The 139,529-nt window shown below is 46.2% G+C and overlaps 7 protein-coding genes and 1 long non-coding RNA gene across 19 annotated transcripts in view; 2 read left to right on the top strand and 6 right to left on the bottom strand.

Moving 5' to 3' along the window:
• LOC136286291 (uncharacterized) overlaps window positions 1-3,722 on the bottom strand; it is a 10,827-nt gene extending 7,105 nt beyond the window's left edge. For both annotated transcript variants that reach the window (XM_066177700.1, XM_066177701.1), the window contains exons 1-3: window positions 3,407-3,722; window positions 2,956-2,995; window positions 187-2,307 (exon numbers count right to left, since the gene is read on the bottom strand). In XM_066177700.1, coding sequence (XP_066033797.1) covers window positions 187-2,307; window positions 2,956-2,995; window positions 3,407-3,535 — 2,290 coding nt within the window. In that variant the 5' untranslated portion in view covers window positions 3,536-3,722. The remainder of the gene's footprint in view (window positions 1-186; window positions 2,308-2,955; window positions 2,996-3,406) is intronic.
• Window positions 3,723-21,925: 18,203 nt separating this feature from the next.
• Window positions 21,926-38,257, bottom strand: B3GNT2 (UDP-GlcNAc:betaGal beta-1,3-N-acetylglucosaminyltransferase 2). 4 transcript variants are annotated; one of them, XM_066177696.1, is made up of 3 exons: window positions 38,223-38,257; window positions 36,853-37,448; window positions 21,926-24,363 (listed from the first exon to the last, which is right to left on the bottom strand). In XM_066177696.1, the coding sequence occupies exon 3, from the start codon at window positions 24,352-24,354 to the stop codon at window positions 23,161-23,163; it is 1,194 nt and encodes a 397-aa protein (XP_066033793.1). In that variant the 5' UTR covers window positions 24,355-24,363; window positions 36,853-37,448; window positions 38,223-38,257; the 3' UTR covers window positions 21,926-23,160. The 4 variants fall into 4 exon arrangements, with proteins under 4 accessions (XP_066033793.1, XP_066033792.1, XP_066033794.1 ...); XM_066177695.1 differs by lacking the exons at window positions 36,853-37,448; window positions 38,223-38,257 and adding an exon at window positions 36,102-36,448; XM_066177697.1 differs by lacking the exons at window positions 36,853-37,448; window positions 38,223-38,257 and adding an exon at window positions 33,121-33,170.
• On the top strand, window positions 35,675-38,257 carry LOC136286290 (uncharacterized). The gene is made up of 3 exons (XR_010719827.1): window positions 35,675-35,953; window positions 37,416-37,769; window positions 38,027-38,257. It is a non-coding gene; the product is annotated as an uncharacterized lncRNA (long non-coding RNA).
• A 9,341-nt stretch (window positions 38,258-47,598) lies between these two features.
• Window positions 47,599-98,457, bottom strand: COMMD1 (copper metabolism domain containing 1). Its single transcript, XM_066177694.1, has 3 exons — window positions 98,244-98,457; window positions 83,473-83,754; window positions 47,599-47,754 (listed from the first exon to the last, which is right to left on the bottom strand). Exons 1-3 carry the CDS (start codon window positions 98,436-98,438, stop codon window positions 47,647-47,649), a joined length of 585 nt encoding a protein of 194 aa, XP_066033791.1. The 5' UTR covers window positions 98,439-98,457; the 3' UTR covers window positions 47,599-47,646.
• A 462-nt stretch (window positions 98,458-98,919) lies between these two features.
• On the bottom strand, window positions 98,920-105,942 carry CRLS1 (cardiolipin synthase 1). Of its 3 annotated transcripts, none has more exons than XM_066177692.1 (7): window positions 105,770-105,942; window positions 103,826-103,963; window positions 103,270-103,399; window positions 102,350-102,435; window positions 101,947-102,015; window positions 101,549-101,640; window positions 98,920-100,065 (listed from the first exon to the last, which is right to left on the bottom strand). In XM_066177692.1, exons 1-7 carry the CDS (start codon window positions 105,800-105,802, stop codon window positions 99,978-99,980), a joined length of 636 nt encoding a protein of 211 aa, XP_066033789.1. In that variant the 5' UTR covers window positions 105,803-105,942; the 3' UTR covers window positions 98,920-99,977. The 3 variants fall into 3 exon arrangements, with proteins under 3 accessions (XP_066033789.1, XP_066033787.1, XP_066033788.1); XM_066177690.1 differs by lacking the exon at window positions 105,770-105,942 and adding an exon at window positions 104,256-104,507; XM_066177691.1 differs by lacking the exons at window positions 101,549-101,640; window positions 105,770-105,942 and adding exons at window positions 101,475-101,502; window positions 104,256-104,507.
• A 23-nt stretch (window positions 105,943-105,965) lies between these two features.
• MCM8 (minichromosome maintenance 8 homologous recombination repair factor) lies at window positions 105,966-118,212 on the bottom strand. Its single transcript, XM_066177681.1, has 18 exons — window positions 117,956-118,212; window positions 117,586-117,660; window positions 117,378-117,460; window positions 117,048-117,197; window positions 116,591-116,694; window positions 115,624-115,822; window positions 114,695-114,780; window positions 113,714-113,865; window positions 112,668-112,866; window positions 112,383-112,413; window positions 112,020-112,160; window positions 111,227-111,368; window positions 110,445-110,640; window positions 109,421-109,634; window positions 108,576-108,785; window positions 107,940-108,016; window positions 107,336-107,525; window positions 105,966-106,061 (listed from the first exon to the last, which is right to left on the bottom strand). Exons 1-18 carry the CDS (start codon window positions 118,101-118,103, stop codon window positions 105,969-105,971), a joined length of 2,490 nt encoding a protein of 829 aa, XP_066033778.1. The 5' UTR covers window positions 118,104-118,212; the 3' UTR covers window positions 105,966-105,968.
• Window positions 118,213-118,258: 46 nt separating this feature from the next.
• On the top strand, window positions 118,259-128,162 carry TRMT6 (tRNA methyltransferase 6 non-catalytic subunit). Of its 3 annotated transcripts, none has more exons than XM_066177686.1 (11): window positions 118,259-118,377; window positions 119,687-119,814; window positions 120,243-120,352; window positions 120,750-120,841; window positions 120,931-121,014; window positions 122,029-122,153; window positions 123,215-123,549; window positions 123,759-123,844; window positions 126,155-126,257; window positions 126,340-126,426; window positions 127,131-128,162. In XM_066177686.1, the coding sequence occupies exons 1-11, from the start codon at window positions 118,283-118,285 to the stop codon at window positions 127,305-127,307; spliced, it is 1,422 nt and encodes a 473-aa protein (XP_066033783.1). In that variant the 5' UTR covers window positions 118,259-118,282; the 3' UTR covers window positions 127,308-128,162. The 3 variants fall into 3 exon arrangements, with proteins under 3 accessions (XP_066033783.1, XP_066033784.1, XP_066033785.1); XM_066177688.1 differs by lacking the exon at window positions 118,259-118,377 and adding an exon at window positions 118,501-118,521; XM_066177687.1 differs by lacking the exons at window positions 126,155-126,257; window positions 126,340-126,426; window positions 127,131-128,162 and adding an exon at window positions 124,616-124,808.
• A 489-nt stretch (window positions 128,163-128,651) lies between these two features.
• Window positions 128,652-137,818, bottom strand: CHGB (chromogranin B). 4 transcript variants are annotated; one of them, XM_066177682.1, is made up of 5 exons: window positions 137,754-137,818; window positions 133,159-133,202; window positions 132,192-132,285; window positions 129,835-131,462; window positions 128,652-129,034 (listed from the first exon to the last, which is right to left on the bottom strand). In XM_066177682.1, the coding sequence occupies exons 1-5, from the start codon at window positions 137,788-137,790 to the stop codon at window positions 128,951-128,953; spliced, it is 1,887 nt and encodes a 628-aa protein (XP_066033779.1). In that variant the 5' UTR covers window positions 137,791-137,818; the 3' UTR covers window positions 128,652-128,950. The 4 variants fall into 4 exon arrangements, with proteins under 4 accessions (XP_066033779.1, XP_066033780.1, XP_066033782.1 ...); XM_066177683.1 differs by lacking the exon at window positions 137,754-137,818 and adding an exon at window positions 137,220-137,259; XM_066177685.1 differs by lacking the exon at window positions 137,754-137,818 and adding an exon at window positions 136,613-136,675.
• Window positions 137,819-139,529: the final 1,711 nt, after the last annotated feature.

The following is a 139,529-nucleotide window of genomic DNA, read 5'->3' as shown; positions in this document are numbered from 1 at the left end:
CACATTTTCTCTCCCCTGTCCTGCTGAGGAGCAGCTTTGGAGGGCACCTGTCACCCCAGACAGGAGGTTATGATGCCAAGTGGAGATTGCAAGTGGAAGAAGGCACAGCCTTGTCCTTGCCCCCACCAAGTACTCCGGACTTCTACAGGTGACTTTTGCCAAGACACAAAGTGCTGAGACACCTACCAGCATGTTTCCCTTGCTGTCCTTCCGGCCCCTGGCTGTTCCTGGGTGCACCAGAGGGCTCCAGAGGCTTTTGGTCTCTGGGCAGTGTTTCTCCCCACCGAGCTGCAGGCAGATCAGGCTGTGCAGGGGTGGTGCTGTAGGAGGCAGTTATCATCCTCCGTCCTGCGCCCACCTGCACAGCTTCTGTGGTTCCCTGCGTTTTAAATCCCCTGAGGTTGGAGACAGGAGCTGGTTTGTCACTGGGAGCACTGTCCTGGTGCTGCACAGGCGCCTCGTGCTCCTCTCTGGCGTCAGACAGAAGAGCTGGTGTCACCCCAGGGCCACTGCTGACATGGCCCTCAAGCCTCACACCTGGCCCCGGGACAGTGACAAAGGCTGGGGAGGGACTCCTGCCCATCAAGCCCACAGAGGCTGTGGCTTTGCCCCCCTGGCCACCTGCCTGTCCCAGCGCCGACTTTTGCATCCTGCACCTGGAGGATCTGTCTGTGCCCAGTTCAGAGGCTGCTGATGGATGGCAAGGTGGTGAAGGGGAGCCCATCTCCCGTCCTCCTGGGCTGGCTGGGGAGATGTCCCTCTGCCTGAGACTGACAGGGTCCCCATCCAGAGCAGCCGGTAGAGATGTCACCACGGACACAGGCTCCACTTGTGGAGGAAGAGGTTCTTCAGGGATTAAATCCAGAGAGCCAAAGCCTGCGGGGACCGGTGCTGGGGAGGAGGTCACCAGCACAGGGATGGTTTCTGTCCCCAGGGCAGGCACAGCTGTGAGAGGATGCTCCAGTCCTGTTGCCAAAGCAGGGACAGCCAGCCCCGGTGCAGAGGGATGCAGCACTGTTCTCTTCCTGACAGCTCCCCTAAAACTTCCCAGCGGGAAAATATCCATGAGCTCGGTGTGTCGGAGGCCAGTTGTGCCTGGCTCAGGTTCAGGCACGGACAAATGCCCCAAACGGCTTTGGCTTCTCTCAGGTGGCAGCTGCAAATCGTCCCTGGTGACCACAACACTGGGGCTCCTCAGGCTGGGCAGCAGGCCATCAGCTGGGACACTCAGCTGGGCACGGCCTTCCTCCTCCTCCAGGCTGGCAGCGCCGAGCTGGCTGTCCCTGGTGCCGCCTGTGCCCTCCTGGCTTCGTCCTGTGCCAGGGGACAGAGGCTCAGAGGGCACAGCCGAGTCCAGGCCCCCCGTGCCCGTCGGTTTAATGGTCAACTGCAGGTGGCCCAGACCCTTTGGCCTCAGGACAGGCTGGCTGCTCTCCAGGCTCACGTCTGCTGGCTGCCAAAAAGGCTCTGCTCCCTGGAAGGCACCAAGCAGAGGGGTTTCCAAAAGCACGCTGTGCCCACGACCAGGACTCCCAGCACTGTCCTCACTCACAGGGGGATTCTGCCCCCAGATATCCTGTGCTGCAGTGGGCTTTATTCCCTCGGGTGTTCCTAAGCCTCGAGCTTCCTGAGCTCCCAGCAGCTCAGAGCCCAGCCCACGCGGAGCTTTTGTTTCCAGAGCCTGTGTCCTTGCGTGTTCACACTGGAGAAGCTCCGTAGGGCTTCCCACAGCCGTGGTGTCCAGAGTGAATCCTCTTCTCTGCAACAGCTCACTGGGGCTGCCACCTGTGTTTGCAAAGCCCAGTGTGTCTCTAAAGTTTTCAACCCAGCCAGACTGAGAAACACCACCTTTCTCTGGCGGTTTTGAAGTTCCAGAAATCACACCATCTTTGGAGGAAGATTCCCCTTGCTGGTCTCGGAAGACGTAGTACTTCCCTTTAAACCGGGCATCTCTCCGGTTTGGCAAGTGCCTCTTCAGCAGCACGACGTGGACAGCCTGAGCAAAGGTGGCAAAAACATGCATCTCCTTCTTCCAGCAGGCATAAACAACACTGTTTTCCACCAGGGAGGAGACTCCTTCAAACAGAAGTTTGTCCTCGTTTTTGTCGCAAGCCTCCTCGGCGAGAAACCCCCGGACGTAAATCAGGATGTGCTTCCTGGAGCCTGCCCAGATCGTCCAGTTGCACCAAAAGCTTACAGGGAAATCAGCACGGAGTGCTGGAGGAGAAAACTCCCCATATCTGTCCTTCAGCACCCTGTGGCAGCTTCTGATAGGCACATAGGCCAATAACCGGGGAGATTCCGGCTCTGGAAGACAGGGAGCAACAACCAAGGGGTTTTTTTCCTTAGAAAAACCCCCTCACATCCAAGCTAAACCACCTCAGTTGTTTATACACCTGCAGAGCTGGGAGACAAAGCTCTCCTGAAGGCATTTTCAACCTCCTGGGTTTAAAGGGCTCAGCCAAGCCAGAAGCCATTAGAGCCCCAGCGTTGATATCTCCCCATATTTCCCCAAAGTGGAAAGCAGCTTTCCTCAGGCAGGGAAAAGCAGTGTTTTCCAAAACCACTCTCCCAAAGCCAGGAGAGTGACGAGTTCACCACAGATTTACCCCACAGGAGCACACCTAAAGTTTGGGTTGGACTTTTGCCGCTCGTTTTAACTGCTGCAGAGCTTTGCTCCTGCCTGCAGGACCTGCTCTGTGGCAGGGATTTGGCAGCCACAGGACAGTGGCACAGGTCATCTCCCACACCAGCACTGATTTTTCCCTGGCCCAGCACTCAGGACTGATCAACCACCTCCCTCTCCACAGCCAGGCTGTCACTCCTGACTTTCCACACTTCTTACTCATGGCTTGAGGTACCTAGCCAATTCTAAGGGAAGAAAACATTCATAATAATTTCTTTTTTTTTTTTTTTTTTTAAACAGGCTTATCTCATCTGAGAACTAATTCTGACCTGGTTTAATCTTCCAATATTCCTGAGAGGATCCCCTTGCCTATAAAAAAAAAGAAAACAAGAGTCCAATTGCAGGCCCAAATACCAATTCCCAGTGTTTATAACACTGCTTAGAGAAATGTCAACACCAGCCCAGCGGGAAGGGAGAACCAAACCCAGCCCGGTGCCTTGGGGTTTTGCCTGCACCTGGGCCAAGTCCCAAGGTCACACCATTTATTCCATGTGATTATAAATCTTCTCCCCTCCCTACATCCTGAAGCACTCCCTGATCTGTGCTGTTGGGCCACAACCAACACCAAAACCAGTCCCAAAACACAGCAAGCAAAGCCCAGCCAGGCTTTAATCCCCCAGGGCCGTGCAGAGGAGAGGGGGATTTGTAAAGCAGGCAGGACGCTGCACCCAGGAGGGGAGTTTCCTACAGGGAGCCAAGTCCCCACTTCCCCTCACTCACCCCCGGAGCAGCAGCAGCATCACAGCAGGGCCTGGGCAGCCCCCCAGGGCCCTGGCCAGCAGGAGCTGGCCCCAGCAGCCAAGGCAGCAAGAGCAGGGCCAGAAGAAACGGGGAGGGTAAAGGCTTCATGGCAGAGGTTTACCACAGGCACAACATTAAATAAGACAAAAAAAACCCCAAAACCTCCAAAAAACACCCGAAAAACAAAACCTAGAAACACCCAACAGGACCAAAGAATTCCGTCTCTCCCCAGAATGATCCCTCAGGCAGAGCAAATGCTGGGTCACCACCTTTACCAGACCCTCTCCAAAACACATCCCTACAGCAAAGGGGCTGGCCTAGCAGCCCACTCACTCTTATAGGGCCCTGCTTCACCAGTGACAGCAATTAGCTAATAGCAATTAGCTAATCAATGAAATGAGGCCAGCTGTAGCTTGTTAGGGACAGACTTGTCCTTTCAGTTTGCTGCCCAAATGTTTCTGTGCTGGATGTCTGGGTAAAGAGACACTTTTTCCATTTTTGAACGCACGATATTCTAACCTGAAACTCAAGTGGTGCTGATACCCCAATGTGACACAGAAGCAGAGCCCAAGCTGCTTGTTGTCTTCTAAAAGAGAAAAAAAAAAAAATTCAACTACCAGAGTGAGGAAAAGAGTCCTGATGTAAAAGTGAGTGTTTTCATCACATTTGAACCAGCTTCTGCTGAAGGCTGTGATTTCCCCCAGGGCTGCACCATCCCGAGACAGGGCTGAGTCAAACAGGTGAAATTGCCTTGAAACGCAAGCAGCTCCTCTCCTCATCCACATTCACCCAAGTGTGGAGAGCAGATAGCCCAGGTGATGATGTATAAATTATTAGACGCTTAAAATTCTTCCAGCTGCAATAGTCTGACTTGTCATTAGGAGCCACGCAGATTAGGCAATTAGGCTCTTTGACAGGCAGCTTTGACAATATTGCTTTTAAAATGCCAATCATGATTTAGCAAAATAAAATGATTTATTTTCTTTCTTCCAGCTCATTGCAGCCTGACAGGACGATGGGCGCTCAGGGACAAACGTCCCCACGGGTGTTTTTTGGGGGTCAAATCGAGCAGTGCATCAGGCTGTCCCAGCTGCCTGGGTTTTCGGTGGTATTGGAGCAAACAGCAGCATCCCAGCTCCCAATTTTTAAGCTTTTCCAGCCACCCCATTGCAGCCCCAATGACCAAAAGGCCAGTGAGGGCCCGTAACTCTTGCAGCAGGACAAAGCCGTCTCTCCCACAGCCATCTGTCCATAACTCCACGTGTTCAGAGTGACCCCAAGCCCCCTCCTGCTGTCCGGGTGTGGACAGACCTGCAAAACCCCTTCCCCACTTACCACAGAAAGAGAGAATCTTGGAAAATCCCTCCGAGAGGATGGAGTCCAACCATTAACCCTAACCACTGCCAGGCCCAACATGAAACCCTGAGCACCACATCTACATGCCAAAATCCCTCCAGATGTGGAGTCTTTGTCCTTATGGGGGACTTCAGCTTGCCAGATGTTGACAGGGAACACGGCACAGCTGGCACAAACAGGTTCAGAAGATTCCTAAAACTCCTGGATGATGATTTCGTGGTACAGGTACCATGGGCAAGATGCCTTCCTTGATTTGTTGTGGGTGGGTGAGGGTGTCACGAGTGAAAGAGTCATTGGTGGCTGTCTTGGCCACAGAGATCACAAAAAAACCCATCGAGTTTAAAAATCTCCGTTGACAGAGAGGAAATGTGCTCAAAACTTCAACCCTGGACGTGACTTCAGGCTGCTCTGGGAATTAGAGGGTAAGGTTCCCTGGGAAAAAATGTTTTTACAGGTGCTGGTGTCCATCAGTGCTGGTCCCTTTTTAAGCATCACCTCCTAAAGGCACAGGAGCAGGCAATTCCCAAATGTCAGAAGTCAAGCAGAGAAGATAAAAAGCTGGCTTGGCTGGGCAGGGATCTTCTTTTGGAACAGCGACCAAAAGGGAGGGTGTATGCCCAGTGGAAGCAAGGTCAGGTGACATGGAAGGAATACAGAGATGCCCTTCACCACTGTAGGGAGAAAATTCATGTGGCCAAAGCTCAGCTGGAGCTGAAGCTGCCCAGAACTGTGGGAGACCATAAAAACACTCTGTTTTTTTTTTTTAAACACATTAATAACAAAAGTCAGTGCAGCAGTGGCATCAGTCTGTTACAGGATGAGGATGGTCACCTCACAAACAGGGCCATAAAACAAAGATGTTTAATGCTCTCCTTGTCTGTGTCTTCAGCACCAGCGATGGGGTTGAGCCTGGAGGAGACTGAGGGGAGAGACCTCACTGCAGTTACAACTTCCTGCAAGGGAAAGCAGAGGGGCAGGCACTGAGCCCTTCTCTCTGGTGACAGTGACAGGACCTGAGGGATCGGCTCTGAAGCTGTGTCAGGGGAGGTTTAGGTTGGACACCAGGAAAAGGTTCTTCACCCAGAGGGTGGGTGGGTGCTGGAGCAGGCTCCCCAGGGATGTGGTCACAGCACCGAGCTGATGGAGTTCAGGAAGCGTTTGGACAACACTCGCAAGTACTTGGTGGAATTCTTGGAGCTGTTCTGTTCCAGAACAGGATATTCCATGGTGACTCCACCCCTCTTTTGTGCCCAGCCATGCATTTTTTTTACCCAGCAAAGAGTACACCTGTCCATACCAGGGGCAGCCAGTTCCTTCAAGGGAATGCTCTGGGAAATGGAATCAAAGGCTTTAATGAAGTTGAAGTAGACAACATCCACGGGCCTGAAGACTGGTGTGTGTCCCAGTGGTGTAAACTCCATGGAAGTGAGGTTTGCCCTCCTTTGGACAGCGCTTGTGCTACCAGGATGTAAACCCTAAAAGGGAACCCTGCTGCAAACAGGGAGGGCCCTGAGGCATCTTCTGGTTCCTGAGGGGAGGAGGAGCGTTTGCTTCATTTGCGCTCAACAGGTGGTAGGGATGACGAAATAAATCAGGTTTATTTTTTATGTGCTGATATGTAAGCATTTGAGTGAGGAGCCTTAATGTGGATCGCTTCTTTGGTGGCAAGTCTGTATTTTCAGCCAATCTCCATACAAACATAAATCACCCATTAGGATGTTTGGCCCTTTCAACTAAATCTTCACGTTCAGCAGCGGCTGATTCTTATTTTGGGGTCCCCTGGCCCGAGGGCATCACTTGGAGATCTCGTGGGCACGTCCACGGTGGCCTGGGCCGAGCTGCACAAATCCTACACCACATTTGGGCTCAAATCCCCAGATGGGATGTCCCAGCCTTTCCAGCAGCTCCTGCACCCCTGATTTCTCAGCAGGGGATTGAACCAGCCCAGGATGAGCTGAGGGACCCAGCATGACCTTCAGGAGCCAAGCAGCTGCACAGCTGCTGAGGAGGACACAGCTGCCAGCGTGGACAGTCAACAAAATTAAGCTGATTTCAGCAAGTGTTCACATTTCTCCCCCCAGGCAGTGTGATATACCAGGAGCTCCTACTTACAACTGCTCTGCTGTCATTTATAAGGCACCACGGAGCGTCTGAGAGCTTAGGGTGGATAAATTTGCCATCTGCCTCCCTCTAGTGATTGCATGGCTGAACAAAGAGAAAGTGAAAATCACACTGGGCTGACGTTCATAATTCTCTTATGCACCAAAAGCAAGTGGGAAGAGCTAGAGGATGAGAAATTAGGATTTTGCTCCCCACCTCGCTAAACAGAAATAGCTAGGGTCCAAAACAAAGGGTGACAGCTAAAAGCTGCCTGCAAAACAAACATTTTTTTTTTTTATCAAGGGCGAGACTATTTTTTAGGAAAAACGGTAACATCACTGGTAATTTTTTTTAAAAATAGATTTCAAAAGCTGTGTGATTCTTTAGAGCTTAGCAACGTGCCCAGTGAAATCGCAGGGACAGCTGCAGGGTGCTCCATCCCTCTGAGTGAGCTGGCGAGGGCTCTGCTTGCAGGGGCTGCTCTATTATTTATATGTACCTTATGTAGAACCAGCTCCTGTACTCAGTGACCAGAGATAAGCATCAGTTTAGGTCCCGTTTCTTTGTGTCCCTCATTAAAGTCCCGTTTCCTGGTGTCACTCCTTAGCCGGATTGATTTTAGGTCTGCTGGGGCCCAAGATGCAATTACACTCTCGGATACAATTAAAGGTAAGGGATTTCTCGGGAGCTGATGTTTTCCTTAAACAGGGAGCTGCCTTTGCTTGGTCACCAGTTGCTCTTCCTTGATTCAGCTGCTGATCCTCTGTTTTAATGTTTCAAATGAGTGATGCCACCACGCTCTGGTTTATCATGGGGAGTGTTTCACCCATGTTGCTGGTGGGCTGTAGTACTGTTAATAAAACTGATATTTCGTTTAAACTCTGCATTTTGTGGGTTTTTTATAGATTAATAGCACAGACTGTGCACCTGCAAGATTTGTAAAGTAACTAGTAGTGATTTTTTCCCTGGGCTTTCGAGGCACCTATTTCTTCTTTATCCCAACGTGGGCATCCTCAGGCACTATTATTTAACCTCAGTGAGAGAAGCTGGACCCACTGGTACATCCACAAACAACAGCTGCTGGTCCTGATCCACTTCTGAGCTCCCACCTCACCTTGAGGGATGCTCCTGCTCCCCAGAGAACCAAACTGATTGCAGCAGCACCCCCAGTCAGCTCCCACTGCAGCTGGAAGGGAGAAATCTAGCCGAAAACCAGTATTGCTCAAACAAAATAAAACAAAACCTACCGAGAAGTCGAAGTTCAACACCCGAGCTGCAGTATCTTGTTTAGCCCATGAGGGCATCCTCAGATGTTGAGAGGAATTCTTTTCCCAATGGGAAACCCAGGCTGCAGGCAGCTTTGTGCCCTGCAAAGCACTGCAGAACTGATTTCTATTAAAAATAAAGAGCACACAATACCGAAGTGCTTGGGGTTTGTCTATTAATCTCTCCACAGTCAGCTGCAAAACTAACAAATCCTCTGAAATAGCAGCGGGGAGCCACATCCCAGCTCATCCCTCCCTGCCCCCTTTCCCAGCTCGAAATAATCAATGACGGCTCTCCAAAACAGGGAGACCAAAAGAATTTGACAGGCTGTGGGATCGTGACTCACATCTTCACCGCACAAAAAAAAAAATAATAATAAAAAAAACCTCACACGGGGCTGTGTTTCCCAGCAGCCAGGGTGGAAATTCACCCCTGAACCGCTGGCACCTGGATGGAGCTGCAGCATCCCCTCCTTGTGCTGCTCTGCTGGGAAGAAATGAAAAGAAGACTGATGCAGCCAGGGTGAGAGTGGCATTATCCTTCCCTGCTTGCTGCGAGCCAGGGCTAATTGAGCCCCCGGGAGGCAGCCGGCGTTGTTATTCTGCTGCTAATTGCTGTTTGCAGCACTGGGGGGACTTGTGCAGGGTGGCCCGGGGTGATGGTGATGGCTCCGGGGGAGTTTTCCATCCCAGTCTCCACCCGAAGATGAGCAGCTCGCCCTGCTCAGGTGGGTCCGTCCTCTCTCTCTCTCGTGCACATCTGCCTGCAGCTGTTCCCCTCAAAAAGCAGCGGCGCCGAAGGAGAGCCAGCAACACTCTGACCCATCCTAACAGTCCCACCATTCTCTCTGAGAAAGAAACCACATTTCAGGATAACAAAACCCAGCATTTCCCACCCGGTGGGAAGGACACATCCTCGTGGCTGTGGGGAAAGCCCCGGAGCACCGTAAGGACTTTCCCAGTCTGGCAAAACAACAACAACAACAAAAATTAAAAAAAAAAAATAAATTAGTTGTATTGCACCCTTCTGTCCCAAAGCAGCCTGAAAAAAAAGACCTGGGGGGAAAAAAAGCAATAAAATAGATGCCACAAAGGCTGTGGGATTCCCAGACTGATGGGATTTACTCCCTGCCTTCTCAGGAACGAGGTGCTAAGGGCTCTGCAGAGGCACTGAGCCCGCACGGCTGCAGTGGGGCTGGGAGCCTGCCTGGTGCCATGGCAAATGTGCCAAGAGACTCTAAAGGAGGGATTTTCCTGAAGGCCCTGGATAAGTGAGCACAGCCCTGTCAGACAGGCTCCCCCCATCCCCTCAGTGAGGGCTTTGGGGATGGGATCCCAGTGCTTGGATCCCAAACCTTGGCCCCCTGTGTGCCCCAGGCTGGGGGCTGGGACTGGAGGCTGCTGGTGGTGAGCTCTGCCTGGGATGTTCGGTGCTCCACACCAGCTGCACTCAGACCTGCCTTATCTGGGCTGATAAACCCCTCTTCCCCTCGCCTTTGGCCTCACCACAGCCTCCAGGAGCCGTATCCTTGCAACTCCCAGCCTGGGAAAAGGTTTCAATTCCAGCGTGCTGCTGCTGGCTTCACTGGGCACCCACCAAACCCGGGGCTGGAAGGCAGCAGGGATATGAAAAGGGGGGGGAAATAGCAAAGAAACAGATGCTTTCAGGATGATACTGCAGCCAGGAAGTGGTTTAAGAACCAGTGCAGAAGCTGAAATGGAGAACGTGGCACCAGTTTTTCCTCTAGCGCTGTTAATTAATTCCACGTGGCCCTGGAGCACGAGGACGATGCAGAGCTCCCACTTCCTGCTCTTGCTGAAGACTCTGACACAGGGGAGAAGTGAAGGCAAATGTTGAAAACCCAACAAACAAATCATAAAAACGAGGACAGATCCCAGCTCTGACAGGCTGCAGGAAGCTCTGCTCTGCACGCCCACGCCACGAGGCCGCTGGGAGACCACAGCAGCAGAGGTGATAAAAGAGATGGATTCTTCTTCCTGCTCTGTGCAGGCAGCAAACGGCTCCCAAACGCTGTGCCTGGCAGCACGAAATCCTTCAAAATCACCCAGGCGGAGACGAGCCGCGGTGCCTCCAGCTCCAGACAGAAGTCGGGAGTTTTGGTGGAAGCCCCTCGGGGAGTGGGTTCTGCTCAGGAGCAATCTGCTGCCTGCACTGAGGCTGTGCAACTGAGCCCAGTGGCAAAGCCCTGCCTGATTCCGGGGCAGAAATGAGCTCAGCCTGAAAGGTTTAAATCCCGGCTGCTCTGTACCTGCAGGGAGGATGAGTGAGCCCGTGCTGGCAGCTGCCATCACCCTCAGCATCGGCTCCTGGAGGGAGAATCAGAAACACATCTTAGTTCCCCAGCAGGGCGTTCCAATGGCTGTGCCACAGACGTGAGCAATCCCCAAAGAACAGACTGGATGAGCTATCCGAGGGGAACTTCCTCCCCCTTCAGCCTGAACTCTCTTTTACTTCTGTTAATGACTTCACACGAAGGAATCCAGATGTTAAAAACAGCAGTCAGGCCAAAAAAGCTGGCCCGTGTCAGTGTGTGACGCTTCCCCTCTGTCCCGGCTGGCTGGGCTGGGAAGGAGCTCGGGAGCAAAAACCAACAGCTTGAGTGGGGTGAACATCTGCCAGCAGCCACAGCAACTCACCAGCCAGAAAGAAAAATCCCACCTGGAGTAAGCCAGAAGAATTGTTGGTTCAAAAAAAGACTGAGCAAACATTGCAGCCCTTCATGGCTCTGAAAATTACCATCAAAATTTTTAATAAGGTGTGCTTGGAAAGGGGATTTGTAGAATGGTAACTTTGGTCACCACTTCTTTGGGTCTCTGTCCGGAGCGATTGGGCTGTGAGCCCCACAAGGGAGTGCCACCCACGCTGAGCCAGGGAGGATCTTGTGCCACAGATAATTCTGCAGGGCCCAGTTCATCTAGTAACACATTTCTAGGGATTTTCAACAAATAGATCTGTCTGCAGTGGAACCGGACCTTAATATCCACTGGTGGCTCTTAGCCAAAACCCCTCCTGGCTGGGGCATCTGTGCTCAGCTGGGCTGATTTGTACAAGGTTTTGAGGTGTCCAGTCCTGATTTGGATGGAAATGGTTCACCTGCTGCCACCCCTGCCCTGGCAGAGGGACCCAGAGTCATTCTTTAAATGCAGAAGTAATTTGGCAGCTGGGCTTGTGGCAAATGATCCTAATGAAAAGCAGCTGCCTCATGCCTGTAAATAGGATTGTCTATGCAGCATTTTGCCCTAATAGAGTAAAATCAGAAGAGAGGAATTTTATGTAGAAAAAGTCTTGCAGTCTCAAATCTAAGCTCTACTGACACGCCAGCACCGTTGGTTAGAGGGGGAGGGTTTAGGGTCAGCCAAGAAAACCTCAGCAAAGAGAACTCAGGGTCCCTCAAACAGCTTTTAACACCCTCTCTTGCTTCCAGCCACTCTGTAAAACCCTCTAGCAAAAGAGAATTTTTATCACACAAACTTCTCCAATCCCAACCTTCCTTTGTTCTCCCAGGCTGGTTTCTCTGCCAGGCCCTCGTTGGCCTCCCCAGGATCTCACGGGTGGCTCAGCCCCAGCCGGGTTTGTGCTGTGTGACCACAGGGGAACCCAGCCTAACCTTCCTCGTTGGAGCCCTGGGCACTGAGGATTCCAGACTTTCTGTGCCCACAGGCACTGAGCCCCCAGCAAACACTGCATTGGGCCTGAGCCCGTGGAAAAGGCTCCCAAAATTGACTGACAGCACTGGGATTGTGGCTGTGGGGTTTGGACAGAAGGGTGTGATAGCACAGGGTGGGAAACTCAGAGTTCAAGGGTTTTAAATACAGTAATAGATATAAAGCAAGATGGAGGATTCAGGGCAGAGGCTGAGTCCTTCTTTTTCACCTTCTTCTCCATGGCTCTGGGTGGGGTTTTGTAATTGGGTAGAAAAATCCACATTGCGGGCCACGGGTGGTTGGTTCTTGGGTTAAAAGTAAAAATAATTGAGGTGTCATATCTTATCAGACAATTTATCCTTAAAAGGCCTGTAGAGAAAGAGATGGGGCCATTTTTACCTTGTTAGCCACAAGTGCTGTGAACTCACAGCTTGTGAGACTGTAACATAGATAAGAATTAATAAACATCTGAGTCTGAACACGAAATTCTGTCTTGAGCATTTAATCCCGACTCTGGCAGAAAAGAAGTTGAAAAGCAACACTTCCTCACTGAGCAGACACTGATCCAAACAAAAACCTGTGTGTGGCATGAAGTGAGTGGAAGCTGGGGTGTCTCAGACTCTGCTGGAGGAGGGTGAAGGGTCTGGAGGAGAAGTTGTGTAAAGAGCAGCTGAGATCACTTGCTCTGATCAGCCTGGGGAAGAGGAGACTGAGGAGAAACCTCACCGGGGGCAGCACTCTCAAGTGACAGTGACAGCGACCCCCAAACCTGGCAGAAAATAAACTTTCCAACACAGTTTGAAGCATCAGAAAGCTGCCATTCTTTTATCAGCACTGGGCACACAGGAGGATGTCTCCTTCAGTCTGAGGTGTGTGGTGAGACTTTGCTACAGGGTTTTTATTCCATCACAATCATACATATTCATTACAACGTGCCCTCCTGGCTAATACATAAACATCACTTTTCCTGGAACTCATTTGCATGCATCAGTCCCCTACTGGGAGGCCTCTTATGGTCCTGGAGGGTCATCCAAAGGGGTCTCTGCTGGTTGTATTCACTGAATCCTTCAATATCACAAGTGGCTTTTCCATGAATTTGTTCTTTGGGCATGCACTGTTGCCTTTTGTTACGTAACTTGCCAAAAACCCACTCTAGGCCTCATTATCCGTTTCTCCACACGTACATTTCCAGCCCTTTTATCACCCTGAGCGCTTACCTTTACATTTGTTCATCTTTTCTGCTAGTTGGTCTTTAGGCTCTGCCAAGCAACTTCAGGGGAACCAAACATTTCTGTTCTTCATGTTATTTATCAACAGGAGACGAGGAAATTTTATGAAGGGGAGGTTTAGTTTGGTACCAGGAAGATCCAGTGCCTGCTGTGTGTAAAAAAAACCTGTGAGTTTTTGCTGTGCTTCTGGCTTACTCCTGTTGAAGACCCTCATTTGCTTTTCCAGGCCACTCTCGATTGTGCAGCCCTCTCTCAGGCCTTTCTTCAGCCATTCCTTCCCAAATCCAAGACTCACACCTCACACAGAGTGGAGCTGCCCCGTGTGGGTCCCTGTGGTCTCCTGCACCTTCTGCAGTTCAGCTCTGTCCTTTTGGGATGAGGAAACCCAAACAGAGCGTATTGAAAATCTGGATGGGCTGTGCGTTTACTCAATGTCAGCCCAGTGCGATATGACACAGCTGCTAAGAGCACTTGGAGCTCCTCTAACTCTTTATCCTGCTTCTTGAATACCAAGCTGTTTTTCCTCCAAGTGGATGTTTATTAAGATTTTTCAGATCTTAGCAGGAACAAAAATTCCCTGGAGTTGAGGCTGGCACCATGCCGAGCTATATATCATCATAAAAGACAAATTCCAGACCCGGGGATATGCAGAACAGACCAAAATAAAAGGAAAAGAAACTCGAGAGGAATTTAAAAAGAGGTAGGTGGGAGGGATGTTTAATGTAATGTTAAGGCAGCACCGGTTTATTCAAGCAGATGCCAGGTGACTACATGAAATGCTGGCTGTTTGCTTCTGCAGTTTGAGCCCTTTCCTTTCACGGATCTCCCTTCTGGGGATAGAAACAATAACATCAGCTCTGGAGCACCATGTTTATCTGCTCACTCTCACAGAACTACACCCACACGGGTGATCTGGCATCTGTTTAGCCCCCCCCAGAGACATGCAAGGTGTAAACATGCATCTGGAAATAAGCTATCCACGGGTTTTTCCAAAGCACCGTGCTTCACTTGAAATCACAGACAAGATGCAAACACGGGGAAGAAATTTATTGTTTTTTCTCAAATATTTCTGTGCACCAGATACCGGTAGGTGAAGGGCATCATTTACCACTTCAGCTGCTCCACAGGAGACTGGGCTTGGCACCATTCCTGCCTGGATTGCCAGGGAAGGGCACGACTGCCGGAGCCCAGGTGTGGAATCACACTGCCCTCTGACACCTTTCTGCTGAAACTGGGACAGGTGATGACTTCACCTGTTTGCTGCAGTGCCCTGGGACACAGCCCTGCATGTTCACCAGTCGGGAAGGTGTGGGGCAGCTCTCCTGAATTGTGCAGTGCTGGAGCCCTGGGCACTGGGAATTCCAGACTTTCTGTGCCCACAGGCACTGACCCCCCAGCAAACTCTGCATTGGGCCTGAGCCCGTGGAAAAGGCTCCCAAAACTGAGTGACAGCACTGGGATTGTGGGTGTGGGGTTTGGACAGAAGGGTGTGATAGCACAGGGTGGGAAACTCAGAGTTTAAGATTGTAGACTATAGTGATATATATGAAGCAAGATGGAGGTTTCAGGGCAGAGGCTGAGTCCTTCTTTTTCACCTTCTTCTCCATGGCTCTGGGTGGTGTTTTGTAATTGGGTGGAAAAATCCACATTGCGGGCCACGGGTGGTTGGTTCTTGGGTTAAAAGTAAAAATAATTGAGGTGTCATTTCTTAATTGGACAGTTCATCCTTAAAAAGCCTTGTAGAGAAAGAGAAGGAGGCCATTTTTACCTTGTTAGCTAGAAGTGCTGTAGAACTCATAGTTTGTTAGACTGTACTATAGGTAAGAATTAATAAACATCTGAGTCCAAACAAGAAACATGGTCTAGTGCATTTAATCCTGATTCTGGCAGGAAAAAGATTAGGAAGTGACAGTGCAGGAGCCTCCTCTCCAGACAGACACCATCCACAGGATGGAGCAAAGATGGATCTTCTCCAGCAGGCTTCCCACTTAGCAAATGTGGCTTAAAGGTTTCCTGAGCAGAGCTGAGAGTCTCCCTATCCTCATGTGACCTTGGCAATCTCCTATGGAGATCAGAGTTCATCCATATCCTGTTTTGATGAGGGACAACAGAGTGTCACTGGATTCAACCACAGTTTTCTCAATGGAGAGGTTAAACTGCAGCAGCTCCCTTTGCTTCTCCAGGCAGGAGGCACAGAGAGTTACCCAACACAAAACAAACAGGGAAATAATTCCATCCAATGCCCTCGTTCCTTAAAGGCACACAAGGCCAAGGACTGAATCACGGACACGGGGAATGAAGGACTCTCATAATTATTAAGTGCCATTAAAAATTCCAGTGCAAAACTTGTCTGTGTAATTAGGTCAGTATCAATTGCTCTAATAGAATGATTCGGGTCTCTCCAGCATTAAGCACCAGCCACATACAACAAACATCCTCGAACAGGAAAAATCCAAAATGGACCAGCTGGGAACAAGCAAAAATAAATCTGGGAAAGGATGTCACACTCTTAACCACCCACACAGAGCAGCAGGGCCACGTTCTCTCCTAAAGGGTATGGAAAAAGCACAGGCAGGCAGGAAAGGACCCTGACAAGTGCTGGAACTGCCTGGAAAGTGGAATTAGGGACCAGGCATCATCTGAGATTCAGTGCATTGGGTCCATGCCAGTTCCTCCTCCCAAGACACATATTTCACTTCACTTTCCAGCAGGCAGCTGCAGCTCCATCACACAGGATGGGCTCAGGCAAGGCAGAGGAGAGCTGGGAAATCTAACAAATTGTGGCACAAGCAAATGCTATTTCAGTGTAGCGAATCGAAGGATGTCAGTTCCAAACTTAGATCAAACGTGAATGTTCTTGAAAAGTTTTGAGATGCTTCAAGGAGAGGTCCAAAGACAACTCCTCCAAAATGCCCCTACTGCGGAATTCACTTTTTGGCAGCTCTGAACCTAATTTTCTCACATTTGATATTATTCTACTTACAGCTAAAATGGCTCATCTTGCTTTCCTGTGAGGAAGAAAGCACAGGAATGAAAAATTAGAAAGCTGGAGAAGAATAAACGGATAATCAGCATGGAGCAAGAACTGCTGACATGTATCACATGTATCTTCTCATTCTTGGAGCACTGGATCCTGGATGTTCTTAGGATTTGGTGTAGAGCTCTTTGCCAGTGAAGGTAAAAGCAAACCAAAACTAATTCCTGGAAGATAATTTTGCTGCTTGTCACCAACCACTGTAGTCTAGAAGCAGCTTCTAATGATGAAAGGTTAAATTAAATGGCTAAAATCTCATGAGTTACCAGAAGCGTTTTGTTGTTCCTCTGAGGGGCTGGAGGGCCGATGGAGCCCTGGGTAGCTCCAGCTCTTCCTTGAGTATTGGTTTTCTATCTTCTTTTTCCTCTTAGAGTCAGGATTAAAAGTTCGAGAGACGGTGTTTTGTGTTCAGACTCAGATGTTTATTGATTCTTACCTGTTACAGTCTCACAAGCTGTGAGCTCCAGTTAACAAAAATGGCTCTGTCTCTTCCTCTACAGGCCTTTTAAGAATGAACTGTCCAATTAAGAAATGACAGCTCAATTATTTTTACTTTTAACCCAAGAACCAACCACCCGTGGCCCGCAATGTGGATTTTTCTATTCAATTACAAAACCCCACCAGAGCCATGGAGAAGAAGGTGAAAAAGAAGGACTCAGCCTCTGCCCTAAATCCTCCATCTTGCTTTATATAAATATTACTATATTCTAAACCCTTAAACTCTGAGTTTCCCACCCTGTGCTCTCACACACTTGTATCCAAACCCCACACCCACAATCCCAGAGCTGTCACTCAATTTTGGGAGCCTTTTCCACGGGCTCAGGCCCAATGCAGTGTTTGCTGGGGGGTCAGTGCCTGTGGGCACAGAAAGCCTGGAATTCCCAGTGCCCAGGGCTCCAACGCTTGAGCACACATTAGAACAATCCAGGTTGTATTTATATGGAGAAGAGATGACAGCCCTAAGAACAAGGACAAATTCCCACACCAGTTCCAACAAGGAACCTCTCTGAAAACTGAAGGGCACAAACAAAGCTCACCTCTCTTGAAAGTCATCCAGTTTTCCAGGTATCACAAAGCATGGCTTTTGTTTCAGCTTTCTTGATGGGGACACTCATCATTCCCTTCTGCTCGTTCTCTCTTCTGCTAAGCATCGTTGCTGCTGATCACCTGGCACTGAATCAAAATCACGTAGGACAGGTCTAAGGAAAACAATTCACTGGCCTCTCTGGCATTTATGTTTTTATTTATCATCCTGGGTCACCAGGATGAAGCTTTTAGGTCTCTTGGGCAGCAGCCAAACCTACATCTAAAGCAAAAGTCTGTTTTCTCACATCTTAGAAAGACTGAAAGGAAAATGAGACAAATTCCTTTGGCTTTATATCTTTAAAAGATTTCTCCCACTTTCCACTGTGACTAAATAAGTGAGGGTCTATTTTTTAGTTCATCTCAGCCTAGTGTTTCCTACCCTGGCAAGATTTTGTAACATCTCTAAGTGGGGATTTCTTCCCAGCCACTGCTCCCCCCCCCCCCCATTTGTTTCTCAAAAAGAATTTGTCTGTTTGAATATGGGATGATAAGAAATGCAAACTGTTATGTAGATTTTGGAAAAGAAGAAAAGCCCAAGGGGTCTCTAGGGACATCGACATGCTTCTATTTTCTTCAGTATTGCTGAAGAATAATTCAAATCTCAGTAAAATTTGGCTCTGATAGCAGGTGAGCTTTCAGGTCTGATCTGCTAAAGACAGGTGAGAGCCTCCCCACTTGGCCAAGCAGTTCTGTAGACTGAACATAAACCACAAAACTATTTCCGGCTCTGTCACAATCTCATGTTACAAGATACCAGGAAAGCAAGAGAACACAGTATCAAGACTCATATTGATCCTGCAGATAAGAAAACAGAGAAGTGACTTGAAGGATAAAGTTTTCTTCTTCTTCTTCTTGCTGAAGTCAAAACTCAAAAATTCATTGTCTGAATAAAAGGTCTGTGTTCTTAAAACTTGTGACTTTCAAATGCTCATCACACACACAGGCATTCCGGCTGACCTGCCAGCACAGTGTGGATGCAATGTCCCCCCAAAAAAGGCAAAATTTGGGCTGTCATGAGACATTGACTTTTCTGGAAGCAGGGGAGTATCACTGATAGGAGTAGTGGGGAAAAAACACGACACGTTTAGGACAAATGAGGAAACACAAATGAATCATCTGTGCAGAACTCAGCCAAAATTCATCCGGAGGGATGGAGGAAGAAGGGAAAAGGACACAGAAATACAGCCACAACAAATGCTAAGCTGCAGCTCTGGCCTTAAAAATCTAACAGGGGATGTCTGGGGATTATTTCTAACCCCTGTAGAAAGTGTCTCCAAAACTTTTTGTTTAAAGAAATGACAATGGTGGTGGCAGTAGAAAAGCCAACTCCAAAATCAGGAAGTTTACAGCTTGTTTGGCAGCTCAGCATTTTTCCTCCAGTTACTCCCCTGCTTGAAACAGTTTGAAATCAGGCCCTGATAGAAGTGATTTTTGTAAATTTTTTGTAACTTTCTCAGAAAACCTCGAGGTTTACTGGAGAGGCAAGCACAGTGTCCACCAAGAGATGGGGGGAAAGAGGGAACAAAAACATATGACCAGGCAGGAAAAATGGATTCATTTAGATGGAGAGCTCAGCAGGAATGACTGGAAATGACACAGGCTGAACACACAGAGGTAAATCAAGGAGCCTAGAAATTAGGAGACTAATTGCAATTGGATTGGAACCCTCTCTATATTAAATTTGAAATTGTCAAATTTATCTTGATGTATTTCTGACAGGAAACTCAGGGTGCATTCATCTGAAGCACAGAACTCATGTCTGAAGTCCTGAGGCTTGAAGGCAATGTAAAAAAAAAAAAAATTATAAAAAAACTGCAATAACATGAAAATACAGAAATTTGAGGTCACAGATTAGTTCCGTACCCGCACAGATGTTAACAGAGCCTGAAGTGATGACTGACACCCCAAGACCAACTTAAGCCCAGCTCACCTGGTTCAGCCAGGTGTTATTAGACAGGGTACAAATGTTTTCATTGACAAATGGAAATGGACTCTCTCTCTCTTTTGAAAAGGCTGGTGTGCAAAGCCCACGAGGTGCTGCTCAGCCACCCCTCAGCAGAATGCAGCCAGAGCTGTTTAAACACTACTGAGAGCAGGCTGAGCCAATACAAATATAAATTGTGATCAGCAATCAAGTAGCTGGTCTGAGCACAGCAACAGGAAAACTGACCTGCTTGGTGTTTCATCTGACACCTTGAAAATTTGCTACCAGAACTGCAGTTTCATTCTCACTCCCGTTCTCACCTTTATCCAGCAAGGACGGGGACGACAGCTTTAAAAAGTTAAAGAGGGAGAGAATGGAGAGATTTGGAGGAGTGCTTTGTGCTGGGGCTGATGGACAGGCATGGCTCTATTCAGAACCACCTCGGTGATTAGTGTCTGTGGAAGGGATCCATTAAGCAGCTCTCCCTGCCCTGTTTGCTTGCTGAGTCGGTGTCATGGCTATTCTGAGGAGGAAATAGTTCAGCAGAGACATGAACTCATTTGGATTGGTGCCCTCGAGCCAACGCAGCTGGAGTGGAAACCTTACCCATATGAGGTGCAGCAAGGCAGAAGGGAAAGGAGGCCAAAATCCAGCGGGTGAATGCTGATTGTGGGCTAGATCACAACAGATAAGAGCTGGATTGCTCACTGCTGCATCACAAAGCCCCAAATTCAGCATCACCTGCAGTGAGGATCCTTGCTGACTTGCAAACCTTCCAGTGAATTCCAACCTGCCCCTTTCTTGGACTTTCCAGGCAAAGCCCTTTTGGAAGTCTGGATTTCTGTGCTCCCAACATTGAAAAGCACTGCCAGGAATTCTCTTATCACCAGCCCTGTCAAGTGCTACATTTCACTCAAATCTACATAACAAAATAAAACTGGGTAGGGGAGGAAGGGATCCAAGTGTAAAATGCAGTCATGCCAAGGAACCAAGTGGCAGAAAACAGGGAACTCCATCCTCTGGAAGACAAAACCTTAAAATTGGTGCATTAATTATGGCTCATTAACACCTCCCTTATCCTCCTCCCAACTGGATTTGCCAACTGGAAGCAAGGGCCTGAGCCTTTACACAAACAAGCTAATGGGTTCTAATGGCTCACCCTGATGCAGTGTTATTTAATCACAGCAGCACTTCGTTTTCCCTGCTGTATTCAGGGAAGGAAAAAGAACAACGACTGCATCCACATGCAGCTGCCTCATCCAAACACATCTTACTTCAGCTTTCAAATTCCATTCTTTCCACTGTAGTCAAATTTTCTCATGCCTTCGTCTTAGCAGGGTCTTTCCCTTTAATTTAAGAAAAAAATACAACAGAAATTTAAGCATTTAACAGCACTTAAGAAAGGTACAGTAAATTACAGCAGATACAGGTTGTTGCACATACTTTTTAAAAGACTTTTCATCTTCCAACTGTCCCCAAATCCCATTCCCATTGTGCTTCTGGATGCATTCTGTGCCTTTATCTCTGTTATTTGCCTTTATCTCTGTTATTTATTTGCCTTTATCTCTGTTATTTATTTGCCTTTACTCTTCACTCCTTTATCTCCGTTATTTATTTCCCTTTACTCTTGGCCAAGACAATTCTTTCTCCGTGGGAGTGGACCAGGCAGGGGCACTCGTGCTCCTCCCCAGTCGGAGTGAACAAAAATGGTCTGTCACGTTTCTCGCCCACTCAGCCCTGTCCTCCTCCCTTTCTCCTGTCCCTTCAGAAGGTGGGGAAAACGCTTTCTCACGGCGTTTCTCCTCCCCAAGTGCCACTCCGCCTGTTTTTCCTTCTTCCCAGGTGTGTCCCAGGCAAGAGGCCTGGTTTTTATCTCACGATTGGAGGGAAGGGCATACATTAAATAATTAATGCTGGCACTCCAATCACACCCGTTTTGTTTAACATCACACGTGCACTCCACCCTACCTTACTCACACCATTTAACTCCTGGGCTCTTTTCCTGTCCCTCTTTTTGCTGCAACGCTCCTGTTTGTGTTCGATCCTCCCGTGGACCTCAGCAGTTTGTTCAGTGCTCGCTTGTCTCTGCCTCTCTTTCCCCTCCACTCTCCCAACAGCACCTTCCTTTTCATCTCTGCCTCACCTTTCCTCTCTCCCCCTTCCTCCACACCCAAACTCTTGAACACTTCATCTGTCCTCGCATCTCTCACCATCAGCATAACTTAGTTTCTTTTCGCGTGGCCCAAATCTTGAGGACAACCCCATGAATATTTAAAGGAGCAGGGTGGGAAGTAAGTCGTGTAAAACTCAGAAAGGCGTCAACAAAGCACGAGGGTCAAACCTCACAGCACACCACCAGAGCACAGCCTTTTATCCAGCTGGGGTCAACACGGTCATCGACAGAACAAAGAGGTGGAAGACCAGAACACCTCACCTCTCCCTGAACAGAGCCCCACATTTGTTCCAGGTGAACGAAGGGAAAAGCAAGCAGGTGAAAAAGCATGGAACAGGTGTTGCTGCCAAGTTGTTTCAATCAAAAATTCCAAGAGCCAGCCGTTCAGTCCACTCCTTGACTCCTTTCAATTGCAGCAGCAATGCTGTTGTACAGACAATTATTTCTGTACACAGTTTGTCCCAAGGCACTTCATGTCCCCCTTGCTTTCATCAGTTGTCCATTTATTCCAGCCTCTAATAAATACAGGTAACAACTGTGACATTTGCTTGATAGTCTACTACTGAAACTTAAGAGAAATCTGTCAAATAAAACCTTTTGTTCCTGAACTTCTGAAACGTTGGATGCAACTCCTCTGCAAGTCAACCATGAAGCATTAGCAGAAATATTTAAATCACATTTTATTTTTCAAATTCAAAAAAATAACAATTAGCTTTATTTACCACGTTTACACATCTCAGATTTAAAATATCATGCTCTATATTTAAATATCCGAGTGACAACACTATACAAATAAAATGTTACACAAAATATATATTTAAGAAAAATGTTTTGGTCTTCCATCTGAACAATAAATAGACAGGCACTTCTACATATACAAAGAAAGCGACCACTATTGAAGAGTAATTCTGATAAGCAAGATGTGGAGATAGAGGAGATCTGAGTTTTGAGGACAACGTGTGACTCTACATGAGGCTGCATGCAACCTTCAGAGTTTGGTTGGGAATTCGAAGCTCTTGGGATGTGCACAGCTCTGGACTGGCCGCCGCCCCCGCAGGAGACGCGAACCGTGCTCTCAAGAGGCAGTGTGCAATTTCAGACATTTCCAGCAAACCAAACTACCTGATCACTTCTGGTGCCCAAACAGAAACCAAGGATTGACCAGAGCAGCTTTCCACACAATTAACATGAGCAACAAATCAGCTTCAGTATGCAGGACTGAGGCTGGGGCAGCCCTGTCTGCTCAACCCCAAAAAAACCCTTTTTCCTTACACATTGATCTCTTAGGGGGCATTTCAAGCAGAATTATGGGATTTTTGTTAAAAAAAAAAAAAAACACAAAAAAAAGCTCCACCTAATAAAAAGGTAAATCCTTCAGACACAGGTACACTTTGCACAAAGAATTGTAAGTAAAGGGGGAAAAAAAAAAATACTGTTCCAGGGGGGCAAAGGGACTGAAAACCATAAATTAAAGTCTCGTCAACGTATCATATCTAAAAGTAAAACTCCGCTCCCCCAAATTTGTGTATTTTCCATCGACAGTGGTTTCCACACACAAACACCACTCAAGGGAACATTTTCTTCCACCATCACAATTAATGAAAGATGCATCGTGGTAGGCAACCCCTGTTTCCAGCACAGCTAACCAGTCACTGACAGCTAGTTATAGCTTCAAAGTCTTCTTTAAAATTAAGACCAACAATGAAACATAACGACCACCAGGACAGTGGAAAAGCCAGGACCAGGTCTTCGAGCCACCCCTTCCAATTTCAGCATTACTCTCATTTTCAGAAGTACAGGAAAAAGTTTACAGCGAGAATTACAGCTATTAATTCAGCTATTCAGTGATCCAAACTTGCAAAGTTTTTTGGACTTAAGACACTTATTTATGCACATTACCTTAACAATTTAAGTGTGGATCTTGCAAGCGTGTCCAAATCTTAATCATTTCTTGAGGTTTTCTACTATGCACTAACATTAAGTTTGTGTAGGAACAGATGTTATTTCTGTATTTCTCTTCGATATCAAATGTTTTGAAGCCTTTGTGTTTCTCTGGAGCAAGCCCAAGCTTCTGAAGGCACATTCCAGTATAAACATCATCAATAGGGTAGAGGAGCACCTGGTCAGATGCATTATTCAGTCTTAGTGCCAGGTCACCGGAGTACAGGAACCCACCACCTCCTGCGTATGGGGGATATGAACCTTCATAAACGCTTTCTGGGATATAGTACTTCAATTTTTTCTCTCTGTGAGGTCCAGCATCTTTGATCACGTCACCTATAAATAAGTCTTTGGCTTTTTCCTTTGATAAGCTCTTCAAGTAATCCAGGATCTGATTGGTATTCACAAAAACATCATCATCACCCTTAAAAATAAACTGGACGTTGGCGCAGCTGCTGCTGACCCACTTGAGAAACAGCACCTCTTTCAGAGTCAGATTGAAGAAAGTGTCTCTGTAGTTCCAGAGGAGAATGTCTCCATGGGTGTCACTCTCAAATTTAATCATGTGTGAAAGGTCAGGGAAATTATCCTCCGGTGGGGTCTGCCCAAGCAAGAAGACCCTTCTGACTATCACGTCCCCTGATTCTATTTCCTTGCCCCAGGATTCCCTAATTGCTTGTCTTCTGTCGAAATGGGGTATAAGGGACTTAATAGCCAGCAGCAGGAAAGGTTTCTGTTCACACTTGTTTGGCTGATCCATTAGCAAGGAGTAATTCCTGCACCTCAAATAGAGGAGGAAGTCTTTGAATCTGTCTGGCAGGTTTGCAAAGTCACTGACCTCCGAGTGCACCGTGGGGTCAGGGTCACAGGAATTGAGAGCGCTCAGGTTAGAAAGTAAGTTCTCTTCCACAGTCATATTGGAAAGCAAGGACAGGATGGGGTTGTAGAGCAGCTCAAGCTTCTGTTGCTGCTTGTTCCAATAAGCTTTGTGAGGAGTGTATTTCCTCCAGAACTTGCTCCGTGGTATGACAACACGGCCCTTGGCATTCTTGTCTTGGCTGCCGCTCTTGGAGACTTCCACGATCACATAAATAAAAATGTTTACCATCATCAGAATTCCCAGCAGCTTTAATCTTCTGCGTCCAACACTCATTTCTCATATCTAGAAATAAATTTAAAAAAAAAAACCAATTTTTAGCTTTCTTCACAGCAAGTTCTCGATCTCAGTTAAAAAATGCAAACTACTTTCAAATGCAAGTTAGTAGCCTAAAAACCAAGGTTACTCCCACCCCCGAGGGAGGAAAAGCTGATCTGTCTCTAATACACACACAGATGGTTTGGGGTTTCATCAGCAAGCTGGTGCAAATGTGAGGTTTCCATTTGCAGCTTAGGGAAGTCACACAGCTTTTCATGGCGAGTTTAAATCAGGCAGCAGTTTTTGCTTCTCATCTAGATCCCCTTTAAACACTTGACTGTATAATAATTGGAATCTGAGCCCTCAGCTTGGCAAAGGCAGGCTGAGAAACCTTTTTTATTTTTTCCCTGCTAGTAAGGTGAGCTGAAGGGTATAGAATAAATTGCTATATGATAAGGTCAGTTATTTTTAAATTAGGTTTCAAGCTTTTATACTTGCACTCTCACACCTTCCAAATACGTAAGGAGCAGAGCCAAAATTTTAAAGCACACAATCAGTTTCTGACAATTTCACTTGGCTGCTCCTTGGAAGAAAGGCTGACACAACTTGCCAGCTGCATTGCTGATATTCAAACAGAAGAGAACACGAACTTGGAAATTTTTTTCCCCTCCGCAACTGAAAAAAAGGAATTCAAACAGTAAATGAAAGCAGAAGTGCAATTATTACTAGGAAGGAAAAAAAACCTGAAAAGAAATAAAAAAAGGAGAGGTCTCCCATATATGCAAGACTTGGAACAGCATGTGTACATCTCTGTCATGCCAAAAGTTCTGTGATCCAGCTTCAGTTTGTACTGGGGGAGAAAACGGATCGGTCCTGGGGGAGAAAATGGATCAGTCCCTCTTTCCTCCACAGCTGCCAGAACGCAGGCACAAGTTATACAGCACAAGGAGCAACATGAAAACAGCCTGTTCCTCTGGAGCAGTGCTTGCCAAACTGTTCACCAGCCCTGGGCTACATCAGTGTCCGAGCCCCACAAATAATTCAGGGTGAATAAGGAGGTTACAAAGCCCACGCTGAAGTCACACGCACAACTCACTTTCACGTGCCAGGAGGACAAACGCTTATTGGAAGATCAGAAAAACCTAATGCAATAAAGGATTTGCACCGACTGTTGGAAGCCCAGCTGTGAGCACTGCCTCAGGCCCTGAGGTCACAGAGCAACAGCAGCCAGGGGGGCACACTGAGAAGCACCCCTTGTATTTGCTGCTCTTTTCTTCTTTTCAGCCGTCCCCAGACACCTGAGTTACACTGGTCTCTTACGGTCTCATCAGTCTTACTTTTGTTTAACTCCTCAACAAGTTCAACACTAAGCTACTAAAACTTTAGGAAGAAAGCAAGTAACTAATCAGTAATCCTTTTTTTTTTTTTTTCTTATTTGACCCATAACCGCTATTAAATCCAAAAGGGGGGGGTGTGGGTGTTTTTCTGGAACTGAAATCCAAAGCCACTCCTAGAAAAAAAGGGCCTCTCAGAAAAATGCCTGTGCCTCCTCGTGTACCATCTGCATATTTATCTCTGGATACGCTCAGGCCAGATCTACTTTATCTCGTATTCTGCTCTCAGTCAGCCAGGAAGTTTCTGTTCTAATTTCAAAGTGGTTTTCTTCTATACCTGAAAAAAAACCAAACCACACTTGTGGTCAGTGTAATCGTTCAAGATAAACAGCTGAACTGCTAAAGAAAGCACTGGGATTGGTCACACAGGCTTTAAAGAAACTTTATCTTCCTCTTTTACCTGCTACTAAAAACAGATAAACACACCGGTTTTCTCCATTTCCCTTTCACTAGGCACAAAAATACTGGAGAAGGAGCCATCCCCTGTTTTGTGCTGTTCCACAGAGCTCAGCATGAACATCAGGGCTTATCTGCCCTGTCCTCTGCAGCACTTCTCACTAGGCAACAAATGATGTGGAATCTGACCTATGATCCCGGAGCTCCAGAGACAACAGGGTGACTGCTCCCTCCTAGGAACAGCCAACAAACACGGGACTGTCAAGAGCTCGGCCAAAGCTTCATTTTTCAGGACATACAGCACCACACAGCTCATCTGTCACAGCCCCCAGCTCACCCAGCTGAGAGCATTCAACACCCCTAAGGCATCCGGGGGCTTGACCTGAGACTCTTCTGACACGTTGGCAGAGACTTTATATGACAAACACTTCGCAAAATCCTTCAGTCCAAATGAGACAGGGATCCCGAGCAGAAAACTCCCCGTTCACTGCTACACTTGGTAGAGCTTTGCAGCAGGAAACGCACAAGTCTGGCGAGCTGTCGGTGGTTGCAGCTCACAAAGCACAGAAAGTGGTGTCACAGCACAAGCGAATCCTCCCAGCCCTGCTCCAGGCTGCGGATCCACAAGCAGCTGGATCAATCCAATCGTTTGTGCGGGCACAGGGTAAAACACCCAACTTTTCCACCTCCTTGGCGCCTGACAGAAGCTTTCACTGCAAATACTTCTCTGAGGGCAGGAGTGAGGCTGTATTTTCTAAGTGGGCTGAGTACCACATCTTCATTATCTGACTGCCAAACCCAAACATTACACGTCCGTTTACTTACTGGGGCTGACAAAAGATAAGATAATACCTGCAGCCATCACACCTACCACCCTGCTGGTGCAGGACTAAACGATCAGGAATCTGGCAAAGCCAAGCTGTAATTCAGGTATCTGACTGACATTTTCTGTGTTCTCCAACCAAGACAGCCTGAAACAACTGTTCCAGCTGCAGGAAAGTATCCAGGATAGCAACACCCGACCCAAAGCATCAACAACTGCACTGAAATTCACAGCAGCTGATGTTTATTTTAACATCACTTTTAATTATTCGCATTTAACCTGCTTTGAGACATCTTTCAGCATATTATTTGGCTTTGGGAGAAATTCTAATCTTGCAGTGTTTTAATACCAAAGGACACCAGTGAAACTCAGGCATGGAATTTCGAGACCTGAGTAAATACAGCAAGACTCGGGAAGGATGTGCATACATTTTCCTAAAACACAGCCCAAGGCATAAAGAACTCTAAAGAGTTTGAATAGCTGCCAAAGTAACTTCACGTTCTGGCTCCCACTAGTCATTTTCAGCGCATTTTTGCTCCAAAATCCCTCAAAAGCAACGCCAAAAAACCCAACAAAACTCCCCCAGAGCCAAGAGGCATTTGTCTAGTACTGCTCCCCTGGTTTTCTGTAATCAGGTTTTAGAGGGCCAGACTCGCTTTTGAGCAATGTTTACTTATGCAGTTGAACCTAACCTCGCTTTGTCCAACCATTCTTTGAATCTCTCTGTATTTTCAATAATTATGCTGGTTCCTCAATTTTTCCCCACACCAAGAACTTTGAATGACTCACTACGCTATTAACCACACAAGACAGGAACTCTCTAACTCATTAGCAAGAATAATATGAATAAAAATATTAATAAAAACACATGACATTCTTGCTCTCTGACCTCATCCAAGCCACAACCACAGCTGAGCAGAGGAAACATGTCCCAGCAGGGTTTTTCTCCAGCACCAGCCACAAGTGACCACATTCCTGCACCTTCATTAGGTGAGAACACCACCCTAGAAACCTGCAGAATTGCAGAATCTCCTTTTCTGTCACCATTTGGACTACTTTCAGGTGTTCTCCTACCTCCAGCAGTGAAGTGAAGCTACCAGAACGTTGCCTTTTTAAGGTGTGCTATTTAAAATAACATCTATGAAACAGAAGCTTGGTTGACTTCATGTTGGTGCTTAGAGACACTGCAGCAACACCACAGAGAGTGCATCAAGTTATCTTCACGAAGTCATTCAACAGTAAAAACTTGCTTTCCGCTTCCTTAAAACCACCCTGTGTGAAATTTCTGCTTGACAGAACACTTAGCAAAGGAAGAGATAGCATCAGCTCACCACTGCCTCAAACTGAATACTTCCAACCCCAAACCAAAGTGCTGAAATCCCCAAACCTCCAGCCAGAGAGTAATCTACTTTTTCAGCCATTTTAAATAAGTCAGCTCACAGTAAATGACCAGATCATCCCAAGCCTGTCTGTATTTTAAGTTATTTGCAGGTGTCTCTCACAAAAGCTCTGGCTTTGAATTGAGAAAATATTTAAATATGGTGTATCTACTGAATTCACTGCAAGTTAGACCTAAATATTTTCTTTTAGCCTGTTCAAATTAAATCCTTGGATCGGCTGAAAGAACGTTCAAGTTTCATATTTGAATTCTTGTGTTTCTACAGAAGATCAAGGCAAGAAAAGGCCATCATGAAAAATATTCTGTAAATTTAACCCCGGGTTTAAGGATACTCCAATTTTTCTGCTGGTACAGAATACTTGAGTTTGGTCATGGTTTTTCCACAGGGATGAACAAGCAGTGTAGCTGCACATGTACACCACACCTACACAAGTCAATTTAAACAATGGCAGTTGTCTTAATAAATGAGTGCCTCATGCTAACATTGCAATTCTACACTGGCATGCCTGCAGCCACACTAGACACCTGTGAAGGTGTTCCTAACTGCTCATGAAAAAAACCCAAACCCAAACCAACAACAAAAAAAAAGCGATGAAAGAAGTTTAACAGTAAAAATGGTTTGGGTTGTTGGTTTGGGTTTGTTGGAGTTTTTTTTTCAGTAATTGAGATTTCACACTGACAACCGAGGGTAAGAACTCAACTCACTGTAAAAATGAAATGTTCAAGTCTAATATGCCAGTAGTTGAGGGCCTGTGGTAGCAGATGTGACCTGCTTTTTCCAATTTGCTAATACAAAAATTTCCCGTGTCATTCTAAGGTCAGTTCAAGCTTGAGAATGACGATGTTGTAAATTTGTTAGGAACAACCTGGAGCTGCCAGCTTCTGATTTATGAACAACCTCAGTTTTCACTTGACAGGCTTCAGCTTGAATGAACAATAAATTACAAAGAATCAAGAGAAGGGGTTTAACTGAGTGTCAGCAGAGGAATGTTTCCTGGAACAAAATGAATTGTCATTCACGACATCAATTCGAAGTTGGGGAGCACAGCTCCATGGCAGTTTAAAACAGTTTCAGTCAGAGCTGACTCACTCCTGTAATTTATTCCTTCTCTTGCATAAGCAGCACAGTCCCATCTACCTCTGCACTGATTTGATTGTGGTGAATCAGCTCAGGGAGCTGGAGGCCGATAAAGAGCCTGCAATAAAGCAGCAATCAGCTTTCAGCCAGCTCACAGCTTTCGGCATGTGCTGCAAACACCAGGAATGGTGCAGGAGAAGAGGGAAGGCTCACACAGCCCAGGCCAGGGCAGATCAGCCTCAGCTTTCATGTACCAGCACACTGCTGCTCCTGCTTTCATCCAGAGCTCCCTCGGCAGGGCCAGACACAACCAGCCCTGCTCCAGCACAGGCAGGAGGAGTCTGGGCCACCCATTCCAGCGCAAGGGACACTCTGGGGCCAGAATTTCTCTGGCACTTTCTGTACCCAGGTCAGTGACTGACCCAGCGTGACCCGCCCGTGGCTCCCCTTTCAGCTGCACTTTATCTGCCCAGGATTATTAGAAAGCCAAAGAAGTGGACAAGGAACCACCTTCCCCCCCAGACACCTCGTGGGAGTGCTAGTTCTGGTGAGACAGAATGGATAAAACACACTGCAAATCCGAGCAATGCTTTCAGCCGGCACTTAAAGGGAGAAAGTCTGCAGGACACACACTCTCACTTCTTCCTGTTGTGCTGTATTTGAAATAAAACTCCTGATCTACAAATGCTACGCAAAATGCAGATAACCATAATTTCCACAAACGAGACAACTCACCTGCTCCTGCTATCTCTTCCGGTTTTATCTCAAAACCAGTAATTAATCCTGCCTCAACCATATTCCAACCACCTTTATTGTCTGCAGGGAGAGCAATCATTATTTAGTCAACTAATAAAACCATCCTTCAAGCACCATACCTCAGGCCATCAAAATTTTACCTCTGCTTTGTCCTCTTGCCCAGGTTAGGCACAAAACATGTTTCAGAAAACAAGGACAACGTAACTTGGCAGGGCTGATGAAATCAACACCGAGCCCTGGTTACCGCCGTCCTTTTGGGTTAAAAATTAAGATCGGATTTCAATTTGACTTCCCCCAAGCTGCCGCCTCTGTGTGATGGGATACACAAGTGGGAGGGTGAAATTCCCAGCCGTATCTCCCTGCCAGTGCTCTGCGGTTGCTCAGAAGTCAATTCAAACCAAACTCATACCGTGACTGTTCATGTCAGAATTCTGGGATCTGCCTCTGAACTCGCAGTAATGAGCTAAACACTGCAAAACCTACATTTTAAAATGCAAATACATGAAAAATGCTTTTACCTTCACCTGGCTTTGGTTCCAGGTGTAATTAACATTCACAGGAAAAATTCTTCGTATTTCTGAATAATTCATTTAAAGTTCAGAAAAATCAGTGCAGCTGTAAGCAGAGAACTTCATTGTCCTCCTTCAAAGCTAAGATACAGATCTCGTTCCAGCCTATCAAGTTTATGGAAAAGGGAACAATTTCTCCAGCAGCTTTAGGCAGCTAAAGACACATGTAAGTACCAGGAGGATTTTGTAAAGGATCTTTAAGCCGCCTAGGCAGCTGACTCCCGTTTTTGTTAGCAGCAGATAAGCATCTAACCCGATCAGAAACTTCTAAACCCGAGTGGCACCTTCTGTACCTGTTACCTGCACACCAAAGTGGGCACCCACAAAGCCGGAGAGTGGCTTGACTCATCAACTTGTTCTGCATGGGCTTTGTTTTTATTCAAAAGAACATCAACGATAAGTTTGCAACAACAATTCCCACCCCAAAGACAGCTTTCCCATTAGCAGTTTCTATCTTTCAAACACCAGATTAAAAAATACAATTGATTGCTGGAGTAGAAGATAAAGCAGCACTACATTCAGGATGCAGTGGGGATTTCAGCAGCAGCTCTCCTCACACTCAGTTATAAGAATTCCATCCTTTCCCAGGCCGTGAATCCCCATATTTGTGTCACATTATGTATAACCCTGAAGACAAGCAAACAGCAAAGGTTATTTCTCAATAATCCGCTCAGTTCCTCAATTCAGTTCACAATCCCCAGTTCCAGCTGCACAAGCAGCACTAGGCTGGGAGCACAGACACCGATCCCGAAGTGCCCCGGAGGAATCTCGGGCAGGAGCCTGAGCATCCCACAGCACCCTAAATTCTCCTGTAAATCCCAGACCAACACACAGGTCGTCTGCCGGTTCATAAACCACTGAGCCTCTGGGAATTTACCCTTTTACAGGAAAATTCGTCATTCCCACCCACAGGTCAAGATTTCTTGCTCATTTGATCCAGATAGCCGGAGTAGGGATTCAGTCAATTCACTCTCAAGACTAACTCTTCTGAGTTAAAGAAGAGTTCAGCCGCTAAATTTCAGAAGTTATTCATAGAGGCAAACAAAACCACCTCCAAATTAACTGCTTTCCAACCCTCACTGTTGTACTTCCCCCGAACAACAAAGCTTCCGTAACCAACCGCTGACAGAAACTGTTTCATCAATTCTCCCTTGAAAACTCTCAGCACCACACCCATCACACACACAGGGATTCTTTTCCTGGCTGAAATGCTAATTGCCTCTCGCGGGGCGCCAATTCAATCATTCTTCGGCACAGTTCATCACGAGCCAGTCTTTTCCCTGGGTTTTACACGATCTGGAGACTTGGCCACCTTCGAAATCCTGAAATGTGCAGGGAAATCAGCGAGAAAGATGCAGGCACAGAGCAGGATCCAGTCCCAGGTACCTGTCGGTGCTTCTTATGTAAAAGCAAAAGGTGACTGGACAGCTCTGACATTTATTCCCCAACTTTTGGTCGGTGGCTTCTTCACTCTGTACCAAAACGACAGGAAGAGTCTGTATTTGATTCTATCATCACCATCTCTTTCCTTTTTTTGCTGTTTTTTAAGCACATCACAGTGCTTGCTTACATACAGGGATCCACAACCGTGAACTGATAAAAACATCAAAAATACATCGCTGTGAGGTCAGAGCAGGGATAACACATTAGGAATTTTTGTGAACCGCACTCACAGGCACAAATTCTTCTCCAAACCACATGAAGCACTGTCCCGTGCAGGGCCAGGAGTTTCCCCCCAATGATTCCATAATAAGCACTCATATGAACACAGCCTGTGACACGCCAGAAACACCAAACACTCACCCCGTGATTGCACACGCACCCAACCAGACAGCCTTCTTCCTAAATTGTCAACATTTGGGTTAAAAACGTGTTAGGGACTAATATTGCCTATACCTACAAATAAAATTTGAATTAAAAAAGCAAATGGATGCCTACTTGCTTCAAAATTACTGGTGCGTTTCTACCGCAGAGTAATAGAAAATGTAATGAAGAGATAAAGGAAGAAAAAAACCCCAAACCAACAACCTGTGAGAGGGACAAAGACGGTTTCGAGCTTTTGGAAGGCAATCAATCCTACTGGCCTTCAAGAAACATTAACATGAAACCCAGAAGTTAAAAAAAACCTCATTATTTTGATGAAATACGTGGGGTTTTTTCTATATTCTGCACTTTTTACAGAGAACTTGTTGCCGCAATAAGTTCACCCTTGCCAGTATCTTCCCTCCATCCCTCCCGCCTTTGGCCTGTCCTCGACAAGTTTGAGAATTACACACTCAAAGCTCTACCTACAAGAAACCTCCCAGCCTCTACTCCGCAGACTGCAAATCCTCCGAAGAAAAGAAGCAATTAACTTTTTTTTTCTTTACCGCAGGAAAGGTAACCAAACCCAGTGAAAGGCGAGGAAGATCCGGAATGTCAGCCTCTGGAGGGTTCCCGACAGAGCTGCTGCAGTCACTCGGCAGCACAAGTGGGACAGCACACAGGAAGGAAAAGTCCGCCGAGAAACCAGCTCGGAGAAGTTTCGCAACCCGCCCCAAGTTAAGATTTTGCAAGATCATCTGACACATTTGTCAAAAAGTCAGCGACGCGTTCGGGAGAGAACAAGTTGCCAAAGAGCTTGGGTGAGGATTTTAATTATTACGGCTCAATCTTTTTTTTTTTCCTGTCCTCTGGTTAATTTGGAGCAATATGACCGTACAGGTTTGGGTGAAATGCAGGGGTCAGTGACAAGCCAGCCCTGTGATAAATGACGATACTGGCTGTGGTAGGAGACACACAGTCACATCCCATGTTTCAGACACGATCAGCACTGACACAGCCTTTTGTCACCGCCGTTTTTCCCTCCTTCAGGTGGGTTCTCACGGCCAACGGGAAAAATCGCTGTCAGAGCTGGATCCGCTGTGGAAACAGCCGTACCAGGTGGCAGCAAAATGACAATTCCTCGGGGTCTCAGCGCTGACAAGTCACCACGGAGCAGCGCTCCCCTGAAAGACTTGGCTCTCCAAGGAACCTTTGCCAGGGTAGGCAAGAAGATGAAGACTCAAATTCTGCTCTTCCCCCCCCCCTTTATATACACCGTGACGTATTCATACAGACAATTGCCCAGATTTGCCAGCACAGAATGTGACCCCACTTTATCCTTTCTCATTTCCCATCGAACACTGCTTTTTCCCTGAGCAAACATTACTTGTCCACTGATCTCCTCAGCAGCAGCAGCATCCTTACCCAGAAGTATTTCAAAACTTCAGGAGCAGCTTCCAGGCAATACTAATAAATCTTTTGACTACCAGTGACACTGTGTTCATTAGGGGCATTCTCTGGGGAGATGAGTGAGTTTTACCTATTATGAAACAGGGCACCAGACAGTCAGCTAGCACTCCCTGCCACCTAAAGCATGACCTTCAAAAACAAGTCCCTTCAGCAGTGCTGCGTTTTCCTCATCGTGGGGGAAAGAAAGGAGCACAAATCCAAGGAAAACCACTTTACAGCTGACAGAATCCCTTTAAATACATTCTGGTTTTTGTGCTCCATCCGCAGCTTCCCTACAGCCACACAGCTCAGTCCTGCACAACATCTCCTGGAGAGAGTCACACGTTGAAAGCAAGCAGCAAAACCTGTGTTTCTTTTAAGCCAAAATATTTTGACTCCTACTGGCAGTGTTACATTTTTAGGCACAAGACAAACATTCCGTATTTTAATCCATCTCCACGGCAGTATTGTTTTCTCAAAAGTATCTGTCTTCTCGAGTCGTTTACAGCCACGGGAAGAAAAAAAATATATATATATATAAAGACCAAAAAGCCCCAAACCATTACAAACTAAATCTGCCGAAGGAGAAAAGCTGATTGTCCGTTCTGTTTCCTCCACGCATTTCGTAACCAATTCAGCGCTCATTCAACTCCTCCGGTGGTTTGAGGGGCATTTCGCGGCCGGGTCACCGAGCAGCAGGGCAGGCTCTGCAGCAGCCTGGGCTCCTCCATCCGAACCGAACCCCGAGTGTCACCTGCCACCCCCCCAGCGTCACCCGCCCTCGGGGACAGCACCGGGAACTGCAACAAGAACGCGAAACCGCTTTGAGCAGCTCGGGAAGAGAACCGGATTCCGGGCTGTCTCCTCTCTTTAAGACGATGAGGAATAATTTTACCAGAAATTTCCTCAAAGGACAACGCGCTAGAATCGTGTTTCCTCAGTAACTCGCGGATGACATGGCTAGCGTGTAATTTTTGTGCACGCATCTTTCCACGGCCAGACTAAACTTCTTCTGTGCCCAAACCGAGACTTTCTGTCCAAAATATATTTTAAAAAAGGAAGGGGGAGGGAAGGAGAAAACCCCACAAGGGAAAAAAAAAAAAAGCCCAACCCAACAACCGAACAACGCCAGCTCTTATTTTGCACGGTCAAAACTAACCGTGAGTAATTAATAATCAACCCCAAAGAGGACTGAGCATTTCGGGAAGCCGGATTAAAGGGTTACTCAAGTAACTTTCACCACGAATTTTTGCAGCATGACTAATGAGCCGCGAGCTGCCGTTCAGCCACAACCCCTGCGAGTAAACCTGATGGGGGAACAAGGATGTAGCAGGAAGTTTGGAGGGCTAAAAAGCATCACCTCGTGAAGGAGCGCGTATATTCGGGCAAAAAAACCACCATTTTCTCCCCTTTCGGGTCTAAGCAAGCCCATACTTCAGTGCCACTGCCCGTCACTGCCTAGAATCCCGACGGGGATGTTAATAATTAACCCGCTGCGGGTTAATGAGGTGACCCCAAGTGAGCTGCGAGTGTCCCTGTGTCCCTCCCCTCCAGGCAGGGAGCGGATTGCAGCAGCTCCCGGCGCTGCCGCAGCCCCACTGGCAAAACCCGGCGGCTTCGGCAGCGCCGACACGCCGCCTTCCCCACGGTTAAACGAATTAAATTAAAAGAAAATACTTAAAAAGGGAGGGCAAACCTACGGTGGGCTGAGCTGGCCCGAGTTTCATCCCCGCCCCGGCGGACGGTGTTTCTGTCCCCGCTCTGGCTGCAACATGTGCCGGGGCAGGGACTCGGCGCCCGCGTGCTGTGACCCCACCCTGCCGCCGCTGTCACCTCCCGGCCGGGGAGAAAGGAAAAACCCGGCCCTAAAAAAACCCCAGAGATATGTCTCCGGCTGCTCGCCCGCCGCGCGAATAACCCCGAGGCGGAGGGGAAGGGAAACCTCACGAGGTGGGAAAGCAGGGGAGGTGAAAATTCAGTTAAAAATCGGGTTGGGGTTTTTTGGGCTTTTTTTTTGGGGGTTTTTTTTTTTGCCCTCCGTCCCTCCTCAGCCGCTGCCGCGGAGGCAGCCGAGCCCCCCCCCCCCCGCCGCCCGTACCTTGCCAGGCTGCCGCGGGGCTCCGCCGGGGTTCTTGCTGCCGCCGCCTCCGCATCCACCATGCTTTGTCCGGCCGCGGGCTGCCCTCGCCGCCGGCTCCCCCCGGCCCGGCCCCGGCCTGCCGCCCCACCACGGCCCTCGGAGCTCCGCGCTGCCGCCGCGCTCCGCCGGCCCCCGCAGAGCGGGCGGGAGCTCCGCACCTGAGGGCGATGCCGGGGCGGCGCCGAGGCGGCGGCGGCGGGAGGTTCGTCCCCCGTCCCACACACACCCCGCCGCTGTGTCCTCAGGGCCGGCTGCGGCGGGCGGAGCGGAGTGAGGGCGAGGAGGAGGAGGAGGCGGGGAGCGCCTCTCACTTGTTGCCCTGTGGCGGAGCCCCGGGCGCGCGCGCCTTCCCGCCGCGAGCACGCGCGCCGCCCGCCTCCCCGCCCGGCGCCGCCGCCGCCGCTCCGCCGCAGGAGGCGGGGGCGAGGCGGGCGGGGGCGAGGCACAGAGCGGGGCGCGCCGGGCCAGGCCACGCCCCCCCGCCCGGCCGCCGGCGCCGCGGGTTGGTGGAACGCGCGGCGCGCGCCCCGCGGGGCCGGGGCGGGGCGGGGCAGCGGCCGGGGGTCCCCGCGGTTGGCGGAGCGCCGCGCCCCTCGGGAGACCGCGCGGGCGGGCGGGTTGGCGCCGCCTCGTCCCCTTCTCTGTCCCCGTCCCCGTGTTCTCCCGGCGCCCCCTCCCAGCCCGGGCTGTAGAATTGGGAGGTATTTACCTCAGTAAAGGTGCTCGCGCTGTTGGAGGAGCGAGGGGAAGGGCGCAGGCACCGCCGCGTTGCCGCTGTTCGCCTTCCAGCCGGGCCGGGTGCTGCTCGCCGCGCTCCGTGTGGGAGCGGCCCCACAGAGGGCAGGCTCCTCCTGAGGGTGGCCCCGGGTGACACCGACAGCCCTGGGGTGGTGGCAGCGGGCGCTGTGTCCGTTCCCTCAGGACGGTTTTCCCTCGTTTTTGTTGTGTGGGTTTGTTTTGTTTCGTTTTTCCCGCACGACATCAAGCGAAAGAGGAAACCCCCCTCAGCCGTGCCGAGAAATGCCGTGCCGCATCACTTTTTAAAAATGTTTCTTCTCGGAAAGAAACGTTCTCCTTCGCACCTGCCTCGGCTTTTCGTGGAAATCCTCAAAGCTTTTGTTGCTGAGCCCAGGAGGGAGAAGCGAAGGGTTCCTTTAGGCTCCCCTCAGTAAAGGCGGATTTTGGAAATTCGCCTTCCAGGGCTGACACTAAATCATGCATGACTCATTCATTAGTAACCCCTTTTGTTGTTGTTGTTTGCTTACTTGGTAGGTTGATGAGCCTACAAATCCTAGCCAGACGTCCCTGTGGAAACAAACCGAAGGAAAGTCTCAGGATGCTTACTGGAATAAAACATTTTTAAAAAAAAATGTGCTGCTGCAGCAAAGAGGGCACATCTTGTCGTGGACAGATCAATAGCAACCAGCAGACAGATTTACTGTTCCAACAGACTGTGAACCTCTCAGCTTTTCGTCCTACGCAGGGTGAAAACCAACACAAGCCATTTGTTTCTAATTTTAGCCACCCGCATTCCCAATCCGGTATAAGGAGAGGCCTGACCAAAGGAATTGTCTCAATGTCACCCGGGACAGTCACTTAAAAATTGTTCTCATTGCCAAGGGAGGGGTAAGTGTGTCCCTGCGGCCCCTGAAAATACAGGTTATTCACTTTCCATTTCACAGCACTCGTTTTTCACCAGCATTCAATAGCTGGTGTGCACAGCCCTAAAAACTCACCTGGTTCGGGAAACAGCATCAGCACCCACTGCACATCCCCAGCTCCCCATGCTCCCTGTGTTGGATTATTTCAATATTTCAATATTGGATTGCTTTCCCCGGTATTTAATATATTGAATGTATTTCCCCAATATCTGCTGCCAATAGGAAACCCTCTGCAAGTCTCTTGGCGCTGCCCTAAAATCTTCTCTCAGGAGCCTGGAAGAAATGTCCCCATTCACAGTGCGCTGGGAGAGACGTTGCATATTTCATCCCTCTTCAAATATTTATATATGTACTTCACGTTTGAGTAAAGCTGTCCTTTTCATCAGAGCGGGCGGATTACAGCAAAGGGAGGAATTACCCTAAATCGGCAAACATCATCGCCCATTAAGCAACACGAGGGTTTGAAAGGAGAATTGAGTGTCTGGCAGGCAGGAGCTTGGCTCCACTGCACAGGAGATTTCATAATGATATGTTTTGAGATCAACTGAAAAAGAAAAAAAAAAAATCAAAAATCATCTAGAGCAGTGTGTCTCGTGACATTGGGTGCTAAGAAACCTGGAAAAAAAAACAAAGGTAAGAGGGTTGGTCAGTGGTGAAATGGTCTGCTGTCTTTGGGGGACAGATAATTCTCCCTCCTCCCAGTCCCACACCCAGGCCGTGCCTGTTTTGTGACAGAGCAATAAATAATTGCTTTTTTTTTTTTTTTTTTTTTTTTCCCCCTCCTGAGAAAGAGAGCAAATCCATTTGACTGCAGCAGCTTTAATTTGGTCTGAATCTGGAATAACATTTTTGGCTGCCTGTTCAAAAGCACCACCTTCACCGGGCATCATGATGCAAATGATGGGATGCAGTGTACAGCGCTTGCCAGGGAGTTGCAGAGCACCAAACCTTTCCCAGGAGCTGGGGTACTGGGAAGTTTTGTGCTCAGGGCACCGGGGTCACATCACTTCATGACACAAATTCTTGTTCAGTTGTTTTTGGGGTTTTTTTTCCATAGGCAGCGTGGCATGCAAAACAGGCAGAAAAGAGTATCTTTTAAAATGATTCAACTCTCATTTTTTTTATCAAGTTCAAAATAGTTTCTGGATTTTTTGTTTTTGTTTATTTGGGGGTTTTGGGGGTTTTGCTGTTGTTTTTTTTCCCCCAGGCTTTTAATTCACAGTATTAGGGTTCACTGTAATAAAAGCTGACCTGGGCACTGCTGCGTTTACATCAGTGGGAACGAGCTATGTACATCGGCCTTTTCTCCAGCGTTTCCCTGTTAATTAATAATTGGTACATTGCCAGGAGCAAAGGAGAGGTAGGAATGAGATCCAGGTTATAAAATCCGCAAGGTTATCTCGCTGTCCCTGCGGCAGAGCAGGAGCGAGAGGGGCGGGACGGAGCCCAGGTGCTGAGAGAAGGGGACGGACTTGGGGCCACCCTTCCCGGGGACCATGTGCGGCTTTCCCGGGGGAGCCACATCCCAGCACGCGGGAAAGCAGCAGGAAATTCCCAGGAATTTCCTTGTCCCAGGATTCCCGGGTACCTGCCTGCCTGCCTGCAGCCACCCTACCCAGCCCCGCAGAGACACGGAGCAGCTCCTTCCCCTCAGTGTGGCATGGCTGGCAGTCTGATTTTATGGAGATGCTGGTCCCAGAGCCCTCAAACTGCATCCGCACCGTGCACACACATCTCTCAACCCTTGCTCCAAAATATGCACCCACCCCTTGTGCCAAAAATGCTGCAGGCACACAGGGACTGAAACATCTCCCCACCTGTGGACACTCCCTTGGCTCTCCTGAATCAAAAAAAACCCCTTCCACAAGGCCAGGACAGCTGGAATTCATTTTCTGTGCTTATCCAGCATAGATCTGCCTGATTTTTGTGGGCACCTGGAAAGCACAGGGCTAACCCCAGCGTGCTTCTGTGACCAAAGAGGGTAAGAACAGAAGAGGTTAAAATGTAAATAATGGCAAGAGACTAAAGATTTCTCCCGGGGCATGCAAGCACTTCAGCAGCTGTAAGAAAAAAAATTAGAAGGCAAAGATGACATGCAATTCCAGCTGGAGCATCTCAGCTCCTCCAGGAACGAACCTGTTTTTACCCACCCTGATGTTTGAGCCTGGAATCCGGACGAGCAAGGGTAGGCAGGGTCTGTCAGCAAGGCTTGCCAGCACCACCAGCACAACATTTCAGTGCTCTCCTCACACAGCCATTTCCCCACAGAGGTCTTCTGCTCCACTTCCCTTTGATTTTGTGCCTTGGTGATGTGGGGGAGCTGTGGCTGGCAGGTTCAGCTTTGACAAAACCACTCGAGTTGAAGAGATTGGCACATGTGCTTCGGAACACCAAACACCACTTTCTTTTTTTTGTTTTGTTTTTCCTCTGGAGCATTGCAGCTTTGCTCTTGCAGGCAGAGCAGGAAGGGACAGAGAGAGTGGAAAGAAAGTTGTCCCTGTTGTGTTGTGTGCTGCCATTTGCAAGCTGTGGGCAGAGCTGCACCGTGCCGGTATTGATTTGCACACGCCAAGAATAATTCCTCCCTGAGCTGCTTGGATTCAAATCAGTTTCCCTGCTCTGGAAGGACGAACCTGCCTTTTCCAGACACAGGCTGCAGTAACTAACACTCTCTGCCTCCACGTGGGGCTCCTTCTCCTTGCAGACACAAGGCAGGCACAGCGGTGCAGAGTGCAGGACCCAAGAGGATGGAGAAAAACTCACTTGAAATTCAATTTCTATAGTACCAGAAACTGGACTATAATTATTTTGGAAAAAAAACAACAACAACAAAAAACCCCCCAAAAAACCCCAAAAAACCCAAACCAAAACAAAAAAAAAAAAAACTCAGAAGGCACCCTGCTCTGTACATCTTTTGTGTGTCCCAGAAACATGAGCTCCTTGCACCTCTGTTCACAGGCATCCCACAGCAGTTTGCATGGAGACCTGAAGAGCTGCAAAACTGAAGAAGCTGCAGCCAAGACTCTTCAAAGGTGAAGAGTCAAAGTCACTTTTCTCCTTTCAAAGGAGGAAAGTGTTTACACCTAGGAGAAACTGTACTGGACCCACTTCAACTAAACCCCTTCTGCTTGGCTTTTGCTTTTCAGCAGATGCAGTTTTAAGCACCAGCAAAATGTCAGCTGAGGGAAAACTGCCAGTCTTCACATGTCACTTAGATTTCTCCAAACCATCTTGATTTCAGGCCCCTCCTGGATTGAGGCTCCCTTGGACTGTCACAGTGCCAGCCTGAGTAACTCCAGTTAAAACCAGTCCCGTGTCTGGGAGGGTGCTGGCAGCCAGGCTGGCTGGTTCTGGGTGGCAAAGGAACCTGAGCCAACGCTCTGCAGGAGGTTTTCCAAGACACTCCCAGCCTTGGGCAAAGCTCTCAGCTTTGGGCACAGCTGCTCCCACAGTGAGATCCTGCACACCGGTGGCACAGGCACAGAGTGTTTTGCCACCAGGGGCTGGTGCTCCTGGCCGAGGGCTCCTTCTTTGGGTGGCAGGAGCACAAAGGTCACCAAATCCAAGGTGAAGAGAGTGGCCCTGAGCTTTTGGGCTCATTTTTCTGGCAGCAGCTTTGGTGTGGGACCTACCTGGGCTGTTTTAGAGCACCCTCCAAGGCACTCACGAGGCTCTGTGCAGAAGGAGATTTGTGCCAGCCCTGGGCTCTCTGTCAGGACAGCACTTACAAGCCCTGGGGACCTGTCCAGCACGTTGGGGCCCAGCTTGCAGATCCCCCAGGATCCATTTCAGGTGGATTTGTGCTCCTAAAAGCCATCCCAGAGATCACGGGCTGTTTGCCATGCCTCAGTGCTGACTTACACTCATGACTGCCCAGCCCAGCCCAGCCCAGCCCATCAGAATTCCAACAGATCAAAGAAGGAGATCACCCAGCTTTTCTCCTGTTTTTGTAGGATCTGCAAAGATAAACTGCAGAAATAAAATTAAAAAAAAAAAAAACAGGGCAAAGGGAGATGAAATAATCCACATATCAGGTTTTAATATCCAGCGTTATAGCTACAGGTTACTGAAGAACGCCATGGAGGGAAGATATCTCCTGCATCAGGGACCCGGATCAGCAACACGATCGGAGTAGTTGAAGGGTTTTCCTTGTTTTCCTTATGCTGCCCGAGGGAGAAATCCCCGTGACATGGATGTGCTCGCCACAAATACACAAAACTTCAGAAAGCAGCACAGATGAGATCTAGCCTTGTAAATCAGTAAACCAGTGCCCCACGGACGGGATCTCTGCAGGTTTTGTGCCTGCTCCCGTACACATTTCACCGCCCCCATGTAAACAGTCCTCTGGAGTTAATGGAGCTGTGCTAATTTGCAGTGGCTGGTGATGAAGCCGTTGGGGTTAAGCATTTCAGGCAGCTCTGATTGCAGCACCCTGCAGTTCCAGGGCTGCTGGATGGCTCCGAGGTGCTCCCGTGCTCTGGGATAAAAGCATCCATGGCCATTACCCCACGTACAGCACTGATCCTCCACAGGTTGTGTCTTCAGACAGAGAAATCCTGTCCTGCCCTACGGGGAAGGGCGCAGACACTTTGCCCAGTGTTGCAATGCAAAGCTAATTTCTTTCTTTTCCTTCTCCCTGGGTATGTAGCAATGTTTTCCAGACACTATTTCGCTACTGTTACACTGCTCGCAAGCATCTTAATTTAAATCCCATTATAGATGCACCAGGGGAAAATGATCTGTCCACAGCTGAAATAATAAACTGGGGTGAAAACATCCTTGGGCTGTGAGGAGGCTAGAACAAGCACTAACTGAAATGTATAAACTTACATAACACTATTTACAGAAAGGAGCCCGATTGTCAAAGGCCCTAAGAGAGCTGGAACATGGGAATGTTTGTTCTCCTCGCAAAGAACAATTAATTATGCAAGTTTATAAATTCCAGTTGCTTTGCTTGCTCATCTCCTGATGTGCCTAAGGACTGCCTGGAAGGTATTTATGGTTCCCAGCCACTGGTTCTGGAGGCTTTTTTTTTTACCCTTGTACTTCTGCATGCCATCACCTCCCCTTGGAGCAGGGCATTATCTTTCCACACCGCGTTCCTCGGCCACAGAAAAAATGCAGATTGGCTCTGAGGTCCTGCAGGAGTGAGTTTGTTTCAGGGAGGTGCCTGGAGGAGGCCACCAGAGGTTTTCCAGAGGGTGGTGGGGTGGCTGCTGCGTTCTGTGAGCGCAGGGAGAGCCCGGAGCAGGTGGCTGGGGTCAGACACCTCTCTCTGCGCCTGAGCCACCCATCCCCTCCTGACGTGGCTTTGCTCATTTGTTCCTTTTGCTGCCAAGAGCAGAGATGGCCCGAAGGCTCTAATGCCCTCCCGTGGTTGGATTCGCCAGGCAGGAAAAGTGCCACTAATTACTAAAATGCACTATCCGGTTTCCCAGCAGTGCCGTGTTCAGCCAGGGCTGCCAAGTGGCCAGGAAACTCAGGAAAGGATTGTTGCCTCAGAAACACTATGGATTTGGGCTTTGTGCTGCGATGGCTGGTTTTCTCCCATCCACTCCTGTCAAATGTACACTCCTCAAGGGTCTGAGGCACTTGCCGGCATCCAAAAACGCCATTTAAGCAATTACCTGGGTTTATGTATTCTCCAATACCGTCCCATTACAAGAGCTAATGGCTGAGTGCTGGAGCTCCAGTGCTGCTGGCCACTGAGGGAATTAAAATGCAAGTGCCAAGTCACCCGTGTGCAGAGACAATAATAAACAGGAAAACATCTCTGGGGAAATCTCTCTTGTGCCTCCTTGCTGACAGATGCCCTCTGACAGCTCTGCATTTCAGGGACCTCCCTTGTTGCTGGAAAATGCCCCAGGCTCAAACCCCCCCAGGTGGGCTCTCCACCCTGACGTGCCTTCAAACCTGTTCTCCTGCAAATTCTCGCGCTGCAAGATCTGCCTTCCCACCACGAAAAGGAAGGAGGAAGGGCAGAGCATCTGGGCACTCGAGCTCGGGGTTGGGTCAGCCCCATCACATCTGGAGGGGAGCTCCACAATTTTGTGCCTGGACAAGCAACTCAGGTGATATCCCAAAATAACCCTTCCCAGGTGGCACTGGCGGCTCACGGGTGAGGCTGCAGCTGCATCCCTCTGGCCACCTCTCCATGGGAGGTGACAGATGGTGTCCTCTGGGACTTCTGTGGCCCTGGGGAATCACCACGGGACTCAGGCTACTGGGAAAAGGCATCTTTGGTGCTGTGTGTCCTTTGTGAGGAGAGGAGGCCTCTCCCAGAGCTTTGGCAAAGATTGGCTAAAGCAGTGTGAGCTGGATGGGTGGGAACAGCTCGATTTTGGGGGCACTGATGGTGATGGCTGCCTGTCCCCCTGTGCTGCCATCACCCCTGGCACGGTGAGGGAGGCCATGGATTCACACTGGATTAAATGACACCCCCAGCCGCACTGCCCTGGGATTTGGGAATCATTTTGGAGGAGGATTTTAAACAGGCCCAGCTTCAAGGAAAGAGGCCCTGGCCTGTTTTTCCAGCCCCAAGCCACATGAAACACAACACATTAAAAAGTCATCAGTGGCTGCTGCTACAGGACCACTGCATTCCCCTTTTCCAAAAGGCTCCCTCTGTCCCCAGCACTGAGGACCTCTTCGTAAATATTTGGAATGAATGAATAAACTGTTGAAACTCCCCAGCAGGAGAAGAAAACATTCCTGTGAGCAATCTATGGCCAGCGTGAGCCCTTGGGGTAAAACTTCTCAGATGCTCGTTCACCTCCAAACGGTCGGTAAATACCTGAATCAGGAAATCTCCTCAGAAAAATGATGAGCAATTTGTTTTATCCATAGGTGGCAAAGAACTGACACGCAGAAAAGAAAATCTCTCATAATATCCATCAGTTCATTAAAAAGCTCCAGGCACAGTAAGATGTGGAGATTATGGGCTCCTGTGAAATCCTTCCCATTGTGTGAGACACAATGAGAGCACTAAAACTACTATTTACACTTGCAAAAAGGGCCTGTAAGAAAGAAAGATTAAAAAAAAAAGATTTAAAATAAAATGAGACTAAGCAACCTGAAAAATTGGAAAGCAAACCTTTCCTTTCCTTTCCTTTCCTTTCCTTTCCTTTCCTTTCCTTTCCTTTCCTTTCCTTTCCTTTCCTTTCCTTTCCTTTCCTTTCCTTTCCTTTCCTTTCCTTTCCTTTCCTTTCCTTTCCTTTCCTTTCCTTTCCTTTCCTTTCCTTTCCTTTCCTTTCCTTTCCTTTCCTTTCCTTTCCTTTCCTTTCCTTTCCTTTCCTTTCCCCTGCCCCACTCTGAGGACTGTTAGATATCTGGGAAGATTAGAAAGAGAGAGAAGCATCCACCCATGAAAACACACCCTTCAGACCTCAACTGAGAAAGCATCCAATTATTTCTTAAATGTCCCCTAGATTTTTTTTTGCCTCAGCCTCCTTGCCTTGTTAGCCATTCTACGTATTTATTATTCTTTGCATGAAATAATACTTCCTGACATCTGTTCCCAGTTTGTTTCTCTTTAATTTCCATTTATAGCACATTTTCCTATCCCCTGACCATGTTAAAATAAAACAATAAGTATGTTTGACACAGTGCAAGTTACTTAAGATCATGATCCTTCCCTGACCTTGATTTTTTTTAAAAAAAATATGTCCTAAAACACAGAGAGCACTTGAATGAACTTAGTTGAAAAAGGCAACAGAAAGCTCAGAGAATCACAAAGCAGCCAGTGACTCAGGGAGCAGCACGAGGAGCGGTTTGTGGTCGCAGCCCAGCTCCTCTGTGACAAGGATCAGCTGGAGAAGCAGAAGTGCTGGGGGCTCCATGAGATGAGAGGTGGTAAGAGAAAAGGCAGCAGGGGGACAGGCACGGCAAAGGAAATGTTAATTCCCTGTGCAGTGACACAAATTGGCTGGAGGGATGTGCTCCCTTCTGAGCAGGCAGATGGGAAAAGGTGCCCTTCCCTTGCTCTGAAGAGATTTGGCATCCAAGTGCAATCTGGCAACTCCACAAGCAATAAATCCTCAAGGAGAAGCCATGAGGAGTGCTTTAGTTACGACACGGGCACATTTGATGCTGCCATCTCTACATTGGGACAAGCCCTCGGTGGAATTTTAGCTCAGGAGGAGGTTGCTTATGAAGCAAATACAAAATGGCAAGAGGCAACGTAGCCTCCAACCAAATGTGTGTACACCTTCCAGTCAAGTGACAGGGCAAACCAGGATTGTCACCTTTTGCTCCTCCTGCGAGGAGAACTTTCCATCCTGCCCTGTACAAGTGCTGGCCTGCTCCAGCTCCTGCTGAGCCACTGCAGTGTGCTGGGACATCCTGGGCCAGGTGACAGCCCTGAAGGGAAACTCAGGGAGCTGGAAACCCTCCTGGGAGAGCCTCTGACAGGGCAGGGGCAGCAGCTGCTCCGCACTCGGGTGTTCCAGCACAGATATGGGGCCTCTGCCACAGCCAGGAGCCATGCCCTGCCCCTGAGCTGCCTCTGGCAGATTCCTTCACTCACACCAGGCTTGGACTGATAAGGCCTCAGCCAAGGGCCTTTTCTTTTAATCACCATTCTGAGCTGAGTGTGTACACGCTTACAAACCTCGTGTTCCTGTGGAGAGAGCCAGAGCTGGCCTGGCATTGCTTCTAAGCGCAGCTAAACCAGGAATCTGTAAGTTCCCGTGTAAAACTACTTAAAAAGTGAAAAGTTCCTTTAACACAACAATCCATTCTGAGGGTGAACAATAAACACACCTGTAAATAACAAGGGATTTGTCCCATGAGGATCAGTAAAGAAAACATGTAAACAATCTGAGGATAGATTTGACAGACAAGTAAAATGTCTTTTACTAACCAACAGAATAATTAACAAGGAAGCTGTCAACCAGTTAGAAGTTACCCTCGGGGTTTGTAAAAACTGTATAAAAGACAGCATGCCTTCCTACCACTAAAATAATAATGGTAGAAAAATAATAAAGAATAGTATAATAATGATAATAATAATAGTAGTAATAATAATAATGAGAAGCCTTCTGAACTTTTACTGTGTCCCTCTGTGTCGTGGCCGCCTCAACAATGACAGGTTCCATCTGAGGCTTTCTCAGGTCAACTCAAAGCAGGAAAACCAGGACTAAGAGCAGCCAAGTTCAGCTGAGCTCTGACAAAGCACTGGCCCCTCCAACACACAAACCCCTCCAGCCCAAGAGGCAGAAGGGGATGAGGGCGGCTGGTGTTTGGGGAAGCAGATCAGAGGTGGCTTTGAAGCAAACAGCTGGATCAGGTGCTCTGCCCATGCAGGACTGCTCCTTTTGGAAAATCCAGCACCAGGAGATGCTGCCCTGCTTGTCCCCTGGCTCCTGCAGCCCTTGGGAAGCACAGAATCCTTGGCAGCTCACAGGGACAGAGAGGTGTGTTTGTGTCTCTGCGCTGGATCTGCTTTCCCGGGCTTTAAGCACACAGAGCTCCCAGAGGTGGATTTGTCCTATAAAGTCCATGGCTTGGAAGCATCAACATGAATTCCCCCTAATCTGCCACAACTGGCCAATTGACCTCTGCTGTTCATCCAGCCCAGCATCTGGAAGACTCCAGAAATGACTGAGGGGCAAAAAGAAAAGCTGTGCAACCCTCCAAGGCCTGATTATGAAAGCTTTGTGGAAACAGTGTTGCTGCTGCCTTGGAAAACAGCTTGGGAGGAGGGGATGAGAAAGCTTCACTCAGCCCATTCTTGGGGTTATAATCTGGATTTAACCAGCACCACCTATTTTATGGGCTGAAATAGGAATTATGAAAAGGTACCAAAGGTCATTTGTTGTGTAAGTTGCAATCTCTTTATTTGATTAGGTAGTCTGAGTCAACAAAGTCATACTTTCCTCTATTTCTGACAGTTTCTTCAGCATCTGGCTCACCTTGGCCTCATCAAACTCCAGGCAGAGAAACTCGGATTCCTACAAAAGAAGAGAGAACAATATTTGAGAAAAACAATTACATTTGATCCCTGTGCAGAAAGAAAGGTTTGGTGAGGAATTTGACAGCTCAACTCCATTTGACAAGGGATTTCCTCGCATTCTCCTGTCTGATTAGGAGGGCTAATTTGTATCAGTGATAAAAACCCGGGCGGGATCTGCCCGAGGCTGATGTGTGTGCAGGAGATGCATAAGAAAGCGCACAAGGAAATCTCTCACAGCATTCCTTGATTAGCAAGCACTGGAAAAGTCAGATCTGAAGCAGCCCCTGAGTTAACCCCTGAGGCTTTGAGGAGCAGCATGCAGAAGACAGAGAACAGTTAACCTAACTGTTAATTAATGCTGAATTAACCATTCCCCGTGGATACCAGCAGGCCTGGACAGCAGCATCAGCCTACCCTGAGCAACTGCTGCAAACTGGGACTGCAAAAACTCTGCAGCTCCTGCTGAATCTCCCCAGTTTTAGCATCCTTGGTTTTTCCAGACCTGACTAGAAAAGTCCCTGGAGATGTGCTGAAGCTGATTTCACGGCTAAACCACAAGGGGAACGTGAGGGGACAGCAGGAGATGGAGGTGCCTGCTTCTCGAGAAGATGTTTTTGCCTGAGCTTAATGCATAAGGACTTTTTTTTTTTCTCCCCTCTTCAGGTTTTGTCAGTCCAAAGGAATGTAAGTTGATCAAAACAAACCTCTTTGATTACACAAAACTCTTTGATTACACAAAGACACTGCCGCTCAGTACAAGTGTAAGTGCACTCACCAAACATTCTTTCAGCTCTAAAGCAGCTAAAACTCTCCCATGTGGGCTGGATGGTGCCTGCTTATCCACTCTCATGTGGACCAACCTAAAGCCTGAGCCAAGAGGGCTGCAAATCAGGCTGGGCTTCCATTTCATTTAATGCTTTGTTAGTTAACCTCCCCCATGAAATACAGAAATCCTTATTCCTTCCCTAAGGTGTCCTCCAGGAGCAGCACAACCGCTGGATGCCCCCAGGAAGGTGTGGGAATGGGCACCCTCTAACAATGGATCTGAATAATTCACAATAAATACAAAGTGTTCCAGCCAAACCACCGCCTGTAAGGATTGGTTATTGTTATCAGCAGCACTTTGAAAATGTATCGAAGTTGCAGGAACGCAAACTGTTCTAAAAATAAACAGAAGAGCCTGAGAAACTAAATACCAAGACAACAAAAATGAGATGAAGGAGGCCAGAAGAGCTCAAGACTGTAAGCAAATCCCCTAAAAGACACGTGCTGAGCTCTTAAAGCAGAGGAATCAATCAAGAAATGCGTGAACGCCTAAACAGCAGTCTGAAAATTTATAAATGCAATATAATGTCAGCAATAAAGGACTTCAGCTGAAATCGTGCTCGTTGTGTCGCTCAGGAGTCCTGAGCTCCCACAGGCCCCGTTTCCTGCAGCCGCCTTGGGTTTGTCCCTACACATTTCCCCAGCCCTCCTCCCCTTTTCACTCCCAGCCCGGGCTATAAAAAGGAGCTGCAAAAACAAAACATCCAAGAAACACAAACTGCCCCAGCCTGGAATCGGGTTTTCTAGGAGCTGCAACAACACAGGGCTGCAAAAATATTTATATGAGAGACTGAGAGAAGAGTGACTTTTTCTGTCTCGGTAACCATACTTAAAAACCCCGTGCGTTTTTAGAAAGCCAACCCTCACAAAGTGAAAACTTAAAAAAAAATAAAAAATTACGATTGTTCTCTACTGCATCAGTTTGGGCAGCAACTTTGATACACGCCGTATTTTTAAGTTGTAGCCTCTGCGCTGGAAGAACGGAAAGAAACCCCTCAGAATTCTCGTCTCATTCTCTCCCTGTTCATTTCCCCTCGATCGGGACCAACATCGAGCATTTCAAAGGCACCGGCCAAGGCGCCAGAGCCGCTCCGAGAGTCTCAACTCCGCGAGCGACAAGCGGCGCTTGTAAGATCATTAGCGCTGCTTTGTCAAGGAATTATCCCGGCTTGAATTAGCAGGAAAACGCTCTTCAGACACTGCAAAAGCCTCGGCTTGGGATGGCCGGGAGTGCGAACACAGCCAGCCAAGAGCTGCTGGAGCAGGGGGACTATTGCAGGGCTTTAGCGCTGATCCTTTAGGATGCCTTTGGAGCGGACAATCATGCGTTATTCAAGCGTTCCTTTGAGTTTAGATGCTCTTCTGCTTGGTTTTAATCTTTGACTTGTCTTAGATTGAATTTTATTTCTCCTCGTGGTTCCAATCCTGTTGGTTTTACCCTCCCCGATAATGGAGAGTCAATAAATTCTCCAAGAAGTTGCCACAAACCAACGCAGAATGACGAAAGCATGAGATGCTGCATCGATTCTTCTCTCACATTGCATCAGTTGTGATCCCAAACTACTTATATATTCATTAATATTCTGCAAGATATACTGGGGCATATGACAGCGACAGCGAAATCTAGGTAATTCCACAGAAAATGCAATGGATGGCAATCCATTGATCGCATACTCCCACATTTCTGACAATACTAAGTTCATTATTTTTAATTCAATTCAGAGCTCTTTTTTTGCTACATCTCCACGATCTGCCCTTCAAAAACTCGAATGCAAAGTGCAATTCATTTCCATAATACTGTATCAAATAAAGCACAAATATTTGTATCCGCAAGTGCCTTTTAATTCTCCATTATTCTGGTATTACATGAACCAGGAACCTCTTAAGCAAATTATTATTACATCCCCTTTTTTTTAAAAAAAAAAGTTAACTTCATTGCAGATTTTTTTTAATACTTTTAATGTAACATCAAGCCTGTAATATCACAGATTAAGCAGATTAAGGATTGCAGAAAATGGAACAATTCCAGGGGATAAAAGTAGGTCCCTGATAGTGCACAGCAAATGTAATGTCATTCCTTTTGCATTATCAGCCTCCTGAAAACAAACTCCCCTCGTATTTCATATTCTCCGTGAAAAATGAGCATTTGTGGATGCAGCTTTTTTTTTTTTTTTTCAGGAAGTGCTGAAGAAAACACAAAGCCAAACCATAATTAAATCTGTGTAACTAATTAGAAGGCAGCACACTCTGTAGCTTTAATACGTTTCATTTGAATTCCAGCATCTCCGAGGGCACAGCTGAGCTTCAGCTCTTCCCAGCCCTAAAACAGTGAGTGTGGAATGTTTAATCTTTAACAGGAGCGTTTTCTCCACTGCTGCCTGACTGGTTTGAGGTAAATAGGTGTAATGGCACGCCAAATAAATCAATTAACCTGCTTAGGTTAATGACACTGTCTCAGGGAGCCTGGTAGGCAACTCTGCTTGGGTCCTGAGCCAGCTGCTGTTTAAACCGAGGTGTAAACAGAGCTAAAAACATTAAGAAAGAAATGCATGAAGTGGTTTGAAAAGGTTTTTCTTTTCCTTTTTTGAAAAAAAAAAGGAAGCTTTGAATTGAATAAAAGAAGCTCAGATTAGAATTTAAAATAATGAACTTAGTATTGTCAGAAATGTGGGGAGTATGAAATCAACAGATTGCAACCCACTGTGTTTTTTGGTGGATTTTGCTGTCATTATCATATGCCCCAGAAAAAATAAAAAACAAAAACAAAAAAACCAAACAAACAAACCCCCCCACCAAAACAAAACAAACAAACAAACAAACAAAAACAAAACCAGTGATACCTGCAAGCTTCACCAAACTCTACACGGAAGCACATAAAGCCGGGATTAAAAAAAAAAAATTAAATTACCTTTGTATTGCTGTAAGATTTGAAACAAAATAGGCATTAAAACCTAAAATAAAACCTATATATAACTATATAAGAATATATACATATGTAGTTTATATAGTCTTCTATATATATATGACATAAATGTTTATATATATATATATCTCACATGGAAAACTATGTAAAAACTATTTCAAAGCTCCATTTCTGGCAGGGCAGCAGGCTCTGTCTCTCACAAGGGTGATGAGAAAGCTCCATCATCACTTATCCAAGGCCTGCCTGCTGTGTCAGCTCACTGCAAGGTGAGGTGCTCTCCTCCCCCAGTCCTCCGCAGGCACCTCACAGGCTAAATGCCCTTCCTCATTTATCAGCTGCATTTTTGCGCCCTGTTTGACAGCTGTCCTTGTTTTCTGATCGCTGGGTTTGGTTCGCTTGGGGTTTTTCTTCTAAGGAAAAGAGTCCTCACTGATGCACCTTCTGCTTTTTACACCAAATCCAGCTTTTCTAGTGAGAACGTTCTTTAGATCTGGAATTCAGTTCCATTACCTTTTAACCTACCTATTACCCAACATGGGAATCAAATTAAAAACAAACACCACTCATTATCATACACCCCCCCCCCCCCCCCCACACACACACACTTAGTCAGAATTAAGTTTCAACGAGTTTGTGTTATTCTTTAAAAATATTTTGGGAAGTATCCAGTGAGAGCATCAAACCCCCCCTGCCCCCGAGGGATGTTTTTGTAACAGGGTAGCAATCACCAAGACCATCCTCTTGGTGAACTCCTAAGGACACAAGGAAATTTCTGGGCTTTTAACGTAACTTTTTATTTGATCAAATCAGTGCCAACCACATTCCTCTCTGTTACTGCAAGACACAACACCAGGACAACAGCAATGAACTCTGGGGGTAAGAATTACTTTTACACCAGACCAACCAACACAGTTCAAATAATCTGCATTCTGAAATAATCCAGTTAAAGAATGCACTAAAAACCTGAGCAGAGGATTCCTGACCTTTAGGAGGCCACGTGACTTGGGATTCTGGCATCTGCTGGTTTGCAGGCTGAATAATTTGGCGTAGCAGCCCCAAAACACATTGCTCTTTGCTCCCCCACGGCTCCTTCACGTTTACGCGTTGCATAAATGACTCAGGAATCCACGAATGTCCTGCCTCAAAGTGTCACACCAAAGATAAAAGCTGAGCAGAAATGAATGTCCTCTTCCAACCCAAAGCATTCCAGGGTTCTGTAACTAAACCAGTTTATTTTCCATGAGAGCAGACAGTGCTGGAGAAGAGACCAAAGATGAGAATTACTCAGCATTTTGGAGTAAGACGTGTTTAAAACCCCCTTTTCTGCTCCTTTCTGAACTCTGCACATTTGCCCCGTGGCCTGGATTGCCTGAAACAAGAGCAGGTCCCCTTGCTGAAATGCTCCAACACCCAGAGCTGAACCAAAAGCACAAAGGTGTTTGTTTGGGTTGCTGCAAGTTTTGCAAGCAGCGAGCTAAGCCCATGCAAATCCTCTGCTGATTTATGTGTCTCAACGGCACCAGGTAACGCACCGCACATCTGCAATCACAGGCAAATCCCCCTTCAAGTGGATGGTGAAAAGTCACTGGCATTTGGGCAGGGCTGCTCAGCTAAAAATACATAAACAGGGAACCAAAGGCTTGAAAATACGCCTGCAGTCCAGCAGGCATTCAGCTGGGCTTTCCTTCTTAAAAGATTTAACAAGACAAAGCAGTCACGCCAAACAGGATTCTTCTTTTTGCCGCTTTTATGGCATTTATCCATAACCTTTCTGATGGTCTGAAAATACAACTTATCAGGCCAAAAGAAGCTACTCAGAGTGGTGTGGCCACTGCAAACACGTTTGTTTCTTTTCTGCAATTTGAGTGTGTGAACTTACAAGGGAAAAAAAAAAAAAAAAAAACAAGAAACAAACTGGTCTAAATAATTTTGGGTTTTTTTTTTTCCCCACATTACTTTTAGAATGCCATTTTTGCTGTCTTTCAATTCACCAAGAGAAAACTCCTAGAGAAAAAGGGGGGCAGCCTGGTTTACAGCCCCACCAAAACTGCTGCTCTCGCTGCTCCAGCCTCAGGACAAGCCTCACACTCGGATCTATCAGCAAAAACAGCAGCTCCTGCTCAGCGTGGTGCAAAGTCCACTGAAGAGACTGAGAATCTCTGCACTGACCTCAGTGACCTTGGGATCGAACGCGCAGAAATATCAGCGTTTCGTGCCAGCAGGGAGACACCAGAGGAATACAGCTCTCTTCTGGAAATAAAGGAAAAGCTCCAGATTTGCATTTTTCTTTGCTTTTTTTTTTTTAAACCACAGAACACGTCCTTGGTAATATTTGCTGCATAATACCTAAGTCCTTTTTCTTTTTTTTCTTTTTTTTTCAGCCTCTTTTTCTCGTGTGAGGTGAAAGGCAAAGGCTCACAGTGAGAGCTGGAGGTGCAGCCCTGAAGAGATGAGCGTGGGAGGACAATTCTGCCTCGAGCAGAATCCCACTGAAGCCAAGGGACTGCCCACACAGCTCTCCTTGCCTCAGTTAAAATTACAACTTTGCTTTATTCAACCTGGGATTTCACAATTCGTTCTGGAGACGAATGTGGGCAATAGAACAGCAGCTCTGCACCACACCTGGATAAATCTGTTTAAAGGTCTCATCAGGAGAGATCAGGACACCAATTCTCAACGTGATGCCCAAAACCAGCTCGGCCACAAGGATTGTTTGAAGGTTGGAACTTCACAGGCATCACGTTGAACTGGATTTTTCTCCAGAAAGACAAAAAAGCTTTGAAGAGAAGTTATCTAATTTTGGTTGACCTCCCGTTCTCAATTCAAGGGCAAGTGGTCCTGAAGTAGAAATCATTTCCATCACTGAATTGCAGAGCAGTCATTTAACAATTAATAAGCAATCCACTCAGCATATGGAAACCGAACAGGAAAACAAACACGTGAGAATCAGAGAAACCTCTGCACAAAGAAAGGTTTCAGCTCCTCCACATCAGATATTTCATCGGTTCTCTTTCTTTTTCTCATTGTGAACAAGGGGAGAAGGCGGCAATGAAATATAAAAGACCGTAATCACTTCTCCTGAGCAAAATGGAGATGATGTGAACAGCTCATTTAGCTTCCTGTGAGGAGAAATCTCTTTATTTCTTTTAATTCTCCACCACAGCCACCCGTCTTTTTTTGGCCTGCACCCAGAGTTTGGCCACCAGCCTTCAGCAGAGCGGGCAGGTGTAAATCAGGGGTAAATCTGCAACGCCACAGCCCATTTCCCCTGCACCAGGAAAATGTCAGGTTCGGGACTGGCTCCCCTTGGCTAAGGGAAGGTCACTGTTTTTGCAGTAACACTGTGAGAAATAGGATGTATTTCACCTCCTGAAAGATGTCCTGGCTGGAAGACGTCCTCCTGGGAGACCAACCTAAGCTCCAAGCACCTCATGGACCTCAGTGTGGCCTGGCACCCCCTGAGGGCACAGGGACACCACTCCTGCAGCTCCCGAGGGGCAGAACTCACAGAGCAGCTCTCAGATAAAAGAGCCCTGACCGCTGCTGTGATTGCAGGCACGGGGATGGGCTGGAGAACGGCAGCACACAACTCAAAGCCAGCCCTCCCTCAAGCAGCAGGGAAGGGGAGGATGATGTGCAATGCCAAATCCTGCTGCCTGCTTTTACACGGCTGTCCTGAAGTGGGACTAGAGTAAAATCTGTGTCCTTAAAATGCATGTGCTTCTTCTCTTTTCAAGCATCAAAACACTGCACAGGGTTTTTAATCCTGGCAGGCCTTGGGGTTTGTTCCCATGGCTGTTCTTCCTGCTGCCCTCTTGACCAGAAGGTGCTAATACGGGACAGAGTGTGCAGCATTGTGATAAAATAGAATAAAACTGTGATAAAATACCTGGGTTTGGTTTGAATATCTTGCTTTTCAAACACCTTGTCTCCTGGGAAAGCTAAGCCCTTACCTGTCAAAGGGTTGGGAGGCAGTGCATGGAAAGATTTGGATTATTTTGAGGGTAAGAAGGGAAAAAAGGGGCCTGCCTAGAAAGGCAAAGGTGCCAGTGAGAACAGGGGGTGTCTGTCTGCCTTCCCTTCCTACCTCCAGGATTTTCACGTCTCTCCTGACCCTGCTAATAATGCCTGTTACATCTTTCCATGCCTATTACACCTCTCTTCAAGGTTAGGAGACAGCAGTCAGCACGTATGTTGCAGCAGCAATAAATAATTCCATTTTCAGGTTTATTTCCTCCCATTCCTTAAGCTTGCTTTTATCTGCTCCCCCCCCGCTGAATGCTCAAGAGGGATTTTCACTGACCAGCCAACACTTGCACCCCTGGTTTTCCCTTCCTTCTCAAGCCTTTACAACACCCACAGAGCTCAGGGTTTACAAAACCCAAATGACTTTGCTCCAAAGCATCGTTTCATCTCCCTTCTGGAGACTTCTTCATTTACAATCATACATGAATTAGCAAAGCTGAGTTCCAGTCATGTTAGCTGTTGTCATGAAATGTACCTATATTTTAAATATATATAAAAATATAATATATATAATATACAATACTACATATTACAGTGCTGGATGTAATAAAATGGGCCTTAATTTCCTTGGGGAAAAAAATAAAAAGGATTATCCTGAGATGAAGAGTGCTGGGAAGCAGTTTTACATTTGGAGTGGCCTTTCATCCCACAAGCCCAATTAACATTTCTGGAAACAGGTTGTGGATATGTGAAGATATTTCTAAAATATCAGCCTGAGTTATGAGGAAGGTAATGGTATTAATTATGGAGCTCCTGAAATAACCAGGGAGAGAATCTGGCATTTCTGACCTCCTTTGACTGGATCCCCCAATAAAAAAGTTCTCGAAGAGAACTCAGCACCACCATTTAATGGGTTTGTGCCACTTCTCTATGCAGCCACTTAAAGGACTGTAATTAAAAGCTGACAAAACACCTTAAATTGACATGACAGACCTCAGCTTCTCATTTCAAAGCAATGCAGTGGCAGCGTTTGGTTGTGGTTTGGGATTGTTGTGGTCGTGCAGCAGCAGAGCAGGGGAGGCACCACGAGCACCCCCTGCACCAAAACAACAACAGCAACAAAAAAAGAGTAATTTTCAAAACAGGAATTTCCACTGCACCTTTTAAGAAAGCCAGGCAGTCGCACAAAGAAATCAAACACATCTTTGGTGTGCTATAAAAGCAGAACAACACACCCTGACTGCAAAAAAATCCCAGAGGTGCTTCCCAGAAGGAACGCTGAATCCACCCTCGGGATCCTGTGCTCCTGCAAAGGGATTAGTACAACCTCCAGGCTGAATTTTAAACAACAAAACAGGGACTGACAACACCAGAGTTGGGTTTTTAACCAAACCCCGTTGTGTTTTTCCTATCACGCCATCTTCCCAATGGGGAATGCAGTCACAGAGCTCGGGTTGGAACGGGTCAGCGCTGAATCCTCAGCAGGAGTTTCAGAGATGCACCTGCACTTCAGACACTGAGGGGCCCTGCATCACTTGTCCTCACAAGAAAAAAACAACATTTCTGTGTTTTCCCTGACCCATCAGTGAAGAGAGTTAAAGCACCCAGAGGTTCTTCACACAGAAATCAGTAATAGTACGGTTAAATCAAACAACTAAAACACGGGAATCAGACCTCCATGAGAACGTGAACCACCTGAGAGGAGCCAGGAGGGATTTCCCTTGCTGGAAACCTCTCCTGAGGTTATCCCAGGTGGATAATGCCCTCCCCTCCCTGCACTGTCCTCCAGAGCCGCTCTTCAAGAACGGGTCTGATGAAATTTCCATCACGGAATCTCCAAAGAAGCCAAAGTCTTCCAGCACAGGGGATTCATTTTAGTGCCCCCACTGCAGGTGAGCCTCAAAAACGCCAAGTGGTCCTTGCACTGCATTTCTCTGTAGAGGAGTTAAGGAGAAGGCAAGAGGGTCATTGGCCATGACAAAAAAAACTCACCCCAGGGAATATTTTTTATCTGGACCAGACCTTTAAGGCAACCCCCCCTTTTTCTCGCAGCTTTTGGTTGCCTTGGATTCCGTGCCTCAAAACGCTCATGAACAGAAAATGATAAGGAAATACATCTCCACTCACTCCCACCACACATTACATTGCTTCCTTTGTGAGCACAACATACCAGGACTTTCTCAAAGTGTGGAAAAAACCGTATTTTTAACTGCTGCTCAAGATACAGTGAGTCATTAATGAGCTCGGTGCCAGGAGACCGTGCTTTGTGAAGTCACTACTGCTCATTACTTCAAGAAAACAATTAGTCAAAATGAAAAACGAAGCTCTAGAGCTTCCAGGAATTGGAAACTGTTCTTTGGATCATTCATAAACAGGACGAAGACAGAAACAGCTGTCTGGACCATCCCCTCACCCCTTTGAAATGGGTGCAATAACTTGAGATGACCTCATCCATGAAGGACAATAAAAATAAAAATCCCCTTCAGGAGCTCTGGATGGGGAAGATGGAGGGATGGAAATGCTGAAAAATTATTCTGATTTACTGACCTGGCTGCATTCAACTCCAAGCTACCTACTTTTTATTTTTAAACAAGAGTCTTAAGCATGGAAAAATAACAGCCTGGGAGGGATATTCATGCTGGAAATAAGTTCAAATAACAAACCCCACAGTGGTTAGAATTGGGATTAGACTTTCAAAAGACAACACGTTGCATGGAGACTCTATTACCAGAAACAGAACATTTGAAACCCCATTTTCTTGTCATTAAAAACATGAATCACCACACTTTCCCCCAGCTGACAACCATTTATCTGCCTATAATGAGGGGCTGGCATTTGATCTTTTATTTGATGTCTACAGATTCACCCACCAGGACATAACTACTGCAGGAGCAAAAAAAGAACCTGGCGCCCAGGTCTGAAGCAGCAGCAGCAGCACTGTGAAAAGTTCTTTAGTCTCAGAATAGCCACATCCATATGGACAGATGCACTCAGCTCAGTGAGATTTATTGCTATCACATAAAATGGCCAGAAAAGCAGCTTTCCTAATTTTTTTTTGTCTTAGGTGAAAGCTCTAATCGCTGTCCTCTTAGTTTCCAGCTGTGAAGGGCAAAACAGAGTTGTTGGGTTGTTTTTCTCCCTCAAAACAAACAAACAAACAAACAAACCACAAACAAACCCCACAAACCCTTATTTTGGTTTGGAGCCACCCCTGTGTGACACAGAGAAAGTATCCAGCACTTACAGCAAAATGTTTCAAGCTTCACAAGTCCAAAAAAGATGATCCCATGCTACAGGCACTGTCCCAAGGCTGTATTAAATATAAGGGGGCTTAATTTTCCTTCTCTGCCTAACTCTGCTGTTCATTTTTTGGGCCTGTTATCCACGGGTTGAGCATCCCAAAGCGTGCAGCAACACACTCCTAGCCCCCAGCTGCACACCTGGGGCGTTTAACAGCAGCAGTATTCAACAAGCGGTGTCCCACAGGTCCTGCTGGATGTGCTGCTCAGCTAAAAGCAGCTTTAGAAAAGCCATTGTTCGGCCACATGTCCAAGTGGTAATGATGAATGTGCTTTTGCGTGAAGTGGGAAAGAGGAACAGATGCAGCAAGAAGAAAACAATAGCAGGGAAAAGATTGTTGGGGAGAAATACGGTGTAGATGTTGAAGAGTGGAGGAATGGTCCATCCCTGGAGTTACCAAGCGTAGCAGCTCACAGCTCCATTTTGGGGAGAACTTGCCCTCAGTACAAATGCTTTCACACGTGACACAACAGGCCAGCGCTCTTTAAAGTGACTACAGAATGTTTCTTGCTGAGGGAGAAGAAATCCCTTCAAAACCTTTACAACAGACATAATCACCCAACACTTCTGGCTGAAGAAATCAAAATTAGCTGTATTTTCTTCCCTTTCCTCCTGGCAAACAATCAGATGTGCCAAGGCACGTAACCGAGCACTCTGAGACTTCATTCCTGTGAAGGCCAACACAACTCAGGATGGGAGAGTACAATTTGAAGCAGCCTTTAAACAAAATCTGTCCCACCAGGAAGCTGCCACCTCTGACTGCATGAGGAGAGCCATGGCAATGAATTACTCTGCTTGAGATCCTCCTCACTCACCTGCTTCTTGGAAGTTTCCTCTTTTTCAACCCAACAAGTTGTTTCAATTACCTTGTCATGTGCCTGAGGGGCTTGGGAAAAGCAGTCAGCAAGGCTGTACAAAGCACCCCACTCACACGAGGAGAACAGTAAGACAACCAGGCATTTTAAATATCTCATCAAGGACTGGGTTTATTACCAGAATTTGACGTTCTGCAGTGTCTGTGTGGTCTGCACATGAGAGCAAGCATCCCCAATTCAATACTGTGAATCCCATTGCAGCAAGGAAGTTCTTGCAAAGCTTTTCCTTTAATGCCTGAGCCGGGCTGGTTATCTCAAAGAGATCCCAGTTCACAGGGCAAGAGACCACGCCGAGAGCTTCAAACCCTGAAATTCAGTAATCCATCAGTAGTCATTAGTCTCCCATTTAGCCTCTAATGCCCTTACTGGTCTGTTGGATTACCCAGTTCTGCTTTAAAAATTGCAGAGATGACATAAGAGTCCTGTTACACAAAGCTGTATCACATTCAGCATGGGAACAGTTTGTGTAAGGCTGCAAACCTGTTGCATAAGCTTCACAGAGAAGCAGGTTGTATGTGGATTTTATCTTGCTCAATGTGTCTGGTCTATAATCTGGTTCCCAAAAAATATCTTTATAGCTCCTTCTTGAAAGAAAAAAAAGACCTTGAAAAGGTTTGAGAGGAGCTGGTGCTACCTATGGATGTTTATATTGGCGATGCTTTAATGTTTGCATTAATGCTCAGGTGACACTTGCTTTTTATCCTTCAAAGCGAGCTTTACATGAATTCTAGATGTATTTACCTTCCATTAATGACAGCACCCATAAATCCAGACCGTTTTCCTTTGAAATAATAAAAAAAAAAAGGATTTTAAAGAAGCAGGGAAGAACTCCACAAATCAATTGTCTCTCACACAAATCAATTGCCTCTGCCAGATGACAACAACTGGACTTGTCTTTAAGTAAATGGATTCGTTTTCAAGTCATTGCTGAAAAAGAGATCAATGCAAGCAGGCAGCTCACAGGCAAACTCAAGCCTGGATGAATTTTCAGAGCTGCAAGATAGGCTTTGTATGCTCAAACTCAGAGGAAGGTGAGGGGGTGATGTGAAAGACCCAAGACTGTGACCAAGGAATCTTTTAGATCCTCAAATTCACATTTGAGACTGGCCACCTCAGAAAGCGAAGCCTTGGCAGCAAGCAGTCCTACCTACCCCTCCTCCCATCCAAAATAAGGAACAAAACAGTGTCTGTGGAAGACCTTTGAAGCTCCCTGTGCAGGGAGAGGGCTGACCAGAAGAAACACCAGGCAGAACTAAACACAATGCCACTGTCTCCTGCCTGCAACTCCACACATTATTCCAGGAGCCTGAAGGATTTTTCACCTGTATTTCAGCTTTTTGTGGTTTTTAAAAGGGATGCCATCCAGGCATCCATAAATTTATCTATGTACAATCATCTGGGAATCTTTGTTCATGGGTCAAGAAGAGGAGAGGAGAGGAGAGGAGAGGAGAGGAGAGGAGAGGAGAGGAGAGGAGAGGAGAGGAGAGGAGAGGAGAGGAGAGGAGAGGAGAGGAGAGGAGAGGAGAGGAGAGGAGAGGAGAGGAGAGGAGGAGAGGAGAGGAGAGGAGAGGAGAGGAGAGGAGAGGAGAGGAGAGGAGAGGAGAGGAGAGGAGAGGAGAGGAGAGGAGAGGAGAGGAGAGGAGAGGAGAGGAGAGGAGAGGAGAGGAGAGGAGAGGAGAGAAGAGAAGAGAAGAGAAGAGAAGAGAAGAGAGAAGAGAAGAGAAGAGAAGAGAAGAGAAGAGAAGAGAAGAGAAGAGAAGAGAAGAGAAGAGAAGAGAAGAGAAGAGAAGAGAAGAGAAGAGAAGAGAAGAGAAGAGAAGAGAAGAGAAGAGAAGAGAAGAGAAATCTCCTGCTTTCACCTGAGGAGAGCATTTGGGCTGCAGCCCACTGGCCCCCTCCTGGTCCCAGCCAAGGATTTCATCCCTCTGCACATAAGAAAATTAGCTTTGGATCACCAGAAAGCTTCAGCCTTTGCCTCTCATGACTTTGTTTATTGACAATCCTTAAGAAGTTTGTCCCAAAAACTGCAAGAAATGAAGGTCTATGGAATCTGCTAATGACAGGTTTAATTGATGCTGCATCTGGGCTGGGTTTATTCATTTATGCTGTTAACACTGATGAGCTCAGCAGTGAGTTATGTAAAACAATCCACACTCTGTAACATAAAAAGCCAAGTTATTTTTGGCAATCCACGTGAAAAAAAAAGCCAAATGCATCTCCAAAGCCCTCCCAGTTTTGCTCCCTGGGTGCATTTGTTTCAGCAGCCTTGCTCCCTATCTATGTCCTGAATCTTCTCACGACTCGGATCCACAATGCAAACGGGGACAGAGTAACTAAACACTGATTTCAACTTACAAAACAAAGTTGTTCGCATCTGCTGGTAAAACAATCCCTATTCCTGTTGGACTGAACTTCAAACCATACCTCAGTTAACTCACAGCACAGATAAAGCTCTAAAAATAGCTCGCTGCCCTTAAGACCAAAACAAACGATCCAGTTTAAAAGGCGTCCTTCCCTCCTTATCCTCTGAACCTTATGCACACCAAAGGGATTAGAAAAAAAACTAGAAAATCAGTGCCTTTATCCTCTGTTTTCCTCAGAACCACCAAACCCAGAGGCTCCTGATGGAGCTCCAGTGCAGCAGCCTCGGCTGTACAGCCACAGAATGGTTACTCAGCTCTGCAGGTATGCCAAAGTGCAGGACGTGTTACAGTGCCCCAGGCTCAGCCTCAGCTCCTGGTCCTGGATTAGCAGCTGTGGACACTCTCCCCAAGGCCCAGGATTACAAATATTCCCTCTGAAGCTTGTCATCAGGCATTCCAAATAAACTCCAGAACCTGAAGATATTTTAAGTCACAGATGACTGTGAAAAATACAAAGCGAACGCAGGAAAAGACCACGACCTTCAACGAGGCTTTTCCTTAAACCATCCTCTCTTGAACGATCTGTTTTTCTCCCAAGTGTTTCTAAAAGCTCAATCAAAAGTTTAAGAAGTGAGTAAAACCTGATGGTTTCTTCATGCCAAACAAAAGCTTTTGCTATAAGGTGGTTTTTCTAAGAGAAATTACAGGGGAAGCAGAGATGGCTTTAATGAAAACAATGTAAAATGGACTGTAAGTGATTATTTACATAGGGTTTAAAGTACTTATGGGAGGAGTAGGAAGACAGCTGGACAAATATTGAACACTATCAGTTTCTCCCTCCTTTAGGACAAAGAGTACTCGCTCTCAGCTAATTCTAAGAACAAGTACTATTTGAAGAATTACCAAGTATTTCTGAAGCAAAGCTTAGTCATCGATTAAGAACAAAATGCCAGAGTATTTTTCTGTACAGGCAATGAATTCCAGATTTCCTCAACAACGGTAATAATGAAATATTTTTGTGTTTCATGAGATCTAGCACAAAAACAACAAACAGCATTCTTAGAAATAGGCACTTTCATTTAGAATAAAGTGCAAATTCGTTAAAATCCCCTCTTAGAGAATGAAGCTGAGCAGCTCAGGGATGGGTGATGGACATCTCACAGGGGTAACCTGAGGAGACAACAGTATGTGTCTGCCCAATAAACTGGTCTCTTAAATCAAAGGACTCAGTGCATAAGTAACTTTATGAGGGAAAAGCAAACATGTAATTGCCAGTAAAAGCCTCACCACACAATTGATGTGCCTTGTCCAAAAAACAAAGTCCAAACCAATTATGTTTGTTTGGACAGCGGCTGATGTAAACATTCCACCCCCAGCAGCGAACACACTGAGGGGCTGGCTTCACACTCTGAGCACAGCTCCAGGTCACAAAGTGTCCCTAAGGCTTTCCAGGTGACCTGGATATGCTGTGGCTGAGGAGCTGTTGGTTTTCTTATCTTCTTTCCTTCTGTTAGACCTGGGATTAGTACTCGGGAGACGCCGATTGTGTCCGGACTCAGATGTTTATTAATTCTTATCTGTGTTACAGTCTCACGAGTGGTGAGCTCTAACTAACAAGGTAGAAAATGGCTCTGTCTCTATCTCTTTCCAAGGCCTTTCAAAGATCAACTGTCCAATAATGAAATGACACCTCAATTATTTTTACTTTTAACCCAAGAACCAACCACCCATGGCCCGCAATGTGGATTTTTCTACACAATTCCAAAACCCCACCCAGAGCCATGGAGAAGAAGGTGAAAAAGGACTCAGCCTCTGCCCTAAATCCTCCATCTTGCTTTATATCTATTACTATATTCTAAACCCTTAAACTCTGAGTTTCCTACCCTGTGCTATCACACCCTTCTATCCAAACCCCACACCCACAATCCCAGTGCTGTCACTCAATTTTGGGAGCCTTTTCCACGGGCTCAGGTCCAATGCAGTGTTTGCTGGGGGGTCAGTGCCTGTGGGCACAGAAAGCCTGGAATCCTCAGTGCCCAGGGCTCCACCAAGGAGCCACAGGGATGTTCTGACACAGGGATGTGCTCATCACGTTGAGCCACCGACCTCCAGAGCTGCCAGAGCTGTGGTGCAACAGGACGGCAGGACACGCCTTGGCTAAACACGTCCTGTCCCTGGGAAAACATCCCCTGGCCCAAAAGCTTTTCCAAGCACCCGTTGGTGAGCAGTCAGGCATCAGCATCTCGGTGGTTAATGCCCTCCATGAGATCCCGTCCCAGCCCAGCAGCAGAGCTGGGACACGCCAAGCGCTGCCCAGCCGGGCAGACAGCGCTGCTGCCGGCGCTTGGCCAGCAGCACTTCAGCCAGACAAAAACGCCTTTCTTGGGAGGTGCGACTTCACAATCCTGCAACAGGGACTGCGATTCAGTGCCCAGAGAACAACAGGAGACTTGATCCTTCCCACGTGAACAGGCCAAAAGGCGATCTGAAGAAATGAAGCCTAAGGCAAGCTAAGCTTTAGCCGTGTTTTCCGTGGAGAAAAGGCTAAAGGTGCTGAACTGAAACTCTGCTAATAAAGGAGATGCTGTGTTGCCTCCTCTTGGCGTGGTGTCTGCCCCACTACTCGTTTTATGACCAAGCCAACGTGAAAAGCTGAATTTTGTAGGATGAGGAGAGCCCCCAGCAGCCACAACACGAGGCAAAAGGGCTTCTCCTCCCTGCAGTCCCTGCAAAACATCACTTTGCAGAGGTTAATTCATAAATGGTGTAAGCCTGGTGTGCAACTCACCTCATCCAGCAATAAATTACAGTGTGTGCACAGGGGACAGCAGGCAGAATCCCAGGGCAGAAATAGCCCTGTCTCCATCGTTGTTTACTGTTTTCCTTTCGTTTTCATTTCAAACACACTTTAGAGATAAGCATAAATGACCTTTTTTTTCCCCCCCCCCCCCCCCAGGTCAGACACAACGAATTCGTGCTGAAAGAATTTAACCATGTTCTCCAAAAACGCTACAAAAACAAAGTTCTCCGCACGTTGAGAAGAACAGAAACAAAACTGTAACTTTAAAACTTTAAAATCTGCGGCTGCTGTGGGCTGAGCTCTCCTGTTCCAAAGCCAAACGCTTGGCTCATCCTCACCAGGAGCACCCAACAGCCACAGCCCTGCACTTCAACAGCTTTTTTTCTTTCCTCCACGGCAATACAGATAAGATGATGATAACACAGACAGCTGATAGCATCACAGCGTGAGGATTTGGGAAGGCTTTTTAAGTTGGTATCAGCCACACTGCAGTGTTTGGCCAGACAGCTCCTTCCACGGAAAGCCACTCGGCGAAATACTGAAGTTTTTCCCTTAGCCATGAGTTATCTGAGATAGAATTTCAAAAAGAAATATTTCCAAATTTCCTGAGAAGCAAAGGAGCACTACTCTTTTGCTGGTTTACGAGTACAACATCTATTCCTGTAAAGGAATATTACAAATATCACCTTGACTAAAATTTTCCCTCCTTTTGACCTGTGCATTTCCTGGTACGTTTTTCCCCTGAATTCTGACTATCAGCAGGGCTGTTCCCTGGCATGAAACTCCCTCACCCAAGGAGTGCACAGGATATCCACGGAAAGCAGGCTAGAAGTTCAAGACACAGAGGACAGTAGGCATTCATTCCTGTGGATTTCACCCTGGTGAAATATTTCTGTGGGCAACAGATGATGAGTTAGTGGATGAAGACTTTGTTTCATTCAGAGCATTAGAGGAACAAATTCCCTCTTTTTTAATCCATATAAAAGTATTTTTCCATTATTTGTGTAACAGCTTTTATAACTGTGCAACCCTCACCAAAAATTGCACTCACCTTGAATTTCCTGCTTTTAAAAATGGAGAAGTCGAAGTGTGAAAGGCTTTTCACCCCTTCTTACCACTGCAGACAAAAAAGACTGAATAGTGTGACCTCCCAAAAAGAGGCAGGAGAATGCTGCCAGGTATCTGTGAGTTTGGAGGGATCAGGAAAAGATGATGATGATGATGATGATGATGATGAACAGTGGATGGACAGCGAATACAGGCAGCGGTACTGTGAAAAATGAGGTTTATTTTCTGGGTAAAATTTAAAAAGTTCAATAAAAAGACAACAGGAGATGGAGATAAAGCAAAGGGTTAAATGGCTGGGTGTTTGGCATTTAGCTAAGAGCAAACTTATTATTTTCAGAGATATTTTAAAAATACTTTTTCTATTATAGTAGCTTGTATATTTATAAACTATTATGCATATTTACGGTTTTTTTATAAACTACTTTATATATTCCAGGAACTATTTTGTATGGGCTCTTCTTTGGGTTTGTCTTGGTTGTGGTTTTGGTCTTTATTTTAACTTTTAGTTTGGGCTTTGGTCTATTTTTTCTACAGACAGCAAGTGCTTATAGTTAACACGTCAGTAGCAGAGTCCTTATTATACGTTCACTGGATGTTATTTTAACTAAGCAGACAGTTTAATTGCAAGTATAATTATATATTAACTATCCTATTACTACTTTTAAGCTTTGTTAATAGCAGAAATAAAAACCATATTCACACAGTAAAGTTAATTTAATGTTACACGTCTAATATTTATCCTAATATCCGCAAAAAAGCCAATAATACGGTATTTATTTTTGACAGGTACCACGAACAAACTTCTCTTTGCTGCAGCGGTTGAACTTGGCAGGTGGCTTTTCGAGGTGCTGGCTGAGCAACCGAGGGGCTTTTTACAAATATTGGTGCACTGAAGCACAAATAGTGAGGGGTATTCACCCCACACGCTCCGGGTAGCTGCAGTGCTTAAGGCAGCCTCTGTCGGGCTGGATCTTCCCTGGAATCCACCCCAGGCTCTCTCTCCCACCCCTGACCACAGGAGGAACCTCCAGAGGCTCAACACACACCATTCAGAAGCTATTCTGACCTGCCAAATATGAGGTGGGGGAATAAATCTTCCCAGATTTATCGTTACTTCTTGGAGGCAGCCGTTGGAATCTTGCGTTCTGTCGTTGTTTCCTTCGCTGTTTCCAGTCTGGTCACACTAATTTTGTATCCCCCTAGGGAAAAGATCTCTTCCAAGGATACCTGGGATACAAAACTCCGGGAAACTGTTCCCACTATGAAGAAATTTGAAGAAATAGTCTAAAGGTGTGTATCAGGATCCACAGTACAGAGGAGGGAAAACCGCCCTGCTTGCAGACTGAGACTCGGTGGGTCCAGCCAAGCTGGAAAAGAACGCAGCGCTGCCATGTCTCAGGAGAACAGCATCTGTCAGAAACGTCACCGACGTCCTGGCACTTGAACTCGGCAAACAAACCCTCTCCTTCAGCTGCTGCCAGGAGGGGGAACAAACGAAACCCTGAGTAATTCCACTCCTTTCCCCGTAATTCACATTTCCTGACATCACCCCAAGGCCCTGTGCAGCAGGAAAACAGGCAGCCCAGTGTACAGAGGCTGTGTTAGGGAAGATGGGCATCACACGGAAAAGCTGGAATTCAACTCCTCATGGAAGGAAACAAACCCCTGCAGTATCTTCATCATTCCTGCTGTAACAACACCGGTATTGCCCCATTTCAGCTACATCCTCAGTGAAACACGAGCCATTAGCACAACAGTAATTCGTCACCTCGAGCCTTATCTTGCTCTCTGGACTCTTTTTTCCAAAGAACAAGGCCAACCTTAGAGACAGAGCTTCAGCTGAATGAACACAAAACCCCAGGGATTTGCTTGACCCCAGGTAGGTGTTGCAGGGATCAGCCCCAGGAGGAGTCTGTGGCCTTCTTTTCGAAGTAGGAGGAAGAAAAAATTAAACTATTTCGAATCTCAGATCCTGAGATTAATAACAAATAAACAGAAGTCCCCTTTTACTTTAGATGCTGAAAATCAGCCCTTGTCAAGCCAACACAACCAGTTATTTAGATGTAACAGAACCAGATTTTCTGTGTTCCGATGTTTATGTTGGTAAAAGTTCTCCCAGAAGAAAGCTCTCCCACTCAAAGATTTATTTCCAGCCCCTGCCCCAGTTTCCCAGGAAGGTAATTTCTGGTGCTTCTGGCCACTTGATCCTTATGTGAGCCATGAAATGAGGAGGAAAAAAAGGAACAATTATAACTATGCTTATAGTTTAAGTTGTCATTAACTTGTTTGTTGGCTTTCTCAAACTCCACAGCCCCTCAAAAGAAAGCTTTTTCCGTTGCTTGCATGCCTCAGGTAAGGAAGAGCTAGGAATTCCAACCTCAGTGGGTCAGAGACAGCACAAACCCTCACAGGGTGATATCAGCTGGATCATGGTGCTAACCACTCATACCCGCAGGGAGGAGGATTCTGTTGTTCCTTGGGCTCCTATATGGTTCTGGAACCACAGGGAAGGGGAATTACACAGCCCTGGTGCCACAAGGGATGTCTAAACACAATTCCAAATTGGTTCTGCTCTTCCACCTCTTGATCCTTCTGTGGCCGCGGCCTTGAGGTCTGTGTGCAACGCGTTTTCCGCGTCAAAGAAAAAACATTTCAAGCCCAGAACAAGGCTGTTAAGAGCTGCTTCCTGATCAAGTTAAAGGCCAGGGAAGTTAGGAGAATATTGTTTTGTATTTCTGCTTTCAGGGAGTCCCTTACCAGCGTTCATTTGAAAGCCAGGCCCAGAAGCAGAGCTCCATTTTTATTTCAGTTTTCAGCACTTTTACTCAGGCAGATTCCCACGTCAGAAGCTGTTCTCGTGCAGCTGCAGCTGTACAAAGGAGGAAGGTGCTGACAAGCACTAAGCAAATCATGAAAAATTAGTTTCTTCTCAGGTAAACAGCATTGACATTGTAGTGGGGATTAGATATGCCTCTTGTTTCAGCATCTTGGAATCAAAGCAATTAAAAAAGCCCTTACAAAAATGATTTGACAAGTACACGCAGGCAGCGTGGCAGTGTTTAAGATCACCATGGTACCTGACTGCAGTGCTGTTCAATGATGACAGCGACAGCAAGCCAGAAATCTGGAGGTTTTTCTAACAAGATAAGCTCCAAGGCTCCCTTTTGGATTCTGATTTCCTTGGGTGGAAAAAGAAAGGGGAGGCAAGTGCACAAAAAAAAAAGATGTGATGATGATGATGATGATGACTGTGTTGAGACCCTGGGGGATGGAACAACGCCAGGCTGATGCAGCTTCCACCAATAAGCAATTCAGAGCTTTACAAGCAGCATGTACTCCCTCCCTTCCCCTTAAAACATTTGCTTAATACAGGAATTATTAGAAATTAAATGCTAGAGGAGAAGCAAAACCTTTGAAGATGCACCAATACAGTACAAAAAAGCACCTCTGTAAGGTGAGGATTGGGCCCATCCTTCAGAAGAATAACATTTGGGATTAACCCACAGAATCACAGAATGGGTTGAGTTGGGAAAGACCTCTGGGATCAGGGAGTCCAACCCATGAGCAAACACCACTGAGTGACACACGCAGTCCTTCCTCAAACACCTCCAGGGACGGTGACTTCACCACCTCCCCTGGGCAGCCCCTTCCAGCGCTTAATCACCTTTCCAGGGAAGAAATTCCTCCTAAAAAATTCCAGAAAATACCTCAGCTGCTCCCAGTTTAGTTCCCTCAACAAAGTTCCTTAGTATCCCTCAAAGTCCTGTGTCCCAGGTGTTTCTGGAGATGCTGAAACCCCACTGGTGACAGCTTGCCAGCCTGATGTCACCCCATGCTCTGCAAGCCCCTGAAAGAACCGGATTTCTATCCTTGCAGGAACCTCAGAAGAAAAACACTCTCTGGGTATCTCCAGGGCCTCCTCCACCCTGGAGATTTCTCTCCTTGTCAGTAATTGATCATTTGCTCCTGGCACACCCACACACACAGAGCAAGCTGGCAGGGCTGCAGCCTTGTGAGCTTGAACACAAGTTTCCAAATAAAAAGCCCATGGGCATGGATGTTTGTGAGGGGGTGAGCTACACGAGTACCTAACGCATTGCAGTGACTCAAAGGGGAAAATTTCAGAGCTAAGAAGGAAGAGGAGACAAAGTGAAGAGCAGAAAAAGCCAGAATAACTTCTTTCAGCCAGCTGCTTGTGCAAAGGGAAGGCTGCACGTGAAACCAAACACACTGAGAATTTATCAGGGGCACAAAGATGTGCCATTAGCTCTGGAAAATGTGAGGTTTTCAGCCCAGAACTCACAGTGCCACAGTGGCAATTTCTTTAGTGATTGTAAAATGTTTGGGGTTTTTTTTCTGTTTAGGTTCTTATGTTATTACTTTAACGCTTAAAAATACCCTGGCAGGACATGAAAACCTCCTCATGCTTAACCAGAAATACAGACTGTACACGTAAAAGCACTTTGCTTCGATAGAAAAATGCCCACATCTTTTCCTCAACGTGACTCACTGTTTTTCACCTGGTTTGTCTCTAATTAGTACCAGCCAAGTCTGAAAACTAAACACAAGCCTGGGAGATCAAGGTTTGCTTGTAGAGAGGAGCGTGAAACCAAGGACAAAACACATCTTCGTAATTCCAAGTGTAAGAGATCTCCGTGTCCTTGTTTCCAGCACAAAAAGTCATGTTCCATCCACTTGGGTGACCCAACCCCTGCCTTCCTCAAAAATACCACTGAGTATCAAAAGGATGCTGGCATTTGCATTAACAATGCTCACACTGTGAGGCATGTTTACCACCGAGGAGAGGAAAAGAAAAGAAAAAAAAATACTCATTTCCATGTGCTGGTTCTTAGCATAATCGTCACTGTGAACAAAATTTTACAGCTTGGCTACACAAATGTGTCACATAAAGCTCATGACTTCAAATGTATTAGAAGATGCAGCTGCCAGGTAATTCTTCTGTATTCCATCCTTGTTTTTAAAGCTCTGTTCACTAAATCCACGGAATTTTAGACAAGGAGTTTCATGCAAAATTTCAAAATTTCGCTGCTTTTAAAAAACCCCAAACACAAAACCACACACACCCGTAAGAATAGAATCTATTCCCAGCTTCCCAGAAACATCAGAACAACAACCACACACAGTTTCCATACCACAGCACTGGGGCTCAGCAGGATAATGGGAAGCAACAGCACAGGGAGACACCCTGCAAAAGCTGAACCTTCCCCAGCACAGCCTCTGCACCTTCCTGTGCTCATGGGCAGCTTTAACTGGGACACTCCTGCTCCTTTGCTGTGTCGCAGCAAAAGAAAAAAACCCAGTAGCTCACATGATGCAAAACAAAGAACCAATTTCCCCAGTGAGGAGGAAGCCAAGGGAACAAAAAGGTGGAGGAAAGAGGGAGAACAGCAGCCTGAGGGGCAGAAGGGAAAAGAGGAGAGGCAGAAGAAATGAAAGTAGAACCAGTAGAGAAAGGCAGAAGGGAAAAGAGGCAGAAGAAATCAAAGTAGAACCAGTAGAGAAAGGCAGAAGGGAAAAGAGGCAGAAGAAATCAAAGTAGAACCAGCAGGGAAAGGTAAGAGGGAAAAGAGGACAGGCAGAAGAAATGAAAGCAGAACCAGCAGGGAAAGGTAAGAGGGAAAAGAGGAGAGGCAGAAGAAATGAAAGTAGAACTAGTAGAGAAAGGCAGGAGGGAAAAGAGGAGAGGCAGAAGAAATGAAAGCAGAACCAGCAGGGAAAGGTAAGAGGGAAAAGAGGCAGAAGAAACGAAAGCAGAGAAAGACATGAGGGAAAAGAGGAGAGGCAGAAGAAATGAAAGTAGAACTAGCAGGGGGAAAAAAAAATCCCAGTAATATTTTTTTCCAGTGGCTTACAGATATCATGAGTGTTCTGCCATTATAATGCACGGAGCCATGAAATAAACTTCTCTGCCCACAGGGAGATGTTCATTCCTGTGTGCAGACAGGAGGCCCAAGCCAACATCTGCCCAGGTGATAACTCACCCCAGGCTTAGGCAGAGGCACCTGGGGACTGGTCTGCAGGACTGACGTCCATCAGTGCTGTGGTTGCCCTGCCAGAGGTGCTCCCTGGCAACACCACAAAGGCTCTGCACTCTGGGAACTTGGGTTGAGGGCTTTTCACACCGGCCACCAGAATTAACGGCAATCCTCGTGTTTATGTTCCCCGCCTTCAGATTGCATCCCTGAAATGGGAATTAAACCACCACGATAACTGATTGTAAGCATCCATTTATGAGATTTTTATGGCAGCGAGAGGGGTTGTGTAGGAGTCTCCACAATAATAAATACTATTGAAACAAACCACGATGAAATTAATAATTTTGTATTCAAAGCACAGCGAAAGCAAACATTAAACAAAGAGGGAATGAATGAAGAAGACAAATTACATAGCAGCACCCTTTCAACAAACCTCTTATTATTCCGGGCAGTGAATGAAACAGAGTCAGTGTGGGAGAGAAAACAAACACACACAAGCAGAGGGCACAGGAGGAAGGAGGGCGTGGAGGAGCAGGGAATGCTGCCAGATGGGGAGGGCGGCGAGGCAGCAAAGGGAGAGGCCTGGTGGCAACTCCCTGCCCTCTGAGAGGACACGGGGCTGTCGTGATGCCCTAAGTCTGAGCTTTCGTGTATTTTCAGGTTCTGCGCTGCCCAGGGGTGCAGCTCTGAGCTCACAGTCAGTGTCACTCCGCTCTGCACACAGCAGGGACACAAAACAAATCCTTCTCCTGCTGCACACCGAGGACAACTCTCAGCCCCAACAGCACAAACAAGGGTGGGCTGGAGGGAGGGACAAGCAGGATGGGACCTCACAGCCTGGAGCTGGAACTGGACAATTAAACCCCAATGTGCAAATGGACCAAAACTTATAAAAATGTCAGACTTTGTGACTGGCTGTTCATTTTTGTGACCATTTTGTGTCCACCTTGGGTGTAGCCCTGGTCAGGCCCTGTCCTGCCCCAGGTGGATCCTGGAGGCCTTTCAATCAATCCCTCCTGTATTCTCCAGCTCTGTCCAGTCTCTGTTTCGGGTCAGCCTTCCCAAGGCATCAGTTGGACACGGCTGTCATTTCCTAGGATGGGACATGATGAGCCAGGCTGACCTGGAGGAGTGTTTGAGGTGATGTGTAAATTCCTGGCTGGCAGCAAATCCCACACTCCCTGTTGGCACATGAAAGCACTGGCCACCCTCAGCCCTCTGGCCAGGAGCTCTGTGTGCTGCCCCGAGGGAAAGGCAGGAGCTGAAATCTCTCCTGGGAGCCAGAAGAGTTTGTGGAGAGCTCATGCAAACAAAAGGGCAGAAGGAAGGGCCAGGCTTGGAGCACAGCATCCCACCTCTCACAGTCCCTTCCAAAAATCCTCTTCCAAAAAGCAACACCAGAGAACAGCACCAGCCAATGCCCTTCGAAAGAAAGCGCTGCCTGCTCAGTGCAAAAGTCGATGGTTTGGGATAAAACACAAAGATTTGAACAGTTTTGTCACCAGGTAGCTTCTGCAGGAGGGTCACAGCAAGCCAACATCTCTCAGACAACCCAAAGGCCACTGGGGTGCCCCTCAAACTAAGCTCTCCTCCAGCAGCTCTGGAGAACACTCCCCTTCAGAGGTGACAGAGTCCTTTTGATCTCCAAGCCCCGTGCCTGGAAAAACAAGCCTCTTCTTTTCTTCACTGCCTCCTTCCCCAGAGAGCAGCTTCAAGCCCTTGAAACGGATCCATTTGTCCATCGTCTTTCAAACCCTCGCTCGCAGCTGCAGGAATTGTCTTTCTTCTCCCACAGCATCCACCCAGCTTGACTTGGTGTGCTTGCAGAGGAAGGGGACTCAGTCACAGCTCATATCCAGACCATGACCTATCTCAGTGCTCCTGGATCACAGCTTATCCGTGCTGTTTAACATGGATAACACCAACGCAAAGCATTTGCTCTGCTTAAACCTGCAAACTCTTCTGCTCAGTAAACTCAGGGCTTGTTCAATATGACTTTAAAAAAGAAACTCCCGTTTAAAGAGGTTTTCTTTAGAGCTTCATTCAGAACTTGCATTAATTTTTAGGTCAAGAGTTTTGGTTTAATGCGAATCCAGGTCTCTCACCCAGCAGCCTGCACTTCTTTGGCTGACAGTTTAATGACATTCACTCAACTACACTTCCCACAGAGTAATGGGAGGTGGTGCTGCATTCCTCTTCTGCCTTTGCTTCCTAAAAAAACGAAAGCTGAGGCAGTTTGCCTCCGCTGCCCTGAGCTGAACAAAGGGATGAGGTTTTATCCACACCACTAATCTGAGAGGAGCTGTCAAGCTACATTCACCACTAGGCAGCTCAGACAGAGGGTGGAATCTATCTCACCAAACCTGAGGCTCCTAGAGTAGACCTAGTAACGGCATGCTTTTCTTTGGAGTCCATATTCTTTGAGGGAATAGCCCAAGGCAGACAGATTTATCATTCCCTCGAGCAGCCCCTCTCTGGTGAGCTCTGGGTGACCAGCAGGATGCAGACACAGCTCGTTGTTCAATCTTCAGGGAGCAGGAGCACGTGAATCAGCACCTCTCCTTCACGTTCCTCACAGCAGCAGCTATCACGAAAGCCAGTTCTCCTTGTGTGTAATCACGGTATTTGTAGGCAGGAACAGGTTCCAGTCTAATTAAATCTGATCAGACTTGAGCTTTCTCCCAGACAGCTGCACTCCGTGGCTGTCTCGGAGCATCACGGTGATATTTTCTGGGAAACACGAGAGTTCCATTTCTGTAAAAGCTTTACAATTAGCTGCAGATAACTCCGAACGACTGCTTAGAGCAGAAATGGAATTTTCTTAAAGGAGTTATTGGTCCTGACCGTGATGCACTGCACTCATGATCTGTCACACCCCATCACCTCAGAGCAGGGAAGTCAGGCCAGTGTAACTGGCTCTAACTGGATGTGTTAGAGACTCTCCTCAATGCTGAGTCCTTTTAAGATGCTGCCTTCCAGGCTTTCCAAAGGAAAAAAAAAAAAAAAGCAATTATCAAACTCATTTTCTCAAGTCCTGTGGTGTATTTACAGGTTAAATGGAATGAAAAGTTTTCAATAGTCCTTAAAGCACAGCTTCACTTTTGAGGGCGATTCAACAGAAATGGAATCAATTGACTGAAAAGTTTATTGCCTGTAAGCATTCAAACACCACTTCAGAGGTTTAAAAAAAATAAATCTGGATATTATAGCAGCTTTGCATGTTCCACCAAGATTCAGAAGCCGTCTAATTCCAATTCCAGCAGTAATTTGTATCTCATTTAGTTAGGCCACTGCAAATTAAATACAGGGCAAGCACATCCCTGATTTGCCTTGGTGGAGCCTGGCCACCTTTGAACACGAGGAAACTTTGCTCTTTTCATCTTTTATCTGCCTATCTGACTCCCCCTTGATGCAGTCTGGGAACTCAAATTACACCACCACAGCCCTCACCAGGTCTCCACTGACGCAGTCGATTACAATTCAACCGTCGGGAACGTGACAATGTGTACGAGGAGCGCTGGTTCCCAGCACAGAGGATCTTTTGGTTGTGTATGGTCAAGGTAAAAAAGCACCACAAAGTTATTTCTGTACAAACAAGAGGTTTTATACTCTCCTCGTGATTTAAAAGGGGGGAAAAAACCACCCTGAAGAATTGGTATCATGTATGGCTACTTCTCAAATTGGGACTGTATTTCAAGCATTTATTAACCAAATTAAGCATATGCAATTTAAATTACGCTTTCCTTGTCATATTAACATATTAATGAATGCACATCAGTGAGCTGAACTAAAAATATATCGAAGATTTGCATGTCTGATTATCTCTGTGGAGTTTTGCAACTGATAATTTGAAAGGAGGACAGAAAAAAAAAGCCCCTTGTGCCAAGGTCTATGCAAAATTACAGCTGCAAGAGGTTTCTTAATCAAAGGATTGTCTTGTATCTTTTGTAAGTTAGAATCTCTTTCTAAATGAAGAGGATTTGCTCCAGGAATTATGTTCAAAGTAGTCATTTCCTCAAGTAGTATATAGGACAATGATGGCTTAACAAAAAGCACTTGCCAGCGATCTCCTCCCAACCATCCCCTTCCAGAGAAATGCAGGGAAATTCATGCCTCACCCCACTGCCTCAGGAAGTATTTCCAAAACAAGCAAAAAAAAAAAAAAAAAAAATTCAACCAGATGCACGCAAGGAAACAGAGAAAGATATTTTGAGTCTGAAACCGTCAACACCAACCAACTCCTTGTATCCACTGAATAAATAAAAACCCCCTGAACAACAAATGAGTTTATTTGTTAAAGCTGTAAGTCAGGACTCTGTGGCTGCTCCCAGACTTACGGGATCACTGCAGGCTGCTCAGCCAAGCTGTGGCTCAGCTCATCACATTTCCCACCAACACCAGACAAAATGCCCAGGCAAGGAACGGCACCAGTATTTCAGTGGTGTTTCCCATTGCTGCTGTCACAAACCCATGGAGCTCAGAAACTTTCAAGAAACAAAGGATACCAATGCTGCTCAAGTACCAAGATTCCCCTGTTCTTGCAGTCAGTGCAGATTCCCTCCTCCAGACACTCTTTTAGATTATTTCTGTATCAGATATCTTTCCCATCCTTCTCCACATGAACTCTACAATACAGAACTCATCCAACAGTGTTTCTCATTTTCTATTCCTCCTCCACTCTTGGAAGAAAAATTGGCACTTCAGAGGAGTTACCCTCGGCATTCAAGGAGAGCTGATGCATTTCTGTTCAAGAGATCACTAGCTAGAATTTAAAACGGTGGCTCTTTCAACACGTATGCTTAAATTAGCTTTTTTTTTTTTTTTCAAGGCAAGGCAGAGCTCTCCATTCCTTTTGCTCAATTCTGCTCTCAACCTGTCCCTTCAACAAAGCAATCCACACCAAAAATAATGTGGGTTAAAAAAAAAAGAAAAGAGTGGGGAAGGGAACAAAAAAAAAATTTCATTTGGACTCAGCCACTTTCAGCTCCATGAACTGGGGGCAGCACATATATTTAAGGTAGAATAAAGAGAATCCAAAGGATTAAGCAGCAAAAAGTGTGTAATGCTCTACAAGTGTTTCTCCCCAGTTATGTGCCAGCTTTCTCCTTTTGTATCTTCCCCTGCAGTAGCTCTTCCTAATTAAAATAAATTAAGAACCTGTTCTTAATTACACCCTGAATGCCAATGCTCCGAGATCTCAGAAGAGACCATGACAAAAGGCTCTCGAAAGCACTGCTCAGCAGCAACGTGGCACAGTGTCAAGAGGGGCAAGGCTGCCCAACTGGCAAAACAACAATTTTAAATGCATTTGGCCAGGCTAGGCCTGTGAAAACAAGATGCTTTGTCAGCCAATGCAGCGGGCACTTATGTTCATAACAACTCCTTTTTTTTTTTTTTTCCTCCCAGGAAAAGAAATAAGAACCAATTCCTTGCCAATAGCGATTTCCAAGTCCTCGGAAGAACTGATGGACACCACCACCAGATGCAAAGCGGCTTTGATCTGCTGTACACAGGCTCCGCAGCAAAGGAATTTCCCCTCTTGAAAATGTTTTTCGCGGACCATGCGAAACTTTTGACTTCTGTTAAAAAGATGCTGGTGGAGATTACAAGTGTTGGTCCTTCAATTAAATTTTGCCTCAGTTACAGACTGGCTCTGCCGCAAGGTCACGCAGCCAAATGGTGCCAGCGTGAATGTGGCAAATTTAATTCTGTGCAAACGCAGGGGCTTGAATTTGCAGGTTTGCAGACACTCCCCACACAGCCCCAGGTCCATGGTGGTGGGGAATTGCACAGACAGCGGGACTGCCTGTGATGATTTACGCAGCATTAGTGTAAGGGTCACACAGAAACCGCTCTGCCAACCTGCCTCAGGCACAACAATTCCTTTGGTGACGGGGGAGATGCAATTTAGGGTCTCTGACTCTGTAGAGACAACTCCAAGAACAGGTGTGTGGTGAAACATTTTTCCTGGGACAATTTTCAACAGCCAGGTCTGCTGACCCCAGAGACGCTCTGCAGGACATTTCATCAAAGCCATCCCACATTTTATTGCTGTGTGTGAACGCCAGATTGATGTTAGATTGCAAACTATTTGTTGATATCATACATAACAGATTGTAAGTCCTCTGTCGTAATGTGCAAGACCTGAGAAGGTAAAAATTTCAAAGGTCCAGGGCTGAAGGTGAATTTAGGCAGATGAAAGGCAGTAAAGAGGCATCACTGCCGGCTTCATACAGCTCACCTTCAATTAATGCAGGATTTCCCCTGTAATACCCTGAGCTCAGCTACAATCAAAAATACTCATACCTCAATTAACTTATTCTATTTAATTACTTCAGCAAACCCAGTTCCAGAGTAAAGACAGGGAATAAATGAATATGTGTGCACTTGCACATCCACAGGGCACAAATAAAGCAGCATGGAAACTGCCAGCACCACTGATTACAGAATATCCTTGCTTTGTACAGGAGTGTATACATGAGGTAAAAAAATACTGGCAAATACACCCAGTGGAAAAGTGACAGTTCGAGTCAGACAGTTATTTAATACCTCCATTTAATGCTCTTATCTCCTCAACGTGCTTATTACACTTCCACGTCCCAAGAGCCACAAATAACAAAGTTCTCTTCTTGCTCCCCAAGTTTCTCTCCACTCCAAGAGGGCGACAAAAATCGTGGAAGTGAAGGACTACGGAGAGTGCCACGCAGAGGATTAAGTAAATAACTGAGTTGAGCCGGTCAACTGTGCTCGTTTCCTCTGTGCTGAGTGACCTGCTGCCCTCTCCATTTTTTTATTTGCTTTTGCACTGGACTGCCCTTATGTAACTGTTCCCTCCAGCTCATAAATTTCCAAGGTGAACAAAAGCTCCAATGATTACATTCGGCCACAAAGGTGATTTTTTTTTTCTAACTGACTTGGACTTACCACATTCTATCATTTTAATCACATGAAAATACTAAGCCCGTTGGGGTTAAGTTGATTAATTTGGCTTCTAAATGCCTGTGCTTTCCCATTTTGGAGTGGAACATCGTTTCTGACGATGTTAATAGCTAAAGATTAAGACAGATTATGACTGGAAAGGAAAAAAGGTTTGGTGGTTGCTTTTCCTTCCTCTTTGCAGGCCAGGCTGGTGTTATTTTGGTTTGGGTACATGGAGCTGCTTTTCATCTCCCCATGCTTTGCTTTGCCCACACTGATATCCTACCAAAAAAAAAAAGCAATCTGCCTTTTCAAACAGATCCTTACATAAAAAAAAAGACTGGAGATCCATTATCTGGGGCTATTTTCAGCCAGATCTCTGAAGCAGCCTGACCTGGAGTCACAGAGAGGCAAAAGCAGGAGCAGCCATAATCTTCCCTCCCCATGGCAGGAGTTTACTGCTGATGTTCTCTTGGTCTGACCTCTCTGCAGCAGCAGCAGCAGCAGCTCTGGCTGGGGATGACTGCAGCTGACAAAAGCCAAGAGGAAAATGGCTTTAAAAAAATCCACAAAACACCACCACATCCTCAGCAGAGTTCAGTCCGTACTCCCAGCAAGGGAATGAGTTTTATGGACGGGAAATTCTAAGGGGGTTTTTTTATGACGTGGTTATGTGTGAATGCTAAAAACAAATGTAATTTGTTTGTGGCACAGATGACAGAAATTTCAGCCTAAATTTGTGTAGATATAATTAACAAGTCAGAAAAAAAACCTGATCTCCCAGAAGTTTGCTTTGAGACCTACTTCAGTCCTTCCCAAGGCATTAATTAAATCTTTGTAGTCACTGCAACTAAAACTTGATGAAATGTCGAGCTCCAGACCTTCAAAATACTGGTTATGAACTCTTTCCACACGTGAACTAAGAGAATTATTACCTGAATTATTATTAGCAGTATTAAAGTCTGTTCCTAATGCTTGCCTGCTCTTTAAAGAAAAACACTTGGGTTTTTTGGGGGGTTTTTTTGTGAAGATCCATATCCCTGGTGATTTCAGAGCAAAGAGAGTATATGGAATGAAAGGCTGTTTGCCCTTTAACTTTGAAAGAAATGATCCTAATTTCTTACCTTGTATGGAGCTTCTGGTATTTGCTGCATTGTGGTATTTACTTACTGTCTATCATTAACTCTGTCAGGGTGATGCTTTTAGAAAAGGAAAGAGAAGAGAGATACAATATTTTGGGAACAAAACCCCTTTAATCCATAATCCTGATGTGATTATCTCAGGTCTTTCCAGGAAGAATCCTGCAGGAGAATCCCAGCTTCATGTTAAACCAGGGCAGAAAATACTCTTTGATCATAAAACCTGCTTTAAGATCCAACAAAGCTCCAACAGAAGGGATATTACAAGGATTAATGGTATCTTAAACACTGAAAAGAAATGGATGTGGAAATATCCATTCTGTAAATAAGGCAAAAAAAAGCCAAGAACAAATTCCCAGCCAATCTGTAATATCTGCTCGGTCTCAGACATTAAACTCCAAAATATATAATGCTACATGTTTATGTAAAGAAAAAACTCATTGGCAAGTCAGCCCACAGGAAGAACAGAGCCCCAGGGGAGAGGCACATCTCAGGAGGAAAATAACACCACAAAGTCCAGAAATGAAGTTTAAATATAGTCTTAGTGCCAACAGACACGCACAGAGAGGGAGAACAAGTTTTTAAAAAGGACATAAAGAAGGGGACAGGTAGCTGTAGATGTTTTAAGAGAAAGACAGCAAGGTAGATAAAAAACCCAAGAGGATTAAACCATTGTGCCAAAGATGGGCTGCTCAAATGGAAAAAAAATGAACCAGCAGTGACAAGCACTAAATATCACAAGATGAAGGCAAATGCAGGCTAAAGTGCAACTGCTTTTTCATTTTATTTTTAGTCATATTGTTAAAGGAAATGGGCTTTCAAAGCTGATGGCCAGCATGTTCACCTGCCTTTAATCTCAATATAGATTGGCCAGGATCTATAAAGACTACACCACCAGCATAAAGGAAACTTTTAATCTTGCTGTACAATCTTTACTGAAGGAGAGTTCAAGCTCCAGTTTACAGATCCCGAATCATATTTTTCGAAGTTCAGAGCATGGTATTTTCAAATGCTCCTCATCAGAAGTGTTTTAAAGAGCGCTTAGGGAAAAGGGCTCATTTTTTCTTCTGATCAGTAATGGCAAGGCTAGCAAGAATTAATGCATGCAAGTCGTGATGGATTCTCAAACCCAGAAACATCTCTCCCCAGTCAGGAAACATTCACAAAATCTGACAAAATTCACTAAAACTCGGTGTAGTGGCATCTATGAAGAAGTCACTTTCAATTCCCCATTCCCAACCACATCGGGTCTCACACACTGAGCCTTCCCCTCATGAAAGAGCTGACTGACTAAAATTCAGAGAAGGCAAGCAGGAAGCCAAGTTATTTATTGAAGCAGAAGGAGCAGATGCTCCACCAAGCAGCAGAGATCTAAACCCAACCCAGAGACACTGAGAAGAGACAGAGTGACTTCTGGAAAGGTTCATTTTCCACAGAGCATTTCTTTGCTTCCGTGGAACCATGAAATATTCATGTCAATTCATCACGTATCAATGCATTTGTATATTCCCCTGTTATCATGTGTCCAAATGAAAACAGCTCTGCTGTGAATAATTCACTCCTGAATCATCAGCCAGCTTTCTTCTTCAAAGCCACATCTTCATTATTCATCAAATTCTATCTAAAGCTGACAACTTCTTAGAAAATACGTTCTCTGCTAAAGTTAAGAAAGGTACCAGCATGTATGTATTTGATGTGCTACAAAACTTGGTATTTACAAGAGATGTGCTAACAATCAAGTAAAAATACTTATAAAGACTGTAAAACATGACAGTTTCAAGTTAGTGGGCTGGATCCAGTGCGCAACAACTCGTTCAACCTCCACAACGAGTCTCCAATCTTTCCAAAAATCCCCAAACCCCTTTCCCAAAACTCATCCCATCACATACAGCCTGACGCACAGTGCCTCGACCCAAAGCTTTACAGCAGGGAATTTATCCAATCCACAGCTAAAGGCTTTGTGAAACCAGAGCTCCTCAGAATAAACTCACATTGACTCGAGTGATGACAGTGCTCATCACTCCACGGTTGTTTTGGTAGTTACCAGTTTAACTCACACCAAGTGTCAGGCTTGCCACAGCTCACTGGTATCCTTTAGGGAAGGAGGCAAAATTGTGTTTGGTGGCAGCTCCAAAAATGCGTCTACCCAACCATTTCCCTTTGCAGCATGAAGGGGCACTGCTAAAATAAATCACTTGGGTTTTGTTGTGGGGCTCTTTGTCTCAGAAATGTGTGTACCTCCTCCATGCTCACAGCCCCCGGCTCTCTCTGCAGAGGGTGAAAGAAATATAAATGTCCTTGCTGCTTGATGTTACTGTAAAAATCCATTACTGGGGGAAAAAAAAACAGCTTCAAACCAGGAGTCACTAACTACATAATCCCCTTACGAAACACCACAGCGATTCTGAGCAAAGGATGCATTTTTTAATGGCTGTAGGTATTTCTCCCGTTTGCTCACTAATGTGCTCAATGTACTCATTACTGTGTGCTCCCTGTAACCTTTTTATACAAAGCGACCTTTTCCCATTTGCTGCTTATAGAGCGCAGTCACTTTCAACCTCAAGATCCTGAGCAGGAAACTCCACACAGCTGGAATTCCATCATTCCTGAGCAGAAAACTCCACACAGCTGGAATTCAATCATTCCTATGCACACACATATTCCAGGTGAGTGCATGAATCCATGGACTGAAGTATTCCTAATTCAGGTACCCTTGCCATTAAAACACTATGAAATACAAGGAGCCTTGCTAAATGTTAACTATTAACATCAAAATGCCCACGATTTGCTGTAGCTACTGCTAAGAAACGAGGTCTTAAAATTTACTAATTTGCAGAGAGGAAAGGATAGCAAATTAAAACACATTTCCTGGTAGAGAACAACAGTAAATGTCAAGGTGGGAAGCTGTGCCTTTAGCTGTACATTCCTGTGGACTATAAAGATTAAAAAAAGGAAGGCAGTGTTCAGCACTGATAGAACTAAATATATAAAGATATCTTTCAGGCAGATAAGGCCAGATTGCATAAAGTGACAGGTAATAAGGATGTACTTCTAACACAAGAACGGGTGTTATGTAAAATAAAATAAAAAGGAGTCTTTCCCCTCCTTTGCTCTAAAATGTAATTTGTGAACTTTACTCTTTTCCAGCTCCTACTTTGCATATTTTAACTAATTTTAGCGCTGAATTAAAAGGGAAAAAAAGACTAATTGAATTTGCAGCGCGTGGTGTACAAACGGAATTTTAAGATCATGTTTGATTTCTACATCCTCTGATTTTTCAAGCTTAATGTCAAGAGAGCTGTCAATACATATATGAAAATATGAGGGGGGGAAAAAAAAAAAACCAACACAAGTAAAAACTGCATTCAGCACCCAGAATGTTTCTTTGTGCGCAAAGATGGAGCCCATTTTCAAGTCCATGAAAGGCCCAGCGGTGATGAATCAAGGGGCTTGCTTTGGACACAGTGAATTCAGCAGCAGCTAACACGCCTCAGTGCACGTGTACCTACACCAGGGTCAGAAATTTGGCAAAAGGAACCTTACCTGCCCGTTCTTCCCCAGCTCCATCTCAACTATTGCAGCAGGAGTGTTGACCTGATCCACGTGCCTCAGCTGTGACTTGAGGTCCACTCTCCAGCTGATGTTTTTCAGGACGCGATCCCAGCGGCTCTGGCTGATCAGGCTCTCGTGGATTTGGGCCCGGTGGCTCTTCCAGAATTTTGCAATGACTGCAGCCTGATCTGCTGTGATGCCACCTTGTTTTTTGGTTTGGGCAGTGAGGAAAGCCTCCAGCTGATTCAAATCCATGTCTGCTGAAGCAATTGACTGCAGGGAAAAGAAAGGGAGTAAAAGGGAAAAAGCTTGTTCAACTGAGGACTTAAAAGGTCACACATTTAGGGTTTGACAAATACTGGATCTTAAAGGGTTGTACAAACAAACGAGGTTCTGCGAATAACCTGACACCTTTCATGAAAACTCAGTTTGCAAGCGTCCACTACTCAGCCCAGATTCCTGCCCCACAGCAGCTGGAGGGGAGTGGGCTGGCTCCAGCAATTCCCTTTGGGAATTCAGCCCTGCTGTGGGCCGTCTCCTGGCCCTCTCCCCGGTGTGCCACAGGCATTCCCAAACGATGGACACTGCTACAAACACTGGGTCACTGGGGCTCTGATGGGCCAGGGAACAGGAATGTTGGGCTGAAACAAGGGAAGGGACAAGGCCCAGTTTCATGTGCCCCCTCCACACCACACACAAGGAAGCAGAACCGGTAAATGCTGCACCACTAGAGCAGAGCCTGCAGCAGCAAGAGCACGAGTCTTTCGGGGAGAGGCAAAATGAAAAATGCAACTGCTGTTCTTCATCTGTATCATTCTATCCATCAGGCACAAAAAGCCTTAACAATTCAGCTTCTTTTAGAGCACTGGTGGACTTTGTCAGGCTTTATCTGCATTTAGCAACGGAGTGGAAAGGGTCATTTACTCCTCCAGCAACAGAAATTACTATTACTATTCTTCATAAAAACCCCTTTTTATACAGATATCCAGTTTTTCCATCTCTTTTTTCAAAACTGATAAACCCCCAGCCTTGCATTTGCACTGCCTAAGTGGCAATGGCTGCTACTATATATGGCCAGGATGGGAGGTGAAAAGAGGAAACTGTATTTAAGTTTCTCCACTGTCATTTCAGGCAAATGCTTCTGCTTCATTTCCACACAAAATGGACGGGACTTCCCCAAAATGAACACACCACCTCCAAGCACAGGCTGGCATGGAGCACAGCAAGGTGAAGTGCAGCCAGTCCCCGGGATTTGCCTCAATTTCATCCTCCTTGACAGGGCACCGCTGCACTCCAGGCATGTGGGGAAAGCACAGCCTCGTGCCTTTAGCCAGGGGAGTGCAAATCTGGGCAGTGCTCGTGCGAAAACTGAGGTGTTTGTAGTGGTTTTTGACAAGGGATGAGCTGCCTTGCCTTGCTTCCACAACAGATCAGCTGCCATCTGTTCCGTGACTGAGAAAAGAAATGGCAAACAACACTACAAGTAAACCCTCAGCTGCATTAAGGCTCCAGCTTAATAGGAGCATCTGTGATTTTATTCTAAAATCTGAGCTGCCTAGTGCACCGCTCTGGCTTTTCTGCAGGGCATTTGACATATTGGTACATACCGCCTTGCCTCAGATCAGAAATATTGAACCGAAGAGGTAATTATCCTGTACTAACTCATTATGCTGGAAGTGAAAGCAGCACTTCTGTTCATTTCCAGAAGAAAAGCTATTCAGACTTACAGTCCTTTCCTACACTGCCTGCTAACAGCAGTGGGGGGTATTTTCTGCTTTAATCTTTTTCACAGTAATGTTTTCCACAGCAGCTACTGCTCCTGTACCCCTCCTGCGCTGGCTTCTGTGGCTGTGGGGAGGAGTGCAGGTGAATCAACAAGCACAGACCCCAGCACCTGATGCAAGCCCTGTCAAGATCAAGTTCACACGCAGACTTTCTCCTCAGTTCAGCTGTGCAGAAAATTGCCTTCTGTTTTATCCCTGTGCAGAAGGCAAGAGCACAAAGCGCGTCCTCTTGCACTGAGTGAGGCAAAGGTGTCACGGCAAAACAGCTCAAATGTGAGCCTGCTGCAGGTCCATGGTGATACCAGGTACCCCTTCTCCAGGCTTCATTTCATAACCTTCCAGCATTTCACATCTGTAATCCTCTGGAATGGTTTTTTTTTTGGTTTAAACCTCGCTGTCTTCACAACGAGCCTTTTTGCAAGACGCAGCAAGATTTCTGGCAGCGCCCTTCTGAGCTGATCAAAAATTGCAGACACAAAGTTCTTTATTGTGCTTGACGCGTGACACAAATCTCACTTGGAAGCGTATCCAGATGAGGAAGCTGATGACCAAACTTGAAATTTTGACCATAAGGAACACAAAATAATATTACTAGAGCATACAGAGGACAGTTCAACCTGGCTGTTTGGTAAAGATCAGCAAGAGATTGACAGTTAATTAAAAATTCCTTTAAAAGTTTAACTGGAAGTGGGTCCAAACAATCAATATTCTGTATTTTGGTACAGCTGCATGAAGATATTAATTAATGGAGACATATTTTCTTTGAAATTCCTCAACAAATCCCTCCAGCTATAATGGTTTTCAAGTCACATAAGAAGAGTAACCCGTTTTAGTATTCTTTTTCATCTCAACTTGGAAGCATTTCACTGTGGACAAAAAAAGAAAGAACATTTAAAGTCTTTGCTGATCTTCTCGGTCTCTCGTTGCAGGAACATTTACACAATTCATTCTTTAAACAAATGTAGCTCTACTCCATTGCTTATATGAAGGGCCTCAGTTCAGGATTTTCTTCAGCTTGGGGAAATGTTCTAATTTAACTTGGCAAAAAATTCTATTTCCAGTCATATTCTGCATAGCATTACAAACAGTTCTTTCTATTACTTTTACCAATGCTCATTTCTTACACAGAACATCAAATTACAGTGAATACATCTGATTGATCTTTCTAAGGATTGATTTAAGTTAGAACACGAGTGGTTCTTCTGTGCTTATAACTAGAGACAGATAAAATATATCTGATTAAGAGTCTCCCTCTCATGCTATTAAAGCGTTGGTTCTAGAGTGATCCATCTTATTAATGCCAATTACTTCGTCCAGACAGACCTCAAAGTGCAGAATAACTGCCATACCTTCAGTCACTGTACTGCTGGTACTCATCATTATGTTACAGAGACTTTATACCCTCAGCTAATTTCAGTTTTTGTTGGCAACCGCAAGCAATTCCCCATTTCAACATAAACATCTTTAACTAACAAAAAAAGCAGAAAAGTTCTCCTCAGGATGTATAGAATCACAGCTGTTCCATGCCAGTGCAAAATGTAAGTTAACTTTACCATGACTCTTCTCTCAAATGTCTAAGTAAAAAAAAAAGCCTATTTCAAAACTAGAGTCTGTAAGACAACTCCATTAGATATTAAAATTTTCCTCCCATTATGTATTTTGTGATTGGATCAAACATACTTTTTCTTTTCCCTCCTAGGAAGCACAGCTCAGGGATAATATGTCACATTACAGGCACACAAGTCCTGCCCTCGATACTTTCATTTCCAGAGGCTGGGGCAGGTGCTTTTGAACAGCAACAAACGCTTTTGGTCATCCTGAATTCTCCTTGTGCTCTCCTTCAACACGTACCCACTGCGTCTCCAACCACAATTCAGCCAATAAAAATAGGACTTCAAATACCATTTCCTTAATGAAACAATATTTGATAATCTGGAGAGTTTTCTCTTAGCTTAATTAGATCCATCAGACATGTGCCCTGGTACACAGAGCAGGAAAACAGACTTCATTATCTCTTCTGAGAAATAAAGCCTGACAAGCACGCAGTACTAGGGAGAAACAACAACTGGTAAAACCCAGAAGCAGCTCAGAACAGCACACCAGCGCTGTTCATATTTGTCAGAGCCAGCTCAGCAAAGAGCAGCTCCTGACAGCAGGAATCCAACATCTTCCCAACCCAAATTGTGGTTTTGGGGTCTTCCTTTCTCTGTAGGAGCCTGACTCTCCCGAGGGCTGCTGAGACATCCAGCTCTGGAATAAATGAGCTGTTCCCACAGATGTTCCCTGGATAGAAGGCCAGAGGATTTTCCCACGTTTCTGGAGACACTGGAGGTTTTCAGCTGGTTGGTGCCTCACAAACACTGTTTGTTAGAGCCCAAGAGCTCTCCTGAGAATCAGAATTAGGATAAAATTAGATACAACAGCCTGCAGCCTGTCTGCACTTGGAAATGGTGATCCATCATTTGGGGGAAAAAAAAACCCCAGAACTAAAGGCCTCTACACCCCCCACAAATTTCTATTTCTTTCTATTTTTAAATTTAGTATTTCCACCACAAAGTAGGAAGACTTTGACTCATCTTTAAGTCTTCATCGAATCCACGGGAGATCACATGAATTCTTTGATTCACATTCCACACCATGTCCCAATGTTACTTTTCTTTGCCTCTTACGGAGCTGTAGTGAAAGCTCAAAGTGAAATAAAAGAGTTTGCCAAGAGAAGAGAACCACTGACCCTGTGAACCATTAAGAGGTTAATGAATACACATTCTTTAAACCCTGTAGCTTGCTTTTTTTTTTTTTTCCTAGCATGTATCAGGTCTTCTGCAACAAGGATATTTTTTACTCCAACCTTTTGATTCCTTGCCAAGGAGGCACTCACCAGGTCAACAGAGGCTTGTAAATATTTTTGAATCTGACTTCTGATTTTCATCAAGCTTTCTTCTTGGATGGGAAGACTCCCAACACACGACAACACAAAAATCGCAGAACTGCTACTGCAGATGGGAAAAATGTGTGTGTGGAGGATGAAGCTTCAGGCAAAATGACATCCTTCCTGTGTTCCTGATCTTATTAGGCTTGATTGCACACAGACTTGTCAATTGGGCACATGGCAGGAAAATAACTCTTCTCAATGGGTCGTTTCCATACTTCAGTGACTCCTCCAGCTTCACTCCCACAATTCCCAGGCAGAAATCCCCTAAACTCCAACTTATTTTATTTTTTTGCCTCCAAGCTCACCAAACTATGTTCTCTGTTAAAACGACTTCTTTTTGCTTGAAAGTTCAATCACAGGGAGTGAACACTCGGCTGTTTTTCACCTGACTTACAGCCGAACGCAAAAGAGATTTTAGCACTAGGTTTTAAAAGCACGTGAAGCATTTTTTTTTTTCTCCATTCTGCCCCTGCCAGGAGCTGCTGGAAACGACCTGTTTGAACCCACAGCACCATAAAACACCACTTCCTCCGTTGATTTGCAGGAGGTGTCGTTTTTCTGCGGTGTGAAGACGCAGGTGGTGACAAAGGAGGATGAAAGGCTGATGAAAGCCGCCAGAGGAGCTGCAACCCGAGCCGGGCTCACACTCTGGAAACCTGCCGGGCTCGGCTCCTGCAAGTGGCTCCCCCAGCCCAGAAAACATCTCGGGCTGAAGGAAAACTGAGAATCGTCGGGATTACTCGCTCTGGACCTAGGTTTTACAGCACTTACAGAACAAAAATGAGCAATAATAACAAAAACACAACAAGCCCACCCATGGATGACATCAGTCAAAAGTACCCAAATGATGCAGACTCAGATCATGAGCAGATACCAAAAGCTTGGATTTTAAGCAATAAACATTAAAAAAAAAAGCACCAGCCCTTCCTTCCTGAGTAACTCTTCAAACCACTTGTATTATTTAAAATAGAAAGAGGAAGAGTTATACAAGAAAAAAAAAGGCAATGGAAAGTGCTTCTCAGACAGCACAGATAAATTGGATGGGCTGGAGGGAGATAAAACATGGAACAAAACAAAAGTTCTATTAATAGCAGATATACTTGCAACAACAAGGCTGAAACAGGAGGATTAAAAAGATAAACACACTGAAATTAAAAATACAAATATAAATTGTCCAATCTGACCTGTACTCTGCTGAACTGCAGCAAAGAAAAAAAAAACCCAAACATCCCGGACTTTGCCACCAGTTTTCTCCCCACTCAGGCCCAGTTCTTTGCTGTGGTTTAGAAAAGTCCACTTCTGTTGTGGTTTAGAAAGCATTTTGCCACTTGGGGCGGAGAGAAAAAAATGTCACATTTCCAGTAGTTCTCAAACTTGTATTACAGACAAGTTGGGAAGGTTCAACCTCTTTTAAAACCAACGTGCACACACATGTGCTCCCTGTGCTCTGCTTCAGCAGAAGGGAGCTGTTTGCTTGGAGAACACACGGATCTTTAGGTTATTCACTCTCTAATGGTTTCCTCTGCAGTGCTGAAGGAGCTGCATTCAGAAGCAAGGACCCTCAAGAGATGAAAGCCATTTAATGCACTATTGCTAAAGACAGAGAGGTAAGTAAAAGGCAGAAAGAAATCCAGATAGGACAGAAAACACCAGATGGAAAATAAATAATAAAAATAAAATTCAAGGGAGGGAGGAAAAGAGAGACAGACACAGTGACAGTCCTGGTGACACGACCTGTCATCCCCTTACCAGACCACGTGCTCAGCCTTTTCTTCTCCCCCTCTGTTCTCTTACAATAATAGAGATTATCAGGTTTCCACAATCATCCTGGGAAAATGACTTGCTGCTGCGGACTCCTGCTTCACGTTTAATCTCATTTCACTTAGGAGAGTTAAAAATAGAAGTTTGGAGCACCTCACATTTTGAAGACACGGGGGAAAAAGAAGAGTTGTGGTCCTACCCTGAGTGCAGCAATGGTGCAGACATTAGCAGAGTTTATTGGAGCTCTGCAAGCACGGATGCTGTCAGTGAAAGCAGCACAAACTTGCTTTTTGATGAGCCAAGCACAGAAACAGAGTGAGTATCACGAATTAAATTCCTGCTTTTACTCAGAGCACCTTGATTGCCTCCATCTCAGAAGTTAATGGTGAACTCAGCTAACCTGTCCCCTGGCTTGGATTTGGACACAAAGCAGAGATGCTCCAGCAGTGAAAAACATCAACTCCAGGGGTCTCATCCCTCCACTGCTGCCATCTACTCCCTTTTGGTGCCAAATTCTGACTCCAGAATCTGCAGCTATGAGTGGCCTCTTACGGCCACCCTGAGCAGCAGCTGGAGCTCCATTCCCTGGCTGGAAGGAGAAGGATTTCTGCACTCCCAGGCCAGGCTGGGAACACTTCCCTGCCCCAGGCAGAACCCTGCAGACTGGATCAGCCAGGAAAGGAGACAAGCTTACAGACTACACTGCTCCACAAGCAACAGTGCTCTGCCATCTGCTCCCTCAGCACCTATTTTGACAACTCATGTCACATGCTGACAGAGGTGAGAGGGAAGCTTCCCTTCTCAGGATCCCAGGCACCTTTAGGGCTTCCTTTCAGCACAGGGAGAACGGTTTTCCCTCCTGTTTCAGCTCAGTGGAACAGAAAACATGCTCCCCAAAGCAGCAGCAGCCATGGTGAGTGTGAACAGCTGAGCCTTTAGGAGGAGGAAGGAGCAGCAGGTCAAACTTCTCAGCACAGGAGTCACACCTGCAAATCCTCCTCTCCACCCCTGCTGCTGGAAAACATCGCGGGGACAAAGGCCAAAGCCCAAAGCAGGAAGAAACCACCTCTCACTTTCCCATACAGACTCAGCTGCCATTGCCTGTATCAAAAATTACCTTTGTGCTAAATATAATTAACATTTTGGAGGATAAAAAAAAAAGCTAAAGACGTGATGAAACAGCTAAGGCATCGAGCAAAGCACCCTGCAATAGAATCCCCCGAAAGATTAATGACTGCTTTGAACACCCCAGTGATGCCTTGGGAAGGCTGAGTTGGAACAGAGACTGGACAGAGCTGGAGAATAAAGGAGGGATTGATTGAAAGGCCTCCAGGATCCACCTTGGGCAGGACAAGAGCCTGGCCAGGGCTATACCCAAGGTGGACACAAAATGGTCACAAAAATGGCTGAGCAATCACAAAGTCTCTACATTTTTATGAGTTCTGGTCCATTTGCACATTGGGGTTTAATTGTCCAATCCCAGCTCCAGGCTGTGAGGTCCCATCCTTCTTGTCCCTCCCTCCAGCCCAGCCTTGTTTGTGCTGTTGGGGCTGAGAGTTGTCCTTGGTGTGCAGCAGGAGAAGGATTTGTTTTGTGTCCCTGCTGTGTGCAGAGCTGAGTGACACTGACTGTGAGCTCAGAGCTGCACCCCTGGGCAGCGCAGAATCTGAAAAACATGAAAGTTAAAGGCATCACCAGAGAGGGAGGTTCTCTTTCTCTATCAGCAGAGCTGGCCAAGCCATCAGGTTTTCCCAAGCCTGTAGGATCCCCTTCTCAGACCTGCTTGGTGCTGAAAATCAATTGCTCCAAGACACTGCAAGCTGTGGCATCCAAAAGAATCCAAACAATTTTTCCCGGTGGATTTTGTCTTTCTGTCACATTGGGGGCTGCTCACATTGAATAAACTCCCTGCTATTTGTCCACAATTTCATAAGAGCTTTCTATGCACGACAAGACTTTTTATAGATTTCTTAACGTGTCATAAAATGAACAAAGCCACTCTCCTTGCCAAGCAAATGTAAATTGTAAATACACCATTTTTTCTTTGACAGGAAAAAGGGAGTTACAAACATTTTTCTCCCTTCAAAAACGTTCAAAAGTTGAGCTACATGGGAAAAAAAAAAAAAAAAAAGGGAATCACAACTAACCCAAGCCCATAAAATATTTCCGCAATGTGTAAAACCAAAAGCTTGACAGAAGAGAATAAAAACTACTCTTGTATACAGAAACGGCAAAAAGAGTCTGACAGAGCAGCACATCTGATGTGACAGTCTGAGGAGAGACAACAAAGCCGTGTGTAAATGTCAGACAAGGAGGAAAAACGTCTGCTCATGACTCGCCTTTCACACAGATACTACTCCCGTGGATCTCCAAAACACGTTTCATAATCCTGGCATCGCAGCTCAGAGAGACTGCAAGGAAAGGAAAGGGAAAACTACCCACCAAGCTGAGGTAGAAATCTTTTGGCAGAGATCCCAAAACATCTCAAGCAGAAAAAAAAAAAAAAATCTAACCTTATTTGGGGAAAAAACAAAAAACCAAAACCCCACAGGATTCGCTCAAACTATATTTGTGCTGCCACTTTTTATTGTTAGGGAAGAGAGAGAGAGATGTGCAAAAACATGTTTTGGGAAATGTATTAACATACGCACGGTGACATGATTACAAAAATATTCTTTTAAATAGTCAGCAAAGCTCTTAAGGCTAAAAACTGTTTGGACAAGTTGGTTATTATCTCAGATTTTCTCTGAGTAGGATATTTTATATCTTGTTCTCATGAGATGGTTGCAGCCTATTTTTGCTTACATGAAACCACACACAAACCAGCATGGCAAAGAGGGAAATACAGAATATGGCAAAGAATTAGAGGGATAAAAGAAATGCATTCCAAGATCACTGCCACCCTTAAAAATTCATCCTGCAGTCCTCAAGCACAGCAGATGAAGAGATACTGAACTCCCCTGGGAACTGAGAATGAGGAGGGAGTCGCAGGCTTGCTAAAACTACCAACTTTATAAAAGATGGAATACTCTGAATTACACCTCGGGCTATCCACCAGAGCCAGGTGCTGGTGCACTGTGAACAAAGCAAAAAGGCAAGTCCCACTCACTTTGTTCCAACAGCCCCGTTTTTAAATCACTGGCTGGCTAAAATAAGTAAAGGAAGATTGGGTTTCCTTGTTTATGGCTGGTAAATCCAACGGTACAAAAGTATGGAAAACTACTGTGCTTAAAGCTTCAGGTATTGAGAATACAAACCAAAAATGCCTTCCCCTCAAAACAAACAAATCCCTACTCATTCTTGCTTATTCTATACATTAAATTTGTTCTACAAATTTCCTTTTCATGCACCAGCTGTGAACTTCACTGGCTCAAATACACACCACAGCTCCTGCATCTTTGACAGAGTGTTATTGAATGGGAAAGGAAAAAAGGAAAGGGGAAAGGGGAAAGCGGAAAGGGGAAAGGGGAAAAAGGGAAAAGGAAAAAGGAAAAAGGAAAGGAAAAAGGAAAAAAGGAAAAAAGGAAAAAAGGAAAAAAGGAAAAAAGGAAAAAAGGAAAAAAGGAAAAAAGGAAAAAAGGAAAAAAGGAAAGACCAGTGAGGTTGAAATCAATATTTTTACTGCCTTGACACCATCAGTTGGCTCCTGGAGCAAGCAAGAACCAACCTTCTTCCACACCAGGTGTAAGACACCTTTTTTAGAGCACCACGTAACAAAAATGAACAACATTTCAGCACTGAGCCTTTCCTTTCTCCTTTTAGTCTTTCTTTATGCATCAAATTGAGGATGAGAGAGCTCAAGTTCTCTCCTTGGCAGAGTCCCACATTTAAAAGAGGAAAGGCAACTCAAAGCAGCCCAGAAAATCACCAGTGCTGTGAGATTTGGAATTTCTGGGGTAGCTGCTCCTCCAAGGGACGGTGTAGAACCGAATTTGGGAATTTTCCTGAAATCTGGGGGTTTTGGGGCTGGAATTTTGGGCCCAGGTGACTCAAAAAGGGGAAAAAAAGGGGGGGGGGAATGGGGAAAAAAAGGGGGGGGGGGATGGGGTAAAATGGGGAAAAAAGGGGGAAAAATGGGGGGGAAATGGGAAAATCACCAGTGCTGTGAGATGAGCTCCATCACCCTCTTCAGCATGTCCCACACACCTTGGGGAACAGGGAGTAGAGCCTCAGTGGTAGAGAAATAAAGGCACGAAACTCCAGGTGAAGCCTAAGGGAGCCCTTCTCCCTCTTCCAATACATCCCACCCAGCATGTGCTTGATGGATATTAATTAACCAGAGGAGAAGCAGTTAATTTGGATTAATGATCTTCAAAGGCAAGATCTGACTCCCTGCCCTTCAACCAGAGGAGATTCTTGTTGAGGTCAAGAGGAGCACTGTGGGGATCAGGTTGGAATAATGAATTTAATTATTAATAAATTAAATAGCTACACAAAATCTGCTGATCCCACACACACACACACACACGTGTGTGTAACTTAAATCATCACACCTGCAGGGTTTGGGGTTGGGTTTGCTTTTGGTTTTTTTTGAGAAATGGTGTCATTAATGATGAAAATGCTAAATACTTGCTGAGATCCTAGAAATGTAACAAATTCAAGCACACATTTGGATGGGAAAGTGGGAAACAGCAGGACATGAAGCACTGCCACCACCGGGGAATCTTGGAGAGATATAATCAACATTTTAATTAGGAGAGAGAGAGGTTTGCTTCTTGTTTGGACAATGCAGAGTCTACCACACCTCTTCTAGATCAGTGACTCAGATCTCATGACGTTTCTTTCATTTACCTGTTTTTCTGTGGGTAACTTTAAAAAAAAAATAGTAAAAAAAAAGGCACTGCAAAAGGTCAGGTAAACCATTAAACTCCAGGTGAGCACAGGATATCAGCATTTCACAATCCCAAATAAACCCCAGGCCTTTCTCTCTCACAGGTGATTTATACACTGCCAATGCCAGAGCCTTTAACAACACAAATCCCGACTTTTATAAGCTGAGAAATCAAGAAAAGAATCGTTTAAAAACCACCCCTGTAAGGATGCTGTTCTTTCTAGCTGACATACCTAAGCCACAAATCGCTGTTCCAGGCGGTGGAGCACTGATCTTATCTCTCCTGCACCCAACCTTCCTCTCCACCTCATTGTTTTCAGGTATTTTCCCCCTCAGCTTTATGTGACCTGCCAGCCGGGCCCGTCCCCTGTGAAGTGACAAAATAATTCGCATTAAAAGCAGTGAGAACAGTGCCCGTGCACTTTTCCATCACTGCGACACAGGTCCAGTCAACGTTACATTTTCTACCCTCCTGAGGCAATGCTGAAAATGGGGGGGAAAGTAAAAAAAAAAAACCAACCCACGTCCCATTATAACACTATAAACATTCCCTCCCTCACAGAATTCCGTGCCCAGTTATGAATGCATTTCCAGCCAGCCCAATAACAAACAGAATTATCCATTATAAGCCCAGCCACTCACTGGAGTGAAAAGTGTAACATTACAAAGGACACATTTTGGGGTAGAAAACAGGCACACAGTCCTGCTTTTCTTGTTTCCTTTCCCCGGATTCAAGAAGAATGAGCTTAAAAGATTTTTTTTTTTTTTTTTTACTTAGAAGCAGGCACAATTGCAAACATCCAAGTGGCAGAAAGCAAGCAGTGTCTCCTGTGAGCTCTTCCAAAATTGTTTTATCTCAGTCCTCAGGCTGAAGCTGCTCTCCCCGCCAGCACAACTGCAAAGTGCTCCTGAGTCTGTGACTTCCCGTATTTGAGGGATCACAAGGAGAAAAGGAAGAATGGCAACTCTTTTGCCTCATTAGAAAATGCAAGAAGTCGTTTATTTCCCAGCAGACAGCAGGAACTGGGAGCAGAAACGTTATTAATAGAGTTTAGAAAGGTGGTGAATGTATAATTTTTTTTTTTATTGTACCAGAAGGTTAACAGTAAAAAAAACCTGTGTTTTCTTTTTTCTTCTTTGTAACATTTAAACTGACTAAGCAGAAGGTATGGAGGGGAAACCACCTTGTAACCCTGCATAAAAACTGCCGACTATCTGTTTTTTTAATCAAAATGAAAAGAACCAAAAAAACCTCAAGAGAAACCGTGTTACCAGACAGAGTGGAGCCACCCACAAATAAATCCACCAGAGAAGAGGATCGGGGATGCTGGCAGTCTGATTGATATTTTACCTTTCACACACACCAGGCTGTTTATCACACATGGAAACTTAGTGTTTGCGAGAAACAAACCGACTCATAAATCAAACAGAATGAAATGTTTCTACTCCTCGCTGCTGAAATGTTTAATAAACATTTATTTAGCCCACATAAAGTTTGTTCCGAGGCAGGAGAGGGAAGGAGGACACTTTAAAACCAGCAAAAGGATCCCCGTTCAATAAAATGCAAGAGGTTGGTGCCACCAAAAGGAAAACACCGGGATTACTGCACAGGGAAAGGAATTAATACTGCAAATTAAACTCATGGAAGCAGCAGACAAATGGAGGGTTTTAATTAATCTTTGAAAAACCCCCAAAAAGCTGGGGGTGAGAATTCCCAAAAGCTGATCTCCCCCAGTGTCCCCCCCCCAGTTCTGCCTTGCGGGATATTCCACACAAGAAATCTGATTTTTTTTTTTTAATTAAACTTAATAAAAAACCCCCACGATTTGGCTACAAAAATAAATTTGGCCTCTTAGAAAGAGGTCAGCTGGTTCAGGCATATTCAGCAGCAAAGGAAATAGGTGGAAGAAGTAGATGATAACCCCTTTTATAAACATCTTTTTTATTAACATCAACTCAGCACTGCTCTCTATAAAATCAGAAGATTATATAGAGAGAAATAAATTTTCTTCCAGGGGTAAGAAAAATTTAAATTTTTTAATTATTTTCTTTTATTATTTTTAAAAAATTAATTTTTTTTTTTTTGCAGGAAGGAAAAAATAAAACCCCCCAAAAGGTAACAAACACGTATCTTTCCCCTCGGCTTTTGTAATTTTAATCACAGATTTTTCAAAACCGATTAAGCATCAAAACTGGAATAAACACGCTTAGAAATTCACAAGGAAGGGAAAAGGCAGGCCTTGAAAATAGAAATAAAGAGATCATTTCGTCTTCCAAAGCACAGTCCTAATATCGACCTTCCCCCCTCCAAAACTGGCAGGGGTGAAGGAAAGAGGGCCAAGGGGTTGTTTTAGGATACTCCAAAGCACAAATCCTGTAAGGATTTATAGAACCGAGGAGTCATTTCTTTAAGTCACCCAAGCCCAGAGACAAAAGAGAGAGCCCCAAAGGAACCAGTCTTTAGGATTCAGCTCCCACTGCAAGCCTTTCCGAGCACCACACGAATCTGCTCGTTAAATAAACAATAAATCACTCATAAAGGCAGAGAGAGAGAGACATCATCCTCATGGAATTCTCTTTAAAACCGCCGAGCAGGTTGATGGACGCGGCCGAAATCGCCGTGTGTTTACCCACAAGGCGGCAGCGCCCATCCAGGGATTCGTCCTCACCTGGAGGATCCCGGAGCCGCGGGCAGCTGTGGGGATTAGAATAGAAACCAAAAAAGCTCCATTATGGGGAAAAACAGCTTCCCTCTTGCACAGAAAGCAGGGAAAGCAAACCGGCTTGCTTCGTAATTGGTGGGTTTTTTACAAGAAAACTGAGCGCAGACCCCAAATGTGCCTGAGGGGAGCCCGAGGCACAGAACCGCACAACACGGCTCGTGGTGATGCTTTAAATTTAAACTTTCATGTATTTCAGGTTCTGTGCTGCCCAGGGTGCGGCTCTGAGCTCACAGGCAGAGCAGGGACACAAAACAAACCCTTCTCCTGCTGCACACCAAGGACAACTCTCAGCCCCAAAAGCACCAACGATGGGGTGGAGGGAGGAACAAGGAGGATGGGACCTCACAGCGACTGGACAATTAAACCTCAAGATGCAAATGGACCAAAACTTATAAAAATGTCAGACTTTGTGACTGGCTGTCCATTTTTGTGACCATTTTGTGTCCACCTTGGATGTAGCCCTGGTCAGGCTCTTGTCCTGCCCATGGTGCATCCTGGAGTCCTTTCAATAAATATTTATTTATTTATTCTTCAGCTCAGCCTTCCCAAGGCATCAATGGAGGCCAAGCCCCGCCCTGCCCAGAACCCCTCAGGAGTCACAGCGTGCGCTGAGGGCTCTGCCCAGACACCCGGGCAGGGCGGGGCAGGGCGGGGTGTGAGGGGTGTGAGGGGTGTGAGGCCGATGGAAGCGGTTTCCCCCACCCCGCCGCCCCTTCCCCTCACGCCGGTACCTGCAGGAGGCCGCCCATCTTGGCTCGCAGAGCGCGGAACTCCTCCGGCGGCGCCTCGGGGTAAAGCTGGGCGCGCAGCAGCTCCTCGGTGATGCCGGCGTTGCCGTGGAAGGCGGCCTGGGCGATGCCGCTCAGCAGCGCGCTCAGGGACCGGCTCCCCTCAGGCGGCGGCGGCGGCGGCTCGGGCGCCGCCATTGCGGCAGGGCGTGCCCGGGGTACGGCGGCCGCGCGGGGACACAAACGCTCCAAATGCGCCAACCAGAACCCGGCAGCAACCATCTGAATGGGTACAAGAAATGTTCGCTTTATGAATTGTTTTTTTTCACGGAAAATACTTCACTACTCAGGTATTTTAAGGAATGATTTAAATACATGAGTATTTAATCACAGGCTGTGCCCTCTACCCTTTGCTGAGAGATGCAGGGTTGAGAACAAAACATGGGGCCAGGGAAAATGAAGATCAAGTGTTTCCTCTTTGCACCATTTTATACAGGTTTCAGTATAAAAAAGCATTAAAATGCTTTGTGAACATTAACCAGAACCTGACAGCAAGCACCTGACTGGGTACAATACACGTCTGCTTTCTTTCCTGTTTTTTCATGGAAAATACTCCACTCCGCATTTATTTTAAGGAAACTTTCACGGGCTTTGCCCTCTATCCTTTGCAGGGCTCAGGAGAAAACACGGAGCCAGTTAAAACAAAAATCAAGTGTTTTGTCCGTGCACCATTTTATACAGGTTTCAATATTTTTTAAAAAAGCAGTAGAGCTCTTTGCATATACAAACACATTATCGCAAAAAACCCAAATTGTCCTTTCTTAGAGGGGGAGCACAGAGTAAATCTTTCAGCTAGAAGAATTAACAGCAAACACATCCAAAAGTTTCTTCCACTGTCTCTATTCATCTGGGCAGCATTTTAAATGTCCTCTTCAGCCAGGAGTATTGGGATTAAACATTTTTAGAAGCTTCAGAGCATCTGGAGACACAGGGATTTCTTTCAGTCACTAGAAATGAATATACAGGATGAGAAATTAACTCCATTTGGGAGCAGGCTCCTCACAGCACCACCGACCCTCCTCAAAATCTCTGAGGACAGTTCACCATCGCTCATCTTTCACAAGAAAAGGGAGCAGGGAGGGAACTCTTCATGGCTTATCTGTATCACCCACGGAAAACAAAGCAACATTTCTCTCTGCTTGGAATTTCTGAAGATGCTGTGAAGAAATGCTTTCCTGTGCTGGAACCTGAGGTGTGTCATTAGGGCCTAATGAGCAGTGCTGCTTTATTAACACAAGGACAAATTTGTTACTCTAACTGCTTTTTTCTTCTCAGCTCTCAGAGTACTACTCAGCGCCTGGCACTGAATATGGCCACACACATCTGGTGCCAGGTGTGTGTCGTGACTTCAAAACCAGCACAAAATCACTCAGAATGCACACAGCAGCAACAAGCAACCCATCTTTTTAAGAACGTCATTTATTTGGTTCTGTAAACAACCTCATTATTTTTTTTTTTTTTTAAAGAAATTAAAAATACATCGAAAAGTCTCTCTCTACACATATATATATACACAGTACATGTTCAAATTTCACCTTCATTGTGATGCCACGGTTCAAGCAGAGGGACAAAGAGTGCTTTGATCCAAAAACTCAGCTGCAACACCACCACCCCTGGGAGGGCACAGCACCTTCCTGCCCTTCCAGGAACGTTTCACCTCTCCTCACAGGCACAACTTCACTTGTTCTTGATCACCTGGACAGTTTTTCTGCCGTAGTGGTAATAGCTGTAGGCAGATGTCACCGTTGTGAAAGCTGTGACACACCTGTGGGGAGGAAAAGAGTTCCTGTAAGTTCTAAATATAAAAACTGCTTTTTTTTGGGTTTTTGGTTTTTTTTCTTTTTAGGATCTGTTTTTAACTACACGGTCAGGAACTGCGCTCCACAAACACGCAGCTTACAGTTTCTCAGCTGAAATTCAGTGCCACGGGGAGGATTAGATCAACAAAGGGTCTGCCATCCAGTGGTAAGCAGCATGCCACAGTGTAACTGCAGACCAGGGGAAATTTTCACCGCACAGGCACTTGTTTCAGAGGAGGGAAAACAAAAGTTTCAGCACTTGCAGCCTCCATAACTTTCAGCAGCTTCAGAACGTGAGAAACTATTCCTTGGTAGTGTGGAGAGGGAGCAATCAAACCACTCAAGACTTGAACATTTTCACCAAGCTCCAAAGCGAAAGAACAAGTTCCTGCTTCAGCCTCTTTTGTTTCCTTCCCAGCCCACAGATATCTCTAAATGAGCTCTGGGTGAAAGGTTGACACCAGCCCCGAGGTGGGAGTCACTGCTCCAGCCCTGCCTGCCCCTCGGAGCACTCTGCCGGGGAGTTTCTCAGAGACTTCACAGAGCAAATTACACCCAGAGGCAACTCTAGAGTTTATTTCAGCACCAGGATAAAAAAACCACAGACTGTTAAGATCAAGGTTCACTCATAGCTCCTTAAACACTTCTTGGTTTGGGGTTGGTGGTTTTGGTTTCTTTGGTTTGCCTGGGGTTTCTTTTAATTTCCCTGGGAGACAAGGAACGCTGGATTTTGCACCACTTTAAACTAAGTAATTCTGAGATCTGCTGTTCAGAACTCTTTGTTCTGAACTCTTATCTAACAGCCCAGGGAAAATAACTGTACTTGTACAGCTGCAGTTCAGACTCAGTTCAGATCTCCAGCGACAGTGGCAGGAACAGCACGACTTAGGGAGGAAAGCTCCTTTATGCCTGTTCCCATCCCATCCCTCCCCTTCCCTCCTAAACAGGAATCCCCATTTCTCCATCTGCTTCTCAAAGAGGCTGCAAAAACCTGGATTTTGAGACAGCAGGTATAGCATAAGGCAAAAATAAGAATGGCTCCTTTTACCGATTCCAAGGTTGCTTTTTTCAAGGACACTTATGGCTTGAATAAATGAGGACTCCACACAGCCTTTCTTCCCGTTCCTTTCTTCTGCACTGACCTGAATTTATGTTTTGCCTGTGTACACCATTCCTACACCAAAGACTTGTTTCCAAGTTATTATTCCTGGACCTTAACTAGTTTCATTGCTTGTACAGTAAATTAAGTACCAATAAATATCTAGATCTGCTGTCATTCAAGATTGAAAGTGTAAAAATTTGGGCACGTGGGCTTATTACATCTTCTGGGCACATTTTTTTTTGTTGTTGTTCCACACAAATTGATCTCAATTACCAGTTCCTTTAGGAGCACATTCAATTATCTGGGGGGAAAACAAAACAAAAAAAAGAAATTAAGGTATTAATTACCATAATGTTTGCAGATATATGCTGTCCACATAATTGAAAACAGGAGCTGCTAAAGAAGCCGCCACCAAAATCAGCTGAACCGCTGTGTTCATCTGAGAAATGTCAAAAAAAATAACCAGGAACTGTGAGCAACAGCGAGGAGTACACTGCAGGGAATACCAACACACACTTTCATTACTGCTTCAAGGATTAGTCTCTATAAAGAAAATTTATTTAGAAATGAAGCATCTTACTCTGTCAAAATCAGCACGTGCTCTGACAGAGTGTAGTTGAAAACCTTTCAGGATCTGTGCATAGCTGGCACAATTTTGAAACCGTGCTCAGCAGGAGAGGTAAATTATCCCCAAAATGCCCCAAGTACCAAGGAGTTGCCTTTTGTAGTGAGTTCCTGCTCTTACCTTGCTAATGAACGTTGGTTTTAATTGTGCAGTAGCGTAACAGGGGTTGAAATACCTACTCAGTGTTCTCTGTTGGGGAGAAAAGAGGAGAAAACAAATGTACGTTCAGTCTGATATACCTGCTGACGTGATGATGAAAAGGCAACTAAAGAATTACACTGCTCTTTCCTAAGATTTATTATCACGCACAGGAAAGAAGTTTATAAAAGTTTAATATGACTTATCTTCACAAACCGTATTTTATTAAACGCTGCTCCGCTCAGGAATCTGTCTGGCCAAAAAAAACCCACAACCATCGAGCCTCAAGATGGCAAATCTCTGGGTCACAGCTTTGCTAGGAGCTTGTTAGTTTATTTATTTTTCTTTTTGTTATGATTGCATGTTTTTAAAGCTGGGCACTCACCGGTGGAGAGAGAGTTTTGTACCGCACGTAAAAAACGGCGGCGATGAGCGCCGCGTCCCGCAGGAGGATCATGGAAGTCAGGGGAACTGCAAGAGCAAGCCAACAGCAGCCAGTGAAAATCTGTGCCCCTGACTGAAGGTAAAACACACCCAAAAGAGCAGGGAAAATTGGAAGCAAGACAAAGTAATTCTCCTGAACGAGTTCTATGCATTAGTGAGGATGCGTAACACAACTCCTGAAAGGGTTTAAGGTGAAGTCTTAAAACTTCATGCACTTACTTAAAAAACTCTTTACATCCTAAAAAGCTTTTACTCATTTACTTAAAAAACTCTTTACATCTTAAAAAGCTTTTACTCATTCACTCATTTACTTAAAAAACTCTTTAATTATTCCTTAAACTTCATGTTCAATGCATTACTGAGGATGTTTAACACGACTCCTGAAAGGGTTTAAGGTGAAGACCTAAAACTTCATGCATTTACTTTAAAAACTCTTTAAATCTCAAAAAGCTTTTACTCATTCACTTAAAAAATTCATTTCCTCATAAAAAAACCTCATTTACTCATAAAGAACTCTTTAATTACTCTTCAAACGTCACGTTCTCTGCATTACTGAGGATATTTAACACGACTCTTGAAAGGGTTTAAGCTGAAGCCTTAAAACGATCCAGTCCATTAGGAAAAACAACTTTATGGAGCTGCTATTATTGCTTTAAAGGAAGAGCACTTAAAAGTGGCAGCACATGCCAGCTGTTTTTGCATGTGGCAGCACTCGGTTTCCGTGGGATCCCTTTGGAAATGTTTATTGGGAGCAAAGAGTTCCAAGAGATGCAGAGTCTTCCTTCTAGGAAAACAATGTTGCTACACATGAACTGACCACCTCTCCCTCTTATCCAGCGCACACAAGTGATGTCTCCTCACCTGGGATAAGATTTGCACAGGTGAGGCTGACGTAGAGCACACTGATGAGGATTTTATCTGCCAGGGGGTCGAGAGCACTTCCCAGCGCCGATTTCTGGTTGGCCCAGTTCCGTGCAATGAATCCGTCCAGCTGGCAGAACCAAAAGTCAACAGCTCTCTGTTAGAGGGGTAGGAACCAAAACAGCTCCTGCGTGCTGCTTCAGGGAGAGATTTAATGAGTAACATCAGGTGGAACAGCGAGTTTAACTCTGATAAAACCCGATGCCTCTTGGCTGACACTTGTATCATTTGACAGACCACCGCGGAGTGGCCAAAGCCCACCTGGGGCTGGTCAGGGAGCCCTGACACTCCCCTTCCCTCCACCAGCATTAAATCCCCTCCAGGCACCTGCAAATTCCCTTTGCAGCGCCACAAAGGATAGACACAGCCTTCCTAGAAACCAACAAATCTACAACCACATGTTTTGTACGTTTGTGCTCTGCACTGGAGTCTGTTCCAATAGAAGCCCAGGTGACGCCAGGGTCCCCAAATCCTCCCCGAAGTGACGCACACGTACCAGGTCTGTCACGCCAGCCAGGACAAAGACACCCAGGGCAACGTCGAAATTCTCTTCGACAATCAAATAGCCCAGAACCGGCGCCAGACCCATCCTGGCCATGGACAGGATATTCGGGATGGTCCAGGGGTTTTCATACTGCAAAGCAAGAAATGAAAAGAAAAACCACCAAAACAACAACCTGAGGGCAGGAAGGCGAACCCCACCGCGGCACGCAGTTAATCGCCACGAACGCTCTTTTTTTTTTCCCAGGGGCAGCACACAGAAAGCCCGGAAAGCTCTCGGCAAGCAGGTTACGCGAAGCACGCGGCCTCGAGCAGCTGAACATTAACCCCAGCAGGAAAACACCCACAAGGAGCCCCCAGAAGGAGCCGAATTCCGGCCGCGCCGCCTGCTCGCCCCCGGCCCGTCCCCGCCGTCCCTCGCGTACCAGCTCGGCGTAGGGCCCCGCCGCCCCGCGCTGCCGGGGGGGCTCTGGCGGGCCGGCCCCGCCGCTGAGGAGGCGCCAGGCGGCGGCGGGAGCGCGCAGCAGCCGCGGGGGCCGCGCCGGTACACCGGGCACACCGCCGCCCGCCGCCGCCGAGCCGGGCCGGCCGCCCAGAGGGCTCCGCGCCGCGCCGCGGAGCAGCCCCCGGGAGCCCCTGGCCAGCCAGGCGGCGGCCAGCATGGCGCGGAGGAGCGGAGCGGGAGGAGCGGAGCGGAGCGGAGCGGGGCCGGGCGCTGCCCGCCGCCCTACGCGCGCGGCCGCGCTGCCCGCGGGAGCGCGCCCGCCATCCGCCCCGCGGGACCGCGCACGGCGCGGAGCCGCTGCCGCCAGCGCCCGCCGGCCGCGCGCGACCTTTTTGCGGCGTCGGCCCCGCCCCTCCGCCGGCGACTGCGCGCTTTACGGCAGGCGGCCGGTGCCGGGAGGGCGCTTCCGACAATTCCCGGAGACTTTTCCGTCCCTTTCCCGCCGTTCTCCTGCCCCTTTTCCGCCTCCCTCCCGGCCCAGGAGAAGCAGGAATGGGTTCGCTTTTCCAGGACAGTGGTTTGTTTGCTGCTGAGGCGCGTTCCTGTCCCCCAGCACTGCCCTAAGCCCAGATCAGCATCTAACACCTACTCCCCATTAGCTGATGGATCAAACCTTGCCCCTTAACAGTTCACATCTAGAACTATAATCTCCTTCTTAAAGCATTTCGTCTGGCTGGCCAGTTTTCAGTTTCAAGCAATTTGGGTCCCTGACGTCCCTTAAATTAGAAGATGGAAGCACTAAGCTTCAGTATTTCTGATTTCTTTTTTACTCTGTTATATCTTAAAAGACTAGATAAGAGATCTCTTAATAGATACCTTCGTATCTGAGAAGTGAAAGAGGGAAAACAGAAGAATCAGCACAGTCTTGGTTTTTAAAAATACTTTTAAAAAGTATTTGAAAAACTTTTTAAAGGTTTTTCTTTAAGGAGGGGAGATTGTTTTTGGTGGTTTTTAAATTTTTACACTGAAAGCTTCTCTGGTGCTGTTTTGTTGCACGAGAGCACGATTCTGATTTCACCAAAGGTAGGAAACATCCAGCACTACAAAGATTTTTCTGTCAGGACCAGTGACACAGAAAACAAACAGAACCTGCTGGTGTTACAGAGCTTGCAATGGCCACTGAACAGCCTGGAACAAATGATACTTCTCATGTATAAAGTTTAATGAAAGTCAAAATCCTGCCTTTACAAATTAAATATTGTAATAAGGAATTTTTTTTTTCTTAAATCAGACTAAGATTTTAAATAAAATCGCGGCTTCAAAGCAGAACATCAAGTCAGTTTCAGTAAAGAACAGCTACAAAACAGTGCTGTCACAATGTTTGGGACACGTTTCTGGACTTGAAATGAGCTACAGTGCTGAAAGCACAGCTCCTGTCACCCCCTCATCAAAGATTTCTGGGCTGAAATCGTCTCTCCTCAGGGAAAAACACACCTTAGACTCCTGGAGGACGATGATGAGGTGCATTTTGGAAGAGCAGAGCTGTGGGATGAGCCAGGCAGCGATAGCACCTGTCAGTCTGTCCTGCTGCAGCTTGGCAGTTTAATCTCCAGCCCAGCAAAGCCCAGCTCAGCTCAGCTCCTTCATTCCAGGGCGATGACCATCCCCAGGAAATCCAGCACAGTGACTCTCCTCACATGGTCTGCAGCTGATAAACCCTGGAGCCTTTTTTCAAAAGGTAACCCTGGTCGTTTAGGGATCCAATAAAGCTGTCAAAATCAGACACCTGGGAAAACAAAGACAAAAAAAAGAAAAAAATCAAACTGGAGAAGGACGTCTTACCTGATGTAAAGCTTCTGCTTTAATTACACAGAGTTTTTACTGCAGGGTTACACAGAAGCAGCATTCTCTCCTATGCAGTTAGAGATGTGTAAATTCCAGTTCTGAAACACGAGTTACCTACCACAGAAAAGCAGGATTTCTGCAGCTCTCCCTGACATTTCCAGGTGTAAAACTTTGAAGGGGCAAAAATATTCTATATATATATATGAAGGGAGAGTTAATTAAATTCACTTTAATAAGCAGTCAATGGAGCAGAAAGTAGAGTTAGCTATCAATAATTCAGCTTGGCTGAAGCCCCCACAAGCACAGAATGCCAATTAATTACAGGATACATTTGTAGCCATGTGTCCTGCTGATGATGTTCCTTTCAGAAAACAACTTTAGGATGTCTGAGGCAGGAATGAAAACCTGAAAAGCATGTTTAATCCAGAGGAGGTAATGCAGAAATTTTGGAAACAGCAGCACTGCACTGCTGAAATAGAGCATGGACACAAGTCTAAATTTGGGATCAAAAACAGATGTGTCTGTTGGAGCCCTGGGCACTGGGAATTCCAGACTTTCTGTGCCCACAGGCACTGACCCCCAAGCAAACTCTGCATTGGACCTGAGCCCGTGGAAAAGGCTCCCAAAACTGAGTGACAGCACTGGGATTGTGGGTGTGGGGTTTGGATAGAAGGGTGTGATAGCACAGGGTGGGAAACTCAGAGTTTAAGGGTTTAGAATATAGTAATAGATATAAAGCAAAATGGAGGATTTAGGGCAGAGGCTGAGTCCTTTTTCACCTCCTTCTAGTGGGGTTTTGTAATTGGATGGAAAATTCTGCATTGAGGGCCACAGGTGGTTGGTTATTGGGTTAAAAATAAAAATAATTGAGGTGTCACTTCTTAATTGGACAGTTGATCCTTAAAAGGCCTTGTAGAGAAAGAGGTGGGGCCATTTTTTGGTTTGTGAGCTAGGAGTCATGGTCTGTGAGACCGTAACATAGCTGAGAATTAATAAGCATGAAACACCGTCTGTTGAGCACTTCATCCCGGGTCTAACGGAAAAGAAGATTAAAAAAGTAACACTTGGGGAGGAGGCAGAGGAAACGGATCCCTCAAACCAACACCTCAGGAGCTCTGCTCAGCCCAACAGCAGCCCGCTGGCAATTCCTGCCACTGCGGAGAGGCAGGGATCTCCCTGTGGCCACGAACACTCGCCGCAGGAGGAGCTGCTGACCCGTATGTGCAGCTCCCTGGCGAGGTGGCGCAGCTGCTGCAGGTCGAAGAGGGTGTTGTAGGTTCTCTCAGCAATGCTGCTCAGGGCAGACACAAATCTCCTGGCCTGGGAGCGGTTGCTCATCCCGGAGCCGTGCTGGGAGCGCTCAAAGTCCAGCTGCCCGAACTCGTCCGAGTAGGTCCCCAGCATGCTGCAAACGGGGCACAAAACAACACAAAACCCTCAGCAGGAGAGAAAAGCAAAGTGGATTTGATTCCCCACAACCACCCCCCATCAAGTCACTCCCTAAGCGTTCATCCCAATCACTTTGAAACTTTAATTTCTCACCTTTTTAAACTTTAATTTTCATCGCAGGGGGGGGGAAACCTTTCAGCAGAGCCTCATGTCTGCATTACTGTGCCCAGACACACAGAACCACTGTGCCCAAGCAGTTTGTATTTGACTGAGTGCTGCTGGCAGCTTTTAAAGAGCACCTAACAAATCCAAATAGTCCTATCATGAGCCTAAGCTTGATAAAAGTGATTTCTTCACTGTGAAGAAAAGAAGTTTCAAAGGAACAGCACCGTGACGCTTTATTTCTTTTTAAGGCAGTGTTGTCTATTACCTGTATTTCATTATCTCTATTACATCCTCAGCATCCTCCTTGGTTGACTTCTCTCTTAATTCCAACCTTGATCGTGCCTTAAAACACAAAAAAATACCCCCCAAAGGTTTAAGATACATCACAGCTGATGTAGAAAAGGGCTACAAGCACAAATGTTAGCAGCAGAGATGGAACCTAAGCCTACAGGATCAGAGGAAGCTTTCTCTGTTTTCTGTTAGTGTGTCAGTGTCACCTCCTGCACACTTGCACTTTTAGGCTGTGGCTTGGGGTTCATTTTATTTGCTTTTTACCAGTGCAACCTTGTGAGGCAGCAGATCACAAATAGTGATTTCTGCAAGGGAAAACAAAAGCCTTCTAACTTCAAGGTGGGCAGCAGGTTGTTCCTGCCTGCACCTACTTTTTTCTCCTTTTGGGGAATGTGACAGATTTTCCATCTCCTCAAGGGTGTTTTTTGCTTTATAAGAAGTTTTAAGGAACAGTAGCACTTAAGAACTGCTAAGCCTCTTGCATTCTTCTTAACAAAACAAAAAAAAAAGCATAGTGGTGAATAAGCTGTAAGAAATGATAGGATTTAGGGAGTACCTCAGGAATAATCTCTTTGCTTTCAATCCCTTAAGCATCCCAGCCTGCATTTACCTCAGTCAGTCGAATGAGGGACTCCAGCTGCCTGGTGGTGATGGGGGTGCTGTCTGCTGCCTGGTTCTGTTTCCTGAGCTCCAGGTAGAATTCCTGCAGGACCTGTGCAGCCTCTGGAGATAAGGCTGGGTGCACGTACTGCCGAGCGTACCCCACGTACTTCCTCAGCAGCTGGTGGGGAATGGCATCAAAGTTTTCTCCTGTTGAGATCTAGCACCAGGAAAAAGAGGCAGGTTTCTGTCAGACAGAGTTCTGCGCAATAAAAATTTTAATGTCAAATCATCATCTTTATGCTTTGTCTGGTGAAGTCATCGCTATGAGGGCTTTAGTGCTTTGTATATGAACAGCGTATTTCAAGTCCCCACACTGTGCTCAGACAGGTAAACACACACACTTGGCTATTTCAGAAAAAGCAGCCAGTGCTGCTCATCTGCAGTGACAGGAAATGCCAAATAGAATTTGTTACATAGTTAAATCCTTTCTTTAAAAGAGGAAATCCAAATTGCCAATTGTTACAGCTCCAGAGGAGACTAAACCACCACTGCTGATATCCTGTTTGCAAAAGTGCATGGCTTTACCTCCAGCAGGAGTATTTCTCCCAGGACCTGGCATTTGACAGCATCAGTTCTCAAAGCCATCAGTGAGGTCTAATGAGAAATTCTCCTCTACTTCCCAAACCCATGGAGTTACAGATACCCAGGGATTTGCTTCCACACTGGACTCAACACCCCATCGCAGATCACCCAATTATCACACCCAGCCCACTTCTGCAGCTCCTTACTGAAACCCACCACAGCAAATTGGCTTTAAAGCACCTCATGCAGCAGCCCCAGCACGTGCCCCACCTTCAGCCTGTGGAGCAGGGGTCTCTCTGAGGTGGCCTGGAGGACAGAATGTTCCTGGGAGCCAGCCCGGGTGACCGTGGCGCTGCTGCAGGCGTTGCGCCGCCCGGCCCGCAAGGCCATCACGTGCTCCGACAGCAGGTGGTCGTGGTCCTCGTTGGGAGTGTCCAGCAGGATGAACACCAGGTCAAACCTGGACAGCAGAGCACTCCCCATTCTGCAGGGAAGACAGGGGACTTGGAGTGCTTGGAGAAGTGGAAAAATTAGAGCAACTTGTGGCTTGTTATCTGCTTTTCCGTCAGAGTCGGGATTAAAAGCTCGAGAGACGGTGTTCTGTGTTTGGACTCAGATGTTCAGTAATTCTTATCTATGTTACAGTCTCACAAGCTGTGAGTTCTAGCTAACAAACCAAAAAATGGCCTTTTAAGGATAAAATATCCAATTATGAAATGACACCTCAATTATTTTTACTTTTAACCCAAGAACCAACCACCCGTGGCCCGCAATGTGGATTTTTCTATTCAATTACAGAACACCACCCAGAGCCATGGAGAAGAAGGTGAAAAGGAAGGACTCAGCCTCTGCCCTAAATCCTCCATCTTGCTTTATATATCTATTACTATATTCTAAACCCTTAAACTCTGAGTTTCCCACCCTGTGCTATCACACCCTTCTATCCAAACCCCACACCCACAATCCCAGTGCTGTCACTCAGTTTTGGGAGCCTTTTCCACGGGCTCAGGTCCAATGCAGTGTTTGCTGGGGGCTCAGTGCCTGTGAGCACAGAAAGTCTGGAATTCTCAGTGCCCAGGGCTCCAGCAGCAACTCTGTTCCACTTCAAACACAGGTAAAAGATCCTGCCCTGCTCATTCAGAATAAAGTACAACGGCAACTTCTCTCTCAAAAGCCACTAAAAATTATTAAAGTTTGTGTTCACAAAATTCAAGAAAGCAATTGTACATGAGCCACAAGGCTGCCAGAAGCATCTGCTCCTGAAAGTGAATTATAAAAGCAGGAAAGTGCTCACTTTAAGTTCTCAGACACAGTTTTGGCTTTGTTATAATGTCCTCCCACGGGGTTTGCTGCAGCAACAATGGATGTCCGAGCTGGCAGACTGCAAACAATGCCAGCCTTGGCCAGGCTGATGCTCTGCTGTTCCATGGCTTCCAACAAAGCCTGGTGCTGGTTCCCCATCTTATCAAATTCATCTATTCCACAAATCCCTGGAAGCAATTCGAACAGGACAAAGACTTATCAGACAGCACATTAGCTGAAGGACAAGTGTGTGCTGCAATCAGAAGTCCAGCTTAGAACCCCAGGGACTGCAGGAGACATGGAAAATCTCCATTTCAGCCAGCTTTGTTCTCATTCCATGGTCATGCAGCCAAACCACTATGAGCTCAGCCTGACTTGGGGATGCAGCTTTTTGATTATTCATTAAGATGATGAAACAAGCTTTTTAAAAAATAGACAACGTATCCCATAAGCAAGTTCCTTTTCAAAACCAGAGTCCAGCAGCTGACATCAAGTCAGATTCCTGAACCAAAAAAAAAAAAAAAAAAAAAATCCTAGTTCTTTGACACAGTAAGGCTGGGACATGAACTGGAGAACTGAAGTTTCCCTACACACCAGGAAAGCAGGAATTGCCACTGGAGAAGCTCAGAACTTCCCAAGGTGTGCAAACCCAGTATCATGCTTCAAAGAGAGATTTTTAGTCCACAGCACTTGGGCTTGGCTGAGCCTCAGCAGCACACACACTCCTGCCCCTCACACATGGCTCCACAGACCCTGTGGCATTGCATGGATTACCTTGGTCTCCAAGCACTAAGGCACCAGCTTCCAGGGCAAAATCTCCAGAAGTGCCATCTCTGGACAGAGTAACAGTCAGGCCAGAGGTGGTGGAAGTGTTACCACAGACATACACACCTCGAGGAGCGATGTTACACACAGCCTGGAAGAGAAACAGAGACTTTTTCCCTCCCCAAAGTGAAGAATTTCATAAGCCTCATTCTAGAGAAACAATTCAAATTTGTTTCTTTCTACTGAACACTGCCCAACAGTCAAGCTGTAACTCCTTGCAACTCCATGACACAAACTTCTGCAAAGCTGCAGGAGTAACTTCTCTAGGATGGCATTCTTTTTTAAAGTAACAATATGAAAAAACAAATCAGTTACTCTATGCTGGAGAGTCTCCATTCAACAAAAGAGTAATTTAAAAGAATTGTTTGCTGAGATTTGCATGCTTGCATATAAATCCAATACTTTGGTTAAGTTATTGCAAATCATATCCTAATGCAACAGGTCCCCATGAGAAAGACTTTTTAAAGAAGGTCTGGGTGAATTCTGTCCCTCCCTCACTTCACAGTGACCGTGGAAAAAGACATGGAATTTAAAAATCATTTAGTTTAAGGAAAAAAAAAATCTATTACCAACTGTCATAGTCATGCAGAAATGCCTACTGAGATCAAAACCCAAACACAGCAGCAGGTCCCTTGCCCAAAAAGCCAACACAGAAACAGGGTACAGAATGGAAGCAAACCTCACAGGAGGAGAGTCACATGGTATTGAAAGTCGCAGACAATAGTAATCAAGGAAAGCATACTTGCAACATTTGACTTTTCCCTAATCCTGGATCTCCAACCACCAGCACATGCGGATCTCCTCGCACTGGGATCCTGTTCTTGTCATCCACAAACTTCTGGCATCCTCCAAACAAGGCCAGGGCCAAGCCTGCCTTGACAATCTGTTGTGGTACAACAGGCCAGCGCTGGTGAGTATTTGGCTGCGGTGACCAACACTGGAGCTCCCCAGAACTGGCCAAAAGAGGCTGTGAGCCACAGCCACCTGTCAAAACAGCCCCTGCCCCTTCCCCCTGTCCCAGATAAGCTTTGGGAGTCCTTTAGGAGTTGAATGTGGCATAAACATTTCAAACTGGAACTGCAAGCAGAGTTTTTAAATGACTTACCTCGTGGCCATAGATTGCAGGGCAAAGAGAGCTGAAAAGCAAAGCACAAGGTAACATAAGTGGAAGATAAATCATGTACTACTTACATTACATCAAAAAAATCACTTGTCCTCCCTCTCATCACAGAACACCTTAATAGACATATAAAACTTTTCAGGTAGCTGAATTTCCAACAGAAAAGACAAAGGAGAACCAGCTTCCCAGTGGTATCTGCACCTATTCTTGTCTTAATCAAGTAGCCACCTGTAACCCTCCCTTTAAAGCACTGGGTCTGGCACAACTTACTTCACAATGAGCCTGAACAGATTTTCCTCAGCTTGGATCTCTTGGATGGCATAGAGGTCTTTAAGGGAAAATTCCATGAACGACCTCTGAAAAGTCTCATCATCAAAATTCTTCAGTTTTTGCCCTTTACTGTTGCTGACGGAATTTGCCTCAATGTACAGTAAGAACAGACACTTGTCATTCTTATTTTTAGAGGTTCCTGTTGGAAAAATTCAGAAAGGATGATGGCATACAAATATCTACAAATGGCATAGAGTAATTCAGAAATATCAGGTACAGCCATGTTCATATTTAAGTACTGAACATCTGCACTTTGTAAAATTGATGCAAAAGGAGTTTCCAGTTACACTTTGTTCTTTGAAGTTCCCTCCACTGACATACACAATCAAACATTTTGCTGAATTGGAGGGCATGTGTCTAGAGAGAATTTTGTCCCAGAATCAATGAATTTTTCCAGGGATTTAAAATTATTACATTATTGTAGTCAAACAAGAGTTGAGTATAAAATGTTTCCACTCAGTATTTTGAGGGGAAAAAAGATGCACGGTGCAGAAGCATTAAACACGTGGCTTAGTCATTAATCAGTAATTATCAATTAATAATGAATCATTTTCAATTATTCAATGATCAATAATAATAATTAATAATTTTCTATATAGATTGATTACTGAGCAAAGAATGAAGTCTCAGAGTAAAAGAGTCATCTGCAATATATTCTTTCAGAGCAACACACAACATTATTTCTTCACTTTGGGGAAAAAAAAAAAGGAAAAAAAAGGGTCGAAAAATTTCTCTAGGGAGACTAAACTAAGATAACTCTCCTTCACAACAGTGTGACAGTTCTCCTCATGTCTGAAGGAGATAGTAAAGGAAATATTTTACGGCAATATTTGCTTAATGTAACTCCTCATTGTAAAAGGTTGGTAACTTCTGAAGAAATTCACACTTTATGCTCCAACGAAGGGGAGTGACTTGCTGTTCTCATGTCAGCACTGCCAAAAAAAACCCACCCTGGGAAAAAAGGAGTCTCAGATGGTGCCCCTCACCTTCCTCAGTGCTGGCCACCTTCACAATGCCCGTGACTGTCACCATGTCCCCTGGGACACAGCTGTCCACCAGGTCCTGCACCAGCTCACACTCGATGGTGCGCGGGATCCGTCCCGCTTCCCTCTGGTCGTCTGACATCAGCTCCTGCACCCTGCAACACACCAGGGGAGCTGGGAGAGCACACAGCACCTGCCCTTCCTACTGTGGCACACAGCTCTGGGCATCTTTGTCACCTCACTCTGCACTAAATGGGCATAAACTGCTCAGAAACCCCAGAAAATGCAGCGACGATGAACTCCGAGTCGAAGCTCAGATTTTCTACCGCTGACGAGTGGAAATACATGAAGTAAAAGGGATCCATATGAAAAAGAAAACAAAGAGCTCGGATATTATAGCCCTCACGAATTCTTAGTAGGTATTCCAAGCCTGGAAAAGCCCAAGGAATTTTTCAGACCATAACAAGAATAGTTGACTCTCTGGTTGTGAGAGTTGCAGCTCTGAGGTTTCCTGGAAGCCAAGCCAAGCTTTTCCAAAGCAGCTGTGATAAACAGCACCCTCTGGAGCTGCTAAGGAGCACAGGTTTTTACATGAAGATCACTCCAAACTAAGAATTTTAACCCTCCAGTTTACTTCCAGCTCATTCAGGTCAAGTGGCACACCAATATAACCTAACAGGGCTTTTCTAGCTGATCCACAGCTCGTTAAAGGGAACCATGAAATCATAGATGCAATTAGAAATGATTGAGAAAAGCAAAGAGCACAAACTGAGCATCTCTCCAAGAGCTGGGTAGGGGCAGAAGGAACTTCCAGGAAAACATTACAGGGCAGGTTACAAAGTATACCAGCGCTTGGATAAAAACTGCTTTGTGATACAAATGTTGGAGAGCGCTTGCTGCAAAAGACAAAGATTATTAAAATCACAGAGTTTAACACTCCTGTCACTTTCTGAGTGTCCTGTGACATCCCATTTTTGTGCTTACTTGACAGACTGCCAGTCCACTGTGGTGGTGAGAGGAGAGCTCCTGTCAGGGGTGAAGGACCTGCCCCGGCACTCGGGAACAAGGCACTGCAACAACAGCAATTCTGATTCATTCCCAGCCTGTTCTAAACTCCTACGGTGGAATTGCCTGATTTTATTTAAAAAAAAAAACCAAAAAAAAACAAAACCCAAAAACCCCCCTAAAACAAAAAAGCAACTCCAAAAATACCCAAACAAAACAAAACAAAAACAAACAAACAAACAAAAAAACACCCCAAAAAAACCCAGCCGAAGGAATATAATTCAGCATCATTCCAGGAAAAAAAAAAAACGCCAGTTCAATTAGGGCTGCAAATTAGGATGTACATAATTAATGAGCATCTATCAAGCACAGACAGCTGAACTCTGACTCTCAGCTGTTAGAGCAAATACAGCTGAATTGTGTGATCCCCTCAGAGAACTGGTTTGAGAATAACCAGGCACTGTCCTATGTCTAATAACTTCTGAAGTCCATTTAACAAAAAGTAAAATTAAAATAGAAAGTTCTAAACAAAACAAAACAAACCCCAAACACCACCCACAACAAAAACAAAAAACCAACGTAAGCATAGAAAACCACCACAAGGTGGAAAGGTCTTTTTAAACATAACTGGTGAAATGGAAATGAAAAGAGATCATATTTTTTCCCAGATTTCAGGGAATTACTATGTATTTTTTCCCACACACCCTGTCCCAGCAGCACACATTTTTTTACAAGTAACAAGGGTCTGAAGTAAGAAAAGCTGCATGGCACATTTAATTACTTTTCGGTGTGTCAGCTGTTTAACCTACCTTTAAAAACTTGCTTTTTTACCACCTGCAGTGCTTTTTTTTCTCTTTTTTTGGTCAAAACCACAACAAAAATCACCAAGTTCCCTGGTTTTGGCTCACCTTGGTGGGAAGGGTGTACTTCCCATCAGGCAGAGGAACCCTCTGCACGTCCCCACAGGCAGCACAGGTGAAGGCCAGGTTGGTGCACAGGGGTTTGATGTTGCTCACCCTCACCACGGTGCCACGCAGGGCGATGTATTTCCCGTAGCAGTTGGCCCTCACGTTCTTCAGCTGGGTCAGAGGCTCATAGTTGTACACCCTGCATCAGCACACGGAAAATGAGGACAAAAACCAAGCCACAAACCCATCCACAGCCATAACCAGACAAAAAAAAAGCTCCAGAATATTCAATATTCTTCACATGGATCCACCTCAGCAGCCTCAAACAGTACAGTTTGTTTATCCAGTGACACCTCTGGCCTAGCAAGACTTTAAGATCATCCAGAACTGTCTCTTTCCATAGTTTCAGATAAAGACTGGAATTTAGACTTGCCTTTAGTAGGGCTAAAGTTTTATTACAGCTCTGCCACCACCAGCAGGGAATTAAAAACAATAATTAAAAAGAAAATAGTTTTTTTTAAATAGTAATTTGAACTCCAACAGAGCTTACACAGCCAGTTCCCTCAGACCCCTGAAGTGTGAGATGCCATTAGTTCTGACAGAGAAAAAAAAAGTTCTAAGGGTTTGTTTCATTAACAACTTCTCCAGTCGACAGAAATTTAAATAATTCTGCTTTTGATCAATACACACTTTATAGAATAGTCGTTCTACTTCTAAGCCACTTCTCTACTTAAAAGTTTTTCTCGTTCAAGCGGTTTGTTCAGCTTATAAGGAGGTTTCATTTCAATCTTTTCTTCACAAGGACATGAAGAAAAAAGCAAAATGTAGGGTGTTCTTCTGGAAAAGCTTCACCATTCTCCCATAAATAGGTACGCCCTCACCATGCCTGGACAATGGTAGGGATTAGCCAGGAAACAAACAGGGAAAGAACTCTCTTCCTTGGAAAGAAGTGCCCAGCAGGCCTTACCTGGCGTGGATGAGAGGCACGTTTATGATGGGATCCCCATGCAGGGGCAACCCCTCCTGCACCTGCAGCTCTGCTGCGTGTCTCTCCAGGTCCTTGGTGAGCACCTGGAAACAGGGAAGGGGACACAGACGCCCACAGGAGTCAGAGCTCCCAACAGGGAGACACACAGGTGGCAGAACTACATTTAGTCTCAGCCAGCTTCTCCCGTGATGGACAAGCAAAATGCACCGAGACCAGAGCAAAAATTGAAAATTTTTGGATTCAATTCAAAATGCAGTTTTGTGGGTCACACAGGGAGGGGAGAGATGGAAAGATTTGAGTTTTAAATAAACAGTGATTTCCCCCAAGACAGAAAAACACAAGACATGTGGGGTTTATAAGATAACTGCCTCTAAGTGTCACGGATTCTTTTTTGTTGTGAGGGTTCTGCTGCCACGTATCAGAAGCTGGTGTTTACCTGATGAATTGCCAGCCCCATGCACTGCAGGATTTTCTGAGGCATATCCCTCAGCTCGGCAGATATGTTCGGGATTGATTTAGTCAGCTCTCTGTCCTGGATGAGCTCCTTATAATCCACGAGGATGCTTCCTTTTCTTTCTATTTCATCCTGGGAAACATCAAAAATGATAAAACACACTTCAAATGTGAAGCGAAGCACCCAAATCATATCCTAAATGTTTCAGGTTCCTTTTTGATAAAAAAAAACCCACTAAAAATCCGTAATGTTCTTGTATCAACAACAGGTTGTTGGGGTGGGATTTGCTTGGCTTTGGGGTTTTTTTTTTACCTTGTCATAAAGGTCGATGCGCTGCATGAAAAACTTTTCAAAGGCTTGAGTCTTCTGGACAAAAGGAGACTTGTCATTGAAAACTAATTAGAAACACACCACGTTAGTGACAGAAAATAATCCTTCCCGTTCAGAAAATGTAACTAATTTTAGGAAAAAAAAAAATTAATTTAAATACTTGCTACATGTCATTTCCGTCTAAAGATACCTTCGGAGAAATAAAGTTTCCAGCCTTTATAGGGAATAAATTGCTCCATCGTCGATTGGACCAGTCGAGATTTTGCTGGGGGGAAGGAAAATTTAAAAAAAAAAAAAAAAAAAATTAACGCGGATCGAAAGAATACGGGTAGCGAAATTTTGCAAGTTTTATTTATTTGTTTGTCTGTTTGTTTGTTTGCAGTGTGCTGAGCACGGGAGACAAACAAACTGTGCTGTAATTGCCTAGCACAGTGCGAGGGAAGGGAAGGGAAGGGAAGGGAAGGGAAGGGAAGGGAAGGGAAGGGAAGGGAAGGGAAGGGAAGGGAAGGGAAGGGAAGGGAAGGGAAGGGAAGGGAAGGGAAGGGAAGGGGCTGGCTCACCAGGTTCGGGCATCCTTTTGGGCTCTCCCTTCTGTCCTCTGCCTCGCCATCCTCCTCCTCCTCTCCATCCACCTCCTCTCCATCCTCCTCTCCACCCCTGGAAGCCTCTCCCCCGGGCGCACCCCCTGCCTCTGAGCTCCCTGCTCATCTCCCACAGCAAACCGAGGCGAGGAAAGGAATTTCACCGGGAGATCTTTAATTTAAAGCACGGAGCGAACCGCAGCGGCTCCAGGCGCCCTCAGCGGCGGCCGCCGCCTCCCGCCCCGCGCGCGCGCGGCCGCCCCGGCGCCTGCGCAGTGAGGGAGCCGCGGCGCCGCAGCGGCGGCCATGGAGGGCGGCCCGAGCCCGCGCATCCGGGAGGGGGACTGCGCCGTGCTCAAGAGGGACGACGTCTTCAAAGCCGTGTCGGTGCTGCGCCGCAGGTGAGAGCGGCGCGGGAGGCTCCCGGGGCCGCCCGGAGCCTCGGCCGGGCTTCGTGCCCTCCGGCCCCGCCATCCCCGGGGCGCCTGTGGCCGGTCCCGGTGCCCGTCCCTGTCCCGAGCGCGGTCCCGGGGCCGCCGCGCCAGGCAAGTCTCCTGCGAAAGGTTTTTATGTTTTTCTCGCTTCCTGTGGTAAAACCCCTCCCTTCAAACCCGGAACATATCCTGGCCGCGTTCCGAGAAGACTTTGAAAGAGATTTAAGAGGGGTCTTTGCCTTGTCGGTTGAAGAGGAGCCGTGTGGCGGCCGTGGCAATCGCTAATTGCGATTGTTAATTGTCCTCGGCGCTGTGGGTGTGGAGGAGGATGCGCTGGCGCTCCGCTCTGGGGAGTTCCTGCTTTGCAAGGGGTGCCGTGAAAAGTCTCCCGTTCCTTTCTCCTGAAAAGAAACGTGGCGTAGCAGGAAAGCTCCTGCAGCCCAACAGGGAATGCCGAAATCGCTGGCCACAGCCTGGGCTCTTTCCCTGGCAGCAATTTTATAGACCAGTGTGTAAAAGTTGGGTGATGTGGCCAGATATGCGATTCAGTAGGATGGAGATCCAAAGGTGCTATGCTTGAACGAGACCTCTCTGAAAATTCTGCAGTTCACAGTTAGTGAGGAGTGTGATTTGCATAATTAGGGCTCGTATTGGCGAGTTTTGATGCGAATGTGAACGTGGCTTAGATCCAAGATCGGTGTTTCCAGGGGGGCCAAGGCAGCCCTTGTTGGTCAGCCTGGAAGTGAAAGGTTTTGTGAACAAAGGAAAAATGCACACCTGCCTTGGCGCAATCAAAATGAAAGGGATGGACAATTTTAATTTTTTTTTTTAATGAAACATTTCCGGGATTACAAGACTCACTCTGCTGTCTGTTCTTTTCACAACAACAGTCTTTTGGGAAGTGTTATTTCGGAGGAGCTTTGCAAAGTGCAGGACCATGCTCATCTTTTTGCTACTGCTCTGCATGACCCAGCTTGGACTTAATATATTTCTGACTTTCTCTGTCAAAGAATGATGCTGAAAAGTGCCATAGCCTTGAAAATTCTTCTGAACTGAATAAAAGAGGTCCCTCCTATATGGTCTATTCCAGGTCTTTGTTCTTTTTCAGACCAGCTTAATGTGGGTTTTGTGGTTAATTTCACTCTTTGTCCTGCTTTTCTTTGGGGATATAGATAAAAATGTCACATAGAAAGCTATAGTTTAGGCTCAAACACAGTGGGTTTCAGGTACAGTAAAGAGAATGCTTTAAGTATTAATCACTTTTCTGTTCTTTCAGAAAAATCATTTTTGAGAAGCAGTGGTTCTACCTGGATAATGCCATTGGACACATTTATGGCACCACGTTTGAAGTGACCAGTGGTGGAAACCTGCAGCCAAAGCAAGAGGTGGAGGAGACCACCACAGGTATCCCAGGGGATTGACAGCTGGAAAAACGATTTCAAATTAACTTGTCTCTTTGGTGATACCAGAGAAATTGGGAAAGCTTTCTGTGATTAATAGAATTAATACATTCTCTCTGTCGTAAAAGTGCGTGGTTTTGTCTTGATCAGCGGTTTCACTGGTCCTGCAACAAATCACCTTTTTAATGTGGGAGAAGGTTTGACCCTTAGCCTGGGTGATTTTATTTACATTAAGTTTTACCTCACCTATTACATTTCCTTGCTTAGGGCTGCTCTTTGCAAGGCCATGAAAAATGTGTGTTTAACCACGAGAAATCTGCTCTTCTGTGGCACTCAAATCCTGTGTTTGCTCCCACTTGTTGACACTAAAATCCTGTGTTTGTCCCACTTTTTTGGAGGTAGATCTGACAAGTCTGTGTCCTTTTCCTTTAGAAGCAAAGGAAGCAGGGACAGACAATCGTAACATAGTTGACGATGGGAAGTCTCAGAAACTGACTCACGATGACATAAAGGCTTTGAAGGACAAGGGTATTAAAGGACAGGTAAAAATAAAAGGGTTTGGGGTCATTTCTGTGCTACCTGCAGGAAGTAATAAATGCTGTGGAGTTTGGAGTGAGGGAGATGTCTGGTGATTGAGCAGAGGGGAGGAACTCCATGAAACAGGGAAAAAAGAGACCCTCAGGAATGCTGGAATCAGACCCAAAGAGGGAGTTGGATTAAAGGAAACATTACTGAATATTCTAGGATAAACGTTCTCAGTTCTAGGATTTTTATGCAGAACTGTGTGATTAAATTCCTACCCAGCAGAAGTTCATGGTATATACATGCCTCTACTGGAAGAAAATATTTTCAGTGTTTGGTTAAAAAAAAAAAGTACTGTCTGTGAAGTGAATGAGAAATAAATGCCAGCTGTAACAAAAATGAATTGTCTCTTCCAAGGAAATAGTCCAGCAGTTAATAGAGAACAGCACAACATTCAGAGACAAAACAGAATTTGCTCAAGATAAATACATAAAGAAGAAGAAAAAAAAGTAAGTGGATTTTAAAATGTGAAAAATACTGGGTGGTGCCCTAAATTGTTGAGATCAAAATGAGACCATGACTGTGGTTTTTTTTCCAGGTATGAGGCAGTTATTACAATTGTGAAACCATCCACTCGCATCCTGTCGACCATGTATTATGCCAGGGAACCTGGAAAAATTAAGTGAGTTGTCATTAAGTTCCTTTTGCCAAATGAGAACAGAAAGATCCTTTAATACTTTTTAAATACCTGCACTGGACCAAAGCGTACAAAACTCTCCTTCTCTTTCTTACATGCTTTAACATCTTTTTCTGATTATCCAAAACACTTGTCACTTCAAGATCCTTCCTTTAAATTTTCCAGCTGCTTGAGCATTTCATAACTACTATTGTAGTTGTGAAAATTCAAGTTCAGGGGTTCAAAGTCCTCAATCAGAAGTCTCCAGGGTTTATTTAAAAACCTGTGGGTAACTTTGGGGTTGGAGTCAGAGGGGGCCATGCCTACAGAGAGCTGTTTGATTTTCACTCACCTAAGAGATACATTATTTTAATGTAGGAAGAGTAGATTTAAAAGCTTCAAATTTATCTTTATTTAAGGCTTTTTCCTTCCCCTTCCACCATGTCTCTCATTTGGCTGCTTTAGTTATTAGAGGTCAGTTGGAATTTGTGTAGTTATCCCTGAGTCTCTTCAGTGCGTGTTTTGGGTTTTGGTGCTGGGCTGCAGGTGGTGCTCCTGCAAAACGGGTGAAAACCACGTGGGATTCGTTATTGGATCAGGGAATGCATCCATACCGTTTGTTCTTTACAAAGCTGACATGCCAGGGGGAAAAACAAACAAAAGGTTAAAAAAATAATTTCTCTGAGTGGCACAGCACAGGGTCCACTCTGATATGTGCACCCTGCTTCATATCCTGCTTTTCCTTTCCCTGGCTGATTTCTTGTTGCCTCCAGTTCTAGTTCCTCATTATGAGAAGAACTTCATTATAAATGAACTTCACATATAATAAATAATTTGTGTTTCTTAGAACTTCATGATCAGATGTTTAATTATAATTTGGTGTGCTGACAGCGAAGGTCACTGATGTGTTTTTTTTTTTAATCTACCTGTAATCCAGCTGGTTTTTTTGGCAGGCTCCTGGGCTAGTAAGGCAGCGTCTGTAAGCAAACTGATGTTTGTTCAATCCCTTTTGTTTTCCAGCCACCTGAGATACGACACCCTGGCTCAGATGCTGACCCTGGGGAACATCCACGCCGGCACCAAGATGATTGTGATGGAAACTTGTGCAGGGCTGGTGCTGGGGGCTGTGATGGAGAGGATGGGGGGTGAGCTGCCCCTCAGCCATCACACACCTGTGTGTGGGGCACAGAAAACACACAGCTGGAAGGCAGGGCCGCAAAAGGCTCCCTCAGCTTTGGAAAGCTGGGCTTAACACCTCCACCATTCCAGCAGAAACTTGGTTTCCCACTGGGGAAAGTTTTGGCATCGCTTGGATTTATTTTGCAGTTACTTAAAAATCGAGAGTTAAATGAGATATAATTGCTTATAGAATTATTTTTTGATTAAATTAATAACTTTGTGTGTAGATCTGGTTTAGTTTCTCCCCTTCACACTGAGTTCAGAAAAAGCTGTAAAGGAGCTTGTGTGGAGATTCTTCCCAGACACCTGGAAGTCCAGGAAAGTGAATGGCAGAAGACAGGAATTCTGACAGCACTGGAAATGTTGCTGTTCCTCTTGTTCACTGCACAGGATTTAGTGTGTCTTGGTTTTATTTCAGCAGCTTTGGGGCCACAGGGAGTAAATAAGATACAATTTCAAGGACCTATTGAAAAGTTATTTTTTTGTGTGTTTAACATCTCACAGCTTTTCCTTTAGCTCTTCCCCTTCTTCTTTATTGAAGAAATTCTTTGCCTAATTAAGCTCCTTAAATTCACTTTTGGGTTTTATCCAAGCAGCTCCATAAATAAATAACAGAAAGTGTATCAATTTTGTCTTTTAATTATTTATGAAATGAGCTTTTTCTAGCAATTGGTCATTCTGAGCTGATCCTAAATACATGTTTGATACACAAATTTTCCATTATATGGAATATCATATCATGGAATATTTGTGTATTAAACAAATATTTATGGAATTTTATGGGAAAAATTTTTAGAATTTTTTCCATATGGAGAAAAAAATAACTTCTGCATTTCAGTAACTTGTCCTTTTAATAAAGGTTTTCTACCTTGAGGCATATTTCAATTTGATGCCTTGATTCAGAGCAGGCAGTTTACTTCCTTTTTCTTAAATGGAGCCTTCATTTAAACATCTTAGGAAGAATTTTAAGAAAGAATTGAAGAATTCTGTGGCTTTCTAATGTGTTTTTATTCTTTCCCTCCCCCAGGCTACGGCTCCATCATTCAGATGTACCCAGGAGGGGGCCCTGTTAGAGCTGCCACCAGCTGCTTTGGATTCCCCAAAGCTTTTTTTGATAATCTGCATGAATTTCCTCTGAGCAAAGTGCAGAGTGTCCTGTGTGGGACGTTCAGCACAGAGGAGAATGCAGTGCTGGAAGAGGAGAGCAATGGGCTGGGTGAGGAGAAGCAGCAGGAGCCAGAGGAGGAACCTGCAGCTGAAGCACCCATGGAGATGAACCCAACAGAAGAGCAAGACACCATGGACATCAGCGCTGAGGATGGGGAATTTAAAGAGAACAAAGAAAAAGAAAACAAAGAAAACGTAAGAATATTTATTGTGGCCGTTGGAGTTCACTTTTGTGGTGTGGATGTAAAATTCTGCTGTCTGGATGCAGCTCAGTCAGGAACTCTGGGAGTTGTCTTTTGTCTTACATTAAGATGAAAAACAAAAGGAGAATGCAGTCCGGGCAATAATAATTGGATAAGTAATTAGCAGTTTAAAGTGCCAGCTGTTTGTTTTGTTGTTCAAAGGTTCGGGAAAAGCAAATGAAACAGTGGGAGAGAAGGAAAAAGCTGAAAGAAGCTGCAGCTTTGCTGAGAGAGAAGAATGCTGATGGGTGAGTTTGGGAATAATAATCCCAGTTTAGTGCTCCCACTGAAACTGCCCAGGCCATGGGATGGAGCAGAGAACTGGGGGCACAAAAGGCACTGCTGGAGATTTTTTTTCCTTCATTGAAATGGTTTGAAATGATCTACAAGTCAACCAAATACAAGGAAATGTTAAAAATAAAATTTTAAAAAATCTCTCCAAAAAAACCAAGAATTCAGGTAGAATCTAATTCAAAATGACTGCCAAAAAAATCACAGGCAAAGTAGAACCTGAGGTTTTAAGTTCATTAAAGTGGAACTAAATTTGTTGATCTGGGTTGGTTTTTTTTTGGTTATTATGTTTTTAGAAACTCATTTCCTCTTTACACAGGAAAAAAAAACCCCACATAACTTCATTTTACCTGCCTTAGCCAGGATCAGTTATTCCTGAGGAACAATTCAGCACAAAGATTTATTATCATAAATTTAAACCAGTCAATATATTCCTAGAAATTGAGCTCCAGAATAGTGTAAGAGGACTTGGTGGGTGTGACTTTTTCCCTGTGTTCTTAGCAACTGCTGAAGTGATTCAAGTTAACCAGGTAACATTAATTTAATGACATTCCTATTAATATTTTGGTTTTTTTCCTCCAAAGAATATTGGTTCACTGGGAATGAAGCTGCTCTGTTTGGATAAATTTTACTGCACATTTACTTGGCGTGGAATAATTGGCTTCAAATTAACCACTCAGTACCTGAGCAGAAACAGGAAAAAGAAGGATTGGGGGATTTTTTTGCAGGAGAGAAACAGGGAAAGGACAGGGAAAAAAAGGTGCTCAGCAGTGGGGAGAAAGACTGGGACTTCCTGGCAGAGTAAAGAAAAGCTGTTCATTAGATGAAGGTGGGTACCAGCTTCAGGAGGAATCTGAATTTAAATCTGTAAGTCCTGAATTTAACAATATTTATGACCGAACGTAGAGGGAACCATTTCAGTTAAATTTCTACCCTCTGTGCTGCTGTGTGGTAAAACACTGTTTGGACTGGATCTGTTTGTTCAATTCCTTTTGTGAGAGTTGAGGCCTGATGTCAGGCCCCTGAGGGGAAAAAGGAAGATATTCTTTGGATGTTTGGTGTTCTTTTAAAGAAGATTTTAGAGACAGACTATTCCATTTTTCAGAAATGGGCTCATGGACATGCCAGAATTAGACCATGTCCCTCACTCTGCCTCTTCCTGTCCTTCCTCACCCTCTGCATCCATCCTGTGCTGGCAGCAATCTGTGCTGCCATATGAAAGAGCAACCTTGGATTTTCCCCAATCTCTGAGCCCTCCTGGAGCCCCTGGCAGTGCCAGGGCGGCATTCCAAACCTTCCAAGGCACTGCTGCCTTCATTTTGGAGCACAATTCTGAGTTCTCCACTTGGAATAAATGGTCTGCAAGGCCGTGGCTGGCAAACCACCAAAGTAGGAACAATTAAAAAAGAATCATCTCAGCTCCTCGTCTCTGTCGTATTTACAAAACTGAGCATCAATTTTTTTACCTCCCTTTTGTCAGGCAAGTTGAACTCTGCCCCGGCGCTGCACATTCCCCTGGAGAACAAATGTTAATGGTTGGGGCATCTCAGCAGTCTCTGTGCACTGTGAAAAAGGAATTTTATTAGCCTGTTCTTTCTGCACAAGCGCAGCTTATTAACTAATTCACTAATTATCAACCACTTCTTGCAGTTCAGCAGTGATTTTTTGGGGGGGTATTTTTTGGATTAAAACTGGACCCAGTGGTAGAGAATCTCAAGCATCTGTAGATCCAAGTTACTGTGTGATGTTAGAATGAGGATGGAGATAAAACGGGAAGCTTTTAGGACATGGTTTCTTTTTAAAAGATTTTTAGTCGTGCCTCTTAACGATTTGTTCTGTCTTTAAATATTTTTATATAAAATTATTAAATGAAGGCTACTCAGTCTAAAAGAGCCATGACTGAGGCAACATTTGGCAGTCACAAAACTGAAATTGGGTTTGGGAAATACAGAGCAAGCAACAGGACATTTCTTAGACGGTGAGAATTCTTGTGGAGCCTGACACAGCTGAAGGGAGTGCTCCTGCAATGCTTTTAATATTCTGCACCTTGGGGAGCAATGCTTCAGCCTTTTCATTAGGCCGGCAGGAAGTGATGATTGGTTTTTCCGTTTGGGGAGTTGTCAGAGCAATGAAAACGCTGATGAGACCCTTCCAAGCTGTAATTGATTGCTGTGCTGAGCAGGAGGAAATGTCACTGCTTCAGTTGGTTTTCAGAAGCAGAAAATTAACGGGCATGAAACTTTTTTTTTTTTTTTTTTTTTTGGCAGCTTAATTGTAGCCAGCAAGTTTCATCCCACGCCCTTGTTACTTTCTTTATTGGAATTTGTTGCTCCTTCGAGGCCTTTTGTTGTCTACTGCCAATACAAAGAGGTAAATCAGGATGTCCCTTCAGCTGTTGCGGGTCAGCGTGGTGCCAGTTCTGCTGTGTAACCTCCTCTCTGCTCTTTCTCAGCCACTGCTAGAATGTTACACCAAGCTGAGAGAAAGAGGTGGAGTCATCAACCTGAAACTGTCTGAGAGCTGGCTAAGGAACTACCAGGTAAGGATCTGCCCAAGCCAGGGCAATTCCTGGCAGCAAAACATTCCCTGAAACACGGGGGGAAGCTTGGACTGGCTGAAATAATGTGTAAATCGGGCATTTACTCCACCCAACACCAGTGGGTGCTCTGAGGAGCTTCATTGCTTCACTGGAGCAATTTCCAGTGGAAAAAGACTTTCTTGCAGTTTGTTAAACATTTGTAGGGAAGTGGCAGGGTTAATAACTCCTGAGCAGGAGTCCTGTGTGCAGCTGCAGTGAGAACAGCCCTGCAGTGTCCTGGACACCGGGAAGAGGCACAGCTGAGGGGACAGTCCCTACAGAAAGGTGTGATGTGGCTGGAAGGGAAGGCTCAGTGCTGTGAAATCACAGAATCCCTTTGCACAGCCCCTGTGGTTTCTTGCAGAGCACCTCACTCCTGAGCACTTCCAGGGGTCTCAAACATTTTGCTGGCAATGCCATGAAGAAGTGACATTATCATGGATTTCTACAACTGGATTCCCCTCTGCAGATAAAGATCAATTCTCTTCCCAAATGGCTTGTTTGTTGTGGCTGGGGGAAAAAAAAAACAAACCTCCATCCTAGCCTGTAAGCTGAAATGGCTCCGCGTGCTGCGCACACACAGGGTGGATTTTTGCAGGGGAGTGTTCTGGGTGTGTTTTGTTGTTTGTTTGTTTGTTTGTTTGTTTGTTTGTTTGTTTTTAAAGGTCCTGCCAGATCGCAGCCACCCCAAGCTGACCATGAGTGGAGGAGGGGGGTACCTCCTGTCTGGCATCACTGTGCTCCTGGAGAAGGGCAGCTCTGATTGCAGCAACTCACAGGCACCAAAGGTGGAGGAGGAGCCGTCATCTAAAAGATGCAAACTTCAAGACCTTCCCTGTTAACGCTTGGAGAAGTGACTTTGTGGGTTAGGTCTCAGGAGTTTAGCGAAATGACCAGTCCCCTGTGTGCTGTTGGCAGCACGGGGCTGGGCAGCTCTCAGAGGGAGCAGCAGAAGTGCAGGGCAGGGAGGAGCTGCTCCTCAGCACTTCCCCTCATCTGAATGCCAAGGGGAGCAAACATCCCCCTGAACCCCCAGGAGCTTCAAGGAGGAGAGAAGAGCAAGAGGAGACAAAGCCTCAGCGCAGGCATTCTCTCTGTCTGTTGCCAAATCTGAATTATGAGGGGTTTTTAAAACACATCCAACTTAGTTTTCCACTCTCCCAGCAAGGCATCAGAGGATTCCCCTCAGGATTCCACTGCTCTGCTCCCACTTGGGACACAGAACTCTGCTCTCTTCAGTAACTGAAGACAGTAGAATGAACAGCAAAAACCGTACACAGTTTCTTTTCCAAAGGAACGATAAAAAGAGAAGTCTAATGGTAGAGATGACCCCATGCTTACAGCATGACTCCACATTTTCCTGAAATAAATACAGAGGAGAAAGTGCATGTTCTTAAATTAAAATACTAAATATTTAAACGGTGTCAGTATTGTCTGTCATTTTCTGAGACATTTTCTGAGACTTGCTGTATGTTTTTAAGATATTCCTATTTTGAGAACTGCTGTATGTATATTTATTTATTCTACTCTTGGATCTTTCAGATGTCGGGCTTTTTTTAAATTCATTTTTTTTAAACTTTGCATTTGCCATTCCAATTAAACTACAGGGTGTTTTCCCTAAAGAGATTTATCTTCTTTTCCTTACTTTTCCTTCTTTTTGGAAATAAAGGTCCAGCAGAGGCTTTGCAACAGCTACACTAGAGCTTCAGGTTTTATCTCCCTGTGCTTTCTGTAAACTTCCCAGTGTTGTTTTTCTACTTTTTGGGAAGTTTCTCTTCTCTCTTTTCTTCTCCTCCTTATGTGAAGAACCCGTAAAAGGAGAGGATGTGGATTTCACCATCTCTTCATTCTAGAGGGCTGCTCATCCGAGATACTGTGACAATAAAAACAATAGCGTGGGAAAAGCACATTTGCATAGATCAGTTTGAGAAATAAACAGTTCATTTGGATCAAACTGGCTCCATTTCACCAGCAGTGCCACTGACACAGTATCCCAGTTTTCAAACGTGCCATAATCCCTGTGAAATGAGTAAAGAAACGAGAAATAAATCACTGTTGACATTTCCAATGCCTTCTTCCCTCTCATGCTAACAAAATGCACAGATGGGCTCCTTGTGACTTTTAAAGCTGCTAAAATCTCAGCTCGCTCTGAGATCACCCCATCAGCCACATGAACCAGGAGAAGGTTTGGTCCAAGATCAATGGTTTTTATTATTGCAAACTCAGACAAATAGATTCCTGAAGAACACTAACACAATCATCTCCAAAAAGCATATTAAAAATACCTGCCCACGGGAGAGGTGATGTCACTAAAATTCATGCCATTCGGGTCTCAGGAGCGTAACAGCAAAATAAAGACACTTGGAGCTGTGTAAATCACTACACAAGAGTGGACAGTGGGTAGGATTTCCTGGGTTTGGGGCAAACAAGGATCCGGCGGCAGTGAAATCGCCGCAGGGCGCAGGCGTTGATTGCCAGCACGCCTTCAGCCTCTCCTCAGGCTGTTGATCTTCTCTGCGATGTTCTGCAGCTCCAGATCCATGGTGGCCAAGTTTTCCAGCTGCTTCTCCTGGGAAAACACGGACAGCGTTTTTACGCGTCGTTATTTATTAACGCTGCCAAGTGTTTTGTTCTGTGGAAAGGAGAGAGAAGCCCGTTTCTAAGGAAGGTTCTTGCCCTGCCACTTCCCAGTCCCTGAGCAGAGCAGGTGTGGGCAGCTCATTTTTGGGAGAGCGGTGGAATTCCCTGCTCTGGACTGAGCTGAGGATGAGGAAAGCATCGAAATTACCGCGGTGATTTGTTCACACCAATTAACACCCGTGTTAATCAATGCACAGACACTGTGAGGCACACAGAGGGATGCGGCTGATGGGAGCAGGCTCAGTTCTCCTGGATCCTGGAGGATTCACCAGGTGTCAACTACACGCAGGAACTGGACTCAGAGGTGCAATGAGGGCTCTGCTCTGCAATTCCAGCTGATTTCCCTCTAAACACCCGGGTCACTTTCCAACTCGGTACGTTAAACAGCCCAAAGCGGTGCTGTCAGTTCTCCCTCTGCTCCTGCTGCAGTGGCACCTCGGTTTTGTCACTCTGTAGAGCCTCGAGGGCCCAAAGAGGAATAAAATCTTTCCCTCCCTGCCTTGCAGCAGACAGGAGCTGTGGCTTTACCCACAGACTGTCCTGGGGGTAGTTCGGCAAACTCCAAGTTCCGCCGTTCAAAAATCCAGCAGATTTTTAAATCGCTGAAGATCCTCTCTCAAAATGTGAACTAACCTTGGTTGTGTTTTTCCAGGCAGCTCCCCAGCTGCCTTGGGAACGGATTTGAAGTGCTCTTCCCCCAGATTTTCAGACAGACCGCTGCGCACTTACCTCCTCTTCTGTCAGGGGCCTCTGCCTCAGGCTCCTTCTGTCATTCCCAGCCACGTGACGTTTCTTGAGGTCTTCTCCAGAGCTGTAGAGCTCCGGGAGCTCCGCTGCCTTCTTCCTGTAGTTCAGCAGTTGTGCGAGTTGATCCATCTTGTTGTACTGCCTTTCCACGCCGTACCTGGCTGTCTTGCCAGGGCTCCTCTTCTCGCTGCGCCTGTGCTTCAGAGCACTCTGGACTTGCTTCTCTGACCACCACTCATAGTCATTGTAGTCAGGGAAAAGGCTCTTCTCGGCCAGGGCAGGCCTGCCTTCCTCCCTGCCCTCCAGGAGCTGCTCCCCTGCACTGTCCCTCTTGTCCAGGTGTTGGCTTTTCCACCACAGCAGTGGGTAGAAAGGCCTGTAGGACGCTGCGGTCCTCTTCTCCTTCTCTGCAGGGACGCGGCCTCTGTGCTCTTCTCTCTCTGCAAATCTCTCCTCCTCCTCATCTTCCACCTGCTCGCTGCTGTGATGCTTCTTTTGCACCTCCTCCTCGTCCTCCTCCTCCAGGCTGTCCTCGGTGCTGTGGTGCCTCCTGGCCTGTCCCTTGAGGGACCTTTCCTTGTTCCACAGGTGGGATTTCCCTCCCACACGGCGCTGCCTGTCCTTGCTGAGGTACCTGTCCAGCTCCTCCTCACTGTCATGGAACATCCTCCCCTCAGAATGGTGAGTCCCCTGCTGCTGCCTGCTCTCCTCACTGTGCTGATGCCTCCTGTTCTCCCTGCCCTCCTGGCTGTGCTGCCAGCTGTCCCTGTGCTCCTCACTGCCCTGCTCTGCAGGCCTGTCCTCCTCCTGCAGCTCCTCGGGCCTCCCAGGAGAGCCTCCCTTCTCCTCAGTCTCCTCCTGGTGCTTCTGGTGGTGCTTCCACTGCTCCCAGAGATTGGCCTGCCCTGGCTGTGACCCCCTGTCACCACCACGGCCCCTCTTCTCTTCAGAGGAGCCACCTGCTCTGTGCTTCCCATGAGAGCCTTTGGCTTTGTAGGGCTCCTTCCTCTCCTCCCTTTCCTCGCTCTCCTCAGACTCTTCCCGCTCCTGCTGGTGGGAGAAACCACGTTCCTGAGCCTCCTGCTGGTATTTCTCCCTCCCTTCCTCCTCTCCCTCTTCACCCTCCCCGCTTTGTTTGGAGGGGCTCCGCATTATTCCCTCCTCCAGCTGCCAGTGGCCCCTGGGGCTCTGCTCACTCCCAGCACGGAATTCCTCCACGCTCAGGCCCTCAGAGCGGGACTTCTTGGTGACAACAGCAGCCTCCACATCCTCACAGCACCTGCCCTCTTTGCTCTCCTCTTCACTGTGGAAATCCCTCTCCTCCTCCTCCTCCCTCCTCCCGGTTTCCTGGTAGTGCTTTTTGTCTTCTGTGTGAAGTGTCTCCTCCTGAGCGGGTGTGTGCTGTCCAGCCTCCCCTTCCTCGCTTTTACCTCCCTCACCAGCAAGCTTCTCCTCATCACCTCCTGCCAGGTATTTCTTGGAGTCCTCTCCTGCCTGCCTCTGCTCTTGCTCCACGCTCCCAGCAGGATGGCTTTGGGTCTCTGCTGCCTCTTTGGGATGCCTCACCTCAGGCTGTCTGTTTTCACTTCTCTCTCTGGCGTTTTTGTCACCTGCAAGAGCAGAAGCAGCACCATGGAGTAATCCAACCCTCCGATGAAGTGTGATCTCAGAGAGGTGACTGGCTTCCCAAAGTACCGAGGAAATTTGGACAGGATTGATTTCTTAATTCTGCTCTTAAAACCATTAGTTTGCTACTGTTTTGCATGCTTGCCTGGAAAAGGATTAACTAACTAATTAACTCCACTTAATTAGGCATTTTAGAGGTTCCCCTGGAATTTCTGGAATAATTTTCCTTCTTTGGCTTTTTTTTAATCACATTTTTAGCATTGAATCAAGCCAGCTCTCATTCCCATTAAAAAAATCAGTGGGATCTGGAGTTGTGTTCAGTTCTTTGAATGTCAGAGCTGGCCCAACACAGATAAAAATAAAAAGACAACCCCAAAAACACCAGAGTTTTGGGTTTTTTAGCAAACTTTAAAAGTTTTTAAAAAACTGACTGAAAAAAAAATCAAATATAAAAATTATCATCTTCTCAGGCTACCTAAAGAGTTTGCAAATCCTCTAAGACTCTCCAGGTGGTTCAAGAGGAGAGGACAAGGGTCAGCTGAGAATCCCAGACAATTCCCAGCTCAGGCTGTTTGTTCCCTGGGAGAGAAGGAAACCTGAATTCTGGCACTGAAATTTGGATTCACCAGTTTCACACAGGCTGAAGTAGCAGCTCGCCAGAGAGAAACCCTGCCCCAAACTCCTTCCCCAAGTTCAGACAATGCTGTACTTACTCCTCCTCAGGATTTCTCTGCATTCAGGATTAATGGGGGGAGCATTTGGTTTGGAGAGAGCGTTGGACAGAACCTCCACTATGCACCGGGTCACCTGGAGGAGACACAACAGCACAGGAAACCCTCAGGGCAGAAATGGGAACTCGCCTGCTCACCCAGCAGGCAGAAAAGCCCCTTCGAGATTGGAGTTCGGGCTACTATCAATGAGTTTGGAGTAATCCTGTGCGTTTGGGCTTTGCCCCTCACTCCTGTACCAGTAGGAAGAGTTCCCCTCTCTTTTCATCTCCCCTTTGGTTTGCAGAGGTAAGGGGCTTCTTTTGTACCTTCTTAAATATTCAACACCCTGCTCAGTGCAAAGGAGAGTCAAACAACGTGTGGTAACATCCCCCCAGAAAATAAACAGACACATTGGAAGGGTGAGGATTGTCCTGTAGGGTCTGTCCAAAGGCAGTCTGGACTGCCAGCACACTAAAACACCTCTCTGTCCTCTCTTCACCTGTGTGTGCTCCATGTCCTGCCTGGTTTTCAGCTCTCAACATTCAACTGGATTGTCTGGAGGCAGAGAAGATGGATTGATTTAGGGGAGTCCCACAATGTGCTCGAATTCCAAGCATCTCCTCAGTGTAAGATGATTTTCAGGTGCTGAAGTTGCTGGTGGGAACAAGAGCTCCTCTCTGCCGGGGGTACAGGAGCCATGAAACATTTATGGAGCCATTCGTCTTTTAACTCCTTGTGCTTATTACCAGGAGTTTGCTGATCTAGATGATCACAGTAACCAGTGCAGGGGCTCTGGGGTCAGGTTGAAGGGGCTGGGAGTAGATGATGGCATTTATTATTCATATAATAATGATTTATTATTATTCACAGGCTTAGGGAAAAAAAATGAAGCCTTGCCCTGAGATTTTAAAGCAATGGAGAACACATCAGTGATATTCTTCTGAGGTTGGTTTGACAAGCAGCTACTCACCATTTCCTCAGTGTGGTCTTTTTCCACTGGAACTGTGCTGGCACCTGGAAGAAAAAACAATTATTAGAGACTCATTAATACAAACATCACTGAGAGGAGTCCTCAGTCAAATTGGTCTGATGAGAGGGACCAGCTCGAGTTTTGGGTTGGCAGTCAACATAACCAGGCAGATCCCACATGAAATCTTTCCTTATTTGGATGGAAAAGCCGTGGCAACTTGAGAGAAGAGAGAAGAGGCATGGTAACACTTGCAGCACTGAAATAAAACACGCCAAGAATAAGCCCACCCGCGAAAAACGCAACACCAAAGAAATTCCAAAATGGAACTTTACTTCAAATCAGCTCCTTATACAGTTGCACCTGTTTGATGGTAAAAAGATAATAATTCAAACCCAACAAGCGAGGCCTGTTTGCACCCCAAGAATCTTCTGGCTTCTGGAAGAAGCTCTGGGTGCACTCCCTGTCAAGAGCAGAGCATTCTTCAGGACTTTAAAGCAGCAATTTCTGCTGGAGAAACGCTGTCTCACTCAGAGGTGGCCCCTGGAAGGACGGAGAGAGCCAGAAGGCACAGGGAAATTTCCATTCCCTGTGTGGCCCATTATCATTCCAAGAAATAAACAGAAGCCCCTCCAATCTCAGTGGAAAACTACTCTGGAAGGAAGCAGCACAACCCACCTCTCTGTCTCTGCCCCTGAGGACATGTGGGATAACTCACACCTCCTCCTTGCACCAGTTCTCCTGTACCTGGGCCAAGGAATTTGCTTTTGGAAAAGAAGCTGCTGCCAATAAAACCTCTGTGCTGCCTTATTCTGCCATCCCTGCTGCAATGCCTCCAGCTGGTTAATGAGCTTGTGTGTTATTAATAAACTGTGGCAATTCCCACGCACCTGGAGATTTGCAGGAGTGAGGTTAAACACCTGTGCCAGCCACAGGAGTGTGAGCCCGCTGAATCCTGGCTCCCACAGGTGCAGAATCACACAAACGCAGCTTGGGGTGCAGCTCTGAACTCCTTCCAGGGGTCAGGAGAGCCCTGAACACAGCCATGACCTCTCCGTGGCTGGGTCAGAGAGACACCTCCAGAAATGGATGAGCACACAGCACATCACGAAGGTAAAGGAGGTCAGATTTACCTCTCAGCATGAGGAGGATGAACACTGCCCCGAGGAAGGCAGGAGCAGGTAGCCCTGCACCATTTAAAGCAACACAACCTTTATTCTGTGCGCTGGCAGAGGAAGCAGACATCCCCTGGAGCACTGACTCAGAGTGCAATAGAGTAATAATACAATAATAACTGCTGGTATTTCTGTGCTCTCCCCCAAACACAGATGCAGGGACGTGCTTCTGCAGCCCCCAGCCCTTCCCCGTGTCTGCAAGTGCCAGCAGAGATGGGAACCCACACAAGGAGAGCACAGAAGGGATTCCCCTAAAATAGCACTGCCTCCCTCCCCCAGCATTCCCGGAGCGCCAGGTGCTGTGTGAGGAGAGCTGGTGCTGCACGGAGACAACCCCAACCCTCTCCCCGGCTCTGCTGCTCAGGGCTCACTGAGGCAGCCTCCCAGTTCCTTCACTCATTATGCAAATCAATAATTATCACCCTGCCCTGTGCATGGAGGAGCAGGATGGACACACGTGGCGGCAGGAGACAAAGCCCCCGGCACTGAAAGCGCTGCTCTTAAAAAGACATTCTCTCAATCCCACAGGTGCTGGGGATGCTGCTCCTACAGCAGGAGCCGATCCCAGTCTCCCCACACATGAAAGCACAGGGATGAGCCCCTTCCCTCTTTTGGGGGAGGCTCCTCTGCTCCTCCAGCCCCTGAGCAAACCTGCCAGGACACCAGGGCAAACATCTGACTTTATCCTTTTAACGACACAGCCACAGAGCACCTCCTGTGAGTGATGAGATAAAGCCCAGAGCGCACAAGCTCCTGCACATCTTCTCCCACTCCAGGCCGCCCCCTGAGCGCTGCCAGGGGCACAGGAGGACAAAGGCAGGTTGTCCCCACTGCCCGTGCTGTGTCATTCAAAAGGTTAACACTGAAAGGCAGCACGAACAAAGAGGGAGCATCACAACGACGTCAGGAGAACCAAATGGCATTGGACACGTGTCATGTTAACCTGCCTGGAGAAACAGGATGAGCCTGCAGTGCATGCCAGGGCCTGAAATACCACACGGAGGCAGCTGCTGTGGCAGTGGGGAGCCAGCAGTGCCCCACTTCAGCAGTGCCAGCCCACCTGGGGCCACCTGGCAGCTAAAGGGGCTGGCCAACACGGCTGCCTCCCTGCCCAAGTGTGCCCAGGAGGGGAGAGGCCAGCACCCCGGCAGGGACAGCAGGACAGCCACCCTTTGGCTCACAGGGACACACCAGAGGGGAGCACTGTGGGCTTCCAGAGCACCCGAACACCAAGCTGGAAACAAACCACCCCCCCACTAAATAAAGCTAAACCCCGGCTCTGCTTTACCCTCCTGAACCAAGTCTGCCCAGCAGATGATTTGGTTTTGCCTAAGCGCTGAGAGTTGATGAATCTCACGAAAAGCGATGATAAAAGCAGGACAAATTCACAGGGTTGTTGGCTGCATCTCCAAGGTTAGAACAGATCTTCGGGTGGGTCCCTAATGAAATGCCCACATGGCTTTGTCTCATCAGTGCAGATGACTCAGTGCAGTGTCATTCCTCATCGAAATGTCACAGTGGCTTCCCAGGCAGGATCGCCGAAATTTAGGCATATTGATTTGCAGGAGTGCCAGAAAGTTCTTGAAGTTAATGTTTAACCAATTCAACATCTGAAAGCACGACAGACAGCCACAAAGGATGTCAAGAAGCAGCTGATCTGTTTGATGGCATAAACAGGAAAAAAAACAAAAAACCAAACCACTGGGTAATAACCCCCCATAGAATCTATGGTGTAAGTGTGGTGAGCTTCCCTGTGCCGGGGTCTCTGCCCCCCGGATTCCACCCTCCCTCTTCGATTCCAATAAAAGCACTTGAAGGCACTCAACTTCCTCACAGTCCCAGGACAAGTCCCAGAAGTGTGGAGACTTCTAACAGACCTAAAGCCAAAACACTCAACCCAGAACGACACCGACTCTCACGCAATGATGTAAGTGTGCATAAAACACTCCAGAGCCAAGCCACCACCTCATCCTCTTGTGTTTAAGCTTCATTTCACCGCGGGGTTTTAGGATTTATTGCCGCGTGCAAAAAAAAAAAAAAAAAATAAATAAATCCGGTTAGTTAAACCTGCAGAGCCGCTGGGCACAAACCCAGCGGCACTCTCGGAAGGAGACGGCAGCGAGAAGTCTTTGTGCGAAGATGCTGCGCCGGGATAAAAATAAAGGCGGAGCAGCCGCGGAGCTCTCTCCCAGCGCCATCCCCGCAGCCCGGCCCCATCGCCCCTTCCCGGGGGGTGACCCCGGGGCGATCCCCTCCATCCCTGCATCCCGTTCCCCGCTCACCTGCCAGGGCGGCCAGCAGGGCGAGCAGCGCCCGCGGCCCCATGCTCGGCTGGGTTTGGTTGGGCTGCGCTCGGCTGGGCTGCGCTCGGCGGCTCCGGCGCGGTTTAAAAGGGGAGTGGGGGCGGAGGAGACGGGCGGGGGGCCCCGGGGAGCTGCGTCACTGCCAGCCCGTGGCTGTGCCGCCCCCGGCAGCGGCCTCCCCCTCCCCTCCCGAGCACGGCAACTTTCTCACAAGCCCAGCTCGTTCTCCTTCCCTCGGCAACTACCGCAGCCGCCCTTCCGAGACCCCCGCGCATCCCCCCGCCCCGCCGTGCCTCAGGAAAGGGGCAAAGCGCGGCTTCCCTGCCGCTTTCTGCAGCTCGGAGGATGCGGTGTCATCCTTACCGTCCTTTCCCACCTTTCCCACCGTCAGAGGATGCCGAAGGGAGGAGGTGAGCTAACCCATCCCTCCCAAACGGCTTCCACACTCCTTTCCCACCGAAGGCTCTTCAGGTGCTGCTGCAGCCTTTTCTTCCTGCAAGGTTTTCGTCCCTTCCCCTCCTCTCACGGCCTCCCCGCACCCCTACCCAGGACACCCGGACCCAGAGAAGGAGCAATCTCATGTCACCTGGGGAGGGAATGACACGCAGCATTCCCCGAGAGTTCTGCCGGGGAAATCTCTGCCCTCAGCATCCATCTCCACAGGCAAAGCTCTTATTTACTGTGATGATGCTCTGGGGAGCCGGAGGAAGCGCACACAGATCAGGTTTTACATCGTTTCCTTTAACAGCCCCCGCTGTCCCAATTAGCCCTTAGTGGAATTAAAAAGCTCAAACGACAAGTTAAAGCGAGGTCTCCACAGAGGAAGCCCGAACGTTCCACCGTGTTCCCTTCAGAGCCAAAAGAACAGAACTCCTTTCGCTTTTCATTAACCCTCAGAGGGCCACCCCCAATTTTACGGGTATTTTCAGTCTTTGTCTTTTGTCGTCTGTCCCCAGAGGAAAGCAGATGGCCCTCTAATTGCCACTGCTCCTGGAGGACAATGGATCCATACATCACGTTGGCAGTTCCCTCTGTTCTCATCCCGTGTGCCGTTCTATTGTCCATTAACAACGGCAGCCTGCTGCAAGCCCTAAAGACAGAAAACAGGACACAAACTCACCATCGGGCCACAAGGGAAGCAGGAATTCCAGCTCCATTTGAAGCCTGTTTCAGGAGACACCAGGAGGCAAAGCCAGACACCTTCTTCACCCCGCATTCAGTTCACAATTCCTGCAAAATAACAGAACCCGTTTGTGGAAAACAAACCATCTGCCTGCTGGTCCTGTACTGCCCAAGCCAGCCCCGTCTCCGCAGGCAGATGTTTCTTAGGAAATGCTCAGCTTTGGCTTTGGGAAGCCAAGAGCCTGTTTCAAAAGACTGACAAACTTCCCTGGCTCCAAGGCCCCCCCTGTGTGAGTGAGGATTCAGCCCGGCCTCAGCCTCTTCAGCTGCTCATGAGAAATTTGGGTGAAACGTTTGCCTTTTCTGTGTTCTCTGCTCCTGCAGGTATATAAAGAGCGTGTTTTGCCATCAGTTACGTCAGGGTCTACCTGGGAGCACCTTCACACCTACAGGTTCCCTCAGGTTCAAAAGATTTGCAAGCGTTGCAGGAGGTCCCTGACAGGAGCAGGGACAGAACGGGCCGGAGCGTATCCAACTCCATCTTGAGGGTAGGATTCCAAAGCAGGATCCCACAGACCTTTCTGCCACCACTGGAAAACCAGAGCATCCAAGCAGCATCTTGCCAACAGCCTCGATTTTCAGAGCAGTGTCACTTCACCTGGGCTTTTACAGGCAGGTATCAGCCGGGGAGAGTTTCTCTGCAGATGGGGAGAGAGCCGTGAGCGCACCAAATCACGATTACTGCAGCAAGTGACACATTTCATTTGATCAGCTGTGAGTGGCATCCCCCCCCCCGACCTCCTTTCTCAGCCGTGTCAGGACTCTGACTGCAGTGACATCCTCCCAGTGTTGCGGTAATCTATTGCTCTATGAATAAACACTATTTATCCTGGGGGATTCTCTCAAATACAAATGCTTAAAAAAAAAAAATCACACATTTGGCTCGTGCTAGAAGCTGGAACTTCAAAGGACGACAAGCGAATTTCTGTGCCTGAGCTCCTTCTAAATTGAGAGGAGACTGCGTGAGGAGGATGAGGATTGCTCTTCTAATTAGACGTGCGAGTGGGGATTATCTTCGTTCTGAGATGCCAATTAGTTTTCATGGCATTAAAATACAGCCCATTTCATGAACAAACTCATCCTGTCATTCAGGAGGTGCTAAGAGGATGGGTCTGGAGAAAGACAATTGCACCTAAAGGCCACCATCCATCCAGTCCCACTAACAGAACCAAAATCCTTTCAGAAACCTTGCCCACACCCGGTGCTCAACGCAACATAAGGGGTGATGGAGCTGCACAGCTGATACATTTTTGGGTCATCCTTCCACAAAAATGAAACATGACTGGACCATGACACCTGTGGCCTTAGCACGTGGTACCAATGGGTGACTTCTGTAGCGTGGGCAAATCTCTTTTTATTTCTTTTCTCTCTTTATGCAGCACCTCACACTGTGGGGTTTTCTTCATGCCATATGCTCTTAGGCAGTGCAGAAACAGCTGCTACAAACTGAGTTCCAGTCTTTAGCGTCAAAAGACTTTCTTCACTAAAAAATCCAAAGAATTTACAGGGTGTTTTTGCTTAAGAACCTTCAAAGTTCAGTCCAATTCTTCTTGAATTGTCTTTCTTAGTCTTCATTTAAAAAAAAAAAAGCGCAGATTTTTTTTCACTTGTAAACCTCTTCTCTTCATGCAGGATCCTTCTAGCTCCTGTTTTTCAGTGATGTATCTATTCCACAGAAATGAGGTCAAATATTACATGAAAACTGAAGAGAGGT

This window comes from Chamaea fasciata, unplaced genomic scaffold (genome assembly GCF_029207755.1).
Source record: "Chamaea fasciata isolate MVZ Bird 193981 ecotype frontalis unplaced genomic scaffold, bChaFas1.0.hap1 SCAF_3, whole genome shotgun sequence".
NCBI classification, from domain to species: domain Eukaryota; kingdom Metazoa; phylum Chordata; class Aves; order Passeriformes; family Sylviidae; genus Chamaea; species Chamaea fasciata.
This window is presented reverse-complemented; position numbering and strand designations above follow the sequence as displayed.

Coding starts and splice junctions, on each gene's coding strand:
- B3GNT2 (XM_066177696.1), bottom strand. CDS start 24,354: ATGAGTGTTGGACGCAGAAGATTAAAGCTGCTGGGAATTCTGATGATG.
- COMMD1 (XM_066177694.1), bottom strand. CDS start 98,438: ATGGCGGCGCCCGAGCCGCCGCCGCCGCCGCCTGAGGGGAGCCGGTCC. Junction 83,755..98,243: donor AGATGGGCGGCCTCCTGCAG/GTACCGGCGTGA, acceptor TTTTCCCTGCAG/TCAATTGCTTCAGCAGACAT. Junction 47,755..83,472: donor AGCTGGGGAAGAACGGGCAG/GTAAGGTTCCTT, acceptor CTTCTTTTGTAG/GAATCCGAGTTTCTCTGCCT.
- CRLS1 (XM_066177690.1), bottom strand. CDS start 104,492: ATGCTGGCCGCCGCCTGGCTGGCCAGGGGCTCCCGGGGGCTGCTCCGC. Junction 103,964..104,255: donor CGGGGCCCTACGCCGAGCTG/GTACGCGAGGGA, acceptor CTTGCTTTGCAG/TATGAAAACCCCTGGACCAT. Junction 101,641..101,946: donor AACCAACGTTCATTAGCAAG/GTAAGAGCAGGA, acceptor GACATTTCTCAG/ATGAACACAGCGGTTCAGCT.
- MCM8 (XM_066177681.1), bottom strand. CDS start 118,103: ATGAGCAGGGAGCTCAGAGGCAGGGGGTGCGCCCGGGGGAGAGGCTTC. Junction 112,414..112,667: donor CTGTTCAGGCTCATTGTGAA/GTAAGTTGTGCC, acceptor TTTGCTTTTCAG/CTCTCTTTGCCCTGCAATCT. Junction 111,369..112,019: donor GGAAAAGTCAAATGTTGCAA/GTATGCTTTCCT, acceptor TTTCTCTTCCAG/GCTGTGTGTAACATCGCTCC.
- TRMT6 (XM_066177686.1), top strand. CDS start 118,283: ATGGAGGGCGGCCCGAGCCCGCGCATCCGGGAGGGGGACTGCGCCGTG. Junction 123,550..123,758: donor AAAAAGAAAACAAAGAAAAC/GTAAGAATATTT, acceptor TGTTGTTCAAAG/GTTCGGGAAAAGCAAATGAA. Junction 126,258..126,339: donor TCTACTGCCAATACAAAGAG/GTAAATCAGGAT, acceptor GCTCTTTCTCAG/CCACTGCTAGAATGTTACAC.
- CHGB (XM_066177685.1), bottom strand. CDS start 136,655: ATGGGGCCGCGGGCGCTGCTCGCCCTGCTGGCCGCCCTGGCAG. Junction 133,203..136,612: donor CCTGCTGGCCGCCCTGGCAG/GTGAGCGGGGAA, acceptor TTTTTCTTCCAG/GTGCCAGCACAGTTCCAGTG. Junction 131,463..132,191: donor CAGAGAAATCCTGAGGAGGA/GTAAGTACAGCA, acceptor CTGCTCTTGCAG/GTGACAAAAACGCCAGAGAG.